Source organism: Polypterus senegalus, chromosome 10, assembly GCF_016835505.1.
Source record: "Polypterus senegalus isolate Bchr_013 chromosome 10, ASM1683550v1, whole genome shotgun sequence".
Lineage (NCBI taxonomy): Eukaryota > Metazoa > Chordata > Cladistia > Polypteriformes > Polypteridae > Polypterus > Polypterus senegalus.
Genome location: NC_053163.1, coordinates 172,499,206 through 172,624,115, shown reverse-complemented (window position 1 = coordinate 172,624,115; position 124,910 = coordinate 172,499,206). Strand labels below are relative to the sequence as shown.

Below are 124,910 nucleotides of genomic sequence, written 5' to 3'. Positions count from 1 at the left end.
GAAATACCGTGGCCATGAAGTGGGCTATGTGGTCTGCAACGATATTTATGCAGGTGGCAGGTGTCAAAGTAACGTCCACATGAATGTCAGTACCCAGGGTTTCCCAGAAGAACATTGCCCAGAGTGTCACGTTGCCTCTGCCTCCCATAGTGCATCTCTTCCCAAGCTAAACAGACAGACACACACCCAGCCATCCAAGTGATCTCAAAGAAAACGTGACATTCATCAGACCAGGCCACCTTCTTCCACTGTCTGCCCGGTCCAGTTCTGACACTCACATGTCCATTGTAGGCGCTTCCAGCAGTGGACAGCGGCCAGAATGAGCTCTCCGACTGGTCTGCGGCTCCGCAGCAAGCGGTGATGCTCTGGGTCTTGTCACGCCTTCCTCTCATGGCCAACATTAAGTTTTTCAGTAATTTGTGCTTCTGTATTGGACTAGACGGACTGGCCATCTCTCCCCACATGCATCGGTGAGCATTGGGCACCCACGACCCTGATGCCAGTTCACTGGTTGTCCTTCCTCGGACCACTTTTGGTAGACAGTACTCACTGCATACCAGGCACACCCCACACGACCTGCCGTTTTGGAGATGTGGTGACCCATCACAACTTGGCCCTTGTCAAAAGGCACTCAGACCCTTACGATGGCCCATATTTCCAGCTTCCACCATATCACCTTCAAGGACTGACTGTTCACTTGCTGCCCACCCTTGGACAGGTGCCATTGTGGCGAGACAATCAATGTTCAGTGTTGTTCTTCGCCTGTCGGTGGTTTGAATGTTGTGGCTCATTGGTGTTTGTGATGCGTTCTTTGTACACACAACACAAATTGACATCTTTAATGGGACCTTTCACTTATAGACAGTTTATCCATTGTTGCAGTAGGCTTCTTATCAGTCAGATCATGTTCACAAGACCACCATGACTCCTGGCTATTTAAATCATGGCCCCTACTTTGACCTCTGCCTTGATGAGGCGTTGGGTTGGTTTAGATTTTGGTCCATGTTGACCTGATAGCATCACACAGTTCCCAGTAGTTGTTTTTGTCATAAAACCTCTTGGCTCCACTTCATCCCAGGGTGCCATGTTAGACTGAGCGCTCAGGACTGTGCAGGTTATTTCAATTAAAAGTCGCTATCATATCCATGGAACCATCTTGAAATGATGTGTGCTTTGTTACCCTACACTGGCGGTTCTCAACCTGTGGGGCGCGCCCCCCGAAGTGACAAAAAAGGGGGCGAAGATGTGAAAAAAAAAACAAGAATCGAAAATATGAAAAATACATCTATTGAAACTAAAACAAATTAACTTAAACTACATTCTGATACTAGAAAAATAAATATAGAGTTAGATAAACGTCGATAAAAGTTAAGCAGGTATAATAAAACTTGTAGCGGTGTATCAGCAGCAAAAAATATAGGAATACATTTTATTAGGGTTTCAAAAAAACGTTAAGGGGTGCAATTAAAACTGTTATGAAAACTCGGGTCGCAAATACTTAAAAGGTTGAGAAACGCTGCTCTACACTATCCTTTTGGCCATCAAGGGATGCTCATGGTCACCAGTAATGCTCAGATGCACCATGCCATTCCAATGAGGGTCGGCTGGGTGTTAAGTATTCCACGACGCACCACTTCATCACCACCACCAGTCGGTACTGTGGAAGAAAGGCAGGGTGGATCCATAGATTCATGCGGTTTGCACCAAATTCTGACCCATCCGTCTGCCTGTTGTGGTAGAACTCAAGACTCATCAGATGATACGATAATTCTTTAATCTGTAGTCATCAAAGTTTGCCGATCGGTGTGCCCACTGTAGGCTCTTCCTGTTCTTAGCGGACAAGTGTGGAACACTGGGTGGTGGTCTTCTGCTCCTTTACTTCATCTTCTTCACATTCTTACATGTAGTCTCTTCAGAGTTACTGTCCTGCTGAGAAGTATTGCAAGATGCTATTACTGGAGTATTTGAGGCCTTCATGTTAGCTTGAACAAATCTGGCCATTCTGGGAACGCCTTGGGATCCCCCAGCTTAGGAAAGAGACATATGGGCCTCACTGCTAAGACTGTTGCCCCCCGTGACTCGGCTTTGGATAAGTGGTGGAATATGAATGAATTCGTTTAGTTACATCTAAGTATTGAAACTATGGAGGCAATTACATTTTCATGGCGTGACAGTGGTGGTGGATAACACAGTTTCTTGAATAAATTTACAAACTGTATTGTGCATTCCGTCATGTTCCTGTTCTCTAATACTGCATTTTCTTTGAAGGTCTGAGGCCATTCATTTTGTAAAATATGCAAAAAAACGAGGACACTGTAGGAAGAAAGGGGCAAATACTTTTTCTCAGCCCAGTCCATGCTATTTATACTGTGGTGCAGCCACGCGATTGGCTGTTTGGAGGAGCGTAAGGCCATTTGCATTAAAATCAGGTAGAGCTAATAACGTGGCCCCCCGAGGGTAGATGCACAAACAGAAAAATAAAAATCCAATTTTTTTATCATTAGTGGGAATCTCCTACACATCTTATACTTAAAATTGATATTTATAAAATTAGGGTTTATTTCACGTGTCATAATAAAAATGATGCATTTCATACTGGAAGATATTCCCTCCAGATTCTAATGTAGGCCCAGTATCCCATTTCACCAGTCCCGTCCACCAACCTGTGCAACTGAGACTTCATCATGGACGAGGAGATTCGAAACTGTCCCATCTTCTCATATCGGCCGCTGATATAAGTAGCCCACTGTCGCGCGTCTGCCTTCTGGCTAGTGTTCATTTTGCAAAGCTCTCTGTTGTTCGCTGGACGTCGTCCCTTTCCAGAGTCCATCCCTGCCCCGGCTGCTCTAAAAGTAAGTGTCAAAGTAAGGAGCGGAGTTCCTCTTCGATTCAGGGTCCTTGTGGGGCTGATCTGCAAATACTGTGCTGGCAGTGGAGGACTTGCGGACAAAGTGGAAAGTCTTTCCCCTGGTCTGAGGCTTTTTTCTGGGCTCTCCCACCCCTATTGTATCCCCCTCTTTCTTCTTCTTCTTCTTCTTCTCTTCTTTCTCCAGTTGCTTCTGCCGTTCCCTTTCGATCCGTTCCCGCTCTTTCATTGCCTTCACCATGGCCTTCTCCTCTTCTTTCTCCCGTCGCCTTTGCTCCTTGGTCTTTTTGGTCTTCTTCTCTTTGGCCTCCTCCTCTAAGCTCGTATCCTCCACAATAATCGTGGGGATGACTGTGGGGAAGCGCACAACTGGAGGTGTCTTTTCTTTCTGCTCTGTGATTGGTTGATCTTTGGGCTCTGGGTGGTCTGTACCAGGATGCACTGAGTGATCTACACACAGAAGATAAAAAATGTTAAGAGATGATAAAGCCAAATAAAGACTGAACTCAAAAAATCCAGAAGAAGTCATAAGAAGTAGCTTGTGTAGCTACGTCCCAGTGAATTCTCTAGAACATCATATTAAAATGGATAGTTATTCATTCATATGAGGGTAAATCAAAAAGTAAAGGCAATTAAGCCGTAATCTAATGGATAGTTCCCAAAGGTTTATGGGTAGTCTGAACTCGCACAGTGCATTGCTCTACCGTTAGTCTAGCCGAAGCCACGGTCAACCGAACATGGATACTCCGCTGTGGAATTGCACCATTGTTGAACAACACACCATAATGAGATTTCTTTGTTGTGAGGGAGTGAAACCAGCAGAAATTCACCGAAGGATTCCTGCAGCGGAGAGTCCATGTTCAGTAGGCCTGGCAGTACCTGAGAAGAACAACTAGAACATTTCAAAGGGCTTGTGATGACTTGCAAACTTGACCAAAAAAGTCAGGGCTATTTCGCTCAAGATCTAATAAAATGTTGGGTTTGTACCATTTACGCTCGGTAAGAGGTTCACTCACTCTCCAAAAATGTACACTTTGCATTAAAGGTGACTCTCAATTGGCCTGCTGGGACTGAAGAAAAGGTGGGTGTGTGAGTATGGCGTGTGATGGACTGACATCACTTCCAGGGTTGATGGGCCCCCACGTAGTTGCTACTGAGAAGGTCTATGGCTCCTCTCAACAAAGCCAGTTCATACCAAGATCCACATTTCTCCTTTTCTATGGTTCTTACCGGGTTGGCTAAATACTTTGCTGCTGTTAGTTATGCTGGAGGAGGCACACGGCTCATTTGCAGGTCTTGTTGGTTGTCTAGGATCTCTGTGCTCTGTGGGCTGCACCTCAGGGGTGCCCTGTATGTCCACACTCTTCTTCCTTCTTTGCTTGTTTTCCGAGGAGATGGACAAAGCCAGTGAAATGGCACTTCCCCTCCTCTCCTTTTTCTCCTTCTCCCGCTCTTCCCTCTCTGCCTCCTCAAACACAGACCGGGCCCCATGCAGTCGTGATCTGGGCTGAAAGGTCAGGTCAGGTCGCTCTTTCCTCCACTTCTCCAGCTGAATGGCTGTCTCCTTCTCTACCTCCCTCTCAGAAAGGGACATGTCCCCTACCTGTTTAAAACGTTAAGCATGAAGGGAGAGGGATTAACCTTAAAATCCTCAGTTGGACAGAAACCATAAAGGTGAAAACCAAAAAGAGAAGACGTCTTGGCTCCCCCAAAGGAAGATGGAGGAACTTACTGCTTGAACAAAGGCGTCTTCCCGTAGGTTCTTCTGACTTATCGAGCGCAGGCACTCCAAGGTTTCAAGCTGCCCATCACACTTTTTAGTCTTCTCAGATGACCCGATTGCCATCCTGACCAGAATCAGCGCCACTCGAAAAAGAATTGTTACGCCTGGAATCAGAAGGGAGGAAGAAGAGTCAGCCAACGGGTTGAATGAAAACATGTAGAGGTAGGTGTGCATGTTATGTTATAAAGGCCATTAGTGTTATGGTGTCCTTGTTCCTTGCTTACTGTGTGCCTGTTTTGGAATTTCGATTTTTGCTGTAGGGTTATTGACTTGTGCTGAATGCCGTTACAAACATGATTTAAAGATGTTTATTTTCATGCCTCCTTTAGACATTTTGTTTTGTGTGGGGTGTCACCAATTTTTTGGACCGGGAGTACATGGTGAGTGTCTTTAATTGGGCATGATGCACTCTGGGGCTATCTAAGATTGGTTGAATATGAATATGAGCCCAGCAGATTGATACATGTGATGAATCGAGGAAAAAGCTGGTGGGACAACAGCAGAATTTTCCTTTATGTGTACAAACTCTCTGGTATTAACATTTACTTAGATAATTAATAATGTTGGTAAATGTAAAGTATTACACATAGGAAGTAAAAATGTGAGGTTTGAATACATGAGGTCTGAAAATCAAAAGTATACTTTATGAGAAGGATTTAGGACTTGACACAATCGACTTTCTGACAGGGTTCAGAAGCCATTAAGAAGGCTAACAGAATGTCAGGTTATATAGCGCCTTGATGTGTGGAGTACAAGTCACAGGAGGTTCTGCTCAACCTTTATAACACACTGGTGAGGCCTCGTTTGGAGTCCTGTGGGTAGTTTGGTCTCCATAAAGACATAGCAGCACTACAGAAGATCCAGAGAAGAGTGACTAGGCTAAATGAGGGCTACAGTGGATGCGTTATGAGGAAAGATTAAAAGAGCCGAGCCTTTACAGTTTAAGCAAAAGAAGATGAAGAGGAGACCTGAGTAAAGTGTTTATAATTATGGCGGGACTTAGTCCAGTGGATCTTAGAAATCGCCTTAGTCAATGGGTGGGCCTCTCTGGCAGTGTCTTAAATTGATTTTGAATCCTACCTGACAGGGAGAAAATTCTTTGTTAGTTGTGGTAATTACAACTCAAAGACACATGATATCCGATATGGTGTTCCACCAGGCTCTATCCTGGGTCCGCTGCTCTTCTCAATCTACATGCTTCCGTTAGGTCAGATTATCTCAGGGCACAACGTGAGCTACCACAGCTATGCTGATGACACACAGCTGTACTTATCAATAGCACCTGATGACCCCGATTCTCTTGATTCACTAACACAATGTCTGACTTGTATCTCAGAATGGATGAATAGTAACTTTCTCAAGTTAAATAAAAAGAAAACTGAAATCTTAGTGATTGGCAATAATGGATACAATGAGGCTATTAGAAATAAACTGGATACATTAGGATTAAAAGTCAAGACGGAGGTAAAAAGCTTAGGGGTAATTGTTGACTGTAATCTGAATTTTAAATCGCATATTAATCAGATCACTAGGACAGAATTTTTTCACTTAAGAAACATAAGTAAAGTTAGACCTCTTATATCACTGAAAGATGCTGAGAAATTAGTTCACGCGTTTGTTTTCAGTCGACTAGATTACTGTAACGCACTCCTCTCTGGACTACCCAAGAAAGACATAAATCGTTTGCAACTAGTGCAGAATGCAGCTGCTAGAATCCTAACTAGAAAAAGAAAATCCGAACACATCTCTCCAGTTTTGATGTCACTACACTGGTTACCTGTGTCATTCAGGATTGACTTTAAAATACTGCTTATGGTTTATAAAGCCTTAAATAATCTCACCTCATCTTATATATCGGAATGTCTGACACCTTATATTCCAAATCGTAACCTCAGATCTTCAAATGAGTGTCTCCTTAGAATTCCAAGAACAAAACTTAAAAGAAGTGATGAGGCGGGCGGCCTTCTGCTGCTATGCACCTAAATTCTGGAATAGCCTGCCAATAGGAATTTGCCAGGCTAATACCGTAGAGCACTTTAAAACACTGCTGAAAACACATTACTTTAACATGGCCTTTTTATAACTTCACCATAATTTAATCCTGATACTCTGTATGTTCAATTCATCATAATAACTATTCATGGTGGCTCTAAAATCCGTACTGACCCCAACTCTCTCTTCTGTTTCTTTTTCCGTTTTTTTTTGTGGTGACGGCCTTCGCCACCACCATCTACTCAAAGCATCATGATGCTCCAACATTGATGGACCGAAAGCCAGAAGTCTACGTGATCATCATCATCAAGTCCTTCTGTGAGAACCCTAAATACAAAGAGGACTGTTTTCATTTATGTTAGGTAGAATGCCCAGAGGGGACTGGGCGGTCTCATGGTCTGGAATCCCTGCAGATTTTATTTTTTTCTCCAGCCGTCTGGAGTTTTTTTTTGTTTTTTCTGTCCACCCTGGCCATCAGACCTTACTCTTATTCTATGTTAATTAATGTTGACTTATTTTATTTTCTTACTGTGTCTTTTATTTTTCTACTAGCAGAATACCCGCGCTTCGCAGTGGCGAAGTACTGCCTTAAATTTTTTTTTAAGAAGAAAATTTAACCTTTTTAAACTGAGGGAAAATATACCAATAATTATTTGTTAAGGATCTCTTTGTATACCACATTGTGAGTTCGGCCCTCCGATTGTAATATGACCAAGCTGTGCGCTGAGCTTACTCTTGAGCATGCAACGTACAGTTGGCCATGTGAACAGTAATCTTATTTCAAATCTCACCAAATTTCGTGAAGATGGGGTCAGCCTTCTACCTACATGGGAAGTTGGAAAATTAGTGACGTTGGAAAGCTCAAAATGGCGGCCGACACTGGCATCATACCATCGAAATAAGTACGTACATCGGTTTTCGGTTAGCGCAGGGAAGCTGCCTACCAAATTTCGTGAAGATGGGGCCATAAATAAGAAAGTTCAACAAGGCGGACGTTGTCGACCGTTATCTACCGTTATGTGTAGAATTTCGAAATGAAACCTGCTTAACCTTTGTAAGTAAGCTGTAAGGAATAAGCCTGCCAAATTTCAGCCTTCTACCTACATGAGAAGTTGGAGAATTAGTGACGAGTCAGTGAGTCAGTGAGTGAGTGAGTGAGTGAGTGAGTGAGTGAGTGAGTGAGTGAGTGAGTGAGTGAGTGAGTGAGGGCTTTGCCTTTTATTAGTATAGATTCTTCATTATGTAAAGCACTTTGAGCTACTTTTTGTATGAAAATGTGCTATAGAAATAAATGTTGTTGTTGTTGAAACTGTGACGTTAACAAGTTTCCAACCGTATCCCCGTGTCCATTTTAAGGGTAAATTTCACACAAACATTAGGAAAGTTTTCTTTACACAGAGAACCACAGGCACATTGTGTAAGTGACCAAGTAGTGTGGTAGGACTTTATGGACCTTCAAAACTTGGCTTGATATTATTTTAGAATTAAGTGGATAGGACTGGCGGACTTTGTTCGGTTGAATGGCCCGTTCTCGTCCACGGTGTTCAAATGTTCTAAGAATTTTTGCTTTGCTAATGACAAGCGAGATGTCCAAGTTCACATGGTGCTCCCATAAAAACAACTGGAACAATCGGATGCTTGTGCCAGGACTTATTTGGTATCAGTTTGTTGTGATGCCCTCTTGCATCATCATCATCATCGTCATCCATCAAACACAGCAATACAGATTTAAACGTTAAGTAAACGGAGAGCAGGAAATTCTATTGGCTATGAACTGTCTAAAGTGAAAGAGCAACACCTCGAGTTTAGAACCGAATAGGTTTTAGGTGAAAAAGGACAAGCTACAATAACATGAAAAGAACACGCCGACTGCACGCAATGCATGACTCGAACACAAGACTCTGCGGATATCCAGTAGCAGGGATTACCACAGTGTGGCCAGGGGTTTGATGGACAGCATGAGGCTGGTAAAACACAACTGAAAAAACAATTTTTCGACATATCAGTTTTTTTCTGTAAGTCTAAAAGCGTAGCAGATGACGGAGAGACTCACCCTCACTGAAGAACATATCCCAGATCCTCAGGAGCAGCGGGAAAGGCAAAGTTCGTGAGAAAATGCACATGAACCACTCGGTGGCATACATGAGAGGATCGACTCCGTGCTTCTTCAGGTGACGGTACGCGCAGGGGCAATTCCTCTTGAGGAGCCCAGTCAGGACCCGGGCATCAAGGTGAACACCTTCCTGTTGAGATAAGAAGAAAGAAAGAAAGAAAGAAAGAAAGAAAGAAAGAAAGAAAGAAAGAAAGAAAGAAAGAAAGAAAGGTAAGCTGTCGATATTGTCCTACTAAAAGTAACATCAAATAGCAAGCAGATAAACACATAGATGGGGCGGCACGGTTGCGCAGTGGGTAGCGCTGCTGCCTCGCAGTTAGGAGACCCGGGTTCGCTTCCTGGGTCCTCCCTGCGTGGAGTTTGCATGTTCTCCCCGTGTCTGAGTTGATTTGCTCCCACAGTCCAAACACATGCAGGTTAGGTGCATGGGTGATCCTAGTGTATGCTTGGTGTGTGTGTGCCCTGTGGTGGACTGGCACCCTGCCTGGGGTTTGTTCCTGCCTTGTGCCCTGTGTTGGCTGGGATTGGCTCCAGCAGACCCCCGTGACCCTGTACTTAGGATATAGTGGGTTGGATAATGACTGACTGACTGACTGACTGACTGACTGACTAAACACACAGATACACAGACAGACTTGTCCTTCTACTAAGGTGGATAGGAGAACTTTAAAAGATTCCTAAAATCATGTGTTCACTTTGCGATTCTGGGGTATTGAGTGTTGTTCTATGAAGGAAAAAATTAATTTAAATGATTTTAGCACATGGCTGCAACAGAACAAAAATGTGTAAAAAGTGAAGGTGTCTGAAAACTTTCTAAATCCACCTTATGTGTGTGTCTGGATCTTGGTGGGGAGGCACAGCTCAAAAGATGTGGCATGGCATACTCACAAGTAAGGGGCTATAATATCCCGGCAGGTACTTCTCGCTGATCTGCACCAGGCACCAAAACGCTTGCTGTAGAAAGACAAAGAGGGTCACAGATTAAGCCTACTGGCGATCAGCAGCTGGTATGTGGGCAACCTCAAGTGGGATATACTGTACCTCAGCGGGCATGTTCATCAGGAGCACAGCTGCCACAGGTCCCTGGCCCTGGCAGTACCCTTCCTCAGGCCTGTACTGCGTGTACGCTTTTAGGACGCTTAAAAGGTCCCTCTGCCTAACCCCAAAAATAAAAAAATAAAAAGATGGGCACATTAGATATCAAGAGGAACAGGCAGTGCAGAAAGGAGCAAACCGAATTGAGCCGTGGATACTATTTGATAGTGTTAGGGTTAGTCTGGGTAGGTGAAAGCAAAGAGAAGAACAACACTGAGGAATCACCATTAGGAGTCAGAGTTAACAGAGCTGGGGGTACTGAGTGTTGTGTTTAGAGACCTGGTGGGAAACGGGTGGCAGAATCTACAATGTGGGCTTTGAAAAAGCACAGGCTGGAGGGTCTTCAACATGGCCTTTTGCATTAAAGACACTAGAATGGTTCTTGGCTTTACCAGATTCAGAAACTTCATCAAAAGATTTGAACAAAGCTAAATCTACCTATTAAAGCATCTCAGAATTCACAACACGTGGAGCCTTGAGGCAGATGGGCTACAAAAGCAGAAGACCACGTCAGGTTCCACTCCCATCAGCCAAGAACGGAAAGCTGAGGCTGCAGTGGACACTGTGAGCCTGGTCTTACAATTCCAAATTTCTGCTGAGGCACACAAGATGGTAGGGTCAGAATTTGGTTCCCCACAGCAAGAACCCATGCCCCCAACCTGCCACATATCAACAGACCAAGTTGCTGGTGGTAGTGGTGTAATGGTGTGTGGGGAACGTCTTCTTGGCACACTTTGTGCTCGTTAATAATAACCAATCATCGCTCGAATGCCATGTCCTGTTTGAGTATCGCTGCTGACCGTGTGCATCTCTTCGTGGCCACAATTTACCAGTCTTCTAATGGCTACTTCCAGTATGACACTGCAACACGTCACAAAGCAAAAGTCATCTCATAAACATGACCATGAGTTCAGTGTTCTCCGGTGGCCTTCACAGTCACCGGATGTGAATCCAGTAATTCCAGTAACTGATCATTTTTCATTTGTTACTGATAATTCCTCTGTCTCCCCTTCCCCACAGGTTGAGTCGGGGTGTCACCCTTGACAGTACTTTATCATCAGTAACATCTCCTGGTCTGCATATTTACACCCGCATAATATTGTGTTTAGAAAGGCGCCTACGAATAAATAAAATGTATTATTATTATTATTACTAGGGGGTTTGCCCCCTGCTCACTTTGCTCACCAACCCACCCCACCAGCCTGTGCCACTTCACGTCTCTGCCGCTCACGTTGTGAAGAGGGGGGCTGAATTCCTCCGAAACCCCCTCTTAAGCGGTGATACAATGGGAAACAAATAGTTTTCTTTTTACCTCCTCTTTGCTCGATCAGCTGCTGGCTTGCTGCTGCCGTGCCCCTTGATCTGCATCTCACGCTGCGCTTCAAACATTTAAAAGCCTGTACAGCAGCTGTCCTACTCTTTGTCTTTTATTTCCGGCCCCGGCCGTGGTTAAATCTTTTGGCACATGGTCTCGTCTTGCGGGACGCGAAATCTTGATATTTTTTAGGTTAGAATTTAAAACCGGAATAAGAATCTGCAAATCTAAGAACATCACATCAAAGTTCAATAAATTCTGTAAAGAATGATACCAAACATATATATGTAGGTTTTAAAATAAAGCCAATTTAAAGCGTCACAAAAAAGTCACATAACATTGTTGCACTTTTAGGCTTAGTCTACTTATAGTCTACTTTCTATGTATAAAATCCTAACACCCTTGGGATGTGGTAGAACGGGAGATGAATGTGCAGCTGACAAATCTGCCAAACTGCGTGATGCCATCATGTCAACATGGAGCAGAATGTAAGTAACATCATGCCATGAAGAAGTGAGACTATGTTGAGAGCAAAAGGAGGCCCTACCCGGTATAAATAGAGCGGTCCTAAGAATTTGCTCAATGAGCTCAATGAGAAGAAATGAAGGCACAGGATACCCATTAAGAGTTTACTTATCAGAGCAGTGCGTGGAGCGAGGTGTGGGCAATGTGAGACCCACTACTATTGAGCAGCCCTTAAAGGTAGGACTTCAGAGCAGTTGGCAGAGGAGATTAGGTAAAGTTGCAAATGGCAGTCATAAAGGTATAGAATGCCCACCAGTGTATGACTGAGAGAAACAGGCAGCAGGGCAAAGGGGCATTTCAGCAATACAAAAAATCTACGAGATTGTGACAACAGTGGGCATGGAGTCAAGAAGACAGGAGCAAACTGAGTTACAGCCATGTGGAGTGCCAGTAAGATGTTAGGTGAACAAAGAGGTGAGGACAATGGTAGTCATTTAGATTACCCACGAGTTGTAGATTAGGAGGGCAGTGGGGAGAGGGTGCCAGACGCACAAATGAAAATAAAGTGCTTTACCCATGTCTGTCTCGTGATAAAAACATTTCGTGGAAGGGGAACTGGCGGTCAATATCTCGCTCAATGATGTCCACCCAGTGCTTGTCCCCTGGTGCCTTATCCAGCTCCTGTGTAGAGAGGGGGAGACAAGTGGCATCCACATCAGACAAACTGTCATAGCACCACACTCAGGATCAGAAGAGACAGAGAGAGAGAGAGGGCTAACCTGGTACTGGCCCCTGTTCTTCTCCATATTGGCAATGGCACCACACAGCATGGGCCAACATCGTGACCTGAGGGATGCTGGGATTCCTTTCCGGCTGTATGACTTGACCTGGGGAGGCAGGTTTAGGTGAATACACGAGTAAGAAGTTCCTCGAAGCTCTTGTTATGCCTTCCTCACCTTGCCATAATTCCTCTGCAAGATGCGATCCCATTGGTTCATCATCTCTAACCACTTGTTTTCTTTTTGCCGGATGATTTCTGGAGATGGGCCTTCATTACTGGAAGACAATTGACCAACGTTAGTTCCCCTACAATTTGGCATCTACACCTTCCTTGGTGCCCTTATGGAAAGATTTAGGAAATAAAAAGCAGCAATCTAACTGTTAAGGGTATTTTTGGCATGAATGTTTGGAGGGAGGGAGGAGGGGGTCACACAGAACTGTGTAAAAGAGATAGAGAGAGAGATACGCTCTAAAAGAGAGCTAAATAGAGACGCTGTCAGAAGGGGTGGAGCCTGAGAGAGAGAGAGAGACACACACACACAGGATGTGTGAAGGGGCGGAGCCTGGAAGAGAGTCAGGAGTGAAGCAGAGGAGAGGCATCTAGCTCAGGTGCTCGTGGATCAGAGGCAAGGACTTGTCTAGGAAGGAGAAAGAGGATGACTAGTAGGTTGAAGGATTTAAAAATGTATATATCTGAGTAGATAGCCCAGGAAAGTATAAAGAGGCTCAGAGGGACAATGACTTTAGTGTTTCTTTACTTCTTTCGTTTTCATAATGTGTTCGCTCCTTCTGTTACACATTCCACCATGTGCTTAATTTTGTTAAGAAGTTGTCTGGATTGTCTCCGTGTCTTTCAGGGCTCCAGAGTGCCCCCATCCAGTCGTATGTTCGTTCTATCTATCTATCTATCTATCTATCTATCGATTGACAATGGTGGTAGCACAGTGGGTAGTAGTGCTCTCCTTAGACAGTAAAATGACATCTTACAAGTAATGTAACTCTGAAATATAAATATGGAATCAATTTTGACCCAAGGTTCCTAATCACCAAAGAAGAAGATTAAGTGACCATTAGCAGTAACATGAGTGATGATAGTCTTTTTAATCAAATTAGAAGAGCTAACAAGATTTTCTACCTTAACACAGGCAGCGACCACTCCTGAAGTCTTGAATATCACACAGACGTTGTATACAGGACTTGAATGAGAGCTGACGGATCATCAGGAGCGGTCTGGAGGAATCATCTGGAGAGCAATGAAGAGACTTTGCCACATTGCTCTAGATGTTCACCCAAAGACAACAAAGAAATCAGAAATATGTGTTTGACCAAGTACTGCCCCCTAGGGCACAAAGCTGAATTTTCTATATGGGAGACGTGGAAGCGGAGCTGGAGTTTTCCACTAATTAGCAGTATCTGTGAATCCTGTTCTGCTGTGACATCATGAGATCACATCCTCATCTGAGTTTCTTGGAGGAGGCCATTCTTTACCTTTGGCTGGTGTTACGTTACTATTAAACACTACTGCCGTCGTGGCGTCAACTAGAGACATCATATGGGTTTGCAACCTTGTCCAGGACTAGGCGGGTAAGATAATGACTGACTTCATGGATCAAACGAACGAGAATCGTACAACTCATTCTAAGAATACCCATTCTGTATGTTGTGTGCATTGAAGTAAAGTGAAAAGCAAAATAATTGTTAGAAATTAGAATCATCTTTTATAGGGAACAGTTTTGTGTGACTAATTTGTTGAATGTACAAAGGGACATAAACTTATTGGTTTAATATGTTTATGTATTCTGTTAAAATTGAATTGTACAAAAACACTTTTAAAATATTCTAATATGAATGTGTTTTTACTGTATCGTACTTGTGTGATAAAAGAGAGAATGATCGATGACAGAGTTTTCGTTCACGGGTAATGTTCTAACTAGAAAGAACCTAAGGCAGCGTTTGCCCAGGTGCGTTAAATGCCTAAACAATAGACAACATCACGCCTGCACTGCAGAACTTCCATTGAGCTGTACTGAACTGATTATTTCCTGTTCTTCAGTCCATCCATCCATCCATTATCCAACCCGCTATATCCCAACCACAGGGTCACGGGGGTCTGCTGGAGCCAATCCCAGCCAACACAGAGCGCAAGGCAGGAAACAAACACCGGACAGGGCGCCAGCCCACCACAGGGTGCTCTTCAGTCGATTCCCATAATTCACTGTAAAGAGTTGTTGAAAAAAAACTGTGAATCGCCCTTCACTAACTGCTACACCACTATGCCTACATTTAAGGGAATGGTGGTGTTGGAAAAAAAATGTTTTAGCTCAAACTGAATACAAGTGTAGGCACTGCTAAGCGGTACCCCAGATCCTCACCTCCATCTTTAATCCACTTCAATCTAATGGGCACCCTCAACCACCCAACTCCGTCCCCGCATGTGTTAACTCACTCTGCAGCTGATCCTGTGCCGAGCAGAAAGCCGTACTTGTCTGTCTCTTGTGATGGCAGCTGGTTGTTGCGGTCCAACCCAAAATCCGATTCTGAGCCGATGGAGCTGGAGTCCCCTTCCTCACAGTGGACAGAATTGAGCCTGGCGCTTAGGAGGCTGGCGTTGTCCTCAAAGCTGTTTTGGGCCATTTTGGAGATACTAAGGGACAGAAAGACACATGCATGTAGACAGATGTTCCCATATTTCTGATGTTAGTAGTGGGATTTGAATTTGTCACTACAAGGCTTACCCTCTGGATGTTTACATTAGCTTACCTGACAATCATTGGTGTCCTCGTTGTAGTTGTGCCAGCCTTGTCGACATCTTGTCTTCCATCTAAAGGTGCTGGGCTCGTCTGGCTACAAGTGAGGTGCCACTGAATTTATTTCAGCCTGCTACTCTGGCCAGTTCAAGTCAAGTGCAACTCACCTGAACGTGGCCTGTTATGAAGTATTCTTCATTTGTGAGCGGCGACTATGATTTGGTCTTGTGCTTGCTTCACACAGTCAAGGAGGCACTGAGCTGCCTCAACATTCATTACAAATAATTAACTACGGTCACAGGTCTCTGTCAGCGGTCAGAAGTCGTTCAAGACCCCGTCTTACTCCGTTTCATGTACTGTACTCATATTGGCTGCAAACTCATCAGATCATTAACTGTACCGTTTGGATTGCTAAATGCAGCATGGGGGTTTAGGGGTCAGGAGAAGAGGAGTCGTAATAAAGCAAAGCCACGGCCAAAATCGATAATTCGAGAATCGAGAGAAAACACGAGGCAGTACTCGCACAAACAACTCTCATCTTTCACGTTTTATTGTGCATCCCCAGCAAACCCTCCCAGCATGCAGTGGATAAACTAGAAGAACCCTTGGATTTATGATCTGGGCAGCAGTACCCAAGGACGGGGTCCGTGTTCACTTGTCTTCAATTAGACTCACGGCAGAGCTCTGTGCTCTGTGTATCTCAGCTACCTATAAGCCACCGTGAACGTGCGTCAGCTTCTATTCGGTTTGGTTACTGCGTAATTTTCAAATTGCCTTTACTTTTTGATTTACCCTCGTATGAGCATATAAGAGAGCGATGGAGGCAAATAGAGGATAGTGGAAGTCTGAAATAAGAATGGAATATTTCACTTTCAGTTAGCTTTTTTATTTAGTCGTGTCTTGGATAATATTGACCGTATTTACCCCTAGAATAATTAACACATGTAGAACCACAGCCATCTGAGTGTCTCGCAACCATTAGCGTGTCACCATTATGAAATTCAACTGGTAATGGTGACATTTAATTATAACGAACTTCTCAGACCCCACCGAGTTATTGCGCAGCAGGTGTGCCCAAGGAATTTTCTGTTACGTGCGCCAACTACGTGGTAAATTAAATCAATTTTTTTTGCTGTTTTTTTTAAGAGAAAATACATTTTTACTGTAAGTTTTGCTCAATAGTAAAAATGCATTTTAATTAGTACTGGCCACAGGTAATAGAATACATTTAAAAATATTTGCGATTTTTTGCCCTTCACGTACCTCTAGCGCCTTTCCTTTGTATTCGCTTGAGTCTTCACCGGCGCTCCCTTTCTTGAGTGCGTTCCCAGAAAGCTCGTAGTCATTATTCTGGAGGCGCCTCTCTCGTCTCCTGCCGGTTTTTTAATTTCCGTAATTGAAGCTGTATCTCTCAACATGCCTCATATGGCTTTATTAACATGTCTTCAGTGGCGCTCCTTCTCACACACATTTATCCCGTAAAGGCCATTTCTCAGATTCTTTTCGAGGTTTTATACTTTCCGTCTTTGAAGGTGACTCTCTCAACAGGCCTTCTTTGTCTTTACTAACTCTCTTCACCGGTGCTCCCGTTCTCAAGTGCGTTCTTGTAAAGCCTGCTTCTCGGACTCTTATCATTATTTTCTAGGCGCCTTTCTCACCTCCTGTCCGGTTTTATACTTGCCGACTCTCTCAGCCTGCCTCATAGGCCTTTACTAACGCGTCTTCACCAGCAGTTCCTCTCACGTGAGCGTTCCCATAAACCTGCTTCTCAGATTATTTTCAAAGTATTATACTTTTCCGTCTTTGAATACGATTTCAGTGTTCTTCTAATGTCTTTACTAACACGTCTCTACCACCGGCACTGCCTCTCGCACATGCGTTTCCATAAAGCCTGCTTCTCAGATTATTTTCGAGGTTTTATACTTGCCATCTTTGAAGGTGACTCTCTCAGAGTGCGCCTTTACTCCTCCCCATGCATCTTACACTCGCATTCTCTCTTTTGTCGCGTCACCAAAGCCTACCTGACCAATCCGATTGCTCTGTGGGACTGGGCGCACAGACCTAAATCATAATTTTACATGGATGGCAGGAACAAATTGCTCCGTTTTAATAGTGTCAGTCAGTTTATTTAAAAAAACCCTATAACGCCATGCTTCTTCAGTGCAGACAGCAGAACAGTAGCTTAAAAACTTAACGGAGAGGAACTTCTCCTTCCTTGTCCACCTTTTCCAGTTTATTTATTCACTCATTTATTGAACCGACTTATTCAGATCTTGGTGTTGGCCGTATCTAATGTACCTCTGGGTGCCCACACACAAATCGGGCTAATTCAGAGTTGCCAGTCATACCAAGGAAATGTCAAGCCGACGTAAGGAGACCACACAAACTCCACAACCTCAGTGAGCAGATGTGTTGAGAGGTGCCACAACTCTAAACTGAAATAATGTGGGTCCAGAAGATGGGTCAATGGCTGTCCATTCATAGTTACAGTTGTGCTTGTAAGTTTGTGAACCCTTTAGAATTTTCTATATTTCTCCATAAATATGACCTAAAACATCATCAGATTTTCACTCAAGTCCTAAAAGTAGATAAAGAGAAACCAGTTAAACAAATGAGACAAACATATTATACGGGGTCATTTATTTATTGAGGAAAATGATCGAATATTACATATTTGTGAGTGGCAAAAGTATGTGAACTGATGATCAGTTAGTTTGAAGGTGAGGTGTCAGGTGTGAGTGGGCACCCTGTGTTATTTAAAGAACAGGATCTATCAAAGTCTGCTCTTCACAACACATGTTGGTGGAAGTGTATCATGGCACGAACAAAGGAGATTTCTGAGGACCTCACAAAAAGAGTTGTTGATGCTCGTCAGGCTGGAAAAGGTTCCAAAACCATCTCTAAAGAGTTTGGACTCCACCAATCCACAGTCAGACAGATTGTGTACAAATGGAGGAAATTCAAGGCCATTGTTACCCTCCCCAGATCACTCCAAGAGCAAGGCGTGTAATAGTCGGCGAGGTCACAAAGAACCCCAGGGGAACTTCTAAGCAACTGAAGGCCTCTCTCACATTGGCTAATGTTCATGTTCATGAGTCCACCATCAGGAGAACACTCAACAACAATAGTGTGCATGGCAGGGTTGCAAGGAGAAAGCCACTGCTCTCCAAAAAAACATTGCTGCTCGTCTGCGTGGACAAACCAGAAGGCTATTGGAAGAATGTTTTGTGGACAGATGAGACCAAAATAGAACTTTTTGGTTTAAATGAAAAACGTTATGTTTGGAGACAGGAAAACACTGCATTCCAGCATAAGAACCTTATCTCATCTGTGAAACATGGTGGTGGTAGTATAATGGTGTGGGCCTATTTTGCTGCATCTGGGCCAGGACGGCTTGCCTTCATTGATGGAACAATTAAATTCTGAATTATATCAGAGAATTCTAAAGGAAAATGTCAGGACATCTGTCCATGAACTGAATCTCAAGAGAAGGTGGGTCATGCAGCAAGACAACGACCCTAAGCACACAAGTCGTTCTACCAAAGAACGGTTAAAGAAGAATAAAGTGAATGTTCTGGAATGGCCAAGTCAAAGTCCTGACCTTAATCCAATCGAAATGTTGTCGAAGGACCTGAAGCGAGCAGTTCATGTGAGGAAACCCACCAACATCCCAGAGTTGAAGCTGCTCTGTATGGAGGAATGGGCGAAAATTCCTCCAAGCCGGTGTGCAGGAATGAGCAAAAGTTACCAGAAACGTTTAGTTGCAGTTATTGGGGGGTCACAGCAGATACTGAAAGCAAAGGTTCACATACTTCTGCCACTCACAAATATGTAATATTCGATCATTTTCTTTAATAAGTAAATGACCAAGCATAATATTTTTGTCTTATTTGCTTAACTGGTTTCTCTTTATCTACTTTTAGGACTTGAGTGAAAATCTGATGAAGTTTTAGGTCATATTTATGCAGAAATATAGAAAATTCTAAAGGGTTCACAGACTTTCGAGCACCACTGTAATATTAAACATTTTGTACTAAATTTTATTAAAAATCAAAATGTGGATCATGAGCTGTGGGTAACGACCACCCAAAGAATGAGATTGCAAGTGCGATGTGGTGAGGGGGTCTGTGATTCGGGAGACCTTCTGAGCGAAGTCACTGCTCTTCTGAATTAAGGAGGAACCAACTGAGGTGCTTTGGGTATGACTTAAGCTGTCCACTGGCTAGAGTTTCACTGAGGAGAGACCCTACAGCAGGTCCAGGACATGTTTACTTGGGAATGCCTGGGAATTCCCCAAAATGCACTGGAGTCTGTAGCTGGGAACAGAGAAGTCTGAGCTAAAACTGCATGGTAATGTGGTTTCCAAAAATGTGAGATGTGAAATTATGGAGGTCATAAGCAGCAAGCAGCCATTCTGCTCAAATTCTAAGAGAAGTAACGCAAAGCCTGCCAGGTCTTTTTAGATGGTCAGCAGCTAACACATCACACGAGGACTCCAAAGATTAGAGGAATCGACAATCTAATCAACTAATTGGCTGGAATAAGAAGTTGGGGGACTTTGTTGGGGTTGAATTCAGGGTGCACACCTCAGAACATCAGGTGGGAAATTTTAGCCGAGTTCTTCTACTATCCAAAGATCTACCGACCACATCCCATTTAGATCACGATTGCCGGCACCTTATATACAGGGACGTACGGTCGCGTGACACAAGACCCAAACCCTATATGGATGGCAGATGTTTTTAACGGTTTCCAGTGAAGAAGCGAGCAGGTTAAAGGCCAGGGAAGCATTCGGCAGCAGAATGGAACAAACAACCCGGTAGCAAAAGAAGGAAACATAACCAAGGGGTCTCTCAAAGACAGCTCATGTTCACGATGACACCTAACATCAGCAAGCATCCAGGATGTCAGAGTAATGATGCCCCACCTCACCCAGTAGTACACCTCATTCACTCAGGCCAGTCTAAGCCCACAAACACACCCCACCCTCAGGAGTTAGAACTTACCAAGGTGGCTCCTATGTTCGAGTTGGATGAGGATCTTGAAGATGAGATCAGACTGCAACCTTTGAAGCAATTCTACGAAGTCCCACTTCCACTCCAGGAAATGGCAGCTAAAGACATCAAGAGCGATTCTCGGGCAGCGCACACCTTTCCTCTGGAGCCATCAAGTTCCTCTATTTTACTGTGAGACCAGCCTGAGGAACCCGAGGGGCCTGATACGTGAATACGTTGTGCCCCCCGCGTAATTCTGAAATACTGACGTTTCTTTTTATTTCTTTCTTTTTTTTAAGCAGGGTGTGTAGGCTGAAGTATGAAGACTTCTTCCTGAGCCGTGTCACTTCCTTCCGCAGCAGAACGCAAAGTGTGGTTTTAGAAAGACGAGCAAAGCCTTCAGAGGTGAGCAGCTGCAATGCTGTCCCTCCCACAAGGTGTCACTGTGATTCACCGCGCCAACCCCCCTCCCCCTATCACAAAAGGAACGGCTGCCACTACAAAGAGACACACGGGCGCCACTGTCATCTTCAGGGCGTGAAGGAGCGAGGCTGGGATGGAGAAGAGAAAAGAATGGGCACTTGATGCATAAGAGAAGATGACATTAATGGCACGGTCCTCATGGAGAGCTGCTAGCAGGTACACGTTAAAGACTTCTGAGTCAAAAGAAAACACTCGGTGTCATTTCTGAGATTAGGATGTGACTCTCGGGTGTATAGTCATGGACACCAAGCATAGGCTGGCGATCTGGACGGGATGGCTCAAAGTTCCTTACCCAGTTTAATGAAAGGGCAAGGGAAGACCACTCACATGGACTATTTGCTCCCAGATACAACAGGTGGGAGTCTCCTTGGGCTACAGATACCCGCAGGGCACACTGGGAATTGCAGTCCCAGTAAGACAGCCTTGTTCAGTTCCATGGGTGCCACCAGAGGGAGCTGCAGGGACACACCGGCCATACTTTCAAGGAACGGAAATACTCCTGGGTCAGGCATTAAAGGGCCTCAAGGAGTCAGAGTGAGAGTCGGGAGGTAGAGGAAGCACAAGAAGAAAGAGGGAGAGAATAGCAATGTACTGGGGTGATTATATGAACGATAAAACAAGTCTTGTAAAGGTATTGTAAAAATAAAATGTCACTTGCTTGAACTCAGGACTCATGTTGGTGTATTTGGGGCTTGTGGGCTCATTGGTGCCCCCTACAAGTCACCACCCTAGGAAATGATTTTCCTATTTCAACATATGTGGACATATCCAGATCTGATCTTAAAAATTTAAACAGGATCTTTAAAAAAGGGTGATAGAATTGAACATTTATTTTTGTTGTCTATTACTTACCTAGCTCTCTATCTCAGGGGTGGGGGTTGATTTGTTTCGAACCTTTTTCTTTTTGTAAAACTCGAGCTATGTGTATGGAGTTTAATCTGATTTTTAAAATTTCAATAAAATTCGCGAAAAAAAAAAAGTCACGTACCAACTTGTGGCATCCCCTGACAGTGCCACGTCTGAAGCCACCAACCTCTTCAGTATGACCCCGTTCTACTGCCACTGTTTGTGCATGGAGGTCATGTTGATTTGATGTAATCATTAAACACCTTGTAGTCGATTTACTGCGGGCCATACGGCGTTGTGTATTTACTACACATATACTGCATACCTTAAAACATATGGTGCCTTTGAAAAGTATTTAATTGTCCTGACAGTCATCATCATCATTCTCTGACTTTCAAGATACCCCTCCATTGAAATCACAAGTTTTCTAATAGCTGATGTTTTAGGCAAAAGTAAATAATTTGTCAAAAGGGTACTTCCACACCTCTCTGGCGAGGTGTTCCGGGCACATCTAACCGGGAGGAAGACCCAGGACACGCTGGAGGGACTATGACTCCCGGCTGGCCTGGGAACACCTCGGGATTCCCCCGGAAGGGCTAGAAGAAGTGGCCGGGGTGAGGGAAGTCTGGGCATCTCTGCTCAAGCTGCTGCCCCCGCGACCCGATCTCGGATAAGCGGAAGAGGACGGATGGATGGGTACTTCTGAAAAATAAAAGCTGCTTGCATTAAATATTCATAGCACACACATCAGTATTTCGCATCGATCATCTCTCATGGCTCTCATCATCAGTAGTCCCAGAGTAAGCCTAACTAACTGCTCTCCTCTGGACTCTCTCTAGTGCTGCTTTGTCTTTTTTGTAATATGGAGTCCAAAACTGCACACTCCACTCCAGGTGAGGCCTCCCTAGTGTGTAACAAAGCCTCCATACCCGTCTACTCACTGGGCAACTGTGATTGAATCTACCGGTGTGTCACGCAATGAACGACCTTGGGTCTGAATGCTGCTGGACAGACTCTGACTCTCATAACTGGATTAAGAATGGATGAAAGGAAGGATGTACACCTCGCACCATGGCAGTGCCATCAGCAAAGTCAACACCCGAAGGCTGAATCCCCAGACTCAGGAGTGTTTCTGCCCAAGCACCCTCTTCTGACCAGCTGGATGGGACCACTTAGACCAGGCAATGTCTTTCCTTTCTCCTAAAACTGTCGATGTTCCTCAAGTCCACTGTAATAATAATAAGTTTTATTTATTTTACAGTAGAAATTACATACATGAAGAATACTCATTGAAGAGATGCGTTTTTAACAGATGTTTGAAATTAATAATAGGTTGTTCCATTCGAAGGTTGAGAGGGAGAGAACTCCAAAGTTTAGGGGCCATCACTCTGAAAGCTCTCCCACCCATAGTTATTAACCTGTGTTTAGGTACGGTGAGTAACTTAGCGTCCGATGATCGTAATGCACGGGCAGGAGTGTAAAGAAGCAGCAGCTCAGACAGATACCATGAAGGGCTTTAAAAGTGAGAAGGATAATTTTATATTTGATTCTTGAAGAAACTGGTAACCAACGTAACTCAAAGAGGACAGGAGTGATGCGAGCAGATTTTTTAGTGTGTGTAAGGAAACGAGCAGCAGAATTCTGAACATATTGTAATCTGTTGATATATTTAGTCAGTAGGCCATAAAACAAAGCATTGCAATAGTCCAGACGGGTAGTGAGGAAAGCGTGAATGAGTGTTTCAGTATCCTTCACACTGAGGAAATACAGATGAGCGATGTTGCAAAGATGAAAAAAGGCCGTCTGTACTATTGAGCTGATGAGTGATTGAAAAGGAAGAAGCTGATCAAAGATGACACCCAAATTACGGACTGATGCTGAGGGTTGAACCAGGATCCCATCAATGTCAATTTTTAGCACACAAAGGGTAGAGAGGACAGATTTGGTGCCAACCAATAAGATTTCTGTTGTGTCAGGATTGAACTGTCATCCAGTAATTGATTTCCCAAATGCAGTCAGTCAGTGCAACAGGTGAAGATGTTGCAGTTCCATCCATGCTTACATAAAGTTGTGTGTCAGCGGCATAGCAGTGGAAGCTCGGACCATACCGACGAATAATCTCACCTAATGGGAGCATATAGATGTTGAAGGAGACTGGACCCTTCGAGAACTGACCCTTGAGGGATACCTTGTGTGAGTGAAGTAGTGGCGATGCACCTTGTGTTTTGGGGCCAAGTGAAATTCGCTCTTTCTACTTGGCTGACCACATCCACCAAAAGTCTGCTTCGATAAAGTGACATCGTTATGAGTGAACACCCCAGGGGGTTCATGATCCTAATACATTCAGCTTTCAAATTGTCTTCTTGGGACAACTTTCTCAATTTTGACTTCTGCTAGAAGATCAGACTAACTGTACAGCAAAATAAAATGATGTGGGGTCACCAAAATAAGGAGACATGGCTTTCTATTAACAACACATTTCCAGAGACAGCCAACATTGAAAACACTTTATTTGCATCAACGTTTCAGCTACAGACCACTGCATGGTGGATCTGTCTGCAGAAATGAAAGAACAAAATATTTCAATTATCGAGCTTGTGGTTTGCAAGAATCTCCCCCAGAATGAGGTAGAATGATAAATGACAACACTGCTGGCAGCACATCGGTGACCCACTGGTCTCAAAAGAATCTCTCCCGAAGCTGGCATTCTCATAAAATAAATTTATTCACAAAAAACACAATTCCAACTTCATCATGTACTAGGGAAGGATGAAATTAAGTGCCCCTGCCCCGACTACAGACGTCTCCCCGCCCTACCACACCAAAACACCAATGGCCCCCAGTTCCACAAAACGCTCATCTCTTGGTAGTAAATGATATGAGAACACTCAGTGGTTTTTGAGATTTTGGAAAACATGCCCACAGGTAAGTTCAAGGTGTAGTGGTGCGTACATTTTGTGTCTGACAGGCCAATGCTAAAACAAAACGATGAAATGGACAGAATGGAGGTGGTGGGTAGGAAGGGAAGAAGAACAGAGAGTCTCAGGGTCATCGATAAAGGTAATCGGCCTGGATGTTAGCTGCGATTTCTGCTTCCCACTTGTCGCCATTGTTCAAGAGTTTCTCCTTATTGTATAGCAGCTCCTCGTGCGTTTCTGTTGAGAACTCAAAATTTGGACCCTGGTAACAACAAAACACACATATGCTTTAATTTCCCCAATTACCATCACTCTTGTCTACACGAATGACTGCCTACAGATCTTGTGCCACATGCAGTAGTAGTTAGAACATTAGAAACACTCTGACGCTAGCAAATGGCCCAACAAACATTCGCCAATCCTATCCACCGATCTTTTCCAAGGTGAGTTTTGAAGGCCTCTTAAGTCCTGCTCTCTTACTTGGCCATGTCTGTGGTCCTCTGTGTGAAGAAAACCTTTTCAAAGTTTGTGCAAAATTTACCCTTAAGTTTTCAACCGTGTCCCTGTGTTCTTGTTGACAGCCTGGATCCACTGGACTCATTCTTTTCGTAATTTTAAGCAAACGGTGAAACACGAAACAAATGTGCCAACTGCACTGAGCTAACATTAAGTTGTGTTTACGTGCGCTGGGAGCTTTCGGAGTTTCTACTTATTCACTTTTCTACTTCGCTACATTCAAGCGAATTTACAGTCAGATTTCTTGGCGATAAGGAAGGTCACCATCGATTCACATAAAAAGTAATACAAGGTTACATACAATCTAAACATATAGACGTATCACATCATTCCAAATAAAATGCTACTAATAATGTCAGGTTATCTGTTTTTATTTTGCAATACTGACTGCAGTGAAAGGCCAACATGACTTCACAAGTTCTTGTAGTACTTTGTAGAAATGTTCAACTGGGAATTCTCAGTTCACAGTTTGCTCATATGATATTCCCAACTGGAAAATTCGTTTTTCCCCATCTGTCTAGCAGCAAACGACTGCAGCATAAGTAACACTAAACAGTGTCTGGATTTTGAACTTTTGCTCCATTTTAAAGCCTTGCGTTTCTGAATGGTTGCTAGTCCTCTTGCCTCCCTGGTTTCCACCTCAGACATTTCCTCACTCTCTTCTTCTGGTCCTATTTATGATCTTTTAAGCCTTTTTCACACTACTTTCTGTAAATGTACACGGTGTAACAGTGAGCAGTTCAGAGACTCTGAGCTGTTGAAAGTCATGAACAGAATAACTTATTTTCTATGTCTATATTTTGGTGGCTTTCTCCTTCCTTTGGCTTTTTAATTCTAGCCAACAGTTTCAAGACCTGTACCGTAAACAGGGGAGTACTGTCAAAAATCACTTCTTCACATGTTTTTCTAGTTTTCATGATAGATCTCACTTCTGGCTGACCAGGTTATCTATTTTTGATTTAAATTATTGACTGCAGATGAAGGACAGCATTCCATCACAAACCGACTGGGGAGGCCCTGCTGGTTCTGAATCTTCTGACTGGGAGCTCTCAATTCACAGGTTGTTCACATGATACACGTTTCCCAGTCAGAAGTACCTCCTGTCTGTCTGACGACACATGAAATCTTCCCAGCTAGAACAACGGATAGGGCCCTGAACATTTGAAATTAGAAACACTTTATTTACTTAAGAGTGTTCATTTTTTTTGGTCTCTCAAACCAGACAAGGATGTGGACCAAAAATACCCGTCCAAGCTGCCTTGTCAGATACTCATGAGCTACTTTAAGTCCTATCCTCATTTACAGCGCCTCCCCAAAACTTTTCAATTTTTGGTTTTCCATACACCAGATGCCTTACATTTGCTCATAGCTCTCAGTCAGATATGCAGTGGATTCAGGAAGTATTCAGACTCCTTCTCTTTATGTCCTTCATTGTGTTGTAGATTTAATTTTAAATGGATACATTTTCAATATTTTCCCCATCAATCTGCACTCAGTAGCTCATGGCAAAGTGTACATGTTTTCAGAAAGATTTTAAATTTAATTAAAAATCAAAAACAAAAATTTCGCATTCATGTAAGTATTCAGACCCTTAACTTAATACTTTACTTTTATAAAAGTCCCTTTTGGCAGCAATTCCAGCCATGAGTCTTCCTGGGTGAGTTTCTACAAGCTTCACACACATGGATTTGCGAGGTTCACTCCTTATTCTTCCAGGCAGATGTTCTCAATTGCTGTTAACATTAGACAGGAAGGGCCTGTAAACCGCCATCTTCAGTTCTTTCCACAGAGGTCCTATGGGGTTTACGTCTGGGCCACTCAAGGACAATAGAGATTTATCACAAAGTCACTCCAGCGATGTCTTGGCTGGTCAGGCTAAAATACTAACTGTGTATTCCGTCCCCAAACGGTGTATTAGCGAGGCTTCTCTCGTAACACCCAGTCTGTACGGAGTGTGCGTCGCCCCGCTGGACGTGGACAGATAGCTTTACTCACCAAGAAAGTCAAGGCTGAGAATCCGTATACTTTAATGTACGTTTCATGCAAAAAGTCAGAGTTATCAGGATGTGAAAACCTTTGACAACTTGAAAGTAAAAATATGATATTTCTTTAACCTAAAATTGAATATGGCGGGATATAAATCTACGACTAAAGCAGCACCAGTAGCAAAGCAGGCGCTAGGGATATATCAATATATATCAAATTAAAGCGGCGGGGGATTAGAAATGTACCAAAACTAGTTAATAATATTAACACAGGCCGTTGTAGCAGCACAATGTGCAATTCTGACAATGCAAAATACTAACATGTGCCATAATCACAACCACCACTGACCATGTGCAATGCTATCAATATTTTTTAGCTCTAGTATTTTATTCTTTATTTCCTATCCATATTCTTTTGTTTCTACTTCTAATACTTTATTTTTTATTCGTGATTGTTTATCCGGCTGGTAGCATCTTGGGGAATGACATGTTAATTTCATTTGTATTGTTGTGCAATGACAAAAAATTTTCATTTCACAATTAAAGCCAACAAGATGCACGTGAGCACAATTTGGAGTCCCATAGCAAAGAGTCTGAATACTTATATATATATATACGAGCAATTTCACTTTTTGTGTTTAAAATAATTTGCAAACCTTTTCCGAAAGCCTGTTTTTACTTTGTCCTTATGGGTTACTGAGTGTAGACAGATGGGTAAAAATGGCAAATTTATCAATTTACAACACAACAACACGTGCAGAAAGCGAAACCATCTAAATCCTTTCTGAATCCACTATAGACTCTCTTCACAGATACGTCACGTCACTTCCAGGTTTCTTTGTTTTGCAGTTACTTTAATTTCTAACCTTACACAACCCAGCCACAGGGGATACACAAACCAGTGTGTTTCTTCGTGCCAATCCCAAGCACGGATAAATGGGGAGGGTTATGTCAGGAAGGGTATCCGGTGTAAAATTTAGCCAAATCAATATGCGGACAATTTTGGATGATCCGCTGTGGCAATCCCTAACGGGAGCAGCCGGAAGAAGAAGAATTTCTAACCGTACACACTCTTTATAAGCCAACCATATGTTTGAATTTGGCGTTTCTTCTTGAATAAGGACCAGACCTTTGCAAAACCACAGCATCTACAGATGAACCCACCCTTCCCACTTTCCTATCATGAAGAGCAGCCAGGTGTGAATGACAAGCTAGAGTATTTCTCACCTCTACAATGGCATCAACTGGACAGGCCTCTTGACAGAAACCACAATAAATACACTTGGTCATGTCAATGTCATATCGTGTAGTCCTGCGACTCCCATCGGCACGTGGCTCAGCTTCGATAGTGATTGCCTGAAACAGGTTAAAGTGAACTCTGTATTAAAAAGGAGAACGTGGAAGCAGACAACCTTGAAACAAAAATGAAGATGGTTTACAAAAGACTTAACAGGAATGCAGCTGGGATAAACGAGAAATACCTGGGCAGGGCAGATGGCTTCACACAGCTTGCAGGCAATGCATCTCTCTTCCCCTGAAGGATAGCGACGTAAGGCATGCTCACCTCTGAAACGTGGACTAAGCGGCCCCTTCTCAAAGGGGTAATTAATGGTAGCTGGTTCTCGGAACAAGTAGCTCAAGGTCATCCCCAAACCTGCCAGTAACAACACTAACATCAGCTGCCACTTGCCAGTGCAAAGAGAGAAGGAAATCCCAAAGACTGATATTTATAAAGCACAACAAAATGACCCTGTGCCCTATTAGCACTCCCGCCATTTAAAAGGTTTTTGTCACTAACCATAGTTTTTTAGACAGTCACTGGATTTTGTTTTTTTAATTCCATATACTACACGCACCTCTAAAGAGCTCTGTCCACAGAAGCGTCTGAGCAGCTCGGTCTGTTATGGCTGTGATATCATCAGGTACCTCCCTGGCGTTTACATATTCTAAAATAAAAAAAAATAGAAAGGGGTGTTATTTATTTTGAACTACTGTTTCTTTTTTTGTCAAACTCACCCTCTGCCCTCATGTCATGCAGTAAGATCTATTCATTGTCTTATTTGAAACCCCTGACATCTTTTACAGCTAAACGCAATGTCACGGTCTACTTACACTCATTTTCTTGAGTGCAAAACCTCTAAATATCCCAGTAGATCTCAGACAAATACATTAATTATAGTAGCAACAGCATGTCTAGGCGACTTGTTTTGTCTGCCCACCTTGCCAAGAGACTAAAACATGTAAAGCCCACTGAAGCCACTGGGACATGAACCAAAATGCAGTGACCATAAAAGAGCTGAGCTTCTCAACACTGGCTCCTTCTTCCTTATCGAAACAATTCTCCCACTAATCTCTGAAAAGAACCAGTCGATGTGCAGGTTTACACTGTGTATAATTTACTAATCTGTGCGTCAGTTACAAAACACTCAAGTCTGCCATCCAGGTCTTCAGAAATATTAAGGAATGTCATTTTGTAACGAGGTTGTCCACAAAACTCCATAAGTGTAAACCAGTGCTCTCCAACTCCAGTCCTGGTGGGCCACAGTGGCTGCAGGTCTTCTTTCTAAAACCTTTTCCTAATCAGTGACCAGTTTTCACTGCTAATTAACTTCTTCTCCCTTCATTTTAATAGCCCTGTTTTTAAGAATTCGATCCTCTGAATCGATTCTTTTTTTTTATTAAATGGCAGCCAAACAGAAATGAGATGTGAAAGGAGCCGACAGATGACTGGCCAAATTGGGACTGCAAACTTCAATCAGTTCCACTCCAACCAATTACTTAATGAGAAGTCGATTCTTGTTGTCAACTAAACCCATTATTTAATTCCATGGCTTGCTGGTGCTCTTATTCTGCCACAGCAGCCATTTCCCCAAACTGTCCATTTTCTTTTTTTTTCTTTTTCTAAGACCACCATCAAAATGTTTTGTGGACCTGAGCAGATCAACCTTAACGAGACCTTCACCGTTCTTTATTTTCAGACCAGTAACGGCGCACTGCAAAATAATGTGCAGTGGATACACTTGACTTGAGCATTCCTAGTTTTCATCCTCTTTCTCTGTACAAGATTGCATTGAATTTTGATTCCTTGTTTGGTTTTACATCGTGATAATGCAACGTATAACTGGCCGTGAGGGAATTTTCTTTCTTTCTCTATTATAAATAGACTTTTTCAAATGTTTGTCCTTGGGATTTGTTAATTGTCACTGCAAAAGCTATTCTAAAAGGAAGCTATAAATGTTTTAATACAAATGGCATATCAACATCTCCTTTTGTGTCTAATGTTACTCGCGGAATATGTACTTCATTACCTTTGTTGTCGAAGTTAGTATTGTTCTACCAATTTTCAAAATAACTAATCTTCTCCCATTGCATAACCCATCACTCAGACATAAATTACACAATAACTTCACGATACATCCTTCTTTCAACAGCAATTTGGCCAGTGGGAGACCCAACAGTGTTAACGGTTGTAGATATTCTATGGGATATTGTAAATTGATGTTTTCATCTTCCGCAACAACAATACCAACTGTTTCTGCATACAACAACATTTATTTCTATAGCACATTTTCATACAAAAAATGTAGCTCAAAGTGCTTTACATGATGAAGAAAGAGAAAAAAAGACAAAGTAAGTAATTAAAATCACAGAACACTAATTAACATAGAATAAAAGTAAGGTCCGATGGCCAGGGAGGACAGAGGCTAGAGAAAAAATAAAATCTGCAGGGGTACCAAGGCCAGGAGACCACCCAGCCCCCTCTAGGCATTCTACCTAACATAAATGAAACAGTCCTCATTGTATTCAGGGTTCTCATGGAAGGACTTGATGATGACGGTCACGTGGACTTCTGGCCTTTAATCCATCAATGTAGGGACATCATGGTGCTTTGATTAGGTGGTGGTGATGCAGATCATAGTCTATTGATACGCATTTAACCAATGTGCCTTGTAACCGATTGACTATTTTTGCATTAACTCATTTGACTTCATCGTTTCTCACTGCAAGGACTGCCCGTGTACTCATTTCTTCTGTTGACATTCCTTCGGGATAAAAGTGTCTCTTCAAATCTGTCTGACGTGGATGTCAGTATGACGTGACTTGACCGTGTGTTGCGGGATATGAAAGTGTCCTTCTGAAGTGTCTCTCTTCAAAAGATCACGTCTAGCCGCCCAAAAAGTCTCGTCCCCAGTATTTTTTTTTTTACATAATAGAGAGATGTGGAGACCAAAACTGTACACGCAACTCTAGCTGAAGCCTCAGCAGTGCATTATATAACTTAAGCACGGCTTCTTTTGATTTGTAGTCCACACAACGTGACATATAACCAAACATCCTATTAGCTTTCTTGACTGCTCCCATAAACTGTCTAGACATAGTCAGGAGCAACAGTGATCTCATCACATCTCATGAAAGCTAGGCTGACAAAAAACTTGAAAATGCTGAGCAAATGTGGATGTGTGAGCCAAGTGTACCCTGACATACACTGGTATTTCATCCAGGGTTGTTGGCTGCTGCCTTTCATAGTTGTTACCAGGACAGATTTCAGGTGTTCCAGCAAAGCTTTAATTAAGTAGGCAGGACTAGAAAATGAACGAATGAAGGAAAATATGAGTCATGTTGATGTCAGGCTTCAAATGTATACTGTATTGGGCATATGCAGGCTTAAAACATAGAGAGTAAATGCTGTCATACACTTTATTTTTTTTTTATTATTTAGATGTTAACTGATACTATATTAGCTCTTTGACTTGGACAGATTAGCATTTTAAAGTGCACCTTATAATACATTTAGCTGCATTAAAAATGGTATAAAAAAATTGAGAAGGGTAAAAATAAACCAGCCTTAGTTCCAGTAATGAAAGAAACTATGTGGTGATCTGACTCTGGATGGCATTGTGGACTACCTCAGTTAAATCCAAATCCATGTCATTTTGACTACAGCGTTTCCCAATAAACCACAAGGCAGCAGACTGCACTTCTGCCTCCGATTCACCATATGAATAGGTCCTCAACTTGTAAAAATAACTACATTTCTAAACAAAGGTAATATTCTGTCTTTAAAGTGCGCCTAGATTGTGTTCTTCATCAAAGACACTATACAGATGCTGGTCATAAAATTAGAATATTATGACAAAGTTGATTTATTTCAGTACTTCAATTCAAAAAGTGAAACTTGTATATTAGATTCATTCATTACACACAGACTGATGTATTTCAAATGTGTATTTCTTTTAATTTTGATGATTATAACTGACAACTAATGAAAGTCCCAAATTCAGTATCTCTGAAAATTAGAATATTGTGAAAAGGTTCAATATTGAAGACACCTGGTGCCACACTCACTCTAATCAGCTAATTAACTCAAAACACCTGCAAAAGTCTTTAAATGGTCTCTCAGTCTAGTTCTGTAGGCTACACAATCATGGGGAAGACTGCTGACTTGACAGTTGTCCAAAAGATGACCATTGACACCTTGCACAAGGAGGGCAAGACACAAAAGGTCATTGCTAAAGAGGCTGGCTGTTCACAGAGCTCTGTGTCCAAGCACATTAATAGAGAGGCAAAGGGAAGGACAAGATGTGGTAGAAAAAAGTGTACAAGCAATAGGGATAACCGCACCCTGGAGTGGATTGTGAAACAAAACCCATTCAAAACTGTGGGGAGATTCACAAAGAGTGGACTGCAGCTGGAGTCAGTGCTTCAAGAACCACCACGCACAGACGTATGCAAGACATGGGTTTCAGCTGTCGCATTCCTTGTGTCAAGCCACTCTTCTTCAGCGTCAGAAGCGTCTCGACTGGACTGCTGCCGAGTGGTCCAAAGTTATGATCTCTGATGAAAGTAAATGTTTGCATTTCCTTTGGAAATCAAGGTCCCAGAGTCTGGAGGAAGAGAGGAGAGGCACAGAATCCATGTTGCTTGAGGTCCAGTGTAAAGTTTCCACAGTCAGTGATGGTTTGGGGTGCCATGTCATCTGCTGGTGTTGGTCCATTGTGTTTTCTGAGGTCCAAGGTCAACACAGCCGTCTACCAGGAAGTTTTAGAGCACTTCATGCTTCCTGCTGCTGACGAACTTTATGGAGATGCAGATTTCATTTTCCAACAGGACCTGGCACCTGCACACAGTGCCAAAGCTACCAGTACCTGGTTTAAGGACCATGGTATCCCTGTTCTTGAGTGGCCAGCAAACTCGCCTGACCTTAACCCCATAGAAAATCTATGAGGTATTGTGAAGAGGAAGATGCAATACGCCAGACCCAACAATTCAGAAGAGCTGAAGGCCACTATCAGAGCAACATGGGCTCTCATAACACCTGAGCAGTGCCACAGACTGATCGACTCCATGCCACGCCGCATTGCTGCAGTAATCCAGGCCAAAGGAGCCCCAACTAAATATTGAGTGTTGTACAGGCTCATACTTTTCATGTTCATACCTTTCAGTTGGCCAACATTTCTAAAAATCCTTTTTTTGCATTGGTCTTAATTGATGATTCTAACTGACAACTACTGAAAGTGACCATTAGTTGTCAGTTATAATCATCAAAATTAAAAGAAATAAACATTTGAAATACATCAGTCTGTGTGTAATGACTGAATCTAATATACAAGATTCACTTTTTGAATGGAATTACTGAAATAAATCAACTTTGTCATGATATTCTAATTTTATGGTCAGCACCTGTACAATTCCAGCACTGCTTACACTCTTCCCCGATGAAGGGTTTGTAACACGACTAGTGTGGGGCTTAACTACATACAGTAAAAGCTAAATAGCTGAGGTGCGCGGGAATGCATGATGGAGATTAAAAGATAATGAATACTCACTATAGCTATGCCTCTGTGCTGAAACAGTTAATGTACGCAGCAACACAGCCGTTGTACCTGAAGGAATAAAATCAATTATTAAAACAAAGCACGAGTTTCCTTGTAACAGATGTCAAGTTTAACAAAAGCAGTGATCTACTGTACTTCACACTCGACCAGAATGAGGTTGACATAACCAAAAACTAAAGGCCTAAGCTACTTCCTGCCTTTCTGGTTTTGATTAAGCAAAGCATATTCTTATTCAAGCAGAACTTCACTTTATGACAAAGTATAAAACCAGTGGCTTAAAGTGTGTCCCACTGATCAATAGATTGTTTTTCTATTATAAATCAGCATAACACGTAAACAGATCCATAAAAGTAACCCATACCCCCACAATTCAGAGGGTCCTCTTCGTATCATTAATCTTTAATGCTGAAATTATAAAGAAGGGCAAACCAGCCACCACAGGAAATTAATGAGCAAACACCACACTTTCCTACCAAGTCCCAGTGGCTAGCCAAATGCCACAAGTTCCAGCTTGCTGCAGAAGACTTTCACACTGACGGACCTCTGTGATAAAAGCGTGCAACTGCAGCCGTGTCAGAGTCAAAGGCAATGATAACGTAGATCCAGCAGAGTTCTCTCAGTTTAAGGGTGAATTACATACTCAAAGACGTCAGTGCATTTAAAGAATCAAGTCACGTAAAAAGTTACGCAAACCTGAAACAAACTACAGAGACATGGAGTTGAAGCAGAAACCTTGACAACCTTCAAGAGGGCTCTGGATGGGACACTGGAACAACTTAGCTATTAGCGAAACAAACGGGCTCGATGAACTGAATGGTCTCCTCTTGTTTGTCGCATTTCTGATATTTTTATGAAGCTGACAATGTTATTTCTTCCTGACTGATGCCACTTTGTCTTCACAAGTCAGGATTGAAAGTCAGCGATGTGCAGTTGATATTGAGAAACAGGGGAAGGCACCACACTGAATGTTGGCTCTGTGCAGTGCTAAAGGTGGCACTGCCCGTGAGCAGGTAAAAAACAAAAAAAAGTCCTTCACCTGCCATTCTGTTTACAGCTGTACAAGTTCTCCTGGTCACGAGACATCTACTGCAACACATATTACAAGAACATGTAAAATCTGATGTTTCCAGCCTTAAAATGGTGGTGAAAAGGTTTCTAAATATGATAAGATACTGTGAAACTAATCCATGCACTTACTTATACAGTAGTTGGATTACCAACTGCAGGACGTTATTCACAGGCCGTTCAAACCATTCAGCATGCAACTTTCAGTTAATTTTAAAATGTTGCTGCAAGTATCACTACAGAAACTACAATCATTACTAATAAAAGTGCACCTTTAATTTATAATGGTGTGTGGACACAAATCCTGTGATACTTCATACATGTATGGATATTAGTGTTTTTTTTTTTTTCTTTTCCCATCAGTCATGACAGAAGCAAAACAAAGGAGGAGCTTACAAACGAATGACACTTGACTGTAGTTTGCCCCCACAGACAATGTAAGTGAAGATGCCTGGAAGCTGTAAACTGGGATCTGTCTATGGCAGGTTGTGCCAAATAATGGCGTGCGTTCTGACACTACACAATCCTGAAGTATATTGGGAAAGAGTACTGAAAATGGACAAAGTGAAAGGTAGCTTGCAAGCATCTACCTTTGGCAGCAATGCATAGTGGTTTGAAAACTTGTCTCTGATCAGTGCCGGGCTTTAATGGGACAAAATGTAACTGCACTGCAAGTAGGTTTGTTGTAAAATGAGCTTTAGTTTGTTGCCAGTGTGTAGCAGTGCTACAAGAATTTGAAACTGCAGCTCCCAGCAGTCCCTGCAGTAGCTCTGATTGGTCTTCTGCTGAGGGTGCAGGGGCTGTTGGGGTCAAAGGAGGTCAGCACGGCTTTTAAAAAGGGGGCTGATGACCAAAAGGAGAAAGGGTTTTTTGTAATTTGTGTTTCAAGTTCATGTCTGTCTGCCTTCTGTTGGGTTACCTGGACTTGTTTGTTTTGTCCTGGATCGTTTTGTGGTTGTGTTTTTTTTGTTTTTTTTTAATTGTTTTTCATTGTTATCAATTTTCCTTGATTTCAATAAAAAATATCATTACAGGTAAATAAAGAAACTGAAATCCCATTAACAAACAAGTTGCTCTTTCAGCTCTATCAAGATGATCATTATTAACCTTGAAAAAGTCCAAAATATATATCTGGAGAACAGAAATAGTATAAAACATAGCAGGAATAATGTTTTGTCATTCTTTATAGCTTTATTGAAGAATGATGGAGGAAAATGAGCCAACTAAGTAAAAAACAAAACAAAAAACATTAACTTTAAGACTAGGGGGCTTTGCCCCCTGCTCGCTTCGCTCGCCAACCCCATTTTTGTTTTTCCGGATACACACTTAAAAGATTTTTTTTTTCTTTGAATTGTTGCTATTTCACTAGTTTCACTTTTATTTCAGAACTTCTGCAAAAACAATATTTGGAATCTTTCGAGTCCCAATACACTGAATCTTTTAAAAGTTTCTCTCTTTGGAATTTCAGCACAGACAAAACAATCGACATCATTAGCAGTTAATAATTTTTTTTGCAAAGTAACCAATAAATGCATGGGAGCTAAACTCCGTTTTTGAAATTCTCTGACTTAAACTTCAATATATTCGATCTCTATTCACCTTTTCGTTATTTCTCCGAGTAATAATTTCTCTTTCTTTGCACTAAAGCGATGTTGTCTTTCTTTGTTTTGACACTTTTGTTTTTTTCTGCTTTCATATTCTGTATCTTGCTCTGCATGTGTTTCTACGAGTCTTTTGAATTCCAGTTTTCATTTTCACCCACCTACTCTGCATGTGTTTGGCACCTTGCTTTTTAACCTCTTTATTACTTTTACTTTGTTTCCTACTCTGTCTTATTTCTGACCTCGCTTTATCCTGCTTTTGTTTTAATGACACCTGGTCCGTAGTGATTACTTTCCCTTTTTCAAGTAATAATTTCCGTTTGTTTGCGCTACTGCGATCTTTACTTTTACTTTTTTTTTTTTTTTACACTTTCTAATTTTTCTTTCATATTCTTCAACTTTCTCCATATGTGTATCGAGCCTTTCAAATTCCACTGCTTTCATAATCTCTAACCTGCTCTGCATGTGTATAGTGCCAACGTCCAGATTGGACGTGCTTTTTGTTTCCCCCAATTCCACTTGTTCCGGGCTGAAAATGACTTTCCTTATTTTCTGAATTTGCACCGAGATTATTGTTTTTCTTTTTTGTCTCTCCAATGCTTTTGAGTCATTTTTTTCCGAGCTGCTTTCTTCTTCACTTAGTCATCTATGTTTCATTTATAACGTATTGTCCTGATACACTTTATATGTGCTGAGAGCCCTGGATCTGTGTGTGCTCAAAGCCAAAACACGAGTGAGTTTGTTGCTGCCCGTGCTGTTATTTGGTTGCAAGTAGGGCATGTCTTGCAAGAATCTCATGCTCTACGTGATCGCGAGACGGTCCTGGGTCAATCTCTTGGCACAAAGTCTCATGTTTAAGTTCCCCGCGAGACGCTCCATGGCCAATCGCTTTAGTCTCGTGGGTCTTTTAAGTATCTTCCGTAATCTTATAAGATCATGTCTCGTCGCCCTACTGTTTCTTTCCAGGATTTTTTTTTTATAATAGAGAGACAAAGGGCAGCAGGACACCACAAACTTACCTGGCTGTGTCGCTCGATACAGCAACCTCAAGGATGACATGTTGGCCTGAAAGAAAAAAAAAAACAGAAAGTACACCAATCACACAATTTTCAATGATATTTTGATATGCAGAATACATTAGTTGGTGAACAAGCAACACAGACACAAGAAAAAAATATATACTTATATACATACAAACATACATACACACACACACATACATATATATATATATATATTCCTTCAATTACGAGAAAAGACATACTCATCTATATCTCTCCCTCATATATATAAGTCCAATGTCTGTCTGTCTGCTTTTCAAGAGAGAACTACTTAACAGTCCTGGATGATGGATTATCTGACATGAAGACCGTAGTTTGTGAGACTCAAGGACTGTGTGAGCAACACTGGCGCACCACAAGGAACAGGCCTGTCTGCTTTACTCTTCACCTTTAACTACAAATATAACTGCAGGTTATGTCACTTGCAGAGATTCTCAGATGATTCTGCACTAATGAGGGGCATTGATAAAGGGGATGAGACAGAGGAGAGGAGTCAGGGGGAGAACTTTGCTTCTTGGCACAAAGAGAATTGTCTGCAACTCAACAAAACCAAAAACCCGTTTATTGACTTTCACAGCAGCAACGAGCCTCTACTCCTAGTCACTATCCAGGGAGTGGATATTGGGGTGGTGCTCTCCTACAAGTACTTTGGGGTCCCGATCTATGGCAGGTTGGACTTGTCTCAGAACACACAGGAACTACAGAACAAAGGGCAGAGCAGGCTCTTTTAGTCTAGAGAATAGAGAAATTTACAGAAATTGGAATATTATAGTAATATATACGTACAATTGGAACTTATTATTATGTTTCAATTTTGAGGCCAATGTCTAGCTAAGAGGTTGCGTAAGGTTTCCCCCTGTCCATTGTAGCGTTGGGCTCCGTGGGGGAGGTTTCACTGCCGTCCGTTTAGTACACAAGTACCTCTTCTACAACTCTGTGATGGCCAGTGCAATTTCCTACACTATGGTGTGCTGGGTTGGTAACATCACTTTAAGAGAGGCCCAACAAATCACGAGCTAATTAAAAGGGCAAACTCAGTTACAGGACATGCTCTTAACATCCTGCTGGCCACAGCGAAGGAGACAATTAAAACCGAGTGCCATTACAAACAAAACTGCACATCCTCTTTCGGACACGGAGGACGTTCAGCCATTCCTCAAAAGTGTGTCAAGAAACGCTATAGAAGGTCCTTTACATCAAGGGTTCTCAACCTGGGGGCCACGGCAAAAGATTACGGGGGCACAGAGAGAAGTGGGAAGCAAAGAAAACAGAGACATGAAGAAAAAAGAAAACCAAAGTTAAGTGACCGTGCTTCCCAGTGGATGAATCACCAGGCACGTGGTACCAACGTCATTTCCACTTCCATCCTCCACCCCCCCCATGTGGTACCCTGGGGTCATCTCAGTATCTGATGCATCATGGGAAAGGTGCGTGGCTGCAGCAGTGTTAGTGCTGTTTCTTCCTACGAATATTGCAGATATTTTAGCTCTTGTTTTTGCCATTCCTTTCACAATTGCTTTTGAAAGTTCTTAATGATTTTTATTCCCAATTTGAGAGTTTATCTTGAAATTAGGGATGCACCTTTTCCAATCTGCACATTCAAAATTTACAACAGGCTAACTTTGGAAAATATTCAAGAATACAAAAATTCTAAAATTTGCATTTTTTTTTTGTTAAAACCAAAAAAAGAAGGTCCCTGATCATAGTCTTTCAATTATCTTTGTTGAGATATTCGAATGAGGGATTTCATCTCAAATCGTGCAAAGCACGTATATTAACCATCACCAATATGACTGAAATATGTGAGACCCTCGATTGTCTGAAATGAAATAACCTGCATTCTTTTTGCAAAATCTGTACCAGAGTCGTAGTAATACAGAATCAGGTTTCAGTGGTTTGAATTATTTACGGAGCCACACGCGGAATCGTCTTAAAATAATGGACAGAGGTGAAATTTGGTTGTCCCTCACAGCAATAGAAACGGATTTAAAAAAAAACCTTGTTTCTGGTTATCAAACACAAGGGTCACATTGATCAAGAAATACTTAAAGTATAAACTTTTGTAATTTTATAAATTAAGAAATTATTGTATGCAATTTGCATTGTATTGTGTTATAATAAAACACGTTCTACTTACAAACAAAACATTTAAATAGCTACCTTTCTACCGGTAAGATTGGGAGGCCACAGGAAGGAAACAAGGTCGAAACGGGGTTGGTCGGGGGGGCACAGTTGGAAAAAGGTTGAGAAACCCTTCTTTATATCAACAATATCATTTCTGTATAGTGCCTCACTGTGATTTGAAATGCAAAGTTAAAAGTGTTTTGTTCTTTTTAATTTTCTTCCACTTGAGTCATTCTGTTCCGTGTGCAGACCATAGTGCGAGTGTGTGTGTGTGTATATATATATATATATATATATATGTGTGTATATATATATATATATATAACTATTTATTTATGCACTGAAATAAAAATCTACTTAATAACGTTCTGTAAGAATTGTAACTTCACCTGGGGACAAAGTTCTATCTATCGATTTTCAAGCCTTCTTAACCTGCAGGCTGTCATGGGGAGTTGGTGTCCACTTCATGTGTAAGGCAGTGACCCACCGATGACAGAACAGGAGTCCAAGGCAAGGAGCCCACTCACATCGGGTTAGTTGTGCGTTGTCAATTAACTTGTCATACAAGTTAAGAAAAAATCCCCTGTGGAAAACCCATGCACACGCGGGGATAACGTGCAAACGCAACACAAGTCAGCCCGGTCTGAACAAACACGTACTTCTGTGAAAGTAATGCAATACTTCGCCTTTAAAGGAACGACTGCAGATGTACAGCGGTCCCCAAGCAACGCTTTCTCCGAACAGCGTTTACTGCTTCAGGTGAACCCGCTGCTTAAAACTACATCCCAGTCCATAAAGCACCGAGCACAAGCACCGTCTGTTAAGCCATCCTTTAGCTGAGGCTCCCAAGCTGCCACGGCTGGGACCGCCGCTCAAAGTCAACGAGGACATATCCTCTGCTACTCCTGGGCCGTGCCGCGACACCTACTGGGGCTTTAAACATCTCCTAACAACAGCCATCACGGGCTCCATAGTCCAGGTTGCTCTTCTTAACTTGAAACATTCTGAATTGAGCTGCACCCCATTTCTGTATACTCACCAACTCCGATAATCGGCCTTCTTAATAACAAACTCTCGTTCGCCTGCCCGGCCAGTCAGCCAACCTGCCTGACCTCCAGAAGCTACCGACAGGAAGTGACGTCATTTAACCGGAAGTGCATTCTCGCCTGGATGGACGTGGCGTTCATATTGAGAAGGTCTACCGTGATTAAAGTATTAGTGATTCCGTGGAGTTTTTAAAGACGAACACTAAATAAGAAGTTAGATAATGTTGACACGGCGTACCGTTCGGGTGCATTCGAGGGTTCTGCGGGCTTTGTAGTCCTTAATGATGCGAGTTTAATAGTCAGGCAAAAGATAGAGGAGCATCAAAACAAAGACTAATAGACTGAATTAAGAGTTTTTACCCTGTTGCTATTAGGGCACTGAATGCCACCTCGAATGCAGCAGTGCAATGATGTTCATGTGCAATTAAGGTCTACTGTTGAATGTTTGTGTTCTACCTTATTTCTTCTTATTCTTTTGTAATTATATTGATTTATATTTTGACAGCGCAGGAACTGCACCTAATTTCGTTGTATTTATTACAATGACAATAAAGATGTTCTGAGGTTCCAGGACCTTCTCAATCCGTTATCTATTTGGGGAAAGCTGGCCTGGATTGGCTAGTCCAACACAGGGACCACTCTCACACACAGACACACAGTGACAATATGCAGATGATAATTAACATAACCTAAATAAACAAACCTTTTTTAATTATTTCCTTCTGTGCGAGTGAAGGGCAAACTTTATTATGTCGAGTGCCCATTATGGATATCAGGTGAATATAACAGTATGATGGTAAATTATAGGGCCAGTGACCGGATTTTCAATGTCCCAAACCAGGATACGGGTGTAGTGTGTATATTCACTGTTAGTGCCTGGAAGGAAGGTTAGACATCCCAACCGAGATGAAGGATAATATCTTGTCCAGACTGGATGCCTTAATGGAAGGACTGCTGGAATGGAAATACAACCCAGCCATCCAGAAAGCCCCATTATCTTCGGCCTGGCTGGGATTGGTTTATAATGGATAGACTGGCTCAACATGGATTTCAGGAAACAGCCCCCAAACAGAAGGTGGCAGTGTTCCCTGAGGATGATCCCAATCAGGACACCCACAGGATTGCATTGGAATTGGAAGTGCAAGTCTGTCGGGGGTCTTGGGTACTGTTGGGGGGATGAGAAAATACTGGTTTCCACGTGAACCAACCAGCAACATGGGGACATGTTGAAAAGAAGCCCACTGCCTCACATCAGGGACTCGGTGATCAGAAGGGAACGGACAACACTCTTGGAGACAGAAAGGTGGAAGAAATTATTGGAATTATAAATTTTTTATTGATCTTTGCACGGGTGTTTTAATTGAAATGGTGGGGTGGAGAAATAAATCTCTCTTATTTAGAACCAGAATCATGTTGGGCATTACTTTGTCTGACGTTTGGGGCCTTGTGGCACCCCCTTGTGGTTACACCATGCATAGAGTCCATTCTGATTTGTTTCAATGCCCGCTTTATCCAGTTATCTCAGAGGGATGAAAAGAAAAAAAAAAAAAAAGCACTTTGACAAATGAACACATAGGATTGTACACAGAACTTAAAATGGAAATAAATGGCAGTAAAAAGCCAAACTTCCCCCTTAAGAGAAATAAAGTTCTGTCTATGTAATTATGGAAAAGCATACATATGCTGCTAACCTAATATTACTATTGGCAAGATAATATGTACACAAGTGTACATTTTCCAAAAAGAAACCTATTTACTGTTTTTTGTCAGCAACGTGAAATGTATTTATAAATATTACATTCTCTGTAAATAAAAGAGCCATAAATGTTCTACAGATTTCTAGTTAATTCAAGGGTTGTGTATAATTTTTACAGATATTTGAAATTAGTATTATTTTATTATGTTAATCATAATTCTCTGGCAATTTGATATTTTTATATATATATATATATATATATATATATATATATATATATATATATACATACATACACACACACACACACACACACATACACCAGTAACGGCGTACTATATGATAACGTGCAGTGAATACACTTGACTTGAGCATTCCTATTTTTCATCCTCTTTCTCCGTTTATCATTCATTTGCTCAGAGGTTGATGCGCTTGCTGCTTCCTGAGCAGCTCTTCTGTTCTCCACCCTAGCGGCCCGCCTCTTTTCTTTCGTCAGCATCTTTTCGCGTTAAAACTGATTAAGTCAGTTTTTGTGTTGCAATTACTTGTTACGTTTTCTTCAATTTTTCACTTAAGCTGGCACCTAAGTCTTCAATCTGCCTCAAAAATGATTAGCGAAGGTGGTAGGGAATGAGGACGGCGCCCATACACATGCGCCGCACGGCCGCCCTGCTGCGCGCTGCCGAGAGTTGATTCTACAATAAAATAAAAATTAATTAAAAGAGTAATAAAAACCATCACCCCAAAAAACGGATAGTAGACATCACGTAATAAGTTATAATGTGGCAGTTTCCGCAACAGTCACGTGGGCGAATAAATAAAACTTCTCTGTCAGTACGCGCCTGACGGCGGTGGGTTAGATCAGCATGTTTGTGTTTACTTCTTTTCAATATTAGTAAAATAATTCTCACACAAATAATAACAATTCGTAAAGACAATATAAAAATGGCGTCCGCAAACGAAGTGATTAGTTCCTGTATTATAATATGTTCTGTGGTCATACGTAATTTCCGTTTCAAATGCGAAAAGAATTTTATATATCTTTAGATATAAAACAGAACCGCATCCCCAAAGCGAAAGTGTCTGAAATAATATTACATCTGCAGTGACCTGGGGCTTTTATCTTGTGGGTTCTCATTGAAAGTAGAAAACCTGCATCCAAAAGTATATGAAATCCGTGAGGGTTTAGGACTTTCGTCTCATGTTGGTGGTACAGTGATAGAATTGAGGCCCACCACGAGGAGGGGCGGTTTAGCAAGCGTGAATAGTTAACACAGACTGCTCAACCAATCAGAACACAGCGGGCCTGCCGTGCCACACAGAGCCGAGTTCAATCCCCCAGCGGGGAGACCGCGTTTTTCTTTTTTAAAATGCAATAACACAGTGTTTCCCAAACTCGGTCCTGGGGCCCCCCCTGTGGCTGCAGGCTTTTGTTCCAAGCAGCTTCTGTTTTTAATTGGACTCCTGGGCTAATTAAGTGAATTATTTCCCAGATTGTGTTTGGTTAAAAAAAAAATTAAATGTACTAAGCAGTTATATGGGAATAATGTATTTTTTTTTCTTTTGAACAATACTTTCATCTTGATTTTTATTCTATTTTTCCAGGTGTTCTAATTGTTTAATGCATCTCTATTTTCTAACTATTGGGTCTAACACTAAAGTAGTTGCAGCCTGACATGATTCAGTGTTTGCCTGGCTGTCTGCTGTGCTTGTTTTTAATTGTCATTAAGTTACAATGAAGGGAGCAAACTGCACAGAGAAAGGGTAAAATAATGAAAACAACAAAAGTGAGTTAAGCATTTAAATCTATAGCAAAATATTTCCAAATGTCTTAGAAATGTAAAAATCATGCTGCTGTGCTTTAATGTAGAATAAGAGAAAACAAATACCAGCTAATTGAAATCAGTGCTATGAGGTGTTGTCACCGATTACTAATCTGGTTGAAGCAAAAACCTGAAGCCACAGTGGGCCCCCAGGACAAACTTTGAGTACCCTTGGCTAAGTACTTTTTTTTTTAGCCAAATATATTTTCCTAATTTCTACATTGTTCCCAAAACACAGAATCTGGGAAATAACAGTTCACTTAATTAGCCCAGGAGTGCAATTAAAAACAGAAGCTGGTTGGAACAAAAATCTGCAGCCACAGGGGGTCCCCAGGACTGAGTTTTGGATTCCCTGAAATAACATATTGGATTAAATAAGAAAAAATAATATATTGATTAAATACTTGATACAGAGTACATCCATGAATAATAGGCTTTGATTTCCAGCAAATGACAATACAGTTACTTTTAAATGGCTATTGCTAATATAGGGCAATTAATGCATAATGCAACACTTGCATGCATTAACTGCCAATAGAAATGTAGCATTGTTACACTTGTTCAAAGTACAGGAATTCCTGTCCAATAATTTTTTTTATTATTAAATTGTTTACTGTGTAACGTGCTTAAGATTGGGACGAAATCCCACCAGACACGCACATGAAACATTTTTTGAGCCATAGGAATGGCTTTACTTTAATAACGAAAAAATATATAACACAATAAAAGTTAAGCTAAATATTTTCAACACCACAAAACATAGGTACATAATTACAGAAGTACTAGGAGGGCTTTGCTTGCCCACCCCAGGCTTTGGTTTACTGGATATACAATTTAAAGAGATTGTTATTTTCATGGGAATTGTTACATATGCATTATTTTTACTTTTACTTCAAGACTTTTTTAAAAACAATACTTGTCCTTTAGTTCCGGCCCAGGAGCGTTGTTAAATCTCTTTCTCACAGGATGTAGAGCGCTGCTCGTGTTGTGAAGGGGGGGTCGGCTGAACGCACGCTAAGGAGAAGCGGACGGATCATCTGCTGGCTTGCTGCTGCTGCTGGCGAGCTGCATTTTCTGCTTGTCGCACTGCACGCCGATCATTTAAAAGCCAGTACCAGCAGCTGTCCTTTTGCTACTTCGCGTCTCTGCCGCTCGTGTTGTGAAGGGTAATGGCTGAACACACGCTAAGGAGAAGCAGTCAGATCATCTGCTGGCTTGATTGCAGCTGCTAGAATCCTAACTAGGAAAAGAAAATCTGAGCACATATCTCCAGTTTTGATGTCAATACACTGGTTACCTCTGTCATTCAGAACTGACTTTAAAGTACTGCTTATGGTTTATAAAGCCTTAAATAATCTCCATCTTATATTTCGGAATGTCTGACACCTTATATTCCAAATCGTAACCTTAGATCTTCAAATGAGTGTCTACTTAGAATTCCAAGAGCAAAACTTAAAGGAAGTGGTGAGGCGGACGGCCTTCTGCTGTTATGCACCTAAAATCTGGAATAGCCTGCCAATAGGAATTCGCCAGGCTGATACAGTAGAGCACTTTAAAACACTGCTAAAAACTCATTACTTTAACATGGCTTTCTGATAACTTCATTTTCATTTCATCCTGATACTCTGTATATTCAATTTATTACCATAACTATTCATGGTGGTTCTAAAATCCATACTAACCCCTACTCTCTCTTCTGTTTCTTTTCCCGGTTTTCTGTGGTGGCGATCTGCGCCACCACCACCTAATCAATGCATAGTGATGTCCCTACATTGATGGATTAAAAGCCAGAAGTCTACATGACCATCATCATCAAGTCCTTCCATGAAACCCCTAAATACAAAAAGGACTGTTTCGTTTATGTTAGGCAGAATGCACAGAGGGGACTGGGTGGTCTCGTGGCCTGGAACCCCTGCAGATTTTATTTTTTTTTTCTCTCCAGCCGTCTGGAGTTTTTTTTTGTTTGTTTTTTCTGTCCTCCCTGGCCATCAGACCTTACTTTTATTCTATGTTAATTAGTGCCGTCTTATTCTAATTCTTACTTTGTCTGTTTTTTTTTAACTAGAAAACCATTGTAAATGACTGCAGTGAGGCAATTCAGTTCAAACATTTTGATTTTACGATGGCTGCAGTGCTCTGTGTGTTTACAGTCGTTTGCTCAAACACAATCCCATTAATGTTAAAGTTGATTATACAGTAGAGAGAGACTCAAGAGAACACAAACAGAAGTACAACAAAGGAAGCAAGCGTCTTTTCACAGTTATTCAATGTCGGCTCTAGTTTTAAACTATTTCTTTTTCATTTCCCCTTTTCCTCCTTTGTTTCATAAGAAGCTGATGATTGGAGCGCTTACCAAGTCATCCCTGTTTCTATCTCCTTATACTTATAAAGTGAGAAGACCTTGGCTGGGCAGTAAACGTACAGTAAGTGTCACAGGCAGAAGGACATGCTCAAAACTTGTGGACTATGATTATGTTGCCATGGTTCAGAAGTCTTGTACAGACCCAAACAGCATGCGCCATCCTACAACAAGAGTCCATATTGAAAGATGTGTGAAGTAAACGTCCAAAATGAAGAACATATGCTCTTCTTTGAACAATAACCCAAAAAACTAGTAGACATACAAAGATTGTGGTCCAGTTTGATTGAAAGAAGTCATACTGCCAGTGTGCCAGTTGTGCCTACTGTATATCCCCTGCTGTTATCAACCCCCCTTTCACCTTCTCCTGTCACACAACTATCACAAGATTCAATTGAAAGAATTGAGCAGGGAATCAGAGAAACAGCAGCAGCAGCAGCCCTAAATACACAAGAACAGAACAAAGTCTTGCATGTGGCCATCCTAAATCACGATATGAAAATGATGGGTCTTCGTCCGTTATTTCTATTGTTCCACAAAAGTTTTTACAGTATACGGACAGGAGGTACTGACAGATGCCAAAATGGAATTTAAAGATTTTGCAGAAACACAGCTCTTCAGCGGGAAACGGACACAACAAGGAAAAGAGTTGAAGAGAAAGGAGAGCAGAAATGTTAAAGGCCTGAATGTAAAATGCCCCACATGTATCAATTTTGCCATTTGCAGCTCAAACAGCATCCTCACAGCCCCTCACGTGCACGTGGGATTTCCAGGACATCCTGGCAAACACAGTATTGATAAGGCTGTCAATGGCTTCCTTCATTGGAGATATCCAGCGTTTGTGGGCAAGGACAAATAAACCCCCTCCCTCCAATTTTCACTGGTTCAGTGCGAGCATTTGCTGGTGATGACAGCAAAGGAAGAAATGGTTTATGGGTTGTTCTGAAACAAAGAAGAGAATCAATGTTCATAAACTTGCAAAAATAGATATAGTCAGTCTCTTATGGTCTATGTGATGAATACCTGTTTCTGGAACGGCACCAGCATCTGTGCAAAGTGGTGGCAAAGGAAGTGTCTGGACAGAAGACTGTTTTCTTCCTGTGCTTATCCCAGTCAAGAAGAACAGAAGGCTGATATCCTGGCTTAACTTGTTGTTTAAACTTTGAGTTCTACAGTAAATATCAATATCGTGACCAGTTTTAGATGAAATTTTTACTAGGCATCGCATTTCATTATGAGTTTAAATCTTAGGCTTTCGGTATTTGACCATCTGCTGCTAAGTAGACTTGAAATAATAAATATCCAAAGCTACAGACTATTATTGAGACAAGATGCCACTTCTCTTTATTTTTTATTTTGTGAAGTAAAGACAGTTGACCAAGTTTTACCTCTCAAATGGGAAAATAAACAGTACATTACAATGCATTATCGATGAAAACCGTCAAGTAGGTACTATACAAATGAGTATTCCAATAAATATATACATACAAACACATGTGTGCATGGATACAGTACACATGCACGTATTTAAAAGTTTATTATTAATATATTGCACACTAACCATACATGGCTGTGGGCACTTTTAACTAAGAAAATTGGATAAAGAATTACTTATACTGGAGATGTACTTGCACGAAATAAAGAATGGCGAACTTTTCAGCAAAATACACGCTTCACAAATATTGAAGAAGACGTCTTTTAATTGATTGAACATTAGGGGGGAAAAAAACAGGAACACCAAAGCATTTTTTCTCTTTTCCCAATCAAACGTAAATGAAATTATAATTTTTGAAAATTGAGACTTTATTTAATAATAAGTATCCTGACAGATTTATTTATGTTAAATAAATAAATTAATTAATTAAAATCATTTACTCGTAAACTAGACGCTGCAGGCGGAGTGGTGAAAACTACACAACAGCGTCCCCAAAACGGAACAGTCGGAAAAGAGATCCCATCAGCAGCGGTTTAGCTCTACGCTGAAGAATCTGCACGGGGAGGTATTGGTTCATACCCAGCCAGCGCAAACCACATTTTAAAACTGACATCCATGGCCTTCCCCTACACGCAAGGACGCCGCCGCCTTGCCGACTGCGTAGCCCCCGAATTCTTAGCCCTCACGTGGATGAAGAACAAATGCTGGAAACCAGTGTTGGACAACGTTGTTTCTTGTGGGCCGTAATTGCTGCAGAATTTTGTTACAAATCAATTGCCAATGAAGCACTTACTGCACAAATAATACTTCTCTGCTTTATTTGTCTCAATTTTTAAATATATTGACAGGAGAATACGCATCGTCATTACGACAAAATCACCAAATGTCGGCTACATTTCAGTTGCCATTGAACGTGCATTAATATTAGACATCATTCACATCTGCGTTTTGCAGATTAAATGTTTACACGATGATACTTGTGGGCTAAGGCAGCAGAGTGTGTCCAATTCACATTTGGAGTGCAAGGCGAGGTCTGGCGGTGTAAAGAACGGCCGTAGACGTCAGTTTTAAAATATGAACTGCATTGGCCGGGAATCGAACCCCGGGCCTCCCGCGTGGCAGGCGAGAATTCTACCACTGAACCACCAATGCGAGACAAAAACCCTAAACCACTACCGATGCAATATACTTTTTGACCACAGGCTGTATTGGGGCGCTATTCTCAATACAGTTTGTAACGCAGTGGCCGCAGTTATATTTTGATAGCTGAATGAATATCACGATTTTACCTGCGTTGGATTCTGATCTGCTGCCCACTTATTTTTAAGTAGCTCCATGGTACTACTAGCCATTGATGTTGGTGCTTCACGGTTAACTTTTTACACCACATGTGGCTAATGCAATACCGGGCTACGACGGCAGCACTGAGTGCGAGGCGGGGTGGGGTCCATACACGTTAGAGACGTTCATAGATCGAAATTTTAATATGTCGCTACACTGGCCGGGAATCAAACTCTGATATCACGCCCGGCCGTTGCGGATGCTTAGCTAAAAACTTTCTAAAGCATTTCTCATTCATTCTCTACGGTAGTGCTAAACCAGTACCGAGGCAATCTATTTTTTGCCACTTCCGTTTCGGGGGGCGCAGTTCTGTGGTTTTCGCTGCTCTGTCTGCCTGCAGTGTCTCAGTCCATATACAGGCTGGAGAGATTTTCGTTTCTTTGTGTAAATCAACACTTTTAAAATACAGAACGCTGTAATTCATGTTCAAAGTGAATCCAAAAACACACAGATAATACGGTTAGATCGATCTCTCTCTTTGCATATAGCTCCTTTCACATCTATCTACATAGAGCTAGATACCTAAATCTGGACAGATAGAAATTAAAGGCACTATATGATAGATAGATAGACTTCATCAAGAGGAAATTTGGCTTTTTACATTAGCATAATAAAGAACTACAGTATATATATACACAATATAATGACTAAAGGGAAAGGAAATTTCTGACAGCATCTCCAGTAGCATTGAGGTGTTATGCAGGTATGTTGCCGCTGGTTTAAGTTATACTGTATGCTGATTAGAAGTTGACTCTGCGGTGATTATTGCAGCCGTGCAACCTTCCGGCACACTGCTCTAATCTTTTTGGCGTAACGTAACCAAGAAAAAAAAACAGCTGCCTCGAACTTCGTTTCTTTTCCCTTGGCATTTTGGAGAGTAAAAATAAATAAAATCTAATGGAGGCTCCTGCGTTCGTTCTGGAGTGATTGCTCCCATTTCTAATTTTTCTCTAGCCAAATTCCTACCTACTGAGGAGGTGGGGAGTCCACATAATTGCATCCTGAGCAGGAGCCTGAAACACTCGCTCTCCCAATAAAAATTCCTACCCATGTTAAATAAACATTGAACAAAATCGGGCACAACAGCTTTGGGGAAACGATATATATAAATAAATGCATCAATTGAACCCTGTTACAGCTGCTGCAGTTGCAAGACACTACAGGTATGTATGCTTTGCAGACTGGACAGCTGTAATATTTGTTCTTCAATCAAGGGTGGACTACGGCTGCAGAGTATCCAGTCCGTTTATGCTGTGCAAAAGGCGAGGTCCGGACATATAGGGGAAGATCGTGGACGTCAGTTTTAAAATATGGGCTGCATTGGCCGGGAATCGAACCCGGGCCTCCCGCGTGGCAGGCGAGAATTCTACCACTGAACCAATGCGAGACGAAAACCCTAAACCACTACCGATGCAATATACTTTTTGACCACAGGCTGTATTGGGGCGCTATTCTCAATGCAGTTTGTAACGCAGTAGCCGCAGTTATATTTTGATAGCCGAATGAATATTACGATTGTAATTACCTGCGTTGGATTCTGATCCATGAATGCGTAATCTGTTGCCCACTTATTTTTCAATAGCACCATGGTACTACTAGCTATTGATGTTGGTGTTTCACGGTTTACTTCTAACAGCACATGCGGCTAATGAAATAGCGGGCTACGTCGGCAGTAGCTATCCAAACAGCACTGAGTGAGAGGCGGGGCGGGGTCCGTACACGTTAGAGACGCTCATAGATCGAAATTTTAATGTGTCGGCTGCATTGGCCGGGAATCGAACTCGAATATCACGCCCGGCGGTTGCGGACTCTTTAGCTAAAACTCTCTAAACCGTTTCTCATTCATTCTCTATGGTAGTGCTAAACCAGTACCGATGCAATCTATTTTTGCCACTTCCGTTTCAGGGGGGCGCAGTTCTGTGGTTTTCACTGCTCTGCCTGCCTGCAGCGTCTCAGTCCATAAACAGGCTTGAGAGGTTTTCGTTTCTTTGTGTAACTTGGTACATGTTTAAAATATAGAACGCTGTAGTTCATGTTTAAACTCAATCCTGAAACATACAGATAATACTGTTACACCGACTCCTCTCTCCTATAGTCCCTTTCATATCTATCTAACTGATAGAGCTAGATATCTAAATCAAGATAGATTTAAATTAAAGGCACTATATAATAGATAGATAGAATTCCCCCAGAGAGAATTTGGCTTTTTACATTAGTATAATAACGAACCACAGTATATATACACCATAATGACTAAAGGGAAAAGAAATTTCTGACTTATCAGCTTCAGTAGCATTGAGGTGTTATGCAGGTGTATTGTCGCTGGTTTAAGTCATACTCCATGCTCATTAAAAGTTGACTTTGCAGCTATTATTGAAGCGGTGCAACCTTCCGGCACGCTACTCTTTTCTTTACTTGCAAGCCAAATTCCTGCCTACCGAGGACGGGAGGAGTCCACATAATTGTGTCTTGAGCAGGAGCCTGAAACACTTGCTCTCCCAATCAAAGTTCCTACCCATGTTAAATAAGCATTGAACAAAATGGGGCACAACAATTTTGGGGAAATGTAAATAAAATACACATAAGAATGCATCGATTTAACCCTATTACCGCTGCAGCAGTTGCGAGATACAATTGGTATGTGTGCTTTTGTGGACTGGACGGCTGTAGTATTTGTTCTTCCTTCAAATGTGGACTACGGCCGCAGAATATCCAATCCGCATTTGCAGTGCAAGGCGTGGTCCGGAGATGTATGGGACGATCATGGACGTCGGTTTTAAAACGTGGGCTGCATTGGCCGGGAATCGAACCCGGGCCTCCCGCGTGGCAGGCGAGAATTCTACCACTGAACCACCAATGCGAGACGAAAACCCTAAACCACTACCGATGCAATATACTTTTTGACCACAAGCTGTACTGGGGCGCTATCTCAATACAGTTTGTAACGCAGTGGCCGCAGTTATATTTTAATAGCCGCATGAATATCACGATTGTAATTACCTGCGTTGGATTCTGATCCATGAATGTGTAATCTGCTGCCCACTTATTTTTAAGTAGCTCCATGGTACTACTAGCCATTAATGTCGGTGCTTCACGGTTGACTTTTAACACTACATGTGGCTAATGCAATAGCGGGCTACGGCGGCAGTGGCTATCCAAACAGCACTGAGTGCGAGGCGGGGCGGGGTCCGTACACGTTAGAGACGCTCATAAATCGAAATTTTAATATGTCTGCTGCACTGGCCGGGAATCGAACTCGAATATCACGCCCGGCCGTTGCGGACTCTTTAGGTAAAACTATCTAAACCGTTTCTCATTCATTCTCTACGGTAGTGCTAAACCAGTACCGATGCAATCAATTTTTTGCCACTTCCGTTTCGGGGGGCGCAGTTCTGTGGTTTTCACTGCTCTGCCTGCCTGCAGCGTTTCAGTCCATAAACAGGCTGGAGAGATTTTCGTTTCTTTGTGTAAATCGACACTTTTAAAATATAGAACGCTGTAATTCATGTTCAAAGTGAATCCAGAAACACACAGATAATACTGTTAGATCGATCTCTCTCTATGCATATAGCTCCTTTCACATCTATCTACATAGAGCTAGATATCTAAATATGGATAGATAGAAATTAAAGGCACTACATGATAGATAGATAGACTTCCCCAAGAGGAAATTTGGCTTTTTACATTAGCACAAGAAAGAACTACAGTGTATATATACAACAGAATGACTAAAGGGAAAGGAAATTTCTGACTTAGCAGCTCCAGTAGCATTGAGGTGTTGCAGGTATGTTGTCGCTGGTTTAAGTTATACTGTGTGTTGATTAGAAATTGACTTTGCTGTGATTATTTCAGCCGTGCAACCTTCTGGCACGCTGCTCTAACCTTTTTGCCGTCAAATAACCGAAAAAAAAAAGTTGCATCGAAATTCGTTTTTTTTTTTCTCTTGGCATTTTGGAGACTAAAAAGAAATAAAATGTAACGGAGGCTCCAGCGCGCGTTCTGGAGTGAGTGCTCCTATTTCTCATATCCCTCCAGCAAGCCAAATTCCTGCCTGTCGTTAACAGATCTGCAGTGCCTGCCCGAAGCAGTAGCCTGAAACACTCGCTCTCCCAATAAAAGTTCCTACCCACCCTTTGGGAAAACACACACACACATACATACATTTTATATATATATATATATATATATATATATATATATATATATATATACACATATACACACACACACACATATACATATATACACATACATATACACACACACAGTGAATGCCTCAATTTTACCCTGTTACAGCTGCCGCTGTTGCAAGACACTACAGGTATGTATGCTTTTCAGATTGGACGGCTGTAATATTTGTTCTTCAATCAAGGGTGGAACTCAATATGGTAAGCAAAAGGCGAGGTCCGGACATATAGGGGAAGATCGTGGGCGTCAGTTTTAAAATGTGGGCTGCATTGGCCGGGAATCGAACCCGGGCCTCCCGCGTGGCAGGCGAGAATTCTACCACTGAACCACCAATGCGAGACGAAAGCCCTAAACCACTACCGATGCAATATATTTTCCACCACTTCCACTTTGGGGGCGCTATTTTATGGATTCTAATGTGCTTCTGGTATCCCATTCATAAACTTCGCAGCGATTATCTATTTACAAATCACAAACTGACCATTTATGTAATTGTAATCAGTTGATCACCGATTTTTCAGTTGCCACTTTTCATACAACAGTACGTAAAGATTGCATTAATCTCTGTGTTTCGCGAAATGACTGCTTAAAGCATTTGTTCCTGATGTAAATGGAGGGCTATGGCGACAGTGGCTATCCAAACAGCCAAGAGTGAAAGGCAAGGTCCCAACTATGGCAAGCCGAATTAACATTTAGAGATATCTCAAAATGGATTTTAAGATATCTGGAAATGCATTTTAGATATCTCAAATTGACTTACAGATATCTAAAAATGCATCTATTTTACGATATCTAAAAAGCATTTTATGATATCTTAAATAGATTTCAAGATATCTTGAAATGATATGCTGTACATTTTGAAATATCTGAAATGCATTTTAAGATATCTTTAATGCAATTCAAGATATCTTGAAATACGTTCCTGTGCATTTTGAGATATCGCAAATACATTTCGAGATATCTTAAAATAACTTCCTGTGCATTTCAAGATATCTCAAATACATTTTGAGATATCTCAAAATCACTTCCTGTAACATTTCCTATTCTTTCAATGGGACTTCCTGTCTATTTCGAGATATCTCAAAATGAATTTGGGATATCTTAAAATGAGAAGGAAGTTATTTTGAGATATCTCGAAATATAATTTAGATATCTTAAAAGCATTCAAGATATCTTGAAATTCTTTTTTTTTCAGATATCTGAAATACATTTTTAGATATCTAAAATTAATTTCATGATATCTTAAAATGGGTCTCTGCTCCATTTCAGATATCTAACAATGTATTTCAAGATATCTCAAATTGTATTTCAAGATATCTAAAATGCATTTTAAGATATCTTTTAAAGGACACTCAATTATTTCAAGATATCTCAATAGCATTTTCAGATATCTACAATACAATTTAAGATATCTCAAATACATTTCCAGATATCTTAAAACAGCTTCCTGTCCATTTTCAGATATCTCAAATACATTTCAAGATATCTTAAAATGACTTCCTGCACATTTCAAGATATCTCAAATACATTTTAAGATATCTTATAATAAACAAGTAGTCCCATTGAAATAATAGGCAATTTTACAGGAAATGATTTTGAGATATCTTGAAATGCATTTAAGATATCTTAAAATGCATGAAAGGTCAATTTAAGATATCTGAAAATTCAATTTGAGATATCTTGAAATGCAGACACAATTATTTTGAGATATCTGAAACTGTATTTGAGATATCTTGAAATACATTTGAGATATCTCAAAATGTATTGCAGATATCTTAAAATGTAAAGGAAATTATTTTAAGATATCTCAAAGCGAGTTTCAGATATCTTAAAAAGTAAATTACATTTTAAGATATCCAAAATTCATTTTGAGATATCTCTAAATGTTAATTTGGCTTGCCATACCCAACATTTAAGAGATGGCGACTGATCGCAGTTTTAAAACATGAATTGCATTTGCCGGGAATTGAACTCGCTTTCACTTCAATCTCTATCTCAATCTGCTAAACTACTACTGATGTAATATACTTTTGGCCACTTCTCTTGGAGGGCGCTGTTCTGCGACTTTCACACTCACAGCCTGATATCAAAGGAGCAGAGCTACTGAGGTCTACTGGGGGGAATTAAATAAGCTAAACCGTTGGGGTTTTTTATTTAAACCACTAAGGTCAAAAATATAGGCATTATATATATGCAAATTAAAGAATTTTATACATAATTCTTTAACTCACATTCGAAAACACAGTAATAAGACTAATAACTGTTAATTAATTTATTTTTTTGATATAGTTTATTAATCCCAGATGGGAAAATGCCTTTTCGTATGACATTTCGGGGGCCAGAAATCAGGTTAAGGGCCTTGCTCAACTGCCCAGTGGAGTAATTTATCCATCTATCTATAAAAGTGCCTTCCCCATTTATCTATTATTTTGTGCCTTCCCTGTTCTGTCTGTTTTTATAACTATGTATAAAATAGTGCCATCCCTGCTCTCCCCCTGTTTCTTTTTATACCTTTCTAGTACACAATGCTATCCTTGTCTATCTATTATGATGTGTCCTATCTGTCTATCAATATAGTGCAGGAGTACACAATTATGGTCCAAAGTGGCTGCAGGTTTTCATTCCAACCTGTTGCATGATTAGAAGCTAAGGCTAACAGATAATTTGCACCTCTTTATTAACTGATGGCTGGTTAAGGAAAACATGCAACACTGAAAACCAAAATGCAGTATTTTAAAACTAAAATATGCTGTTAATGGTTGAGAATTTTAGAATCTGGAAAGAAATGCATTTAGTAAATAAACCGGTTCAAATTATGAAAACCGGTCAAAGTGAAAAGCTGCAGCTAACTGTACATCTCCAGGGCTGTAACTGAGTACTCCAGATATAGTGCCTTCCCTATCCAATGTATCACCTACTCCGTCTACCTATTATACAGTGCATTCCACATCTATTATATAGTACCTTCACATCTGTTATATAGTGCCTTTCATATCAAGTAATCCTATATATAGTGCTTTCCTTGTGTATCTGGTTCTAAAAAAAAAGAACAATTACAAGGGCAATTATTCATGTTAATTATAGTCTCATTTTTGAACCCCTTATGCCCTATGGGTTTTTGGTACTTTTGTGCCTAAATTACACATCCCAAAAATGAACAGCTCTAATTTTGCTTATGTAATAAAAGAGCTTCAAATAACTAAATAATAGTATAAAAGCAATAGTAGAGTAAAAGAGTATAATACTCCAAATTTTTAAATTATCTATACGAATAAAAACCTTTGTTTCACACCAATATCCACTAAATAAAATACACAAAATATTAAGTTTTAAGAGTTTCTGTATTTTATAATAAATTGAAATTTTATGATGCACAACCCTGGAGTCAAGTTTCTTTTGTGCCGTAATCTGTCATTGTAACAAGTTTAGACAGCGTAGCAAAGTTACACTCTTTGGCAAAAGGCCAACCACCCCCCACCCCCCCATACTTTTTAGGAACATTTAGAGTCCTGCAACTAAACAATCTCTCAAAACAATTACTGCAGTTATATTTTCATTTTAATTTTTTACAAACAAAATTATACACACACACACACATACATATATACACACATATATATATACACATATATCACATACATACATATATATATACATATATACACACATACATACATATATATATACATATACACGTGTGTGTGTATATATATATATATATATATATATATATATATACACTAGCAGAATACCCGTGCTTCGCAGCAGAGAAGTAGTGTGTTAAAGAAGTTATGAAAAAGAAAATGAAAAATTTTAAAAATAACGTAACATGATTGTTAATGTAATTGTTTTGTCTTTGATATGAGTGTTGTTGTCATATCTATATATATATATCTACATATATCTATATATATATATAGCAAAATACCCGTGCTTGGCGGCGGAGAAGTAAAAAGAAAAGGAGACATTTTAATAACGTAACATGATTGACTTTATATATTCAAGATTTGTCTTTATATATTCCAGCGCTGACTTTATATATTCAAGTTTTGACTTTATATATTCGGGAATGACTTTATATATACAAATTTTGACTTTATATAGTTAAATTTAGTCATCATTGCATAACTTTTTCTTTACCATAGAAATTTAAAGACTAAATTCAACTTCCATTCCTAACAAAATATTTCTGGTGACTAAATAGAACCTACTTATATCCAAATTCGAGCTATTGAGCTGTCGCCTGCCTGCCTGAATAAATCACCCTTGCTTCGCTCTTACTTTTTTACCGTTCATTTAATCATGGCTAGTGGCGGAAAAATTATAAAATGGAAGGAGGATTACACTGAGTATGGCTTTACCAAAACAATTATTGATGGCGAATCGATTATTTATAAAGCTTCAATTGGTGATCTGTTTTTCTGTGTTAACCTCATATTTTTTCATACTTCTTCTCAAACCAAGGGGGTGCGAGGGTGAAATGAATCGGGAAGCGATGATCAATGTAATCGGTGTACCAGGAAATCATGCATTGACAGAAGTTCCCCTTTGCTTGTGATTAAATGCGTGATTTTTTAACGCGTTATGGAGCACATGCATCGAAGTTTCACAGCTGTGCTTGTGCTAAGAAAAGGAAACATTTTAAAAATAACACGATTGTCAATGTAACCTTTTGTAGGTAGTGCCTGGAGGATTCAGTGTGGAGAAACTCTAGAGACAGCGTGTGTATTAACTTGTGTATTTTTCTGTGAGTGTTTGGTGGCAGCGTCACAAAGTCGCTTCCGTATCACTGTGTTAGCTGCAGAGCTCAGCTTAGAGCGAAATGAGGTGAATGGGAAGGGAGATGATGACGTGACTTCCCCACCCGCCTTAACTGTCAATCCCCACAAACATAGTCTCTCGGAATTTGCATAAGCACAGCCCCTCACCTGCAATTTTAACTTAGTTACAAAGTGATCAAAACTCTCGTTTATATCCTGTGTCCTCTCATTAAACTTGTATCCTGCATTACCCGTGGGCATGACAAACGCAGGCGGCAGACTGTCTATGAACTTCATTTAAACTTTAGGTTTACACCGTGCTTTGTTTCCGAAGTAGCAGCACTCATGAATATGGTTGTATATGTCACTCGCTCGCTTCTTATTGTTTCGCTGCCTTCTGAATTATATAATGCATGCTTTCTTCAGCGCTTTTTGGAGCTCTTCCTGGTTTTCTACGTACTGCGTTGACAGTCAGTTCACGTGATTGCATGGGAGGCATGATGATGTCACACGAAACTCCGCTCCCCACGGCTTTCGAGCTCAACTCCATTACAGTATATGTATCAATCAATCAATCAATCAATCAACATTTATTTATATAGCACATATTCATACAAAAAAATGTAGCTCAAAGTGCTTTACAAAATGAATAGAGAAATAGAAGACACAATAAAAGATAAACATAAGTCAACATTAATTAACATAGAATAAGAGTAAGGTCCGATGGCCAGGGTGGACAGAAAAACAAAAAACTCCAAAGGCTGGAGAAAAAAATAAAATCTGTAGGGGTTCCAGACCAAGAGACCGCCCAGTCCCCTCTGGGCATTCTACCTAACATAAATCAAGCAGTCCTCTTTGTATTTAGCGTTTTCATGGAAGGACCTGATGATGATGGTCACGTAGACTTCTGGCTTTCAGTCCATCATGTAGAAAAATAGCTTCCAGTTATGACCATTACATGTATAATTTCGAAATGAAACCTGCCCAACTTTTGTAAGTAAGCTGTTAGGAATGAGCCTGCCAAATTTCAGCCTTCTACCTACACGGGAAGTTGGAGAATTAGTGATGAGTCAGTGAGTCAGGGAGTCAGTCAGTCAGTCAGTGAGGGCTTTGCCTTTTATTAGTATATATATACACAAACACACACACATACATATATATATATATATATATACATATATATATATATACACACATATATACTGTACTATATACACCAGATGATTTAATGAATTTTAAATGTAAAAACAGTATTTTATTATTCATATATTTGATCTGAAATGAAAAAAGCCTTTCAGCCCTTTACATTTACAAAAAGTATAAAGTTACATAGAATTCCAGGTCCAAAGGAATCTATAGAGAGAGAGAGGACAGAAAGGTATGGAAGATGATCCGCTGTGGCGACCGCAAACAGGAGCAACCGAAAGAAGATGAAGAAGGATTCTTAATCAGTGACAACACCGGACAACACTGATCTCATTTAATTAGCTGGTATTTTTTACTTTATTCTACATTCAGAAAAGCATAGCAGCATGATTTTACATGTATAGGACATTTAGAAATGTTCCTCCTTTTGCTATTGATTGAAATGCTTAACTGTCTTTTGTTGATTCCATTCTATTTTTCCCTTTCTCTGTGCACAGTTTTCCCCTTCGTTGTATCTTATTAATGACTATTAAAAACGAGCAGGGCTGACACGCTGGCAAACAACACGGAATCTTGAAGAAATGTTAATGCCAAATATTGTTTATACTAAAGTTTTAAAGTTTAAGTGAAAATAATGTATATGTAACAATTCCCATGAAAGGAATCTCTTTAAATTGTATATCCGGTTAACCAAACGCTAGTGTGGGCGAGCCCTCTAGTATTTTTAAAGAACATCAACCTAGCCAGGACTGGCATGTTGTCCCCATGCTGCACCTTGAAAACTATTGTTCTATACGGAATCCCGTCTATTCCGTGGTTTAGGAGTTTACCAGCGCAGCAGGGGTGTTGTTTCAGGTAGCTGGGACTAAGCGAGGACCACCTGCGGGAGACGGGAGGATGTAAATAGCAGAGAGTAACAAAACGGCAGTGTAATATTGGAAGAGAGGCTGCACATCTTGGAGGAAAAGTCCGTTGAGGCCTCGTCTGAAGTGAGTGACGCGACTGTGCGTGCGATGTCCTCGCCATCGCGTGCAATGAGAACGCAAGCCCAGCCGCCATTTTCGAAATTACGTGTATTTCGGTCTGGAGGCGTCCCACTCTATTTTAAGAGTGTGTAAGTTTGATTAGGGGCGTTAGAATTTAGTTGATTAGCCGTTATGTTTCAAACAATCTATCCTGAATTTCAAATTTTACATCATGCACGGTGTTTCTGCGACTCCGCCGTTATCTTTGCGACTCCGCCGTTGTCTTTCTCCGTTTGGTTTAGGACGGATGCGAAGCCTTTGGAATAAGCAGCCGAATTAACAGGAGTAAGTCAAATTGAAGCTAAACCCAAAAAAAAGTCTTACCTTCACAACTAAATGCAAAACGCACATGGCGGAGGATTCCTTTTAAATAATATGGCCGCCAAAAATCACATGACCACGCCCCGTGATCCATGTGCACTTAGATGAGACACGCCCCCTAAGGACGCTCGGACATTTGCAAACAAATATTAAAACTTGGAACTCTTTTTTTAATATATACATTTTTTAATCCATATATATATATATATATATATATATATATATATATATATGTACACAATGGCGGATCGCACTAGTAAACGCGGGCCTGGTGTCAAGTACGAGCTCGTATGATCGATCAGGAAACGCAGTAACACTTTAACGATTTAATTGGCTTGTTAGAAGAATTTACTTTAAATGAATCACCTCAACCCATAATAGCGAATATCGAGAAGGTAAACGTTAACATTACCAGAACGAATCGTAGCTGACTAACCGATATTCTATTGATACTGTTCGCGCATTGGTTGCTTTGTGCAGTTTTTTTTTTTAAATGCAGCCTCCAAGCATAAATAGTTTATCGTTGCCAAGAGCGTACAAATTGTTTTTAGACATGACAACATATTTTTTGCTCACCGGATTCTTCTTCCATCATCAGTTTTCATATGGGCATCCATGATTACTTTTATCATTTGGGAACCGCGAACTAGGGATGGGCGGATCAATACTAAAGTACCGATACTTCCGATCTTGACTTTTTATTTTAGAATTCGACGTTCACATTAAAAATATCGATACAACACACCTTTAAAGTTTATTAGACATTATTTTTAAAAATCATTTGATGGTGAGAACATGATTCAGTTAAACGTGTCATTTTTTGTAAAACGGGGGCTGCTTTTCCTTCCGCGCTTTCCATAGTCCTGCTTTTACACTGGCAGTGCTGCGGTCCACCAGCCAATTGAGCCAAAGCAGCGTGACTGTGTATGTGAAGTAATGGCACACGGAAAGCGGTGCGTTGGTTGGAGTTCTTCTACTCAGCTGAACACCACTGAAGCAAGTTGTGATACGTGTCAGAAGACCTAAGTTATTGTAGCAACACCTCAAACCTGTTATAACACCTGAAAGTCAGTCACGTTGTTGAACACGAGGAGTTACAACCGAAGCGATCGATCAGAAGAGAGCACCGACCCTCGGGCTAAACAGACTGGCACGGTGGCCAAAGGGCTGTAGTCTCCTCTTTTGAAGAAGCCTTCCTGAAAAGCAGGCAGTGCTCAGGTAACGTTAGTACTGTAAACTGATGTAAGGTCACTGTAATTGTTTGAATAGAAAATGATCAATGTCTGTTTTTAGGGAGGAACGTATTACATTTATAGCTTGATAAATGAACATACTCATAATGCATTATCAATCTTTCTATATTTATTATGTTCATTGTGTTAAAAAAAATACTTGTTTAATTTGTTGTTGTTCCATGGATCATTTGAAAGAAATCCATCCATCCATTATCCAACCTGCTATATCCTAACTACAGGGTCATGGAGGTCTGCTGGAGCCAGTCCACCGCGGGCCACACACACCAAGCACACGCTAGGCACAATTTAGGATTGCCAATGCACCTAACCTGCATGTCTTTGGACTGTGGGAGGAAACCAACGCAGACACGGAGAGAACATGCAAACTCCATGGGAAGTGAACCCAGGTCTCCTTACTGCGAGGTAACTACTTACTACTGCGCCACCGTGCCGCCCATTTGAAAGAAATGCACATGTTTAATAATGTTTATTAATAAACAAGCAAAGCTTACAACGTTCTATATTTAGTATGTAATATTTGTAAAAAAAAAAATAATAATTACTTGATCTGCGGTGGGCTGGTACCCTGCCCTTAGTTTGTTTCCTGCCTTGCGCCCTGTGTTGGCTGGGATTGGCTCCAGCGGACCCCTGTGACCCTGTAGTTAGGATTTAGCGGGTTGGATGATGGATGGATGGATGGATAATTACTTGATATTAGCTTTCACTTCCCATTATTTAATTTGTTGTCATTCCACAGATCATTTGTGAGAACTGAACATGTTTTATAATTTCTGTTAGCAAACAAGCAAAGTAGTCAGATATTTGTCAATATATGTAATAGTCTAGTAATGCAAAATCTTTAAAATGTGATTATTTGATGTCCACACATACTGTAAGTTTTTACAGATTAAATTTTCTTGCAAGACGACAAGCTGGCAGCATCAGTATTGGTATCAGCAATATTCGGCCTCAGAATCACCTGGTATTAGATTGAAAAGAGAATCAGCAGGTATCGCCCATCAATGGTGCAAACACGCGGAGATCACAAATGTTGCAATTGTGACTTCTGATTTCCAAGTTCCGCTGTATAAAGAATTGTGTGTGGATGCGCCGGACACCAGGTGGACACCCCCCAAGGGTTGTAGAACTGTGACAATAATGTCTGTGGTATCCCCTCCAGCACCAACCTGTTATCACACTCTGATGAGTGCCATTTATGAAAGTAAAATTGAGCATGCTATGTACACCAAGGGGTGTGCAATTCTTATAGTCTGAGGTATTGAACAAAAGCACTCTTTTTGTGTTTTTGAATGGGTGTGCACTACAGACGCAGAGAGGTGGACACCCCAAAACCCCCGGCAAAGACTAATAATACTGTCAATCTGCTGTGGACAGTGAGGGGTAATATCCGTCATCCCCACCTAGGCCTCTAAATGGACTTCCATTGGCACTGTTTGTGTGTGTTTGTTCCGTATGAAATTCCACACCATTTAACCAATCTTTACTAAGTTTTGCACAGGTTCCCCATTTGTACAGGGGACAACCATGGGGAATGTTTCATTTTTGTTCTTCTCCCTAATATGGTGTCCTTCATTACGTCATTAGCCTTTGAGATTTGCTTAATGCTGAACAGATGGCACTGCTCTTTTCTCTCTTCTTTTTCTTCCTATTGTGGTGTTCATCACATTTTTCTTTCGACCATGTCAGTTCATTTACCTAGTACTTTGCCTAAGAAGCTCATGAACGCAAGTCATTTTGACGAGATTGCTGCCACTTCAAATTTTTTGCATTGGCAGAATGTGTCCATAGTTCTTGAGTAATAATGTGACTGACAGACAGACAGAATTTTATATAAATAGGTGCAATGTTTTGTATACTAGTAACGGCGCGCTGCATGATAATGTGCAGTGAATACACTTGACTTGAGCGTTCATAGTTTTCACCCTCTTTCTCTGTACGTTTAGCATTTGTTTGCTCAGAGGTTGATGCGCTTGCTGCTTCCTGAGCAGCTCTTCTGTTCTCCACCCTAGCTGTCCGCTTCTTCTCTTCTTTCGTCTGCATCGTTTCGCGTTAAAACTGATTAAGTAAGTGTTTGTGTTGGAATTACTTAGTATTTTTTTTTTTAATTTTTCACTTAAGATGGCACTTAAGTCTTCAATTTGCCTCAAGAATGACTTAAGATATGAAGACGTGGGGAAGTGACGGCGAAGGTGGTTGGGAAGAGAACGGCACCGGTACGCATGTGCTGCCCAGTTGCCCTGCTGGCCGCTGTTGAGAGTTGATTCTACAATAAAATAAAAATAAAAAGAGGAATAACCTTGGGAGACAATTGCCACCCTGAAAGCGGATAGTAGACGTCACGTAGTATATGTGTACCAAATTTCAGGTCCATAGGTCAAACGGTTTTGCGAGCTACAGGTGATTTAACATCCTAGACAGACAAATGAACAGCCACAGTAGCGTTTTACATATAAAGATTTGTAATTTTTCTCGTTCCTTTGCCATTTTGTTTACATGTGCTTGTTTCTGTAGAGATTGGTATTTTTCATCATTTTTTTATGCTTTGTCCTGAATGGATTCTTATTAATTATATGTCTGTTTTGGGGTTTTGAAGCTCAGGGATTCTGAGTCTGAATTCAGATTTAATGTATTTTTCAGAAGCTTATAATTTATTAGCATTTTGCCACAACACCATTTTACTTTTCCTTAGGTGTTGCCATTTTGTGGATTCTGTCATCATGATGCGGACGTCAGGGGCGTGACGATTCAAGGGTCATCACTTTGAGGGATGCGTTGTTGAGAGGTTTAAAGGTCATCTCAATGGCCATCTTGTATCTGAGTTTGCTGATCAGAAACTTATTTTGTGACTCTCAAGACCTTTACTGTTGATTTCTCCGTTCTTGAATACTCTATGCAGACAGTGCCTGGGCAAGGATTATAAGCTACCAGTAATGGCGCACTGTACGATAACGTGCAGTGAATCCACTTGACTTGAGCATTCCTAGTTTTCATCCTCTTTCTCAGTACGTTTAGCATTCATTTGCTCAGAGGTTGATGTGCTTGCTGCTTCCTGACCAGCTCTTCTTTTCTTCACCCTAGCGGCCTGCTTCTTCTCTTCTTTCATTGGCATCTTTTCATGCTAAAACTGATGAAGTCAGTGTTTGTGTTGCAATTACTTAGTACGTTTTCCTTAATTTTTCACTTAAGCTGGCACTTAAGTCTTCAATCTGCCTCAAGAATGATTTAAGATATGAAGAAGTAGGGGAAGTGATGGCGAAGGTGGTAGGGAATGAGAACGGTGCCTGTACGCATGTGCGACACAGCTGCCATGTTGGCGGCTGCCGAGAGTTGATTCTGCAATAAAATAAAAAGAGGAATAACCTTGGAGGTCACTCATCACCCCAAAAGCGATCAGCAGACGGTATATGTGTACCAAATGTCAGGTCAGTAGGTCAAACGGTGTGCAAGCTACAGGTGATTTAAAATCCTGGATAGACAAACGAACAGCCACGGTAGTGTATTGTAAAAAAAATCTTGGGGAGGCAGACTAGGGAGACAAGATGTGATCTTCTCGGAAGACAATTTCACATCCCGCAAGAGACACTTTAATGTCACGCGAGACAAGGTAGTGAGACAACATTTAAAACAAGTTCACGGACTTCTAACCAAGTCTGCTTTTGGCAGACAGACATCATGTGCTCCCAGCTCTTAAAACAATGACAAGCGACAAGCAAAACACACAGCTCACAGCAGATGATCAGACCACTTCTCCTTACGTGCGTTCAGCCACTCTAACCCTACCTCTTCACAACGTGAGCAGCAGTGACACAAAGTTGCAAAAAGGGCAGCGGCTGTACAAGCTTTAAAAGCAAGTAGCGTTATACGTCCTGCAAGAAAGAGATTTAACCATGCCCGGGGCTGGAAATAAAGGACAAGTATTGTTTTTTACAACATCACGCGAGACAAGGCAGTGAGCCATCATTTAAAACAAGTCCATGGACATCTAACGTAACAATTGTTGGATTGCTTTTGGCAGACATTGGCATCATGTGCTCCCAGCTCTTAAAACAACGACATGCAACAAGCAGAACACGCTGCTTGCCAGCATCAGAAAGGCAGCAGATGATCCGACGGCTTCTCCTTAGCGTGCATTCAGCCGCCCCCCGTTCACAATGCGAGCAGCGTTATACGTCTTGTGAGAAAGAGATGTAACCACACCCAGGGGCCAGAAATAAAGGACAAGTATTGTTTTTACAAAAGTTTTTAAAGTAAAAGTGAAAATAAGGCATTGAGAAAAACTCGGTTAAACTGAGCACGCTTGCTGATCAATTGGAGCATCTTAATGAGACATTCACGAATCGGATCGAAATGGCCGAACATCTAGCTGCCAGTGCCGAGGAAAGAGCAGTAAATGTCAGTTCGGAATGTAAAAAACTCGGAGAAAAACTTGGAGACAGACTGGCTGCTTTAGAAGATGGGAGTAGAAGGTATAATGTCAGAATTGAAGGCCTGCCGGAGAATCGAGAAAGTTTAAACCCTGTGAAATTCGCAACTGAACTTTTTTCTAAAATAATCGGGGGCGACTTTAAAGCAGAATCTGAGATAGCAGCGCTTACAGCGCTGATCAAACACCGTCGGACCCGACCAAGATCTTTTATAGTTCGTTTTGAACGATTATCATTTAAGTTAGAGGTGATGGAACTCCTCAGAAAAAAGGAAGATATTATATATGAAAATAGCCACATTCGTGTCTTCCCTGACTTCTCTCCAGCAACAGCTATTAAACGCGCAGCCTTCTATAATATTAAACAGCGGCTACGGCAAGCCAATGTCAAATACGGCCTCCTGTATCCGGCAAAACTGAAAGTGGAATGGCAGGGTCATTTCTATGTTTTCGCTAGCAAGGAGGAAGCAGAAAATGAATTAAGAAAGCTGATCCCGGGACTATTCTGATACATAATTGTGAGTCATGGCGGTAAATGATAAAGCTAGGATTAATAATCTACTGTCTGATCTATTTGTTTTAAAATACGGGTTTTTTATCAGCATATATTCTCATATTCTTATTATTACTTACTTATTATTATTATTACTTATTACTTATTATTACTTAGTATTACTAGGGCGCTAAATGTTTATGTTTTATTGTGCTTAATTACGTTTTCCTCCTCTTTTTCTTTTCTAATTATTTCATGTGTACCCTAAATGAGACTGTTCAATATCATACCCTTGGTTTATATATATATATATATATAGCACATATTCATACAAAAAAATGTAGCTCAAAGTGCTTTACAAAATGAATAGAGAAATAGAAGACACAATAAAAAATAAACATAAGTCAACATTAATTAACATACAATAAGTAAGGTCCGATGGCCAGGGTGGACAGAAAAAACACAAAAAAACTCCAAAGGCTGGAGAAAAAAAATAAAATCTGTAGGGGTTCCAGACCAAGAGACCGCCCAGTCCCCTCTGGGCAATCTACCTAACACAAGTCAAACAGTCCTCTTTGTATTTAGGGTTTTCATGGAAGGACCTGATGATGATGGTCACGTAGACTTCTGCCTTTCAGTCCATCAATGTTGGTGCATCATGATGCTTTGAGTAGGTGGTGGTGGCAGGCCGCCACCACAAAGAAACCGGAAAAAGAAACAGAAGAGAAAGTTGGGGTCAGTATGGATTTTGGAGCCACTGTGAATAGTTATTATGAAGAATTGAACATACACAGTATCAGGATTAAGTTAAAGTGAAGTTATAAAAAGGCTATGTTAAAGTAATGTGTTTTCAGCAGTGTTTTAAAGTGCTCTACTGTATCAGCCTGGCAAATTCCTATTGGCAGGCTATTCCAGATTTTAGGTGCATAACAGCAGAAAGCCGCCTCACCACTTCTTTTAAGTTTAGCTTTTGGAATTCTAAGGAGACACTCATTTGAGGATCTAAGGTTACGATTTGGAATATAACGTGTCAGGCATTCCGATATATAAGATGGAGCGAGATTATTTAAGGCTTTATAAACCATAAGCAGTATTTTAAAGTCAATCCTGAATGACACAGGCAACCAGTGTAGTGACATCAAAACTGGAGAAATGTGTTCGGATTTTCTTTTACCAGTTAGGATTCTAGCAGCTGCATTCTGCACTCGTTGCAAATGATTTATGTCTTTTTTGGGTAGTCCTGAGAGGAGTGCGTTACAGTAATCTAGTCTACTGAAAACAAAAGCGTGAATTAATTTCTCTGCATCTTTCAATGATATAAGAGGTCTAACTTTAGCTATGTTTCTTAAGTGAAAAAATGCTGTCCTAGTGGTCTGATGAATATGCGCTTTAAAATTCAGATTACAGTCAACGGTTACCCCTAAATTTTTTACTTCCATCTTAACTTTTAATCCTAGTGCATCTAGTTTATTTCTGATAACCTCACTGAAACCATTATTGCCAATTACTAAAATTTCAGTTTTCTCTTTATTTAGTTTGAGAAAATTACTATTCATCCATTCAGAAATACCAGTAAGACATTGTGATAGTGTATCGAAAGAGTCGGAGTCATCAGGTGCTATAGATAAGTACAGCTGTGTGTCATCAGCATAGCTGTGGTAACTCACGTTGTAACCTGAGATAATCTGACCTAACGGAAGCATGTAGATTGAGAAAAGCAGCGGACACAGGATAGAGCCTTGTGGAACACCATATCGGATATCATGTGTCTTTGAGATGTGATTACCACAACTCACAAAGAATTTTCTCCCTGCCAGGTAGCATTAAGACTTGTTATGCTTGTTTTGGACACATCTTTAACACCATCACCTGGGTTTATTATCTGGGGATATCATCTTAATGCGCTAAAATTGCTGAAGATTATATATATATATATATATATATATATATATATAAGTGCAAAATTCTTTTCTTTTTTTCTTTTTCCTCTTTTAAAGACTATATTGGTAACAGATATCTCTATCTTTTAACCTTAAAGCGCCACTGCATGGGGCTTGATGTGCTTTGGGCGTGCTCTGTCTCTGGGTATGTCAGAGGACTGGGACTGCATGAAGTGGGTTTTAGCCTCACCTGGGGAGGCAAAAGGGAGGGTGGGGGTTAAGGGGAAGAGAAAGAGAGCAGGCTTGATCTATATCTAATCTATCATCTCAATCTTTATAATTATAACTATCAACGTAATAATAAGCTGCATGGCAACAACTCTTGGGGGAATAGGAAATTAAGACCTAAACTATTTCACTTCCAGTTAAGACTATAAATGACATCAAAAACTCAGAATCAGTGTCTCCATGATGGGACAGTTAACTTCGTAAGCTGGAATGTTAAAGGCCTGAATCACGAATTAAAGAGAAAGAAAGTACTTTCTCACCTAACAGGTCTAAATGCTAAAATAGTATTTTTACAGGAAACCCACTTACTAAGTAAGGATCAGTTCCGGCTGCAAAAGACTGGACTGGCCAAATGTTCCATTCTAGTTTTACAAAGAAAACTAGAGGGGTGGGAATTCTCATACATAGAACAGTACCATTTGTAGCATCAGATGTAGTATTGGATCCTGAAGGGAGATATGTGATGGTCATGGGAGACTTATCTAACTGTAAAATGATTTTGATAAATGTTTATGCACCTAATGTTGATGATAAGGAATTTATACAAAATTTATTTGCATCCATTCCCAATCTGAACACTCATAAACTTATAATGGCTGGGGACTTTAATTGTGTTCTAAATCCACTTTTAGATAAGACTTCCTCCACAGGGGAACGCAACTAACACCGCAAAGATAATTACAAAGTTTATAACTGATCACAACTTATCAGATCCCTGGAGGTTGTTAAACCCAAATTCAAGAACATATTCTTTCTACTCACCAGTACATCATTGCTACTCAAGGATTGATTACTTCTTTATAGATAATAACTTCTTGCCTAAGATTAAATCTTGTAAATACGATGCTATTGTTATTTCAGACCATGCTCCGATGATCTTGGAGCTGAAATTACTAAGCCCCATACACTCACCCACAGATGGCGCTCAATCCGCTTCTATTAGCTGACGAGAATTGTACTGAATTTATATCCAAACAAATTGAATTCTTTCTAGAGACAAATACATCCCCTGAGATCTCTGCAGGAATACTCTGGGAAACTCTTAAGGCCTTCTTAAGAGGACAGATTATCTCATATCTTTCCCACAGAAATAAATCCGAGCGAAGAAAGTAGCAGAGATAAAAGCGAAATTACTAAAATAGATGAAGAACATGCCAGACTACCAAGCGAGACTCTACATAAGAGGAGGCAGGCTCTACATTCAGAATTAAACCTCTTGACAACTAAAGAAACCGAACAACTAATTTACAAATCCAGACATCATTATTATGAACATGGAGAAAGCTAATAAGCTTTTAGCGCAACAAATTCACAAGCAAGATGTGCATACGCAATCTCGTAATTACTAACACGAACGGAGATAAAATCATCGAACACAAAAATATAATGTACACTTTTAGAGACTACTATAAATCCCTATATACTACTGAGTTTAAAGAAGACAATATACAATCTAATGCATTTCTGGATAAATTACAGATACCACAAATTGACGCTTTTAGTGTGGAGGAACTCGATAAACCTCTGTCATTATCAGAATTACTGGATGCTATAAAGTCACTCCAAGGTGGAAAAGCAGCAGGCCCTGACGGCTACCCTGCAGAGTTTTACAAGAAATTCTCCGCTCAGCTAGCTCCCGTCCTATTAGCAACATTTACAGAAGCCAGAGATAACCAATCTCTTCCACAAACCTTTCGCCAAGCACTAATCACTGTCTTTCCAAAACAAAATAAGGACTTATTACAATGTGCATCATACAGACCAATTTCACTTCTGAATAACGACGTTAAAATACTCTCTAAAATCATAGCTAGAAGGATGGAGAAAGTGCTCCCCTCAGTAATATCACAAGACCAAACTGGATTTATTAGGGGCCGACACTTATCTTCAAATCTTGACGCCTGTTTAATGTAATATACTCACCAACTAAATCAAACACCCCAGAAATATTATTATCATTGGATGCAGAAAAAGCATTCGACATGATTGAATGGAAATACCTTTTACTATTTTGGAGAAGTTTGGGTTTGGCCCGAACATTTGTGCATGGATTAAATTACTGTATACTAACCCAGAAGCTTCAGTTTGCATCAATAACATTTGCTCAGACTACTTTAAACTAGAGCGTGGCACAAGACAAGGATGCCCTTTGTCACCACTGCTGTTTGCAATTGCCGTTGAACCACTGGCAATACATTGTCGAAATACTGATCAGATAAAGGGGATTAGCAGAGAAGGACTGGAACAGAAAATCTCATTATATGCAGATGACATGGTACTGTATATATCGGACCCAGAAAATTCTGTGCCTGCAGTCTTAGCAGCACTCACAGAATTTCAAAAGCTCTCTGGTCTCAGAATTAATCTGAATAAAAGTGTACTCTTTCCGGTGAATTCGCAAGCATATAATATTAGATTAGACACCCTTCCTTTTATCATTGCAGAACAGTTTAAATACCTCGGGGTAAACATCACAAGTAAACATAAAGCTCTTTATCAACAAAATTTCGTCGTCTGCATGGAAAAAATTAAACAAGACTTGCATAGATGGTCAACCCTTCATCTCACACTAGCTGGAAGAATTAACACTGTTAAGATGAATATTCTTCCTAAGCTCCTTTTTATTTCAAAACATACCAATATACATTAATAAATCGTTCTTTAAGCAATTAGATTCAACAATAACCTCATTTATTTGGAATTCTAAACATCCACGCATCAAAAGAGCGACCCTACAAAGACAAAAGGCAGAAGGCGGCATGGCTCTACCTAACTTCCAGTTTTATTACTGGGCGCAAATATACAGGATAAGAACCTGGACACAAATAGAAGAACATACACAGGCATGGACCGCAATAGAAGTAAAATCCTGCAGTACTTCTTTGTATTCCTTGCTCTGTGCTCCAATAAACACACGTTATCGGCAATACACTAATAACCCAATTGTGCTCCACTCACTTAGAATCTGGAACCAATGTAGAAAGCATTTTAAGACGGAGAAGCTTCTTTCTGTGGCACCCTGCAAAAGAACCACCTCTTTCAACCCTCACAAACATATGCAGTTTTAATATCTGGAAAAATTTGGAATTAACTTGCTTAGAGATCTTTATATAGACAACGTCTTTGCATCCTATGAACAATTACATTCCAAATTTAACATTCCAGCTACAAATTTCTTTCACTATCTTCAAATCAGGAACTTTGTTAAACAGAACCTTCCAGATTTTCCTCATCTTGCACCCTCATCCACGCTGGAAAAATTATTGCTCAATTTCAAGGAGTTAGACTCCATCTCTACAATATATAAAATCCTTTTACAATCCCTTCCTTTCAAAGATCCAAGAGGACACTGGGAAAATGACCTCTCAATTAATATATCAGAAAGGAGTGGAAAGTAGCAATGCAGAGAATTCACTCAAGCTCCATATGCAAAGCATACAATTATACAACTCAAAATTATATATCGAGCACATCTGTCTCGACTAAAACTCTCCAAAATGTTTCCAGGGCATGATCCAACCTGCGAGCGTTGCAACCAAGCCCCAGCCTCACTAGGTCACATGTTCTGGGCCTGCACCAAATTAACATTATTCTGGACAAAAATTTTTAATTACCTCTCAGACAGTCTTGGACTCACAATCCCTCCTAACCCATTAACAGCTGTGTTTGGGGTTCTTCCAGAGGGTCTTAAAGTGGAGAAAGACAAACAAATTGTGATTGCATTCACTACACTGTTGGCACGCAGACTTATTCTGATAAACTGGAAGAACGCAAACTCTCCTCTTTTAAGTCAGTGGGAAACTGATGTGTTATATTATTTAAAATTGGAAAAATCAAATACTCAGTTAGAGGATCTGTGCAGACTTTTTCAAAACATGGCAGGATCTAATCAGTAATATTTTGAAATGATTTATAAAGCACAGAGAATTTGTTGATTTAGGTATTTTTAAAGCCTTAAATTTTACACCGTTTGGCTTGCTCTCTCTCTCAAGGGTGGGGATCGATCTGTTCTTAGCATAATTCTTTTTTTAAAAACTTGATTGCTATGTATTGATTGTAATAAAATTAATAAATAAAAATTAAAAAAAAAAAAAAAAGTGAAAATAATGCATATGTAACAATTCCCATGAAAATAACAAGCTCTTTAAATTGTATATCTGGTAAACCAAACATGGGGGTGGGCAAGCATATATATATAACCCTAGTTATATATAAAGATATGGCAGCAGCAAGAATCACTGTGCTGGCAATCCACACAATAAATGATTCAGAAACCGATAAGCCAAATCATAATAAGTACAAACCCTGCTTTTCTCTTTCCTATAAGCCATGTCAGTTGGAACATCTGAACTTTGAGTGGCATCACTGTGCGACTCATTCTCCTCGCTGTCTTAGAAATACTGAGTCACTGCCCCATGACACAATAATGAAGGATTCATTGCACATTAGCACGTGTCTGTTTTGAGGAACTGGTGGAATTTACCAATGTGCCCACTTGCCAAATAATCTCTGATTACTTGCTCTTCCTTGTCCCAGGCATTCCTGTGAATATGGACCTGTCTGGGCCTGAAATAAAATGTGGAGTTCTCTGGAAAAGGCAAGGCCTGTAGGAATTCCTGGTTTTTTTTTTTTTCTTTCATATTAGTGAAACCTGGGAAGGTGGTAGAGGAGTGAGGGGGGGCAGTTGGCAACGAGAAAAAATTGTTACTAACCTCCAGATCCCTTGTTTGCCTGAGGCCGTAAGAAATAAAAAATTGCAACATAAGCTGCATGCCTTTGCCTGTTTTGTCAACTTTGCTAAGTGTTACATGAAATGATCTTGTGATTGCCTTTATGGCGGCCTTGTTTACAGCGTCCTGACGCATTTGGTGTGGATTAGTGATATACAGTCTGTTTAATTAAATCTCACACTCTGGGACCAGATCCTTTTCATAGTAATACAGGATCAATGGAAAGTCTGTGTGTAGATTTAAATGATCATAACTTCAGTTACATGCATGATGAAATTAATCTGCAAAGAACATTGGGAAGCATGATTTGTTTATTTTATTGTAGTTTAATAATAATGTATTTGTTTTTTTTAATTAATGTATTAATTTGTTCATTACTCGCTGAAGACTGATGTATAATTTATACATCTGAAGACAACACTGAGTGAATTTTGCCTAAAGCTGGGTGGGAATAATTAGACAATTGACTGAGTGTCACATTTCTAAACCAATCCAACGTCTCATGAAGGTGACATTCAAAGTAAGCAATTCTGAGCTCCAGTGATCATAGGTGCTGTCCTTAACTTGGTCTGATAGACAGAAAGCTTCTGTTTACGATGAGCTGTCTACAGTTGACAATCCCCTAAAAAAGGCCTATTAGACATTGTCATAATCATCTGGGAGGAGCTCAGAGTAGAGCCACAGCTCCTCCGCATCGAGAGGAGTCAAATGAGGTGGCTCGGGCATCTGATCAGGAAGCCTCCCTGGTGAGGTGTTCTGGGTACGTCTAACCGGGAGCAGGCCCCGGGGATGACTCAGGACACGCTGGAGGGACTATGTCTCTCGGCTGGCCTGGGAACACCTCGGGATTACCCCGGAAGTGCTAGTACTGGACTGTAGTACCCCTCGGCATGCAGTGTTCGACAATAACTCAGGTGCATGAGTGGTTACGACAACAAGACAAAACCTTTTATTCTGCTGGAATCCAGGCATGTGGTACAAGTGCATTGGGTGGAGATGACGTTGAGAAATGACATTGTCGGTTTTGTGAAGGGTCGCACCATTTTCTAACTTTAGCTTGACTCCCCCTCATATAATGATTTATGCAAATCATACCAGAACTGTTGGAGTAAGCAGAAAAGAAAAATAAATGATTGGTTGTTTCAATATTATTACAAATTCACAGTTATTGTAATCAAAACCAAATCACTGTCTTAAAAATTCCTTAAAAGGGTATATAGCATTTAAATTTAAAAAATGTATTTCTTTTGATTTTGGAGGGAAACCTGAAATATTTAGTTCTGAAATGAAGAATTAGGTCAGATTATATCAAAACACAAGGTAAACCACCACAGTTAGGCATATAGCACACAACTTTACTTATCTACAACATCTGATGTCCCTGAGGCTGTGGCCTCTCTGTCCAATGTCTCATTTGTGTTTTTGAATGGATGAGTAGTCATTTTCTCAAGTTAAATAGGGAAAAAACAGAAAACTTAGTGGTTGGCAAAAATGGAAACAGAGAAGCTCTTAGAAATAAACTTGATTCTTCTTCTTCTTTTGGCTGCTCCCGTTAGGGGTCGCCACAGCAGATCATCTTCTTCCATATCTTTCTGTCCACTGCATCTTGTTCTGTTACACCCATCACCTGCATGTCCTCTCTCACCACATCCATAAACCTTCTCTTAGGCCTTCCTCTTTTCCTCTTCCCTGGCACCTCAATGCTTAGCATCCTTCTCCCAATATACCCAGCATCTCTCCTCTGCTCATGTCCAAACCAACGCAATCTCTCCGCTCTGACTTTGTCTCACGACTGTCCAACTTGAGTTGACGCTCTAATGTCCTCATCTCTAATCCTGTCCATCCTCGTCACACCTAATGCAAATCTTAACATCTTTAACCCTGCCCACCCCCAAGCTCTGTCTCCTGCTTTCTGATCAGTGCCACCGTCTCCAACCCATATAACATAGCTGGTCTCACTACCATACTGTAGACCTTCCCTTTCACTCTTGCTCATATTCGTCTGTCACAAATCACTCCTGACACTCTTCTCCACCCATTCCACCCTGCCTGCACTCTCTTTTTCACCTCTCTTCCACAATCCCCATTACTTTGTACTGTTGATCCTAAGTATTTAAACTCATCTACCTTCACCAACTCTACTCCTTGTATCCTCACCATTCCTCTGACCTCCCACTCATTTACTCACATGTATTCTGTCTTGTTCCTACTGACCTTCATTCCTGTCCTCTCCAGAGCATATCTCCACCTCTCCAGGGTCTCATCAACCTGCTCCTTTCTATCGCTACAGATCACAATGTCATCAGCAAACGTCATATTCCATGGGGACTCCTGTCTAATATCATCGGTCAACCTGTACATCACTATTGCAAATAAGAAAGGGCACAGAGCCGATCCTCGATGTAATCCCACCTCTGTCAGTCCTACCGCAGACCTCACACAGTCACACTTCCCTCGTACATATCCTGTACAACTCTCACATACTTCTCTGCCACTCCTGACTTCCTCATACAATACCACAGCTCTTCTCAATGGCCCCTGTCATATGCTTTCTCCTGGTCCACAAAGACGCAATGCAACTCCTTCTGGCCTTCTCTATACTTCTCCATCAACATCCTCAGAGCAAACATCACATCTGTGGTTCTCTTTCTTTTCTCATCACCTCCCCTCTTAACCGAGCTTCCACTACTCTTTCCCATAACATCATGCTGTGGTTCATCAATTTTATCCCCCTGTAGTTACTGCAGTCCTGCATATCCCCTTATTCTTAAATATCGGCACCAGTACACTTCTTCTCCACTCCTCAGGCATCCTCTCACTTTCCAAGATTCCATTAGTGAAGTGAAGTGAAGTGATTACATCTTGCCTGAAGAAGGGGCCTGAGTTGCCTCGAAAGCTTGCATATTGTAATCTTTTTAGTTAGCCAATAAAACATGTCATTTTGCTTGGCTTTTCTCAAGATTCCATTAAAAAAATTGGTTAAGAACTCCACTGCCATCTCTCCTAAACACTAAATAAACTTTAATCTTAAAAGTCAAGGCAGAAGTAAAAAAAATTAGGTGTAATCATGTCCTAAACTTGAAATCGCACATTAACCAGATTACTAGGACTGCATTTTTCCATTTAAGGAACATGTAAGAAATGTAACCTCATATAACATTGCAATTTGTTTTTAGTCAATTAGATTACTGTAATCCACTAATAAGAAAGTCATGTAATCCTTGCAGTTCGTTCAGAATACAACAGTACAATGTGATCACATCTCACCAGTCTTAGCATCGTTACATCGGTTACCCGTGTCCTTTAGAACTGACTTAGATCTTCTAACACTGATCTGCTTACAATTCCAAGAGCTACTGTAGATGTAAAATAAGTGGTGAGGTGGACTTTTACTGTTAAGCACCACAAATTTGGGGTGCTTCAGCAATAGAAATACTCTGGGCTAACACTGTGGATCATTTTAATAAAATGCTAGAAACACACTATTTTAATTTGCCAATTTTGTAGATAAATTTTAGTTCCATATAAACTATACATGCACAGAATTATTGTATTCTTTATGGATCTGCAATCATTCTTAACCTCTACTTTTCTCTTTTTTCTTGTCTCGTTATCTGTGGTGGCATTTTGCGCCACCACCACCACCACTTGATCTGCGCACTGTGCGGCTGCCTGTGATGCTTGTATAAGAGCAGATGTCCCTACTTCCCATGAGATCCACGTCATCAGATCCTCTAAGACGGAAAAAAGCAATAAGGGATGACTTAGGTTCATTAATTTTTGGTAAAATTCCCAGTGAAGTGTGGGTGAGCTGTTTCATTTTGGCCTTAAAGCCCAGCAAATTTTGTTTTTATTCCCCCAGCATCTCATCCCTGGAGTTTATTTTTTTACTTTTTTTTTTCCACCACAGCCATCTTACCTTATCATCAGATTCATCTTTACAGGTGTAAAAGTAATTATATATATATATATATATATATATATAATAACTCTACTTTTCTTTTAATTACAAATCTATTTTCTGTGAGTGGGTATTGATTTATTTTTGTAAGTTATTATTCATCCTTATTTTCTTATCCAATTGAATTTGTTTTCCTGCATCTGCTTCTTTGAAATCTTGTAAAGCACTAATGTAATACTGTGTATGAAAATGTCCAATAGAAATAAATGCTGTTGTTGCCTAGTGTTCTATGGATAATACTGTGACATGGAATTCTTATTTAAGTAGGTTGGATGAAATGGGTTGTTAAAAGAATTACGTATGACTTTATTTGAAAGAACACTGTTGTTAAAATCAAGTCATTGAATTAATAATACATGAATTTTTAAAAGTACAATACTTAGAAGTGAAAATTGAATAGCCTTAATGATCAAAGGGTATTCTTTTAGGGTAGCATTAAAAGTATATTTTAAACAGAAGTCTTGAAAAGCATTTTCTTTGTTATCCGATAAGTTCACTACAGACCAAATTCCTATCTTGATCCCGCTGAAGATGAATAATTAACACCGCTACAATGCAACTGTACGGGGCAGGGAGGCGGGGCCAGACGTCATGTGATACGAGCACATGACCGTTTCTTGACAGCGCCAGACTTTCCAGGAAGTTGCGCCCCGCGCTCCAGTTAAAACAGTGACTTGCGGTGGGGCGGACGTGCAGTTCGCTTTCGTACCGGTGGCTCTTCTTTCTCTCAACAGGAAGCCGATACTGACCGAGTGGCGGGGGCAGAGCCGGGCAGGTAGGCACCCGCCAACATTTACTTAACAACTGTTCAGCAGTCGCGTGCTCGTAGGTAACGTTCACGCTGCCGTGCGCGCAAACTGATTGAAGTTGTACATTTCAGCCCGTCAAACGTCTGCTGACACTCAAGTAAAAGTTGCAGCTCTTAGGTATAGATGTGATGGTGTCGGCGGTTTAGACGCCCAGGCTCCCTCGCTCGCTTTTTGTTGGGTGTCTGGATTTGGTCGCAGGCACGGACCGGCCAGTGGGTCACACGGTATTAAGTAGACACGGTAGAGAAAGACCTGCTCATAAGCTACAACCCCCATACCTAAAGAAGCGTTGCGTGCAGTAGTTCGTAGTTGTCCATTTAGACATTGACAACTGAGTTCCAGCCACCGTGGCACTCGAAAAGATTGACGCCGATCAGACTGGCCAAGGAAATCTAAACGGCTCGGGTGCGAGTCGAATAGTAGTCGATTGAGTAGACCCATAAGCGGCATACTGCAGACCAGACTGACACATAACTGACGCATTGGCTTGAGTTGTAGCTGCAAGTAATCAAGTAGGAGGGTCGAAACACTGAGCTGCTTGGAGCTCAGGAAATGAACACGGACAACGACCGGGAAAAACCGAAACGTTAGTGGTCGCCAGTCTGGCAGACTGCCGCCCGTGTCTGAGCAACACATCAGTAATTACTTGGGAGTCTGTGAATAAAGGAGAGCAATACATGAATTGATTGTCACACTTATTGGGCTAAACAAAGTAAAATCAATGTCTGACGGTTCTGCCAGACATAACTTCAAATAAATTCCATTTGTATTAAAAAAATATATATTTATTGTCTGTTTAAAAGTCTTTTATGTTATAAACATTACATTACAGTATTAGAGAACACACAATAAATGGATAACTTGCCAGAGTTACCATTAGGAGGATATTGCACAAAAACACTAAAAAGGTTAGAAATACAAATAGTTTTTAAAGCACAACAATTTGAAGTTGAAATATTCTTAACATACAATTTAACTTCCTTTTCAAATACAAGAAACAAAGTTGTCTTTTGATGACAGTTTAGTTTTAGGAATATGAAATTGTGCCAATAGAGTAAGATTAAGTAATGTCCTTTCTCCTTGCTTCTTTTAAACTTCTACAAAAACATATTTGAAGTTGTAAAGGTCTTAACATACAATTTAACTTCATTTTCAAATATAAGAAACACACATTAACATTGGATTTATAAATACAAAATTGTGCCGATAAAATAGATTAGATAATATTTGTTCTCTTTGCATCTTTTACACTTCTGAAAATCCCATATTTTTTAAAGCTTTCCAGTCATTTGAAGCTGAAATGGTTTTAACATACAATTCAACACTTTTTTCAAATATAAGAAACAAAGATTTCTGATTGTTAGCATTTGATTTATGACTATAAAATTGTGCCGATATAATATCTTTTCTTTAAATCTTTTCAACTTATAAAAACCCATAAACCCATGTTTTGTTTCTTATAAACTTTAGTTATTTGAAGTTGAAATGCTCTTAACTTACAGTGTAGCATCATTTTCAGATATAAGAAACAAAGGTGTCTGTTAATGTTAGAGTTATGAATATGAAATGGTGCCAGTATAATATGATTGGATAATATTCTTTCTCTTTAAATCTTTTAAACATATAAAAAAAAAATAATTTATAAGACTTTACAGCTATTTGAATTTGAAATGTTCTTAACATAAAATGTAACTTTAATTTTGAATATAAGAAACAAAGGTGTCTGACAACATTAGATTTATGAATTTGAAATTGTGCCAATATAATACGTGTAGATACAGTAATATTCTTTCTCTTGTTTTAGACTTATAAATACTGTAATAGGTAACCAAAGATTTCTCTTTATTTTGTAAAGACATCCTTACTTTTGACAAACATAAAAAAAAACTTTTTAAAGTACTTGAGTGTAGGAAGAGGCCCAAAGTAAGTATAAAGACATTTCTTTGCAGATCTTACAAAAGGAGCCACTTCAGTCAATATCTTTTTAAAATGGAGTCATGTGCTTGGTAGGATAGGAAATATGGAATAATTTAAAGCCAATTTCTGTAACATGTTTGTAATTAGAAACTTAGATACTTTCGACAAGGCAATATCTGCAATAAAATTCTTCCATTAAGACAGTACATAGGAAAAGATTACACTATTGCTTGTATTTTTTAATAAGTGTAAGCCAAATACCGATGTCGTCATCTGCCACAGAGATTTACAGCAGATTTGCAACAGATTTTTTTCATCAACCAGGGGGCTATGTCCCCTGCTCACTTCGCTCACCCACCCCCCTTTACTCCCATGGGGCGCGCTGCGCACCATCCACTTTGCGTCTCTGTCGCTCACACTGTGAAGTGGGGAGCTGAACGCACACTAAGGAGATGTGGTCGAATCAGCTGCTGGCTTTCTGCGGCTGCATGTTCTGCTTGTCGCGCTGCGTGCCGATTATTTAAAAGCCTCTACAGCAGCTGTCCTTTTGTCTCACTGCCTTGTCTCGCGGGACGTTAAAGTGTCTCCGAGAAAATCATGTATCGTCACCGTCCAAGCCTTCCATGATTTTTTTTTTTATATAATAGAGAGATGTAATGGTATCTTGATTAAAAAAAAAAGGTTTCAACTTCTATGAAAAACATGAACATTTGAGTGTGTCCAGACTTTTTGCTAATAGTGTATATATTTAATTAATATGTATGCTCTGTTTACTTTATAAACCTTTTGTTTCTTCATTTTTGACTTGACACAGTGCTTTTTTCTTGTGTGTTTGAATTTTGTTACTATATTAACTAGGGGATGCACAAACCAGTGTGTTTCTTCGTGCTGATCCCAAGCCCGGATAAGTGTCAGGAAGGGCATCCGGTGTAAAATTTTGCCAAATCAATATGCAGACTAATATTGTATTATTATTTTCAGCAGCTCGTAGTTGTTTGACGACACTCTTGAGTTTCCTGCTTGTTCCTGTTCACTCTGTGTTGTTTTTCTGTATTTACCTATGGACACTGAGCAAGCTTTGCCACCTGATGATTTATAAGCCCATCAGTTACTTGTGTGTTTTCTGCTGTTGCTTCAGGTTCCTCTTCCTTTTTCACATCCCCTTTCTCACTGTGCTCTTCCCTTCCCCCACTTTGTCACCTTCCTTTTTGGATGTACTGACTGCTTTGTTTTCTCTGTGTCTGCCAGGTGTGAAATGGGGTCCATTTTCCGCAGTGAGGAGGTCTGCCTCACCCAACTCTTCTTACAGTCTGCATCAGCCTATGGTTGTGTCAGCGAACTCGGAGAGATCGGATTAGTGGAATTCAGAGATGTAAGTACAAACCTCATTTGCTTGCCATATAAACAGACACAATTTCGTTTGAAACTTACACCCCACATTCTGTGTCATTCCAGTGAACTGCATGTACAGTGCCTGTAAAAAGTATTCACCCCTTGAACGTGTTCACATTTTATTGTTATACAACATTGAATCCCAGTGGATTTAATTTGGCTTTTTTGATACTGAATAACCACAACTGATTCTTTAGTTGGGTGGCACAGTGGCGCAGTGGTAGTGCTGCTGCCTCGCAGTTAGAAGACCTGGGTTCGCTTCCTGGGTCCTTCCTGCGTGGAGTCTGCATGTTCTCCCCGTGTCTGCGTGGGTTTTCTCCCACAGTCCAACGGCATGCAGGTTATGTGAATTGGTGATCCTAAATTGTCCCTAGTGTGTGCTTGTGTGCCCTGCGGTGGGCTGGCGCCCTGCCCCAGGGTTTGTTCCTGCCTTGCGCCCTGTGTTGGCTAGCATTGGCTCCAGTGTTAGGCAATATTGGGTTGGATAATGACTGACTGACTGATTCTTTAATGTCAAAGTGAAAACAAATCTCTGCAAAGTGGTTTAAATTAATTAGTAATATAAAACTCACAATAAGTAGTTATCACCTTTAATATGACATACCTAAATCATCACTGGTGCAGGCAGTTGGCTTTAGAAGTCATAGAATTAGTACAGTGGAGGTCACCTGCCTGGGGTTTCAGTTGACTGTAGTATAAAATACATCTGTGCGTGGAAGGAACAACTTGTGGCGATTCAGTACAGTGGCCTAAACCAGGGGTCGCCAACTCCGGTCCTGGAGGACCACCGTGGCTGCAGGTTTTCATTCCAACCCTTTTCTTAATGAGTGACCTGTTTTTGCTGCTAATTGACTTCTTTTGAACAAATTTTAATTGATTTGCTCTTGAAGACTCAGACCCCTTAATCGTTTCTTTTTTATTAATTAGCAGCCAAACAATAATGATATAAAATGAGCCAAAACAACTGGTGTCCATTATACAATATCTGAAAATAAAGAAAGGTGAAGGCCTCAGGAATGCCCAAAAATTTTAATGGTGCTCTTAGAAAGAGAAAATCAACAGTTTCAGAAATGTCTTCTAATGCACCACAAGAGCAGCAACAAGCCACGAAATTAAAGAATGGGTTTAATTAACAAGAAGACTTGGCACCTCATTAAGCAGCTGGTTGGAGTGAAATTGGTTGGAGTTTGAGGTCCTGACTTAGCTGGTCTTCTATTGGTTCACTCAGTTCACATTTCATGTTTGGGTGCCATTTAGGGAAAGAAATTAAGCAATTCAGGGGAACAAATCTTAAAAAAGCAATTCAATTAAAATGATTTCACAAGAAGTTAATTAGCAGCAAAAACAGGGCACTCGTTTAAAAAAGGGTTAGAATGAAAACCTGCAGCCTTAGTGGTCCTCCAGGAATGGACTTGGCGACCCCTGGCCTAAACTACACAATGAAGATAAAAAAAACACTGCAAGCAACTCTGTGAAAAGGTGACTAAAAAGCACAAGCCTTGGGATACATAAAAGAACATACACAAGTCAGTAACTGGAGTCCATTTAATTTACTCATTCAGAAATGAAAGAAGTACGGCACAACTGTAGAGCAGGCCTGCCTCAAAAACAGACTGATCATACAATAAAAACACTACTGAGGATGGCCACCAAGAGACCTGTGAGAACTCTGAATGAATGATGAGCTACAGTGGCTTAAATAGGAGAGACAGTGCAGAGTCACAGACTACAGCTTCTGTCTGGGTGCCTTGCCACTCTCCCTTAAAGCTGTAAGTGGTTAAGAGAAAAAGTGCACATGATACCCTGGCTTCAGTCAGAAGGTATGTGGGAGATCCTGAAATTGGCCGGAAGAAGGTTCTGTTATCTGATGAGACCAAAATTGCTCTTTCTGGCCATCAGACTAAATGCCATGTTAAGCTGCACATTATCAAAAACTCGCCGTCAACACCGTGAAGCACTGTGGTGGCAACATCATGCTTTGGGGATAGTTTTCCTGTGGCAGGCCCTGGAAGCCTCCTGACGGTAAAAATTAATAAAACAAAATATGGGGAAGTCCTGGAAGAAAACCTGATGCAATTTGCAAGAAACCTGCACCTTGAGAGGAGATTTCTTCTTCAGCAAGACAACGACTCCAAGCATAAAGCCAGTGCTGCACAGAAATGGCTTACAAACAACGTTAATGTCCTGGAGTGGCCAAGTCAGAGTCCAGATCTCAATCTAACTGAAAATTTATAGAGGGACTTGATAAAAGATGTTCACTCACGATCACCATGCACGCCGAAGGAGCTTGAGCAGTTTTGAAAAGAAAAATGATTGCAAAATGGTAGTCCAGATGTGCAACGCTGAATTGAGACTTGAGCCTGCAAACTCAAGGCTGTCATGACTGCAAAGGTGCATTTATTAAATATGACTTGACAGGGGCAAATACTTACACAGTCAATTATGTTGTGTTTTATATTTGCAATTAATTTCGGTCACTTTGCAGAGACCTGTTTTCATTTTGACATTAGTCGTTTTTCTGTTGATGACTGTCACAATAGCCAAATTGCATTCAGTGTGATTTCAGTGTTGTGTAACAATAAAATGTGAACATTTCTAATTGGGTGAAAACTTTCTGTAGAGGACTGTATACCACACATTTATGGTTAACGTGTTTGGAACATACTTTTCCTATATTTAAAATGTATCACATTATAAAAGCTTGCTACTTTCATTATAAAGTAGATAACATCCATCCGAGTCTTGTTCAAAAAGCGGACGCCATTATACACCAGGGTTCAACTTTAAGATTAAACACCTCATCTAAATTTTAAGATTAGGGACCCTTTTGTACCTGGCCTTGCCCCCACGAACCTTAACTTCAGGGTTTGTAGTAGGGGCAAGCCAGTCTAAAACCAACAACAGGAAGGACAATTTTAAGATTAGGTGTCCGCGTTTTGGATAAGACCCCATCATCCATCCATCCTTTGTGAGACCCACCCTATCCAGTTTAGGGCTGGGGGTGCGGGAACTTCTGCCAGCTGTATTGTGTGCACCCCTGGGATATTATCCCTCCCACTTGCCCTAAAACAGTCGAGTGCACATTTTTAGATTTTTCTGGTCTTTTGGGGTTGTGGTTTTGTTAGAGAGACATGAAGTAGATGGAATGGCTACTGTGTAATTAAAAATTCTATAGGTAAATAATGTGGGCGCATTGAAGTGTTTTCTAGAAAAGGAGCTAAATGTTTCCCGTCACTTTGGTTTTGCCTTGTGACTTTGCACTCCAGAGTGTTTCACTTTCCAAGGCTGCTTCTATTATTTATTCATCCCCAAAGTGGGTACGTAATATGGTTATACGAAAAAGAGAGCTGAAGGGGTGAAGTGCAGTGATACCATGGCAAATGGGTACACTGATAACAGTTGACAACAATACCATCTTGTTTTTGCAGCTCAACCCCAATGTAAATGCCTTCCAGAGGAGATTTGTGGCTGACGTGCGCCGATGTGAGGAGTTGGAGAAGACCTTTGGTGAGTGGAGGAACTGTGTTGTGGTATGCTCACTCTCACAGATCACATCAAAGCACGTTACCTCATTTCCTCATATCTGATTGGGAAAGAAGTGATAGTCCTATCATACCCCACCCCATCACCTTTTTACAGATAAAACGGTGTCTTTGACAAGGCTGAAAATATGCAAGACAGGATGCTGTTTTAGCGGTGGCCTCTCCTGACATTTAGCAAATATTTTCATACACGCTTCTAAAGTATTTATGCTTGTTACCACATTCTGATCAACTATCATAGACCCGTAGATTTGGTGACATATATGAGGGTTCTTATTGGCTCATGGAATGATGCATTATTAGTCCCCCATCTGCAAAAGACATCTTTTTGTATCATTTGTGAGTCTGACTTGGGAAAAGCGACCTGTCCCTTAGCTTCCTAGTTAGTGCCACTCTGGGGAACATCCTTAGGAATGGCTGATTATAAAAATGGTGCGCCCACCATCTCCTCCATGTCTATGGTATTGGCTGGGCTGGTCTAATAGAGACTTTGTTGTTTAGTGGTGACTCTTACCTGAGATTAAATAAGCTAGATCAATGACCCTAATGGCCCTCTGTTGTGCCAATTGTGCTTGCTGTAGTGTTTTTAGAGAACGAGGTGAAAAGGGCAGGTTTGGAACTTCCACTACTACTCCTGGACAGGCCAACTGAAGTTTCTGCACCAGCCCCTTCTATCCGTGAGGCCAACCGTATACAGGAAGATTCAGAAAAGCTGGCTCAGGAGATCCGAGAAGTTACCAAAAATAGAGACTCCTTACGAAGTCAGCTGCGGGAAATGAATGAGTACCGAAGTATGCTGATCGAGACCGAGAGGTTCACCAGCCTTGGGGTAAGTAGTGATTTAAGAGCCGCAAATTTAATTCGTATTCGAGTGATATAAATGCTGACCTTGTTAAGTTTCAGAAGTCTGTGTTGTTAAGAATGTGTCTCCTCTGCAGGTTCCCAGCTCTCCACATTTAGCCTCACGGTCAAGCCAAGTTCTAGATTTGTCCCAGTCCTTGCCCCCTACTCTGGATGCAAGGCTCAGGTAGGTAAAGAAGTACCTGCATTCCTCCTTCATCATCAGCTTTACCTTCAGGACCAGGCTCTTGTCTTGTGCGGTCTTTTTCCCTTTTACATAATGTTGACAGACTACCACTAAATCTGGAGAAAGCCTTGTGACCACCTAGAAATTCTGTACTCGCTAGCTTTATTGAAAGTCTGCATTCTAGTTCTCAAAGTTTTTTCAATGAATGCCTGCCTGTCCTCTTGTATACAGAGACAACACCGAGTCTGATTTGCAATGTCCTTTCATCTCTCTCTGTTCAGATAGCAGCCTTTTTATACAGTGCTGCCAGCTGCTTGCTTTAAAAGTCTCTAGGGCAGCACTTTAGTGCAGTTAGTAGTTTCACCATCTCGCACATCCCGTACCATAAGTTTGAATATTGCAGTTACTTATTGTCTGTGTGCAGTCTGCACATTCTTAGCATATATGTGTGGATTTTCTTTTCACCTTTCTAAAAGCATGCATTTTTATGTGAACCGATGATTCCAGATTTATCCCGTATGAAACGTGGGGAGTGTGTTGGGATGTAAGCAGGACCTATGACCACCCTAAAATGATGCATGTATTGCGACATGTGATGTTATCCTGCTGGAAGTATTCGTCTAAAACAGATGTGGCCTTAAAGAGAGAGATGCATATGGTCGGTAAAAATGCTTAGGTAGGTTATGGCATTCAAATGATGCACACTTTTAGTAAAAGGCCTACTATACACATTCACTTTCACATTCATTTATGTTAGGTAGAATGCCCAGTGGGAGACTGGGTGGTCATGTGGCCTCGGAGCCCCTGCAGATTTTGTTTGTTTTTAATCCTCCAACCGTCTGGAATTTGTTTTTTCTGTTCTCCTGGCCTTCTGACCTTATTTATACTTTGTTAATTAGTATTGCTTAATTTTATTTTTATACACTTTTCTTTCTTCATCTTGTAAAGCACTGAGCTACATCATTTGTATGAAAATGTGCTATAGAAATCAATGTTGCCGATGCTGCTGTGTGCTCCAAACCTCTCTAGGTCCGTTTGCTGACTTGTGCCGAGTGCCTCCAGGATAGGTTCTGGCCACTCTTGAATTGGGTTCATGGAATAATTCGTCCACAAATTAGATTTTATAAATATGTTTCTTACCGCCTGTAGTTTGTAGTGATAGCTGAAGAAGGGTTTTCAATCATGGTTTGAATAGGCATCTATGATGAGCAACCCTGGACCGTATCAAAACCTTCCATGAAAAAAAATCTCCTGTTACTCTTGTCACATAATGTACATGTTAGGGCATCCACTTGTAAGCTCACAACATCCCAAACACGTGTATTTTTCATAGAATTTTGCTAAATAAAGCACTTCGAGAAGCGCTCACGTGGACAAAAAAATTAAACGTGCTGAGACACACAAAAGCTCTATTTGAGTTGTAGGCCCACATCTTATTGTTACATTTATAATCATATCAACGATTTTAACAAGAACGTCATTGCTCCTTGTTTAAAATCACTGACCCTACTGCGAGCTCCTCCTTCATGAGGCGTTGGGTTTGATTTAGAAATGTGACACTCGATGAACTTTTCTAATTGTTCCTACACACATTTAAGCACAATTCTCTCCTTGTTGTCTCCGGATGTTTGTATTATACATCTGGCTCTGTAAGGCTAATGGGAGTGTTATCCTAGCAGCATTAGTCTCTCAAAGGCCAACTAGTTTTAAACACATCTTTAGAATATGGAATTAAGCTGGAACTCCGGGAGAAGGCTTCTTGTTATATGGTAATATAGTAGTAGGGCGTTGTACCGTGTTAGCCATTATGGATGCAATAAGACGTCAAGCAAAGTGAAGAAGGGGCCTGAGCTGCCTCGAAACCTTGCATATTGTAATCTGTTCAGTTAGCAAATACAAGGTGTCAATTTGCTTGGCTTCTCATGGCAAAACAGTGTAAACTTCACACAGAAAGCGATTAGGCTATGAATTGAACTGTGTTCTTTACAGATCGGAGTCCATAGTGGTTGTTTCAGTTTACATGCTATGCCACTGCTGATCACCTTATTAAGGATCATCAGAATGGCTCAAGGCTGAGTGACTTGAATAAGATATTCCATTAGAAATTCCTTTAGGGAAGGAAATGTTCAATGTGCTGTTTACAGTGTTTAGAGCAGGGGTCTCCAACATTTTTTTCCCGTGACAGCAACCTTTACAAAATGAAAATGGCCGAGAGCTACTCGTGTTTTCTAATGTTTATTCTTGTAGCTTACTTCAACCCAAACAAACTGAATAAGCTTGTTTTGCCTGAACATTAACAAAATGTTGGTGTCCACAACTCACATTTTGCATTAAAACATCACACAAAAATATTTAGTTCCTCTGCAAGTACATTTTGTATGTCTGTATGCATTTTCTAGTGTATCTCACATTATTGAATTAAAACATGAATGCTGGCAAAACAAAACAAAGCAATTCCAAATGCACAGATCTGACTCATTCATCTGTCATTTTGTTACTTGTCACTGTTTCACTTCACAAGAGTATTCACAGGTCCAGTTGCATGTGTGATGTGTTTTTTAGTTAGTCAGATGACTGGCACTGAGGTGTCTGGTGGAGTGGAGTCACTCAGGTTCACTCTTATGGATTTAAATGTTTGTCTGTCAGTCTTGTTGTGAACTTTGATTTCATGACATTCATGTCAGACTCCCAGAGGGATGGAGACCCAAACAAAGCAGACATTTTCAGAGCTGCTTGGTGAAGATTCTTATAGCTATCTGGCAGTACTAAGCTCCAGAAATGCTAAGAGTACTGTTGAGACTTAGCTGCACGTTACTTTGAAGGTTTACTAATATATAAAATCCAATGTCTGTCTGCTTTTCACGAGAGAACTACTTAATGGATTTAGATTGTTTTTTTTCTATAATGTGCTTGAACATTCCAGTTGATTTTGCGACTTCTCTCATTTCGCTATGTATCATAGTTCGCTTGCCGTACCGATTTATTTGCACGAATCCGAGATTCACGCAACCCGTGGGGGACCGGAGTTTGGTTGGGGGGCCTTCCTCACTCACTCGCCAGCTTTGGGGTGCGTGTTCCTTAAATCCGCTTAGCTAGTGAACGAGAGAACAGTTGAATTCAAATTTGATTGATATTTAAAATAAAGTGTTATTTAGGTCTTGATGAGTCTGAATCCGGATATTCTCTTAAGTGTATGCCATATTGAAAAAATAGATTGCAATTCAGATTGTGGATCGTGGTTTTGTGTTATAAGGATTGTGATATGATTTTGTGGAAAGATGACCGCACCCCTAATTAGACTAATCAAGTTTTCAAATTTATGTAGGATTCATTAACCCTTTGGCGAGCTACTTGGAAAGGTGTTGCGAGCTACCGGTAGCTCACGAGTGACGTGTTGGAGACCCCTGGTTTAGAGGTACCTAAGGTTCTATGATGTTTCAGTTTTTGTGCTACCTGGCAGGCAGATGTGTTTTTGTTTGTGAGCAAAGTCTCTCATAAAGCACTTGGCAAAAGCTGAAAATTACAGTTTTCTAAGACGTAAAGTGGCCAGAAATGAGCTGGGCATATGCAGGAAAACCAAATTTAATATTGTATGTCATGCTGGTTTTATTATTATTATTACTTTTTTAAAGTCTGAGTAAATTACATTACAAAGAGTGTTTTGTCACCTTGAGTTAGTTTTAACACCTTTTTACAATGTGTTTTTTTTTTTTTTTTTCCCAGCTTTACTGCTGGTGTGATCCATCCTTGGAAAGCCAACGCTTTTGAGCGGCTCCTCTGGAGAGCCTGCCGTGGCTACATGATTGTCAACTTTGTGGAGATGCCTGAACCAATGGAGGATCCAGCCACGGTGAGAAAATGTTTTTACTTGTTTTAAATGGCAAGGCATTTTATATCTTCTTATTACTGACAAAGAACTCAAATCAAGTGAAATTGTGGTGTACTGTTAATTCCCTGAAAAAGCTAACTACCCTTTAGATTTTTAAAGGGTGACAAGTGATTTACTTGTCATTAAACAAAGTTCTGCAGCAGAAAAAAAAGAGAGTTCCTTTTTTGTTACTACAATGTTCAGACCTCTAACTTGGTTTGCCTGACATTTTTTGTAACCTTCTTTGTTCCTCATTTAGTTTTTCATTCAGATTTATAATTTGCTATAGGTCTGAATCAGTGTGAAGATGACTGTTAGTCACACTTAAGTTGTGCCAACTGCGGCAAGAAAAATTAGGAAGTGATGCTTCCTTTATGGAAAACACAAATAAAAGGTGATGGGAAATGAAACACTCTGGTGGAAACAGGGAGCCTTGTACTGTCATTTTGTGGTACGTTTTCAAACCTAGATTACTCAACCTGTGAGATGTCAGCATCATTTACTACACAATTGTGCTTCTCTCTCACATTTTAAAATGAGCATTATCACTAGACATATAGAGCATTATATTTATAAAGTTTGCAATCTGGCAAATCATTCTGTAGGTTTTCTGTGTTTAGGTAGGTAGGCTTTGAAATTTGCATTTTTCTTAGTAGCTGCTCTTGAGCGGATTGGATTTCAATTCAAGACTGTGCTTCAATTACACCAAAACTGAATATAATCAAATACCTAATCAGCATTAGGGGGAAAGGGAAAGTAACAAATTTATTTTTATTTATATTTATATATAGATATATAGGTCATCTTAACACGTAAATAATGGGGATAGGTGAAATAGGACAGAGAATAAAAAAGTTTCATTTTTTTTGTTTTATTTTATAACATCTATAATTATATACATTAATTATAGACATTTTTTATTGCTAATATCGATCTTTATTCATAAATCATTCATGAAAAAAAATTCGAGTAAATACATAATTTATGTTTTTGATGGCTCTTAATGTCGCTGGAAATGCAGCAGCTGCTTCTGTATCTGCACTTGCCGCTTCTCCAGTAATTTCTGTTATGAAGATTGTTTCTGTTTTTAAATTGATGGAACCATCCTCGACTACCTATGAAATTCTCATTGGTGTTGCCTTTTTCATTCTGAATGTCGTTAAAAATTGATTTAGCTTTTTCCGTTATGATTGCTTGACTTAATGGCATATTGCGTTCGACTTCATCGTCAATCCAGATGGAAAGTCGTTTTTCCATTTCCTCAATCACATTGCCTCTGGAATGGGTAATTTCTGTTGCAGAAGTCATTGTGGTTATAGTTGCTGATGATGCGATTTTTCTCTTTATTTTTTAAAATTCTCCGTATTGTTGAAATTGGCAAATTTAATGCAGTGCCGATATCGATTTGGCATTTACCTGCATCTAATCATCTGAGCACCTGCATTTTAGTTTCCAGTGAAATGCTTTTTTCTTGTCACTTTATTTTCTTTTTCTTTGTAACAACTCATTTTAACCCCAACCTCTGTGACTGGCTCCTAGACTTTCTAACTAGCAGGCCCCAGTCTGTAAGGACTGGTAATAGGAATTTCAGCCACCATTATCAGAAGCACAGGCACCCCACAGGGATGCGTCCTCAGCCCCATCCTCTACACCCTGCTCACCCATGACTGTGTCTCCTCCCACAAAGATAACATCATCCTAAAGTTCGCAGACGACACTACAGTTATAGGACACATCACTGGAGGGGATGAGGTGGCCTAAAGGAGGGAGGTGGCCAGTCTGGTGTCATGGTGTGAGGACAACAACCTCACCCTCAGCTTAGAAAAGATGAAGGAGATGATAGTGGACATGAGGAAGGAGAGAAGACCTCACCGGCCACTGTTCATCCGAGGGCTTGAGGTGGAGAGGGTGAGCAGCATTAAATACCTGGGCATCTACATCAGTGAGGACCTCACTTGGACACTTAACACCACACAGCTGGTCAAGAGGGCCCAGCAACGTCTGCACTTTCTGAGGAGGCTGAGGAAGTTTGGTATGTCGACTAAGATACTCCGCGGTCCATAGCAGTAGTGTTGCCGTACCACATGGTGATGCAGCTGGTCAAGATGCTCTCAACAATGCAGCTGTAAAAGTTGCAAACACCTGCAGAGAGTGGTAAAGACCTGCTGAGAAGATCACCAGGACCCCACTGCCCTCTCTGCAGAGCATCTACAACTGTAGAGCCCGCAAAGAACTGCCTTGACCCTTGGGGACCCCAGCCACCCCCAACACAAACTGTTCACACTTTTACCCTCAGGCAGGAGGTATAGACGTATGAAATGCTGGACTTCCAGGATAAAGAACTCTCTCTTTCCCAAGGCCATTAGACTCCTAAATAACTGACTGGAGTTTATAAACCTGTTTCACCTCATTCTGCAGTATCTACCTCACACAACTGTAACTGTATTTGACTTGTCCATCACACACCTACCTGCACAATTACACTTTATACTTCTATTCTGTTTTTATGCTTTATGATGCCTCTGCTACTTATTATTTATGTTTATCTTTATACATTGGTTTTGTCATTTGGTGTGGAAAGCAAAGAAAAAATTTCATTGTACAGGGAAAAGTGTTTTTTTGCTGTGCACATGACAATAAACTTTGAACTTAAACTTGGATTTAATGTACTGTACTGCACTGATATGAAACGTGCTGTGAGACTGCATGCGAGTATCTAATCAAATCGTGCGATTGCACGAAAAACGACATTTTCACTGAAAACCGCGCTTTTATGTGACTACAAAGTGAATCAATGAAAAATTAGAATAAAAACAAAAGTGTAATACTGAAACAGCGTTAAAAAGAGCAGCTTTAAGCTGGGTCTTAATATATATATTTTATATATTTATTTATAATTTACATATTTATTTATACTAGCTATCCCCCGTGGCTCCACCCATGTAATAGTGAAATAGGACAAACTTTAAAAATCAATAAAAAATGTAATTCTGGCCAAACAGAAGGTAGGTACACATTAACGTCAAATGTTGGCACTGTATCTGATCGTGTTCAGCTCTGATGGGAGAGTGTCCCCTGCGTTGGGAGAAAAGCACGTGGCTGTGATATCTCTGCCAATCAGCAGCTACCCTCTAAAACACACATAGCTGTGGTCTCCCTCTCAAAAACATCAAACATTACTCTTTAACAATCTTTAAATGATGATGTTTGCTGAACAAATGGGTATCACTAGCTAAGCGAAGGTAAGGTACTCTCCAAACATAGCGAGAGGGAGACCAATTCGAATGGAGGTTGCACATAAGTGAGGAGGGTCCCACCCACTCCCCTCCTTTCCTCAGCCTGCACCCTCTCTCTCTTGCAAATCAATCAGTACCGCAGGTGAACTATGATATTTAATGCATTGAGAGAAGTCGCGAAATCAACTGGCATATTCAAGCAAAATATAGGGAAAAAAAACCTGATCTAAATCTGTTAAGTAGTTCTCTCGTGAAAAGCAGACAGACATACGGAGGATTTTATATATCTTGTTACTGGTTTAAGTCAGTAAATATACAGAATTTAAAATCAATCTATAGTTGCCCTTTAAAATTATATTCCAGAGTGAGTTTGAAATGGGATTTGGAGTCCAGAGTTTAACAGTTTAAGGAGATTCCATTTAAATGAAGGCTAAAGGTCTGGGTGTTCTAATTGCTGGCTGTTTACTCAGGTGACCTCGGGTTAGTCAGTGTTACTTTTCTAATATTCTATCTTAGCTACACACTTCAGTGTTTACTTGTAAACTGCTTAGTTAATTCTTGTGAGTCTGAACATTAAAATTTTCATGTAGCTTATTTATATGCCATATACCCACCATCACAGCCTGCTGTGTTACATTATTTATACATTTTGCAATATGATTCATTTCTAAAATGTGGAGAAACCGTGTGAACTATAATCTGTGCTCTACTAAAATAGAAAGATGCAAAAGTGAACAGAGTAGAGGTAAAAGTATTAGTACTTGCTGCAAATTAACAGTTCTTGCATTAAAATCTCTCTTTCTTTGTCTTTTTCTATTTATTTACCTGATTCAGGGAGAGCTGGTGAATTGGGTTGCATTTCTTATATCTTATTGGGGTGACCAGATTGGTCAGAAAGTGAAGAAGATCTGTGATTGGTGAGTGAATCAGAGTCCTATGGTGATTTTGGACTATTTTGGATTTTTAGGTCAGGTGTCCTATTCCCATGTTAAAATCACTTTTATACTCTGCATTAATGCTATTGGATTAGTGCTGAGCAGGGACCAAATTATGATATTGATGCTGGTCAAGGGGCCTTTTTTCTGGAAGCTAAACAAAATAGTAACTTTTCATTTTTTTTTTTATTATTATTACCACGCTTATATTAACTTCATCTGTTTGTTGTATGGTACAAATCTGGTACCTTGTTCATAGCCTTGTAATCGATATTTAACGCACTTCCTACTGTCCAAATGACTTGAAATATTGCACACATAATCACTTCCGATGACAATACATGAATCAATAATCAGTTTCACTAATTGATCAATTAATCCATGTTAATTAAGAAATGAAAATTTCATATGAAGAATAGTTCAAGATTTAACCAATAGATGGCGCTAGTAACTGATAAAACTAAAGCAAACCCAAGACTAAAAAGTTGAAAATTATATATAATGTGTGTGTGTGTGTTTATTTATTTATTTATTATTTATTTTTTTTTTTTTATATATATACTTTTGCTAAGATTTTAAGAAGTGTTTTTTGAAAGCACCCACGCTTTTATTTTTTTTACAGGTGATGTGTGAGAGACTTATTTTTTACTTTTTTAGTACACTTTTGAACTTAATATAAGCGTGGTTTTTAAAAAGTATTTCTTTATAAATATATATTTTATATATATATTTTATATTATATATATATATTATATATATATATATATATTATATAGGTTTAGTTACGTTTGTAATTGCAAAGGAGTTAAACTTACTCAGAAGTAAATTAAGCATTGAAAGTTCATGCAAACAGTTTCTGCAGGTGCCCCAAGTTTTATTTATTACTTACAAACTCTGTCTTCATCAAGCAATGTGGGAACAAACTGTGTTGCTACAGTCACTGAAGCGTTATTTGGGCCTGTAGGAATTGTTTGCATTAACCTTTAAGCAGGGGTGTGGAAATCAAATGTATTTCTACTTGTCCACGGACAAGTAAATTTAGAAAATCCACTTGTCCACCAGTTAAATTCACTTGCCCATAAACAAATAACAAAAGTGAAAAATAGTTTATTTTTTCTGATCTCTTTTATTGATACCAAAACTGCCTTCCATTTTAAAACTGAAAAACGTTCTTTCAGGGAGTAGTATTTTGCCACCTTGCTCTAGAACATTATATAAAAGATTCCCTTATTTTAACTGGCTAATAAACAATGCCTTCATTATAGCTACACTAGTTCTTTTTTCATATATTACAGTTACATAACAGAACGTGTTCTTCAGCTTTTGTCTTGCAACATCTTCTCCCCCAAGAATCTTTACTATCTCAGACAGCATGGGCTGAATGCTGTTCATTTCTGCTTGAGCTGAACTGCATGGTTCCTGGACTGATGGTCCTGCAGAAGTGGATGCTGATGACTTTTCAGGTTTTTTATGAGTGATGTGCCTGTTGATAGGTGACAGTCATGGGTCAAACTCTTCTAAAGAAGCAGTATTGAACAGCCTAGCATAACGCTCAACCACTGAGCGTTCAGCTTTGAAAACGCTTTTTCAATTGAACCAACTTTTTTCTTACTTTTAGACTCATGTGTCTATCTGACGTACTAAAACCCCAGTTCCTATCCTTTTTCTTTTTGCACATAACCAATCACCACACGATAAACGTATTTGTGAAATTAAAACTAGTTATAAGCTTAGACCTCTGAATGGACTTAAACATGTATAACGAAAATTGTCTAGGTTTATAACTATTTTTAATTTAACATCCATTGAATTCTGCGTTCGTGTCTCCGACCTCCATCCAGATCACGAACCCAACATTTACACAATATTTCAGTTAAACCTGTGCGATACCCATTAAAATATCCATTTTTTTGGAGCCTCGTCACACCTGCCATAAACTTCTCTACACTGAACATAGACCTGAGGACCCCTTAATGCAAAGGAGCCAGCCACGCCACCGTGCCCCGCCGCCACCCATGTCTAATACATGCTTTAATGTATTTCATCGTGAAAAAGATATCAAGTATTTATCTTAGTATTCTGAATGTTCATTGAGCAGGAATATCATGAAGTCAATGTGCAGCAATTGCTGTCGGCTCTTCCTCAGTGCAAGAGGAAGTCAGTTTAAGAAGCGCGTAGAGATTAACAGCTGGGTCGGGGAACACAATATAAAGCATTTAATGTACTACATTAATTTATGATGGGGTTTGAGAAAACCTAGTAAATGAAACATTTATTTTAAGATGAAATTTAGTTTGCAACATTCTACTGATAAAATAAACTACGAGAATAAAGTGGAAATGTCGACTTTAATCTCGACATTTACATTTTTTTTTGTCTTCACTATGTCCGTATTTTTTTCACCATGGCATTAATATGCTCCCGTAGGTTTTTCAGGGCCTGTTGTGCCCGTTTTAATCAAGCAATGATCCATTTCTCATCCACGATGCTACTTGTTTCAGTTTCAGCAACACGCATACAGCAAGAACAACATGCTTACCGCAGTGCATTATGGGTTACGCAGGTAATTTCTAATGACATATTCGAAATTCCGCAAGATGGTACATTTCCAAAGAAGTAAATATTACCGATTGTTGTTGGGGGGGAAAAAAAAATCGCGTCTAAGTGATGATTTTTATTGATATTTCATAACATTTGGATACTGTTAGAATGTTTTCTTCTTTATTTTTAATAAACTGACAGCGCGAAACCAACTTGTTTTATATGAAAAATTCTCTAATCAAAAACGATCTATAGACAGCTCATCAGAATTGATGTCACGCAATAAATTTCTTAACTCCACAATATATCATAACCTACGCGAAATTGCAAATTTCAGGAAAGTAACTGCCTAACAAGCTTTATGTGGAGCAAACAATTGCATTGTAGGTGAAATGACCGCATTTTTATGTAGAAAAAATAAATTTTATCAATAATATATAAAAGTTATCGATTATAATGAAAAATCATCAAATTACATCGTAATGTCGGCATGAAAAAAAATGACCGCATCTCCAAGCGTGTAAATAGTAGGGTAAAATACTTATGTAAGACCACAAGAGTGATTCCCCTTTGAAAAATCAGCCATCATTTTGTAAACAATATTGAATACCAATTTGAGACATGAAGAACATACCTAAGTAGACTGTTTCCGCATGAAGTACGTACCCAAATGTTTAAAATTTCAAAGTAGTGGTAAAAATGTGCCCTGCACAGCACATATAATTCTTTTTTCTCCAGAAAATTGCACTTGTCCGCGGACAACTGAAACCAGAAAACACGCTTGTCCGACGGTCAATTTACCCATGTTGGACGAGTCAGGCGTTGGATTTCCGCACCCCTGCTTTAACGTTTAATTAATTTCCATTGGTACAGAAAAAGCTGTTGTTAATTCATTATTTGTTCTCTAAAAAAGGTCCTTTTTGCATAACTCTGAAAATGTAATTATATTTCAGTTTTTGATAACCTATTTCTTTACTGGACTTCAATAAAAAGTGGGGCAAAACAACTCCAAACAAAAAGACAAAAAATAAACAAAAATCTATGAGTTTAATAACAAAACAGAAATATGTGATACAGGGGAACATCAAAGTACAACAGAAAATAATAAACACATCTGCACTTCCGTGGCCTAACGAAGCAGTAGTACAACAACAACAAATTATTTCTTTTCTAGCCCAAAATCACACGAGGAATGCCTCAGTTGCATTTAACTGGCCCTGTTTTTTGACAACACCTCAGCCTTGAACCCCTAACAAGATGTAAAAGCTCCCCCCAAAAAAAAAAAAATAAAACGGGGGGAGATAAAAACAATGGAAGAAATCTTGGGGAGGACAATTCAGAGAGAGACCCCCTTTCAGGTAGGTTCAGTGTGCAATGGGTATCAAAGCATAGAGTAAATGCAACACACAAAACAACTCAAGTGATCCTCTTCACAGAGCTAGATGGCCAATCTATCATGGCCACCTCGGAAAATACATGACAGCAGTACAAAATACGTTGTTCTTGCATGGCGCTGCACACCAAGTGCAGAGGCAGTGCCGTCACAACTCTTAAGGCAGAATGCAAGAACAGATGATATCACTCACTAAATACAGAACTATCACACAACTCGTGGCTACTCTGTTACATGTGTCCACTGCTCAACTTCCACTACTTTGGCTCTCCTTCCTCACTCTGACCAACTGAGGTTTTGTTGCCAGCTACCTTCCAACTCTAAGCTCTCTCTGAGCAAAGCAAATGTGGCTCTTTAATATCGTGCCCCAAACACCTTCTGAGTAGGATCTAACTGTAGACCTCTGTAGCTCCATGATTGAGGAGGTACTCTGAACAACCTTTTGGACAGCAGATTTATGTCACTTGGTTTACTTGACAGTTGTCATTATTTGAGTCTGATAAACCTCCCACAGTCCTAATCTTAACCTTAGTGTAACATCACTGAGGTAAAATGCAAAGAGACAACCTCGTCAACAGAGTGGAGTTCTGGGGGTCTGCAGATAGAGTCTGTTGCACCTTCCGGGTACTCTTGTCTTTAAGCACTTCTGGTGTCCTGACTGACATCATTCATTTCTGTTGTCACATGTGTAGAACCCCCCACCCCTAACAGCACTAGAGATTTTTTTCACTTTAGCCTCACTACAGACATGTACTGGAGAATGCCAGATTGGTTGTCTTCCCCAGAATGCTTGTGAGACTACAACACATTGCCCCGAAGTGGTTTGGTGATCTTCAGATCCTGCAGTAGGTCTTCTAATATGACCTATGGCAGTTTTCCTCAGGTTGCGGGCTGCCACTGGTGGGTCGTGTGTTCCTGTCTTATATATAAACATCTATGCGTGGAAGTGTGTGTGTCTGTCAAGCCCAGAAGTGCAAGGCTACAGCAATGAAGCTCAAAGAGTCGGCAAGGTGGCCCCAAGTTAATGAGTCGGAGACAAACTCGCTTACCTGCTGATAGACAAGGGGGGCAAGTACGTTCGTAAAATTACATTACATTTCAATTTTTTTTGTGCCGATTTCAGTAGTTTCTAGGAGCCTGGGTTTTTTACAGCATGGCCTTACGCAGCTAGTTCTTTATAATAGTAGTGAGTCGCAGTGGGATGCCTAAGCGATCCACGTTTCTGCATGATAAGTTTCCATTCCCAGCTCTGACACATTCATTCAGTTCACCAAGGGGGAGCAATCAGCCCCACCATCCTCTTCCACCCACTCCTAGATTCATTAAAACCGGGGACAACCCTGCTACTCCAGGTCTAATGATAATCTTCTATTCACCAAGGGGGATAAATACTCTGATATTCATCTTCAATTTACCAAGAGAGACCACCACCACCAAAGGTTTGCAAAGACACAAACATGTGAAAAGTTGGTTGCGACCTCAAAAATGTTTCAGAAACACTGACCTATGGGATCTAGGATGGCCTCCAGCTGTGATCGTAACGTCTTCTGCTGGTTAACAAGTTCACATTTACCCAGAATAACTTCACAGTTATAAATATCTGTATATGTGCATATGTATTAGTAATGACTGTATGTACGTATTAGTCAATTATTCTGACAGTCAAAATTGTGATTTTGAGTTTAACAGTTTTGCACATTGAAGGCACCCCCGAACGCAACACTTTATGAACACAAAATTCATTCTGAATGAAATTTAGCATAACTACTACCACTGTGAAATGCTAAAAGCCTGATGATTTTTGAGCAAGACTGCTTCAACAGTTTCCTTCTTCAGGGATAATGATTTTGCACGTTTTGTACACATTGGCGTGCAGTAATTTACTGCAAAAATTTATAGCATTCAATGAGAAAAGTTATGTTCAGGACAAATTTGTTTTTGTTGTTTTTTTCTTCTTTTTTTTTTTTAAACTTGTTCAGTAAAGGAGTACACCATCAATTATTGCACTTCTTTTTGTGTTTTTCACCAGTTATCACACCCATATCTACGTCTATCCAGATAGCCAAAGCGAGAGAAGGGAGATTATCCAAGGACTAGAGACACGGATTCAAGAAATCCAGTTGGTCAGTGTTCATCTCTCCTTAGCTGCTTGGAAGTGGGCTGTTCCTTCTCGGGTTTCTGATGCTGCGCTGTTTCTTGCAGATTTTGACACAAACCGAAACATTTCTTCACCAAGTTTTGCTGAAAGCTATAGAGAATCTGCCTACTTGGATTGTTCAGATCAAGAAGAGCAAAGCCATCTATCTGGTGCTCAACATGTGCAGCTTCGATGTGACAGAGAAATGTTTGATTGCTGAGGTTTGGTGTCCGGTCCAGGACTTGCCTCTGCTTAGACAGGCCCTGAGTGACGGATCAGTAAGTATTAGTTAATGGTTAATGGTTATTGGTACAAAATCAACATTATCCAAAACTGATCATTTTTCCTTTGTTATTGATAATTCCTCTGTCTCCCCTTCCCCACAGGTGTCATCCTTGACAGTACTTTATCCTATGTCCCATTTAAATAACATCTCCTGGTCTACATATTTCCACTTGCATAACATTAATCGTATTCGATCCCCACACCACTGCTCTCCTCGCTCATAGCCTTGTCACTTCTCGTCTGGATTATTGCAATTCCCTCTTCTTTGGTCTTTCTCGTAAATCTTTTTATAACAGTGTTTCTCAACCTTTAAGTATTTGTGGCCCGAGTTTTCATAACAGTTTTAATCGTGTTCCCCCCCCCCAAACATTTTTTTTAAATGTAGATGCATATTTTATTATACCTACTTAACTTTTATCGACATTTATCTAACTCAATATTTATTGTTCTAGTATCCGAATGTAGTTTAAGTTAATTTGTTTTGGTTTCAACAGATGTTTTTTTTTTCATATTTTTGATTCTTGTTTTCTTTTTTCACATCTTCACGCCCCCTTTTTGTTACTTCGTGCCCCCCTGGGGGGGGCACAGGTTGAGAACCACTGCTTTATAAGCTTCAACTGGTCCAGAATTCAGCTGCCCACATCATTACTAGAACCCCCTCTATTCACCATATCACTCCCATCTTGCAGCAGCTTTATTGGCTTTCAGTTCAGCTCCGAATTCAATTCAAAATTCCTCTACTAACCTTTAAGGCTCTCCACAGCCTTGCCCCTCCATATCTGTCTGGCCTCCTGCATGTTGCCATTCCCTCCCGTACCCTTAGATCTTCTTCCTCCATCCACTTGACTGTCCCTTTCACCTGTCTTACCACTAATGCTCTGCTCCCAGCTCTGGAACTCATTACCATCTGAGCTTAGAAATACCGAATCATTTTCACTTTTCAAATCTAAACTTAACTCCTTTGTTTAAGTCTGTTTTTTCTGTTTGATTACAATTGCTCTGATTTTAATTTTTGTATTTTAGTTTTGTTTAGCTTTTGTTAGTGTTTTATTTATTGTTCGGTGTCCTTCAGTGTTTAGAAAGGAGCCTATGAATAAATAAAATGTAGTTTTAGTTAGGTGCTCTTAGGTTCCGTTTTCACACGGTTAGAGAAAGCGGCCCAGAGGATTCGGTCTTAGTGCAGAGATCTTCAGTCGTGGCGCTGTAAATTTTAGTTTCATCCAGCTTCTTAATAAGAACCAATTTATTTAATTCTAAACCAATGTGTTTTTGGGCTAAATGTTGGTTACCTTAACCCTTAATTGTTTGACAGTTTTTAAATACCTTAGCTGAATTTTGGTTGTATTCATTTCCTATTTTCTTAATAAGCCACTAGTTAATAATAAGAGGCAGATGAATAAGGATCCATCAGTTCTTCTACCAAATTGGATCTGTTTAACACTAGAATCCCTGAAGCCTACGAAAATCCTGTGTGTTGCTTCCAAACGGTGCCATCTTTTGCCTTTACGCCGGGTGCAGCTGCGTTGTTCTTATGTGTGACTGGACATTTCTTCCGGGGGCTTCTGTTCTCTTTCTCCGATGTAGAACCCTCATCCTCATGTGAGTTCACCTCTGTTATAACACGTCTTTATTTAAAAAACGGCAGTGTCAGATTGGGGGGATGACTATGAGAAAAAAAAACTGAATAAAAAAAAAAGCTAACCTTTACAAGTACCATAAATTTACACCGGCTGTTACAGACTCAAATCAACTGTATGTGTTTATTGTATATTAGTAACAAGAAGAGCAGCTCACTAGTCAAAATGGTAATTTTGGGAAGCACCTGGAATTGAACCCGCAATCTTTTGGTTAAGAGTCAGCCGTTCTTACCGCTGCACCACCCAAGCGATCGTGTCAGCGTCGTACCCTAACCCGATTTCTTTTTCTACGGTTATGTTCTTGAATAAAAGCGCTCTTGTTTTGTTATACGTGTACCTTTTGAGAAAGTGTTTATTTGATATTTGGACTTTAGTCTTGACACATTACACACTTCATGTCAAAATTTTGTCATTAGTACTGCAAAATGAAAAAAGTTTGTTTTACTTATGTGTTCAACATTTCTTGCCTCGCATTTCTTGTCATCCTACATTTACACAGACCGTTATAGACACGGAACGCACATGAAATGTATGTGTTCCAAATAACAATATATTATTTACCCTCTAAAACTCCAGACACCACACACCCCAGACAAACAGGCTGGAGAACATTTTGCCCGAGTTCAGCTGCAGCGGTTGGGGAGATGGGATAGCAGGCTGCTTGTGCTGACTGACACATTTATAAGATAAAAATCTAGTGTTAATACTGTGTATGTGCATCATGAAGTTTCTGTGTGAATTAAAAGCTTGAACTTAATGAGAGGGTAAGTGGAAGGGCTTAGAAGTACAAATCGGTTCAGGCTGACAAAAAATTATGGCTAATATTCTCAGAAAAGGAAGATTTACGATGTGGAATAAGGAAAGTACTAACAGGCCATATAATTACAAGTGAATGCCAGGCCTCATTATCAGCAAGTACTCGCTTCAAATTAGAAAACTGGTTGAGGCAAAAATGTCCAGCCACTGTGGCCCTTCAGAGCAGTAATTGAAGACCCCTGTCTTGATTTTAAAGCTTATTTATTAATTTATTTAATGCATTGTAGCATTGTAACAGGGTTGTGCCGCAGCTTGTAAAACTGCAACAAAATGGCCCAACTTGTGCCCATTAAAGTTTGGCATTTTTCAAGTCAGAGTTATTTTTTTCACAAACATGGCTTATATACAGTTGCCACATGAAATTGTGTTCCAAAGTTAACTGTATTCTACGTATAAATTTTAAAAATATTTCGCCCCCACTGGCACATGGGGCACCACCAGAAAATAAAAGCCTAAAAACTTACTGTGGCAAAATTTTTTACATAAGAAAACATGTCTTCCATGTTTGTGACAGCAAAAGAGATTGCATGTCCCTGGTGCTTTTAAAGGGTGACATTGTTGGCATTAAATTGCTGCTTATTCACAGTGATACCCCCCATCCATTATTGAGAGGAGAGAGTCTTGTCAGTGTATGTAAATTTCCCTTCAATGTCTGTTTTTACAGAGGAAAAGTGGCACCGATGTGGAGTCCTTCTTCAACCGCATTCCAGCCAATGACACCCCTCCAACGCTCTTCCGGACTAACAAGTTTACATCTGGCTTTCAGAGCATTGTTGATGCCTATGGTGTGGCCAGCTATCAAGAAGTTAATCCAGGTGGGTTCTATGCATAGGGTGGAGAAGACATTTTCTCTAAATAATTGAAAAGTAGTTTAATGAAGGCGTATCACAAAGCTGATTAAATCTAAGCTCACACTTTAGTTACAAACGAGACTATGTGGAGAGGGCTAGAAGTCTTACATTTTCTGGCCAGTTTCTTAATGGTGTTGCTCATTTACAGAATGGACATCTTGACGTAGGGTTGGTCAATTTGGTCATCAGTTCATGTCATCTGCCAGTGTGACTAGGATTGGGCGATATGGTGAAACATTTATATCTTGATATAATTCAAAATAATCATGGTTACGGTGTATATAATGCTGTAATCTATGTGGCTATTCTTTTCAGACTGAATCCAGTTTAGGTACTTCTGTTGGCCCAATTTCATAGGTTAACAGTGGGTGGCTATCCTGTGATGTTTCTTTTCATAAGGACCATCTTAATCAACTGAAGTAATTCCAAAATATCTACTGTGCAAAATAATAAAAAACAAACTGAACAAGGAATAAATAAACATATTGTACATGTCTTTTAAGATGCACAATATTGGAAAATATGTGTACTGTATATCCACATGTATATGTATGTATGTATGTATGTATGTATATGTGTATATACAGATCGTGAGCCTTCTTACCGCTCCAGCCACATTGTTTCCTTTGCCGAGTCTAGGTCAGACACTTTGACCTGCCACGCTCTTCATCGCACATCACTCCTTCAACACACACGGCTTTGCCTTCCCCCTGGAGAGAGTGTCCTGCCCCTTAGCTCACAAGTCAAGTGGCTACAATAACAACACAGGATACAAATTTAACACAAGTAGCTGAAGCTCTACTGCCATCTAAATCCACTCTCCATGATTATTATTATAATGTGCCTTTTCTGCAATACACACGTGTTTCTGTAAATGTAATCGCTGAAACAAGCACGTTACCAGTTTTAGGACTTGTTGGTAAAATGCTACTCAGTTGCAATTGAACATTGATATTTAGCTAAAGCAAGTTTACGTGTGTGCACGTTCATCTCCACATTTGTACCAGTGTGTGTTGGGCTGTGTCAGAAGGACAAGTAACTAGGGGGCTTCCTGATATGTTCAGTCACAAACATTTCTACCAGTGTCTCGGTCCTACTAGATGTGACCATCAGTAAATCACTTTAACCTTCCTGTTTTCAAAGAACATGCATCTCTTACTGTCTTATCTGTACACGTGAAGAGTCTTGGGAACTTGTTTGCCATAAAAGAGGTCATTAAGTAAATGTATCTTCTGCCGTATTTGTTGGAAAAGAAGATTTCTCCCATAACGCCTGTGGCCTCAGCCTTTTGTGTTGTGCTGTTTTTTAGCTCCCTATACTATAATCACCTTCCCATTCCTGTTTGCGGTTATGTTTGGAGATGTTGGACACGGGATAATTATGTTCCTATTTGGACTGTGGATGGTTATCAATGAGAAAGACCCAAAGATGAAAAATAGTAACAATGAGGTATGTATTTACATCAGTCATTCCACTCATAGCTGTAATCTGATGGCTTTATCATTTTAAATAAGAAAATCACAAATGGAGGGTAGATAATGTTAATTCAAAGCAGGCAACTGATTCAGGTGGATATCTGCAGGAAATAAAGTAACCTTTATACAATAAGAGCTCACAGGATGCAAGGGCCCTCGCGTTGTCTTCTCCACCCAGTCCCACTCACACTTCCGCCCTCCTAGCAGTGGACTCTAAAGCTAATCTTGACCCTTCATCTTTCTCTCATACCACAGCTACTGACCATCCTCATTTGTCCCAACCTCTTGAACTACCCATTTTGATATCCCCTTTTTTATATTGTGTAAAACCAAATGTCTAGCTGAGCATGCCAAACCAAAACAAATAATGTTGTGCTTTTGTTTGCAGATCTGGCAGACCTTCTTTGGGGGACGCTATCTCATCCTGCTCATGGGTGCTTTTTCCGTATACACTGGTGCCATCTATAATGAATGCTTCAGTGTGGCCATGACCACGTTTCCATCAGGGTGGAGTGTTAAAGCCATGTTTGACAATGGTATCTGGAGGTGAGATATGGACGGGCGACAGACCTTAAGTTGGTGCCTCTTTTTCTAAATACAGACTTGGACTGTTTCCTATGCAGAGGAGGTACTTGTTTCTAAAGATGTTTTCAGAGATGTGATTAGATTATTGTTTGGGGGTGGGATCTGTTATGCCTTTAGCTGTTCACCAAGGTGCTCCAATTACTGCAAAAAAAAAAAATGAAAACATAAATCATATATGAGTTAAATTATTGACTGAGACCTTCTGAATGTTAGTAATCAGGCTGCTCCTTTTGGGATTGCCTAGTTGAATATAACCCATCTGAGAACAGGACATTATACCAAAAAAAGTGTTGTGCAATATATTCTGTGATGGATGCTATATATTTTTAGATGAAATGTTGAATATTAATGTACCTTTCATGACTGGACATGGTTGAGTTTTTCCTGTTGCAGCCTTCGGTATAGAATTTGCATGCTCTACCAGTCTTTACATGGATTTCCTCCTACCCTACAATGATATGTTGCTTTGTAACTTACTTTAAATTGAGAATGGATGCCTGTGTGCCCTGTGATGAACTGGTATTCCACCTATAGCTCCTTCTGCTGCTGCTGCTATAATAGGCTATGAATTAACAAGTAGCTCAGAAGCGATCTCATTGCCACGCGAGCTAAATGGAGAGCTCCTTCAGTAAGCTGCGGAGAGGCCATCTCTAAACACTGCGAGCAGAGTACTTCCTGGCGACCTCACCTGAGCTGTCTCTTTGTCAGCCCCTACTTTTTTCCATGCATCGTCGCCACTACACTCCACCCATCCACAGTGCAAATCCAATCCTCGTCACCAAGAATATTACTGTGGACTCGCACCACAAAGCATCTCCATTCGAAGATTTGAGCTGTGGTAACTGCTGGTGGCCAGCCTCGATCCCGTAACCTCTAGCACTCAGGAGTGATCGCCTTGTAATGTGAGCTAAATAATATTTGCAAGGACCGTTTCTAAAAACTGCAAGTGGACTGCTCCTGGTGATGTCAGCTGATCTCTCTATGTCTCTCTCAGCCTTTGCCCTTTATGTGTGGCGTCACCACCACAGACACTGATTTCATGCATCCCCTGACTGAAGAAAGTGTAACTGGAGAATTCATATTTGCTTATAACTCTCCATCCAACAAACACCCTCCTTGTATCTAGCGTTATTTGCACGTGATTGCAGGATTCGTTTGTCTGCTACATCTCCTCCATTTGGCGCAATCCAGGGCATCCTCCTGGGCAACACCAGCGGTTTTCATGTCCTCCTTAATCCGGTCCCTCCAACGTTTTTTCGGTCTGCCTTGGGGGCTCAGGCACAGTGCCATTCTGGTCAATGAGTTCTCATCACTGCGGGTGACATGCCCACACCATCGTAGCCTTGCCTCACGCATCTTCTTAATGATTGGTGAAACTCCCATCCTTTTCCGGATGTCAGTGTTCATGACATGGTTCCATCTCGTCAAACCAACGCACCACCGCAGCATCCATGTTTCCATCACACTAAGGGCCCATTCATGCTTTGCAACCCAACATTTCAAAAATAATTTTAACAAAAAACACCAACAAGCATAAAGATTTGGGACAGTCGCAAGCAAACCCCGTATAATTGAAAATAAATTTGAGTTATAAATGTGTTGGATAAAGGGCAGCATGCAGATTTGTGGCAGATTGACATTTATTGTAAGTAAATGGAACCAGGATGCTTCACATGCCTGTGATGGACATGCAAAACTTATACAAAATCGCTCCTGATTACTTAAATAAATTTAACACATGCGTTACATTAGTTCCTGCACCCAGCCCCATCCTCCAGCCCTCTTCTAGTACAGTAATCCCTTGCTATATCGGGACTTCGACTTTCGCGGCTTCACTCCATCGCGGATTTTAAATGTAAGCACATCTAAATATATATCACAGATTTTTCGCTGGTTCACCGCTTTCTGCGGACAATGGGTCTTTAATTTAGGTTACATGCTTCCTCAGTTTGATTGCCCAGTTGATTTCATACAAGGGATGCTATTGGCGGATGGCTTAGAAGCTACCCAATCAGAGCATGTATTACATATTAACTAAAACTCCTCAATGCTATAAGATATGCTTCCCACGTGGTGCTTGTTTGCTTCTCTCTATCTTTCTCACTCTCTCTGCCTGACAGAGGGGGTGTGAGCAGAGGGGCTGTTTGCACAGAGGGGCTGTTTGCACAGAGGACACGGACGTTCCTCTACAAAATGCCGCTTTATCGCGGTGCTTCTGTATACTTAAAAGCACGTATTGATTTTTTGATTGTTTGCTTTTCTTTGCGAGCGCTCTCTCTGACATTATCTGCTCCTGACGGCGCTCTGTCTTGTAATGGAGCACAGTTTAAACGTTTGACTAAAGGGTGTTATTTCATGTCTAGAGGGCTGTAATAATGTTAACAGGGTGGGAGAGTTTATAAGGGCTTAAAATATATATAAAAATAACCATACAAACATATGGTTTCTACTTCCCGGATTTGCATCTATCGCGGGGGGTTCTGGAATGCAACCCCCGCGATCGAGGAGGGATTATGTACTTAAGTCGTGAAGTTAGTGCCCATCTCTATTTTATGGAAGTTGGAGCACAGCAAGTCTATTTGCATGTCACAAAAGGAGTTACTGAAAGTACTAAATGTTGCACTGTGACGAACTTTGAAGTATTTCCTCCTCATTACATGTTTTTGTTTGCCATACACCTTCATTAACAGCAATTTAAAAATTCAGGTGTTAGGTTAAAAAATATACATATTTAAAACAAATCATAAGCATTGGTTGCTATAAGGTTGCGAGACATGGACGCTATTCCGGTGACCTGAGACAAAGACTGGACACCTTCGGTTCTGTGTCTCTTCAGAGAATCCTTGGGTACCGCTGGTTTGACTTTGTGTTGCTCATGGAGTCCCAGATGAGGCACATGAACTGCCATGTGAAGGAGTGTCAGTTCCTTTTTTTTTCCCATCGATCCATTTATATTGACCTGTTTGTTGTTGGTTTTTTTTTTTGTAGAATGGAGGATTTGGCCAGTAATACATTTCTAAGCTTAGATCCTAATAAGACTGGTGTCTTCCAAAATGTTTATCCTTTTGGAATTGATCCCGTGAGTACTTTGCACTTAACTTTCAGTGCTTTTCATTCTCATCTTAGGTGTGTGGCGGCCTCACTTGCTAAATGAGTGCCTTGATCATTTTTTCCAGGTATGGAGTATGTCCAACAACCATTTAAACTTCCTTAACTCCTATAAGATGAAGATGTCTGTCATAATTGGCATCATTCACATGACCTTTGGAGTGTGCCTGAGTGTCTTTAATTACAGGTAAGAAGTCACCATCTTTTAGCCTGAAAATACTTATCCAATAACAGCTTCCCTTAGTAATGATACTGCATTGCATGCTGTTTTGTTGTTCTAGGGTCCTAAGGTGGCCCTGTTCTCCCCTTTATGTGCTTTGCTATTTAGACCTTCGCATCTTATACTCTTACCACACTGTCAGGTACTGTAGTTCAGCACGTCCCCCTTTCTGTTAAATGTTTAACACCCAGATATTTAGACAAAGCGCAAGAACTGGCTGGAGAAAACGCTACAGATGTATTTATGTATCCTAGATGATATGCCCTAAATGAGACCGAGCAGAGTGCAAATGTTGGAAAGCTAATATTACCCGATATGTGTTAAGCATCCAATATGTTTTAAATTACCAAATGGCTGTCCATCTTAGTCTGTGGTCTGGTATGGCCCTTGATTATCCAGCATGCCGTCTGCATAGGGCAATAGAAATGACCCCTCCTATGGATAGTAAATCACAGAGACGGCATGGCCCCCGATATGGGTGAACCAGAGTGACATTTTGGCTTTCTCTCTGGCATTAATTTATGGTCTTTGACACAAGTCATGGTCAGGTACACTCAGTCCCCATCCAATCCTGTCCCATTCAAGTCCTTTCATCTTACCTACCTGTATTCCCCCAGGCTAGCTGGCCAGTTTCAAAGGATGCACAAATGTAATTTCGGACAAAACAAGAATGAAAGCATATATACAGGTGATTTATATCATAATGTGCCTTTTTCAACATGCTTCTCTCATGGAGTCATAAACGTCTTTGTCCCTTTTTCGGGGAATGTCTTATAAAATGTGTTCCTGCACACCTGGCCAACTCATCCCCTGAAAAGGTCTCATCTGATCTGGGAGGTAGTTAAAGTCCCTGAGCATGGACTGACTCCTATATAGCTTCCCTGCTTTTTAAAATGAGACATTATTGTACATAAATAAAAAAATATTTAACCTACATGCTAGATATCATTATATTATTATTAAACGTGCTCGTCCAGATGGTTACAGAATTTGACCTTTCTCATGTGATCTGATATTTGGAACATTTAGCTTGCTACTCATATTCTTGTAGGGAGAACTTAAGCTGGAGGCACATTACACGACTTCTAATTGGAGGGGAGATCAAACACGACTGCATTTGCTAATCTCATCACCTGAGTAAGTCCGATGGCATAACCAGGAATCAAAGGGCACGACAAATTCGATATACAAATCCATGATGATTTTCTGGCACAGCTTTAATATTCCCAAAGTGTACCCCAAGCTCGCCCGTTTTTCTGACATATAGGTACATGCCTCCTGACAATGCCTGTGCCATACAAATGCTTTACATACTGTACGTGGCGAGTTCATCTGCAATCTTGGCCCTGTTTTTCATTCTGTCATGGTATGTAACATGCAAGTCACATGAGGCTGTGTTCTGTTAGCAAGGTCCAAAACACAGTCCTTATTCCTTGTAACTGCATTATATGCGTTGTACTTCTAGCTGAGCGCTCGTTGGTTCACAAGTCTCGCACGCACAGACCCTGTGACAAGATCAGATCTGTTTGATTTGTTCAGGGTGCGTTGCAGAGTGTTTGCACCAAATTTAGGGGCATGTCAAGTGACACAACTCGAGGTCACAGCACCACGTCACAAATACGAATGCAAATGAAGTCTGTGACTGATAATCGCATATTGTGACGTGGCCTTTACTTGCTGGGATTGAAAGTGGCACTGCTTCACGACTAGTTCTGCTGTAATGGTGCTTCTGCTTTCCTCTTCCTCCAGACATTTTAAGAAGCTCTACAGCATCATCCTGGTCTTCATTCCTGAGGTTATCTTCATGCTGGGTCTCTTTGGCTACCTGGTCTTCTTGATCATCTTTAAGTGGATTGTTTATGGTCCACTCACCTCAAATGTGGCTCCCAGCATCCTGCTACATTTTATTGACATGTTCATGTTCACAGAAAACCAAAGCAACGAGGATTTGTATGAAGGGCAGGTGAGTGACCATACGGGAACCCACCATTCTACCCTCCTTGGATATTGCAGTCTGTGATCCAAGAGTAAGTTGATCCTTATTTTATAGATGTGGCTGGAAATATTGGTACCCTTTCACTAAATAAACAATAAAAATTAACACTTTTGTTCATTCTAAGCTGAAATTTGGTATCCACAATTCTTCTTAACAAATTTAATTAAACAGAAACTTTGCTTTTGATTTATGACCGCACATATTATCTTATATAATACGGTACCGTGGCTGTCCGTTTGTCTGTTCACCATTTTCAATCATCTGAAGCAAACTGTTTGACCTATTAACCTGAAGTTTGGTACACATAAACTATGGGACGTCTACTGTCCGGTTTCGGGGTGATAATTGACCTCCAAGATTATTCCTCATTTTATTTTATTGTACAGTAGAATCAACTCTCGGCAGTGGCCAGCAGGGCAGCCGTGCAGCACATGCGTACGGGCACTGTTCTCATTCTGTTCTCATTCCTTACCACCTTCGTCGTTACTTCCCCTACCTCCTCACATCTTAAATCGTTCTTGAGGCAGATTGAAGACTTAAGTGCCAGCTTAAGTGAAAAATTAAGGAAAACGTACTAAGTAATTGCAACAGAAAAAGTAACTTGATCAGTTTTAACGTGAAAAGATGCTGATCAAGTAAAGAGTAGTCACAGCACGTTATCGTGCAGTACGTCGTTACTGGTTTTTTAAAGAAATACAAATGGCTTGGACAGAAATATCAGTGTCCTTAACCTAATGTTTAGTAACACCATCAATGGAGATGATAAAATTACATTTAAAATTACAAATCAAACTGTTCAGACATTATAATTAAAGTACACATTGCAGATTTTCATTGAAGGGGATTTACATACATTTTGGTGTCGCAACACCTTTTTTTTTTTTTTAATATGCAGTCCCCTCAACTTCAGGCACCATAATATTTGAAACTATTGGCGTCACAGGTGTTTGTGATTCCTCAGGTGGGTTTCATTGCTTCATAAGATTCATTGGCCTGCTTCTACCCTTTGGAGTCTTTAGTCACCATTGCTCAACATGAGGACAAGAGCTGTGCCAATGAAAGTCAAAGAAGCCATTATGAGGCAGAAGAACAAGAATAAAACCATTGGAGACTTCAGTAAAACCTTAGGATGACCAAATCAACGGTCTGGTAGATCATGAAGAAGAAAGAACGGCCTTTGGACGAGAGCTCTGGAGTGCAGGGGCTACAAAGCTGAATGAACACTTTATGGGAGTTGGGAAGCAAAGTTCTACAGCAGTAAGATATACGGAGTGAGGAGATCTCGACCGTCTAGTACGATTCTGTGTTGTGTGTAGAGTGTTGTCGCAGACAGCACCAAGTTAGTCGCAGAATGCTAAGCAACTTACTATCAAAGTAGGAAACCAGTATAGACAAACCAGTTGAGTAGCTGGGTGAAGTCAACAACATTAGGAATCTACTGATGCATAAGCCAGGCACTTGTTACCATAAGAACATAAGAGTTGGAACCATTAAAATATTAGCTGAATAAGCTGAGAAGAAAGGACAAGTTCGGGAGGTTTAGGCAGAAAGTGAATTTGAGGTTAGATAGCCGTTAGAGAGATCAAAAGCATGCCATATTTGTTTTTCTAACAATCTTGCAAAGTAGTAGTTGTCTGTTGGGACAGGACCGTGTTCTACCACATCTCCATTTGGTAATCGTGGCTCTCTCCCATTTTGGGGTACTTCATCAGTTCATTTCGGTTTTTCTTTCTCTCTCTGCCTCTTTAGCAAATTGTCCAGATGGTGGTGTTAATTGTTGCAGTATGCGGCGTGCCAGTCCTGCTGTTCGGCAAGCCTTTCTACCTGCTCTATCAGCACTACTGTAGACCTTCAAGACAGGTAAGGGCAACTGTGACACTTTAATTTGGCAGCCATTCTTTTGACACCGTGTGTAAATTGGAGCAGTGGATCTAAACCTAAGGGGGTTGGGGTATTGGGTCCAAAGTAAACTTCCACAGGAGACGCAGGATGACTGAAAATAATTATGAAATAGCCGCTGTCATGATTATTACATTTTTATGTATTGGATACGTTTTTCCTTTGTGGTATCGTATGGATTTCTGATGGGTTTTAATGAAATGCTTCAGGGAGATGTGGTATCCGGGGTGAACTTCTCCAGGCTAGTGGTAAGGCTGTCCTCCTGGCATTGCAAGCAATCTTTGCTTCCATTTGGGAGACTGGCATCATCCCAACTGACTGGGAAACGGGACTTGTCATCCCTATCTGGAAAGGGAAGGGTGATCGCCTGGATTGCAGCAACTACAGAGGAATAACACTGCTCTCGGTGTTGGGTAAGGTCCGGAACACTGTGTGGTTTTACGCCTAAGAAGTCTACCATTGACCACATCCTGGCACTGAGGGTTCTCATGAAACGCAAACGTGAATATTGGCAGAGTTTCTTTGCAGCCTTTGTTGACTTTCGCAAAGCATTCGACTCATTTGATCAAGCTTCCCTGTGGGACATCCTGAGGGTTTGCAGGATCCCTTCAAGGTTGCTGGATATCATGGCCAGCCTGTACACTGGTACTGTGAGTGCTGTGCAGAGTAGAGGTAGAACCTCTGTGTTTTTCCCAGTTGATTCTGGGGTTCGTCAGAGGTGTGTTCTTGCTCCTACTCTGTTCAGTGCTTGGGTGTTGGGCAAGGTTGTGGGGTCCAGGGACTGTGGGGCATCTGTTGGTGAAGAAAGATTCACGGATCTTGACTTTGCTGACAATGCTGTGATCTTCGCGGAGTCAATGGAAGCTCTGATTTGGTTGCTCGAGAGACTGAGTGAGGAGTCTGAGTGTCTGGGGTTGTGAGTGTCCTGATAAAAACCAAGATCCATGCCTTTAGTGACCTCTTGGGCACTGTCATCTGCAGTGTGTCTGTCTGCAGAGAGAGTGTCGATCTTGTTGAGAGGTTATCTATGCAAAAGGACGCAGGTCCAAGACTTTAGAGTCCTGGTGCTCCCTGTCTTGCTATATGGTTGCGTGACATGGACACTATCCAGCGACCTGAGATGAAGACTGGACTCCTTTGGTACCGTGTCTCTCGGTACTGTTGATTTGACTTTGTGTTGCTCATGGAGTCCCGAATGAGGCATATGACCTGCATTGTGAAGGAGAGTCAGTCACGGCACTACGGCCATGTGGCTCGTTTCCCCGAAGGTGATCCGGCTCGTAAGATCCTCATTGTTGGGGACCCAAGTGGCTGGACCAGGCCAAGGGGTCGCCCACATAACACCTGGCTGCGATAGAGGGTCATTTCCAGAGGGTGGGACTGGACCGCTTGACCCGAGTTGTTTCGTCGTGTAGTGGGTGCAGCAACACACTGTACCAGTGCTTGCTCCCCAACTTGACTTGACTTGATTATCCAGGGATGAGTGAGACTCAATGCATTTATTACTTAACATCTTAACATTAATTAGCTGATACTAAATAACTTACAGATACTCACTCCAGGAGGCTTCTTTTGATTTGCATGAATGGAAAGGTTCTTGTCTTTAGACGGCAGGGGTCTTACACCTGTGTTACTAATTCATGAATGGACTGACTAACTTAACATTGCTGTAATGCTATTGATGTCGCATCATCAGAGTGCAAAGAGAGAAGATCTGCAAAGGCTGTTGACAGAGGAACCCGAGGGCTCGGTTAACACAGCAGAAGGTGACGTGGAAAAGGGAGAGTCCCACAAGGACAGCGAGGTACCAGCCACATACACATCTCGGATTAACGGGGTGTCCGCCGCTCTCTCTGCAGTTATATCCATGGCCAATATTTTTTTATTTTTTTTTGTACCTTTGCAGTTCGATTTCACAGACATCTTCATGCATCAGGCGATCCACACCATTGAGTACTGCTTGGGCTGTATTTCCAACACTGCCTCCTACTTGCGATTGTGGGCACTGAGCCTGGCACACGCCCGTAAGTATCTCTCCAAAAGGATGTCTACAATTCGCAGCCGGTAGGTTCTTTCCACCTGCCTTGTGAGTCAGTTTGTATGTGTTTAGCTGCTGGTTAAGGGTTTTGAACTTAAAACAGCATGTCACTTAAAATGAAGGCAAAAGAAGTACAGCCCATTAGCCGTAATTGATTATAATTAGTACCCTACTGCCAGTGGGACCCTGTAAGATCTGAGTTTGACACCCCAATTTACATGAAGACCAGCGCCCATATTTATCAAGAATCGCAGAGTAGGAAAACGGTCTTAACTGGCGCAAAGATCTCCAAGTGACGCAACCCCATTATTGGGCTTTACTCTCATTTGGGCTGTGGGGTGTGTGTGTTTCGGTCTTTCCATCTCTGTACTTGTTACAATGTTACCGTTGATGTTGCTTCAAAGTGGCCCAGTTCAATGGATGGCTTCATTAGGGTAACATAAACCTTTTATTTGAACGTAATTCTGTCCCTTTGAATATTATTATGTTTGTGGTGAAGCCTTAGCATTAACTACAAAGCGTCATCATGACTTTGAAGGAAACTACAAAACGCGGTCATAAGTGCCACCTTGGGGTGCTATAAAATCATGACGTCATTCACGCTCACTCGTGAACTTGCTGGCAGAGGGTGTAGTACACTTCATATATACTTCTCATGTCCTGCTCCACCGTTGGGCTATTTTTTATCCTAGGCAGACTTTTAGTGCAATTTTTTTTTTTTTTTTATCGTGACTTTTTAAAATAAAATCAACAGGAAGGAAACCAATAAAAAGAATCTGCTATGCAAACTTAAACTAACCCAACAGCACAAGTGCAGCAGTTCTGGTCAGTGTAGTCCCCTTTTTAAATTCCTGTCCTGTCATTTTCCACCCCTCTGCAGAGCTTTCGGAGGTGCTATGGGCCATGGTCATGAGCAAAGGACTAAGGTGGGCGGACTACTATGGCAGTGCCTTCCTTTTCTTGTCCTTTGCTGCCTTTGCTGTGCTTACCATCGGGATCCTGCTGGTAATGGAAGGGCTCTCCGCGTTCCTGCACGCACTCCGATTGCACTGGTGAGTAGAGGTTTGGGTGTAGTTTTCCAAAATTTGGTGTAAACACAGAGGAAGTCAGAGTGCAAGGAATATTGGATTAATTGATGTTGTTCATTTTAATTTATATAAATGTTCACTATACGAATTTAACTACAATTTTGTGGTACCACTACACTAGATGGATTGGCCTCCATGTTTCACAATCAAGAGGAGACTATTTGGTTCGGTAAATAGCGAGGTTGTCCCAGTAATAATTATAAAGAGACCTGGACAAAGGTCTGAATTGGGCAGAAATGCCAAGTTTAATGTAAATGTTTTACACTTGTGAAATAAAAATTATAAAGGCTGATTGACTCCACCGTGCAGATGTCGCACCCACAACATATGCACCGTACAGTTGATCTCGAAAATGTTTAGCTCTCTCTAGTAATCACATGATGAGGTTGGTAGGTCTAACACTTAAAAGTTGTCATGAGCTCGCTTTTCCACAATCAGATGTACAAACGGGAGTAAGAAGACCGTTAGGATGTCGGGTTACAAAGTATGCTGCATTAAGGCCCTGTCATGTACACGATTTGTTTTCAGCAATTTTCAGTCGCTGACTTTAGTTTATGTAATCTTGACAAGCTGGAGGCAGTTGTGGCACACTCCGACAAGAGAGTCCAGCTGCAGGCGACCTGAGACATGCCGAGGCCCGTAAGACGACACCCCTGTCGGCGACATTTGTCTGGCTCCGCCCACTTTCCACGAGCCACGCCCCTGTTTCTCTGGTGTACTGACGCCTATTGCATGCCCGTCATATCAATTTCAATTCCTTTTAACTCCTCTAAATCCTGTGGGATCAGCAGTTTAGAGGCTTCTGAATTCACCATTTATTAAACTTCTAAACTATCGAGTTCTCTCAGTTCTGCATCAGAAGCAAAACCACAGAATTGATGTGTCTTTCGTAATTGGTTTTATATATATATATATATATATATATATATATATATAATATACACTAGGGGGGCTAGCCCATCCCTGGGTTTGGTTTACCAGATATACAATTTAAAGAGATTGTTAATAATCCATCCATCCATTATCCAACCCGCTATATCCTAACTACAGGGTCACTGGGGTCTGCTGGAGCCAATCCCAGCCAACACGGGGCACAAGGCAGGAACCAAACCCCGGGCAGGGCGCCAGCCCACCGCAGACAGATTGTTATTTTCATGGGAATTGTTACATATGCATTATTTTCACTTTTACTTGAAAACTTTTGTAAAAACAATATTTGGAATTGACTTTTCTTCAAGATCGCATTGAATTTTGATTCCATGTTTGGACTTGCATCGTGACAACACAACGTAGTGCCTGTGAGTGAATATTGTTTCTTTCTCTCTAATAAATAAAACTTCTTTCTCGAATGTTCGTCCATGCTCTTTCTTCTTCACTTTGTCGTTGACGTGTCATCTAGAACGTATAAAATTATTGTCCTGATAAAATTTATAAGAACTGAAGGAAGTGTGTCTGACAAAAGCATTCACGTGACTGAGGTTAGATGATGGTGGTCTTGTTTGAAAATAGTTGTAAGTAGGGCGTGACTTGAAAGAATCTCATGTTAAAAGTCTCCGTCTCATGGGACTTCATACCGCGCCATCGTTTTTGGAATCTTTTAATTCTCAATGGCAACACAAATTAGACGATCTACAAGTCTCTGACTTAAAGTTTAAATCCAAACAATCTATTCAATCTCTTTTCGTTGTTCCATTATTTCACCAAGTAATAATTTTTGTTTGCACTAATGTGATCTTTACTAACCTTTTTCTGAGACTTGAATTTTCGTACTTCCATTACCTCTAACCTGCTCTGCATGTGTATCGCGGCAACAGTTTTGAATTCTTTTCAACGTTCTACTACTCATCTACTCTTTGTCCTTTATTTCCGGCCCCGGGCGTAGTTAAATCTTTCTTGGTGGGACGTATAACGCTGCTCGTGTTGTGAATGCCGGGGGCTGAATGCAAGCTAAAGAGATGCAGTCAGATCTGCTGCTGGCGAGCTGCGTGTTCTGCTTGTCTTGCTGCGTGTCGATCATTTAAAATCCTGTACAGCAGCTGTCCTTTTGTCTCACTGCCTTGTCTCATGTGACGATCACGTCTCATCTCCCTCCCAAGACTTTTTTTTTTTATAATAGAGATTTTTTTTTTCTTCATAAGTCAACATAACTTTTTTTGTGTGAAAAAATTAATCAATTTTCTAGGTAAAGAATCACATCACATTAAAATATCTGCTGAATCCAGTTAGTAAATTATTTAATTGTACAGTTGTACAAGAGGGAAAAATAAACGTTGTCATGTTTTTCACATGAATATAAGGCGGTTCTGGGCCTCATATTGTCTGAAGTACCTGGATCTGTCGGAGGCCTAAAACTGTCCTGACTGCAGCTGGATACTTCTCCACTCCCATGACTGGCAGTTATTTAGTTTGACATCCCCAGCTTCTCAGTCCAACCAGTCTGCATAATGAAACGTAGGATTATGTTTGCGATGTGCCACCTGTTTGAATGATAAATGCAATACATATGTTTCTGCTTTATGCCATTTGGTATGGGATTTGTAAAAGCAGTGTTAATGTTTGCGATGTGCCATCTGTGATTCATTTGTGTAAATCCGGAGCTTCCAAAGCACAGAGGATTAAATACTTCTGCAAACACTAACTTTGGGGTTTTTCTTCTCAAGTTAGATATCTACAGAAAATGGCTGATTTGGACTTTGCACATGTATTGTTACAGCATAAGAGTTTACATTCAAAATATCCATCCATATAATTTGATACTATCCGTATGTATGGTGTTCGCGTCAATACCTCGACTCAATACAAGTTAGATCCATGCAATGGGACTCTGCCTCTGTAGTTAGAACATAACGTGCCAAACACGGACGCAGTATTGCATGATTGGCTAAGAATGTTCGAATGCTTCAGTGATGCCACTGGACGGCCGAGTATAGTAAGTCAGTGTTGGTTCGAGCAGATAACAGTAAGTTCGGTTGGTTTTTGTAACGTTGGTTTGGTGGGGCGTACTTTCCAGGACTAACATCGTCGACTGACTTAAAACTTCAACAGTTCCGGAACCGTAAGTAATTTAGAACGTATCGCCATTTGCTTGGTACGTCGAAATCTATCTTTGGGCAGTTCGGTTTGGCATCCGTCCTTCTGACATCTATTGGCAAACTGAGTGATGACGGCCGGGTATTAACAACGCTCACTGTTTAAATTTTAGCCGATCTCAGATCTAAAATGACCACGCCAACATAACTATTATTATTATTAAAATATGTTTTGTTTTGAAAATTTGTTTGCTGGAAAAAATCAAATGAGGTGCGCCAAAGAGCTGAGTTCACGTCTCGCAGCCCCGTTTAAACAGGAAGCTCTTCATTACATTGGCCGAAAAGGTCTATTTTAAGCACAAATTAGTGCCATGATAACAAAATCATGTCAAGGACTTAAAAAAACAAATAATTCTTTGCAGAGAAAGTATGGATTTCACAAACGTACAATTTGTAGCCCAATTTGATCGGGCTCCCAGTCGCTAGTTAAATGGATAAATTTGTTGATATATATTTTGTCATGCAGAAAATAAGGATGCCTTTCAAGGGGTTGAATACTTTTGCAAGACACGCAAAACTGTTCAAAATTTAAAAACGTTCTATAATTTAAAAAAAAAAAAAAAGTCTTGCCCACACTGGTGCTTTAGAATGGAAGTTACGGGGTACGGAGGAAAAGCTTGATTACTTAACCAAGTACATCCATTTTTCAAGTCAAGGCGTCTGATGGTAATCCTTAGCACACTCGTCATCAGAGGAGACAGACTTGCAAACATTGTGCTGATTGGCCCCGATTTGTGGTGATGAAGGTGGGGTGTGAAATGGGAAGTGGGCGGCAGATGGAACTACAACTATGGCTGTCCGGCTCAGTGTCAGTACCCAGTTTGTTTGATGCCAGTGCCAAACTGTTCATTCTGTGTTTTGATAAAATGCCATCATATGGGAGCGGTTCATTCTTTCTTCTTTCGACAGGGTTGAGTTTCAGAACAAGTTCTACACGGGCGCCGGCTACAAGCTCAACCCCTTCTCCTTCAAGGCAGTCCTGGAGAGCTTGGTGAGCCCTGCTTGATGAGAGAACATGCATCTCAGGAGGACTCGCAATGCAAGTGATGCCAAATTCTTTTGTTTTTTTTTTCTTTTTCTTTAATTGATACACCGGCTTGAAAGATCATATTTAATATTTTATCATGGACTAATTCTTCTAAACCATTTTGTAATAATAAAGTATTTGCTTACAGCAGCTTTTTAAAGTGTTTGCTCCCCGTTTCATTTCTCTCTTATCTAGATTTATGATATGATAGGCCTACTCTGTCCCTGCTTATTTTTGTTATATTGGTTAAGTGACCATCTGTCTCTATCAAAAGCATTGTTTCTTAAACTAAGGGTCTTGGGCAGGAGAGGGGGTCCAGGCACAGCACTTGGACTGCTCTTTGATTGCATCTCCTGGCTGGTAATGGGCAGAATGCGTCGCTACTGGCGAGCCTTGGATGTGGGTTGAAGGAGTAGTGGGGCACACAGGGGTGCCTCTGGCCTTGGGTAGGAGCACAAAGGAACAAAGCAGCTGGCAGCGCATAGTGCTGCCCAACATCAGGGTAGTGGGGTGTTATAAGCCGTTTGCTATGGGATTCGTAAAAGTGGCATTAATGTTTGTGATGTGCCATCTGTTGGAATGACAGTATCACTGTAGACAATATCCATCCATTATCCAACCCAATATATCGTAACTACAGGGTCACGGGGGGTCTGCTGGAGCCAATCCCAGCCAACACGGGGCACAAGGCAGGAAACAATCCTGGGCAGGGCGCCAGCCCACTGCAATGTAGACAACATGTGGGTGGATATTCTTCAGTCTGCTGATACTGCAGGGCATAATGGGTAAACCAGTCCAGAGTTTTTACTGGTCCATAAACTGACACCCATTGTTGGCGAAGTTACGTGTGAGTGTCAATTTTCACGCATTATGAAATACATGAAGTTTACCGATTGTGATGAAGTTGAAACTGTGGGATGTGTACCAGGCGAACATTAAAAACATTCAGACGGTTTATTTTCCGGATCGTGACAGAAGTATCGATGAAAGTCTCGAGGGCTACAAGTGAAGGCGGTCATCGATACAGTACATCAAATTTCGGTATGAAGCCTCTGGAAGTCGATCCTTTACACCAGTAGAGGGACCAAGTGGGATACCAAGTACAGTCGGTACGATTGTGCAGGTCAGGCAATGACATTCTAGCAACAGAAGAAATATTACAACAAAGTGTTTCAATGTCTGCTTGAGCGGTGCCTTTGCATCAAAATAAATCACACAAAGGACGTATACTAAATCGACCTTACCTACTGTGACTATGTCGGCGTTTTGGTGTTTATATGTTTCTGTCACACATAATATGTTTTTGCCATTGAAAAAAATGAACACTTCTGGCTCATCTTTCAGAGGATAAACCTAACACTAAGGAGGCTACAAGACACGTTACAATCACTCTCACCTCTGAAAAGTGATCTTTTCCTGTCTTGTTGACAGATTTGTCCTTTCCTGAGACCTTCTGTCAGACTTTCAGGTAACATTTCCTCTTGTTCTTCTCCTTCTTCACCACCATCATTAAAATGAGAAGTCGGCCAGTCCGAGATTGGTGGTCTACTGAGGTGCCTGGCTGAACCGAATGTCGTATTTACGTGTGGGTATCTCTGTGTGCAGACTCATCAGTGGGACATTAGTCTATTAGTCTTCTTCGGCTCCAGGCGTTTCCTGCGTTGAGTTTGCATGTTTTCTCCGTACATCCGTGGGGTTTCCTCTCACAGTTCAAAGACATGTTGTTTAGCCGAACAGGCGTGAGTGAGTGTGCTCGGCCTCTGATGGGCTGACACCCTGTTCAGGTGTTGTCCCTGCCTTGTGGACTACTAAAAATTACTAGGATAGGCTTGTAGGACAAAGTGGGCATCACCCGCTTTGCTAGTCTTTTAGTGGCTCACAAGGCCTGTTAAGATGGCAAACGTAGATGCAGAATTCCAGCTTAATCCCCAAACTGCATTCCTGAGAAAATGGCTGAACTGCGGCTCTTACTGTACCGGGATCAGTCCTGTACTTCATCTGGTAACAAAGGTGTAAATCAGAGTGGAGTGGACATTGATCTTGGACTTGTGATCTAAAACTGAACTTGTCCAGATGTGATGGGCTCAATAACACTCCTGTAAGCAGACCCTGGATCTGTAACTGGAAGGGACTTCAACCTGATCACCAGAGGTTATACCTTCCTTTAAAACTAGCCGCATTCTTTCCTTTCTTTCTTTCTCTTGCACTCTCTTTGCGGCTGAGGAGCCACCCACTCTTCTGTCTCAAAGCTTATGAACTGCAGTCTCTCTCTCTCTGTGGACCAGAAAACTGAAATCCACTCTGCCAAGTCAAGCTCTGGGCCAGTGACGGAGCCCAGTCTGAGAAGACTAAGAAGCAGCCATTACGTCAAAAGGGGGCACTCCAGCATATCAACTCTTGTGCAGCAGAAGACACGACAAAGAACCTAAAAGGTAAAAGCACAGCATACAACCACACTGCAGAGAGAAAGAGTGCACATCAATGCAAGAACGTCGTCCACTGGAAGTCTGAGCAACACCGGATATCACCCTTAAGGTCCTGGTACTGTGCCGAGATAACCAGTAGACATCCAGCCTTCTCTGTGTTACATGTTTGTCTGTCTTGCGTTGTCAACATGAAAACCACCAATAGGTGAACTGAACACCATTGATGATCTTGTCACAATGGCACCTGTCAAAGGGTGGGATATATTAGGCAGGAAGTGAACGGTCAGTTCTTGGAGATGATGTGTTGGAAGCAGGAAAAAGGGGCAAGTGTAAGGATCTGAGCAAAATCTGACAAGGGCCAAATTGTGATGGCTATATGACTGGGTCAGAGTATCTCCAAAATGGCACGTCATGTAGGGTGTACCCAGTATGCAGACCAAGGAAGGACAATCGGTGAACTGGCAAAGGAACACAAGGGTCACTGAGGAGTGTAGGCTAGCCTGTCTGGTCCGATCCCACCGGAGAGCTACGGTAGCACAAACTGCTGATTCTGGCCATGAGAGGAAGGTGTCGGGGGACACCGCGCATTACAGCTTGCTGCGTAGCTGTAGACTGGTCAGAGTGCCCATGCTGACCCTCGTTGCTGTTGAATGGCACAATGGAGGAAGGTAACCTGGACTGATGAATCACATTTTCTTTTAGATAATGTGGACAGCTGGGTGGGTGGGTGTGAATGTGGTTTACCTGAGGAAGAGATGGCAGCAGAATGCATTATGGGAAGAAGGAAAGCTAGTGGAAGCAGCGTAATGCCCTAGGTAATGTTCAGCTGGGAAGCCTTGGGTCCTGGTATTTATGTGGATGTTACTTTGACATGTACCACCTACCTAAAAATTGTTACAGACCACGTGCACCCCTTCATGGCAGTGACCTCTTTCAGCAGGATAATATGCTCTGCAAAAACTGTGTAGGAATGATGTGAGGAACGTGACAAACAGTGCAAGGTGTAGATTTGGCCTCCAGTTTCACCAGATCTCATTCCAATCGAGTGTCTGAGGATGTACTGGAAAAACAAGTCCAGTCCGTGGAGGCCCCATCTCTCAACTTACAGGATCTGCTGCACCAGATCCCACAGGACACCTTCAGAGGTCTAGTGGAGTCCATGCTTCGACAGCAGAATGGGGACCCACTCGGTACTAGGCAGGTGTTTGATGTTGTGGCTGATCGGTGTATGTTGGTTGTATATTCTCCTTTTAAAAGTTGATGATGGATCTGTTCTATAACAATTTAGAGGAAGCAGCGATCCCAAAACACATCAGCCTGAAGGACATGATGATGTTCAAACCTGGACACCCTTCTTATCGAAGTCCATGCCTCAACAGGTCACCCCTGCTTTGGCGACACGAGGGGGGACTACACCATATCAGTCAAGTGGTTTTAAAGTTGCTGCTTATTAGTGTACGCCGACAGGCACGTTCTTAGGCATTCGCGAACTACACATCCGCGGAGGGCCCTGGCCCGACCCCGACTTACAATTTTTTTTGTTGTTGTCGGCCTGTGGCCCCTGTCATGCCCCTGGCACTGCAGCCATCTGTGCCAGTCCCACACATCATGTGTCATGATACCCTCCTCATCCTAAATTTTATTGTTCTTTTCCAGACGCTTTATTAGAACACTTTCCTGAGCTACAGGGGGCTCTGCCCAACCCCCTCGGACCCCCCATATGAGGCCTGCACATTTCTAAACCGCATAGGGCCCCCAAACTGCTAAGAACGGCCCTGACGCTGATATTATATCTCTATAATCTTTCTGTTCATAAA

At 40.7% G+C, this 124,910-nt stretch overlaps 3 protein-coding genes and 4 non-coding genes across 7 annotated transcripts; 1 reads left to right on the top strand and 6 right to left on the bottom strand.

Moving 5' to 3' along the window:
• Window positions 1-2,535: 2,535 nt before the first annotated feature.
• Window positions 2,536-21,479, bottom strand: LOC120538108 (carabin-like). The gene is made up of 11 exons (XM_039767536.1): window positions 20,163-21,479; window positions 14,856-15,053; window positions 12,586-12,685; window positions 12,409-12,516; window positions 12,204-12,310; window positions 9,796-9,910; window positions 9,643-9,708; window positions 8,695-8,884; window positions 4,599-4,753; window positions 4,097-4,469; window positions 2,536-3,316 (listed from the first exon to the last, which is right to left on the bottom strand). The coding sequence occupies exons 2-11, from the start codon at window positions 15,041-15,043 to the stop codon at window positions 2,847-2,849; spliced, it is 1,872 nt and encodes a 623-aa protein (XP_039623470.1). The 5' UTR covers window positions 15,044-15,053; window positions 20,163-21,479; the 3' UTR covers window positions 2,536-2,846.
• Window positions 21,480-24,180: 2,701 nt separating this feature from the next.
• On the bottom strand, window positions 24,181-40,728 carry LOC120538106 (NADH dehydrogenase [ubiquinone] iron-sulfur protein 8, mitochondrial-like). The gene is made up of 7 exons (XM_039767535.1): window positions 40,625-40,728; window positions 37,420-37,465; window positions 33,726-33,782; window positions 28,755-28,844; window positions 28,380-28,552; window positions 28,126-28,254; window positions 24,181-24,659 (listed from the first exon to the last, which is right to left on the bottom strand). The coding sequence occupies exons 2-7, from the start codon at window positions 37,457-37,459 to the stop codon at window positions 24,528-24,530; spliced, it is 621 nt and encodes a 206-aa protein (XP_039623469.1). The 5' UTR covers window positions 37,460-37,465; window positions 40,625-40,728; the 3' UTR covers window positions 24,181-24,527.
• An 8,296-nt stretch (window positions 40,729-49,024) lies between these two features.
• trnag-gcc lies at window positions 49,025-49,096 on the bottom strand. Its single transcript has one exon. It is a non-coding gene; the product is annotated as a tRNA-Gly (tRNA).
• A 1,505-nt stretch (window positions 49,097-50,601) lies between these two features.
• On the bottom strand, window positions 50,602-50,669 carry trnag-gcc. Its single transcript has one exon. It is a non-coding gene; the product is annotated as a tRNA-Gly (tRNA).
• Window positions 50,670-52,074: 1,405 nt separating this feature from the next.
• On the bottom strand, window positions 52,075-52,145 carry trnag-gcc. Its single transcript has one exon. It is a non-coding gene; the product is annotated as a tRNA-Gly (tRNA).
• Window positions 52,146-53,738: 1,593 nt separating this feature from the next.
• On the bottom strand, window positions 53,739-53,809 carry trnag-gcc. Its single transcript has one exon. It is a non-coding gene; the product is annotated as a tRNA-Gly (tRNA).
• Window positions 53,810-78,390: 24,581 nt separating this feature from the next.
• tcirg1b (T cell immune regulator 1, ATPase H+ transporting V0 subunit a3b) lies at window positions 78,391-120,827 on the top strand. The gene is made up of 20 exons (XM_039767534.1): window positions 78,391-78,531; window positions 81,731-81,854; window positions 85,303-85,381; window positions 85,998-86,245; window positions 86,355-86,443; window positions 90,167-90,293; window positions 94,382-94,464; window positions 100,446-100,539; window positions 100,619-100,831; window positions 103,956-104,106; window positions 105,452-105,591; window positions 106,006-106,163; window positions 109,191-109,281; window positions 109,379-109,497; window positions 111,280-111,493; window positions 113,276-113,386; window positions 115,122-115,229; window positions 115,332-115,449; window positions 116,344-116,515; window positions 120,550-120,827. Exons 2-20 carry the CDS (start codon window positions 81,738-81,740, stop codon window positions 120,644-120,646), a joined length of 2,529 nt encoding a protein of 842 aa, XP_039623468.1. The 5' UTR covers window positions 78,391-78,531; window positions 81,731-81,737; the 3' UTR covers window positions 120,647-120,827.
• Window positions 120,828-124,910: the final 4,083 nt, after the last annotated feature.

Bases quoted from the DNA above. Each gene is read 5' to 3' on its own strand.
- LOC120538106 (XM_039767535.1), bottom strand. From the start codon at position 37,459: ATGTCATCCTTGAGGTTGCTGTATCGAGCGACACAGCCAG. The intron at 28,845-33,725 runs GTGAGTATTCAT...TTTTTATTTTAG, and splicing joins AGCACAGAGGCATAGCTATA to AATATGTAAACGCCAGGGAG. The intron at 28,553-28,754 runs GTGCGTGTAGTA...TGTTACTGGCAG, and splicing joins GTGGACAGAGCTCTTTAGAG to GTTTGGGGATGACCTTGAGC.
- tcirg1b (XM_039767534.1), top strand. From the start codon at position 81,738: ATGGGGTCCATTTTCCGCAGTGAGGAGGTCTGCCTCACCCAACTCTTC. The intron at 81,855-85,302 runs GTAAGTACAAAC...TTGTTTTTGCAG, and splicing joins GATTAGTGGAATTCAGAGAT to CTCAACCCCAATGTAAATGC. The intron at 106,164-109,190 runs GTGAGATATGGA...TTTTTTTTGTAG, and splicing joins TTTGACAATGGTATCTGGAG to AATGGAGGATTTGGCCAGTA.
- LOC120538108 (XM_039767536.1), bottom strand. From the start codon at position 15,043: ATGGCCCAAAACAGCTTTGAGGACAACGCCAGCCTCCTAAGCGCCAGG. The intron at 9,911-12,203 runs GTAAAGCACTTT...TTTTGGGGTTAG, and splicing joins TTATCACGAGACAGACATGG to GCAGAGGGACCTTTTAAGCG. The intron at 3,317-4,096 runs GTAAGAACCATA...TTCTGTGTGTAG, and splicing joins CAAAGTATTTAGCCAACCCG to ATCACTCAGTGCATCCTGGT.